We start from the raw sequence: 144,179 nt of genomic DNA, 5'->3' as shown, positions 1-144,179 counted from the left end.
TACTTTACCTGGCAAAGTTATCATTCAGAATTCTAGGCAAGAGAAGAGTTTTCCAATCAGGCAAAAGCTAAAAGAGTTCATCATCACTAAAACAACCTTACAAGAAATGTTTAAGGAACTTCTTTAAGCTAAAAGAAAGGGCACTAATCAATAATAAGAAAACATAAAAAGTCTAAATCTCACCAGTAAAGGTAAATATGTAGTAAAGGTAGTAGATTAATCACTCATAAAACTAGTATGAAGTTTAAAAAGACAAAAGTATTAGAAAGAACTGTAACTGCAATAGTTAGTTAAGGGTTACATAAGATAAAAAAATATACAATGTGAAATCAAGAACCAAATGTGGGAGGGGAAGAGTAAAAATACAGGGTTTTAGAATGCATTCAATTTTACATTTTTATTAATTTGAAATACACTGTTAAGAAATACGTTGTTATATATAAGCCTTATGGTAACCACCAAGCAAAAACTTGCGTACAAAAGATAACAATAAAGGAATCTTAAGCAGACTGCTAAAGAAAGTCATCAAACCACAAAAGCAGAGAGCTAGAGAAGATGAAATAAACGTTATGAAGAACTACAAATCCACGAGAAAGCAATTAGCAAAATGGCAAGAAATACATACTTGTTAGTAATTACTTTTCTCTTCTTTTATTTCTTTTTTAAATTTAAATTCTAGGTAGTTGACATACAGTTCAATATTGGTTTCAGGAGAACACAGGCAGCAACCTCTTTGACCTGGCCCATAGCAATTTCTTACTAGACATGTTGCCAGGGGCAAGAGAAACAAAAGCAAAAATGAACTATTGGGACCTAATCAAGATAAAAAGCTTCTGCACAGCAAAGGAAACAATCAACAAAACTAAAAGGCAGTCTGGGAATAGGAGAAGATATTTGCAAATGACATATCTGATAAAGGGTTAGTAATTACTTAAAATGTAAATGTATTAAATTTTCCAGTTAAAGACAGAGTGGCTGAATGAATTAAACAAACCAACAAATAAACAAAAAACAAGACCCATCTATATGCTTGCCTACAAGAGACTCACTTCAGACCCAAAGACACATAGTGAAAGTGAAGGGATGGATAAACAGATACCATGCGAATGGAAGTGAGAAAAAAAAGAATCAGGTGGCAATACTTGTATCAGACAGAATAGACTTTAAAACAAAGACTGTAATAAAATGCAAAGAAGGGCATTACATAATGCTACAGGGGTCAATCCAACAAGAGGATAAACAATTGCAAATATTTATGTACCCATCATAGGAACACCTAAATATATAAAGCAAATATTAACAGACCCAAAGGGACAAATTGACAGCAATACAATAATAATAGGGGACTTTAACACTCCACGTCCACCAATGGAAAGATCACCCAGACAGAAAATGGATGAGAAACATTTGTTTTAAATGACATGTTAGACCAGACAGGCTTACCAGATATATGTATAGAACTTTCCATTCAAAAGCAACAGAACGCACATTCTTCTCAAGTGCACATGGAACATTCTCCAGGATAGATCGCATGTTAAGCCACAAAACAAGTCTTAATAAATTTAAGAACACTGAAATCATATCAGGCATCTTTTCTGACAACAATGGTATGAACTATAAGTCAATTACAAGAAACAAACTAGAGAATTCACAAATACATGGATTCTAAACAACATACTACTTAACAACCAATGAGTCAATGATGAAATCAAAAGTAAAATAAAAAAATACCTCGAGACAAGTGAAGATGGAAATATAACATACCAAAACTTATGGGATGCAGCAAAAGCAGTTCTAAGAGGGAAAGTTATAGCGATACAGGCCTACATCAGGAAACAAGAAAAATCTCAAATAAACAACCTAACTTTAGACCTCAAAGAACTAGATAAAGAAAACACAAAGCACAAAGTTAGTAGAGGCAAAGAAATAACAAATATCAGAGCAGAAATAAGTGAACTAGAGACTAAAAAGACAATAGGAAAGATCAATGATACCAAGAGCTGGTTCCTTGAAAAGATAAACAAAACTGACAAACCATTAGCTCGACTCACCAAGAAACAAACAAAAAAGATTGAGCTGAAATAAAGAAAACCAGGAATGAAAGAGGAGACATTACCACAGAAATACAAAGGATTATAAGAGACCACTAGAAACCTACAACCTTCTAAGACTGAATCATGAAGAAAGAGAAAATCTGAATAGACTGTTCACTAGTATGGAGATTGAATCAATAATCAAAAAGCTCCCAACAAACAAAAGTCCAGCAGCAGATGGCTTCACTGGTGAATTCTACCATATATTCCAAGTATTAATACCAATCCTTCTCAACCTCTTCCAAAAAACTGAAGAGGAGGGGAACTCCCAAGCTCATTTTATGAAGCCAGCATTACCCTGACACCAAAACCAGACAAGGACACTACAAGAAAGGAAAAGTACAGGTCAGTGTCCCTGATAAACATGGATGCAGAAAGCCTCAACAAAATATTAACAAACCGAATTTCATAATACCTTAAAAGAATCATACACCATGATCAAGTGGGATTTATTCCGGGGATGCAAGAATGGTTCAACAGCCACAAATCAATCAATGTGACACACCACATTAACAAAATGAAGGATAATAGTTATATGATCATCTGAATAGATGCAGAAAAGGGATTTGACAAAATTCAACATCCATTTATGATAAAAATGTCAACAAATTGGGTATAGAGGGGATGTACCTTAACATACTAAAGGCCATATTATGACAAGCCCACAGCTAACATTATATTCAATTGTGAAAGCTGAAAGCTTTTCCTCTGAAATCAGGAACAAGACGAAGATGCCTATTCTCACCACTTTTATTCCTTAGTCACCGGAACTAGGGAAAAAAATTAAAAGGCATCCAAATTGAGAAGGAAGAAGTAAAACTGTTTCTACTCATAGCTATATATATCTATGTTTGCATGTATATCTATATTTATCTGTATCTATATCTAAAATCCTAAAGACTCCAACCAAAAACCTCTTAGAACTAATAAATGAATACAATAAAGTTGCAGGATACAAAATCAGTATACAAAAATCTGTTGCATTTCTACACACTAATAACGAACCATCAGAAAGAGAAATTAAGAAAACAATCCCATTTGCAACTGCATCAAAAAGGAGAGAAATACATAGAAATGAATTTGACCAAGGGGAAAGACCTGCACACTGAAAACCATAAGACATGATGGAATAAGTTGGAGAAGACACAAATGAGCGGAAAGACACTCCATGCACATGGATTGGGAGAATTTTTTTGTTTAAATGTCCATACTGCCCAAAGTAATCTACAGATTGAATACAATCCCTATCAAAATTCCAATGGTATTTTTCACAGAACTAGAACAAGCAATTCTAAAATTTGTATGGGACCACAAATGACCCTGAACAGCCGAAGCAACTTTGAGAAAGGACAGAAGCGGAAGCATTCCAGTCCCTGATTCCCAACTCTACTACAAGGCCATAGTAATCAAGAGTATGACACTGGCATGAAAACACATAGACATAGATGATAGAACAGAGTGGACAGCACATAGATATACACACTTATATGGTCAATTAATTCATAACAAAAGAGCCAAGAATATAAAAAGGGGAAAGAACAGTGTCTCCAATAAGTGGTGTTAGTGTTGGGAAAACTGGGCAGCAATATGCAAGAGAAAGAAACTGGATCCCTTTCTTGGAGCATACACAAAAATTAACTCAGAATGGACTAAAGGCCTGAAGATCTGGATTGCAAGACCTGAAACCATAAAAATCCTAGGTGAAAACGTAGGTGGTAATCTCCTTGATATCAGCCTTGGCAATGATGTTTTGATTTTCACATCAGAAGCAAAGGCAAGAAAAGCGAAAATAAATGACCACATCAAACTACAAAGCTTCTGTGCAACAAAAGAAATCACCCACAAAATGAGAAGACAACCTCCTGAATAGGAGAAGATATTTGCAAATTATATATCTGATAAGGGGCTAATATCCAAAATATACAAAGAACTCATTTACTCAATAGCAAAAAAAAAAAAAAAAATCTGATTTAAAAATGGGCAGAGAATCTGAGCAGACATTTTTCCAAAGAAAGCATACAGATGGCCGAGAGGTACATGAAAAGATGCTCACCATCACTCATCATCAGGAAAACGCAAATCAAAACCACAATGAGATATCACACCTGTCAGGAAAGCTAGTAGCAAAAAGACAAGAAATAACAAGTGTCGGCGAGAATGTGGAGAGAAAGCAACCCTCACGCACTGTTGGTGGGAACGCAAACGGGTGCAGCCAATGTGGAAAGCAGTATGAAGTTGCCTCTAAAAATTAAATAGAACTACCCTATGATCCAGCAATTCCACTTCTGGGTATTATCTGTAGAAATACAGAGACTCCCAAGAAGATATATGTACCCCTATGTTCACTGCAGCATTATTTATAATAACCAAGACACACAAACTACCTGAGGGTCCATCAACAGATGCATGCCTAAAGAAAATGTATGGTGAGGGATGTCGACTAGACCTAATGCGGTGGTTATTTCACTATACACACAAATATCGAATCATTATGTTGTGCGCCTGAAACTAATACAGTGTTGTACATCAATTATACCTCAATAAAATTAATAAAAAATTAAAATAAATAAAAATAAACGGCATGCAATCGCTCAATGTGTTTCAACCTTTTCTGGGCCAAGAGCCCTTTGAAATGTAAACACACGATCTGTCTAAAGATCTGAATTCCTGTTCTTTACACACACATCTCTACTGAAAGCTTCTAAATGTATACTTTGCCACTCTGTGCATCATCAATCAGAACTTCACTCGTGGATTAGATCCATATTATATGTGTTTGAATACTATACATTATGCAAAAAAAGCATCCTCTCCAATGCATCTTGAGCACCCATTATGAGACAGGTATTCTTTTTTCTTTTTTTAAATTTTTTATTGTTACGTTAATCACCATACATTACATCATTAGTTTTTGATGTAGTGTTCCATGATGCATCGTTTGTGCATAACACCCAGTGCTCCACGCAGAATGTGCCCTTTCTAATACCCATCACCAGGCTAACCCTTCCCCCGACCCCCCTCCCCTCTAGAACCCTCAGTTTGTTTTTCAGAGTCCATCGATGAGACAGGTATTCTTCTAGAGAATTCTATGTACATCATCTCTGGGATTCATCATGATCGCCCTATGGAGGAACTACTAATTTACTGACTACAGAGATCAAGGATCACCCAACTGTGGCTCCTGGGCTGAATCCTGCTTACCACCTGCTTTTGTAAATCAGATGTTCTTAGCACGCAGTCAGCGCCATTTGTTTACGTTGTCTGTGGCTGCTTTCAAGCAACAACACAGTTGAATAGTTGGGACAGAGACCCTATAGCTGTAAAGACTAAAATACTATTTTTTTGGAGAAGTGGTTTGCTAATCTCTGGTATACATGGCATATCTGAGACTCAGAGAGATTACCACCTGCCAACTGAACAGCTCTGTGGCTGGGGGGTCACTGTGCCTTGTCCTGGGTGTCATACCTACCCTTTACTTCATTCTGCCCTCCTCTTGGGTGGATGCAGGGTTCCGCATCTGCTCTTGTGGTCTCAGTTTCCTGCCCCCCCCCGCCCCCCTCCATGAGATGAAGGGGTTGGACTTGATGGTCCCTCTAGCACTAAGTAGATTCCATTGCTGGGGATCTCTGGGTCTGTGTGTTGGAAGGGCTAGGGATGCTTTCGGGGAATAAAAGAGCCATGGCAGGCTGGTGGAATTGGGGCTCAGGGATGCCAGCTAAAGAATCTCCCCAAAAAGGCAGCACTGCCCAGTATCCCTCGCATTTCTGTTCTTGCTGCCTGGAATCACAGCAGAAATCATTTGGAGAGCCTCAGGCTTGACAAATGCCGGCCACTCCGCCTCTCACCGTCTCCATCGGCACTTCTAGCCGTTTGCCTCCTAGCAACACTGAGGGCGATAATTCTCATCTATAAAGCCAGCCGGGATCTGAGTTCTCAGTGAATAAGGCGTGGGCTCACCTGCGCGGAGCCAGAAGGCCACCCCCCGGAGCTGGGCCTTGAAGCTGCCCCCACGGACCAGCTCCTGGTTTTGCACCTGCTCCAGTCCGTTTACTCTGGGTCAAGGTGCTTTTCAGATCTGCTGCAGGCAGAACAAAATGGGTCACTTCACCTTTCATCTTGTTCTCCCCCCGAGGTGGAAGTCATTTTTAACACGGGTATTCTCTCCTTTGAGGAGCATTTCATTAAAAAAAAAAAAAAAAAAAGAGTCGGACATACACATACACACAAATGAGTGCAACTTGGGAAAAGCTGAATATGACTTGTATGATCCTATAGTTGTGCAAGATATTGACATTGGGGAAAAATCAGGCAAGAGGGTACATCGGATTTCTCTGCATTACTTCTTACAACTGCATGTAGAGCTACAATTATGTTAAAATAAAAAAGTTGAATTGAAGAAGTAAGTTGGTACTGACTAGATATTCCCAGGAATTGTGGCTTTTATGAAGTCAGGATGTCAGTGAATGGGCACATTTGTCAGGGGAGTGAGTAGAACTTCCGAAGCAGGATAAACATCATGTACTTCCTGAGGTTTGATTTTTTTTTTTTAATTTGGGGAGAATCATAAATCTCTTTGAGAACGTGGTAAATTCTATGAGCCTTTCCTTTCCCTTCCTGTGTATATGTGTGCGCACGGGCGTGCGCGTGCATGGGAGCAGACACATCACACATACACTCTCAGACATGGGTCATAGATGGAGGCCACCGGAGGATCCCCCGCCCCCCAGAAGAGAGAAACACCGAGCAAGGAATAATTTGGAGCCCCAGACAACCTCACTGCTCCCAGTCCCCGGTGGAATAGCTCTGCTTTCATCTGTTTTATATTTTGGAAATTTAAGATTTCATTTGGAAAAGGATTTTCACTGCTTCCAAAACAATTTTGTTTTTTTATTTTTTTAAGGGTTTTATTTATTTGAGAGAGAGAATGAGAGAGAGAGAGAGAGCACACGAGAGGGGGGAGGGTCAGAGGGAGAAGCAGACTCCCTGCCGAGCAGGGAGCCCGATGCGGGACTCCATCCAGGGGCTCAAGGATCGTGACCTGAGCTGAAGGCAGTCGCTTAACCAGCTGAGCCACCCAGGTGCCCCAAAACAATTTTAATCCACGGGTGTGTTCAAAAGAAAGAACAGAGGATGAGCTTTGCAGACCTGAGGATCTGCCTTTGAGACCCAGGTCTGTGTGATTCTCATCACCGAGATTGTTTCTTCATGTCCAAATCGGTTTTGGGAGGTGAGTGGTAAGGTTTCCTGCTTCATAGACGTGAGTGTGGATTTGGTGCCCATCCTGCTTCCCATGCAGGGCCCGGCGGGTGGGTTTCCTGGTGCTGGACAAGGCTTCCCTGATTGCCAGAGGGTGTCCAGGGGATGGGTCAATGGGCATCGCAGCCTGCTGACCCACGGACCCCTTCCCTTTCTGCACCAGAAAGGGGGCAGTCCCCGACCCCACTCAGCTGCACTCTCTCTCTCTCTCTCTCTCTCTCTCTCTCTCTGCCACCTGAGAAAGAAATGCTGACAAGCATGGAGGGGGGAAAAATAACACTTGTGAAACTTTCCCTAGTCTTGGGGCATTTACTCTGAAATTTGCGCTGGATGGAGTAATTAGTAAACTTGCTCTTAATAGTGTTGCAGAGATGTAATTTTTTTACACCTTCCCTGACTTTGACACTGCGGCTTTTGAAACTTCATTTTGCACTGTGCTCATTGTTCTTTAATCTGCTGCGCTCTGCATTGAGTATCACGGAAATTTCGCACTTACTATGTCAATAACATCTGGCAAAATTGCCACCTATTAAGAGTAAGTGTTCTTTTTTCTCCGGTGAGAAATGTGATGGTGTATTATATTGGTTTCCCTTGAGAGGCTAAGGAGACAATTTTAAAGCAGACAAATGCATTAAAGAAATAACCTGAACTCTCAGAAAAGGTTACAGAAAGTCAGAAACTTTTTTTTTTCCTTTTTCTTGTTCTGGGGTTTATTTATTTATTTGTGGGGGAGACGGGGTGGAAGCAGCTATTGCACTGGGCGGGGGTGGGCTTTTGCTATAGTCACGGCTGTCCTCAGAACTGTATCGCCCCAGCCAGCTCCTCTGCTGTATCAGAGGCCTCCCACACATCTCAACCTTTGCAGGACAGGCCAGCTGAGGGGGCGCCAGGAACCTAGTCCTCTGGGCCACCGGCCCTGGGCAACTTGCTGCACATTAGGAACCTCTGTCTCTTCCTCTGGGCAAAGGAAACCATCATGGCTGCCTTTTGGTGTCTGCCTGAAGATTGGTGGTGCTCGGGCGGGCAAGGGAGTGGTAGTTGGTACTGTCATGATGACTTAGCACCATTCGAAACGCTGTAGGCGTTTACTTCTTTAAAGACCAAACCCTTGGGATTCACAGACACCTGTGACCCATGAATTTGAATGCCCGAATCATGCATGACAGGGTGTCAGTGTGACTGGAGTGGGAAGGAACTGACCTCCAGTCTCTGCAGGCCTCCGGGTTGTGGTCCCAGCAAGAGGGTCATCCAAGGCAGAGCAGCCTCCTTTCCTGTCCTCTGTTCACTGAGAGCACAGAGAGGAGGCCCCCGCAATGATATTCTTGGCATCTGGAGCGCTGTCACCAGCCTGGCTACTTCGGGTCCAGGGAGCAGCTGGTCTGGCCTGGGCTTGCTCGTGGCAGAGGCAGGTCAATGCCAACCCGACAGCAATGTATGGTGGTGATGGCCCGGCAGCTCTGAGCTCTCAGGCCCCGCCCCCAGTGTGTGAACTCACGGGGTCCTCATGACAACCCTAAGAAGTAAGCACTCCCGTTGTCCTCATTCTGCAGTTGGAAAAACAAAGCCCCAGAACAAATGAGAAACTTGCCCGAGTTCTTGTGCATTAATTTCAGGATAAACCTTCCCGTCCCTGGTCTGGCCTTCAAGGCTCACGGCCTGATCCCTGCCTCTTCCCAATCTCAGATCCCACCACGCTCCCTTCTAGCACCAGTAGTCCGAGGGGTTTCCTGAACATTCCAAGCTGCCTTGTTTCCATATGTGCCATTTCCTCTGCTTAGAATCCCTTCTGCGGCTCTGCTGTTCAGCTCACTCATTCATTCATCCCATCATTTTCTCAGCGGGGCATACAGAAGGAAATGAGCTCAGATTTTCAAGACTTGTTGCAGATTCGACCTCTTCCAGGAAGCCTTCCCTGATATATCAGAGTGGATTGGAAACCCCAGGCCGGCCTGCCCAGAGCCCTGGGCTTCTTTGTCTATCATCACCACACAAATGGAAATGGTCAGTTCGCTCATCTATTTCTCACAGTATATCACAAAATGCTCTGTCACAGCAGCCATGTTTTATCTATCTTTACATTCTAGGGCCCTCCACTGGGCCTGGCAGGGAGGCCACCTCTGGGCTCGTTGATCTCATGAACAGATGGCCAAAGGAAGGAACACAAACAAAAACTGAATATCCGAGACCCTGCCCCGCTCGTCTCTGAACCAGGGAGGCTGAGCAAGTTCTGTCTTAAGCTGCTTCCCCGTGCTAACATCCCGATTCCAATTCTCAGTTGAAAAACATCAATATTTAGATGACTGTATTTTCTTTCCAAATGCCCACAATATTTTATGTCCTGATAATATTTACGGGTTGTCCTCAGAGGTAACTAATTGGATTTGCCATTCAGCTCACAGGGAAAACGGATGGGGGATGGTTCCTCATTACTCATCCCAGGAGGTGATAGCTCAGCACCCAAACTTATATCGTCGTGACTCAGAGAACACCGAAATGGTGCGGGAAGGAATAATGTCCCTGCTGCCATCCTGGTATTTCTTTCCCATTTACCACTTGGACAGAGCCATTTGCATCTGAATTGAACCTGCATTAAAATTTCGAGTTTATGTACTGCCCGGTATAAACAAAGAGGTTCCAGAAGCCGATCCCTGCATTTTCCGAGGGCCCCCTTCCCCTCTGGCCTCACAGTCCGCAGGTGACCCATTTCTTGTGCTCCTGAGGCCTAAGACACATTCTCGCTGCTGGTATTTCCCTTAAAATGAGAACAAGGGAAGGGACCATCATTTTGTGCAGGAATTAACGAGCTCTCCTCATGCCTGCTCCCCTTTGTACCACCTCCTCTTCCGCACACGTTTCATCCTTGTTCATTTACTTTCCTTGCACCAAGTTCTAAGCTTCTGTGTTCTTTTACTCGTTCTCTTTGGTGGGGGGGAATAAAATTTAAAATGCTGCACTGAAGCAGTTCTTGTATTCTGTCTTCCCCACTGGGCTCATCTCTGGGAGGGGGGAGCGCGCCCAACTGACCTTCATTTTTTCCCTTTCCTGGTGTGTTTCCCATAGTCCGATGGTGTGATCAACAGAAGAAAGAGGGAAAGAATGAATGATAGAAATCGGACTGTCACCGCTGATCGACGTCTGGGCCAGCCAAGCCTACTGGCTCTTCTCACTCTATCACTTTAATTCTCACAACTGTGTGAAGCAAGAGTTCCTCCTATTATTACCATTGTGATTTTATAGATAAGGAAAATGGAAGTGCAGAGAAGATAAGTGACTTCCCCAAGGTCAACAAGAGGTGGACTGAGGACTTGAACCCAGGATCAATAATAATCAGTGCTCATTACAGAAATTCTAACAATCCATTGTGTGCGTGTGTGTGTGTGCGTGTGTGTGTGTGTGCGCGTGCGTGTGTCTAGTGCAACTGGTCATAACTTAAATATTGTAGGGCCAGGTTTCGAACTTTTGTCTCTCTGACTCCAAAGCCTCCAAAGAAAGTGAGACATAACTGCTTACTTCCTATGTGGCCAGTTGCAGGGGACACACCATGGGGGCAGACTGAGCTTTTCTTGAGCCTAAAAATTCATACTGTTGAAATTTTTGTCAAACTCCCATGGAAAGGAAGGGAGGGGAAAAAACAAAGTCTAAGAAAAACCCCAACTATTTACATTTGGAGATGGACGTCCTCTTGGACCACCAACATAAAATTCTCCCGAAGCAACTCTTGGCTAGGTGAGAATGGGGTTCTGCGTCACTAGACATAATGAGGGCTCTGGGAGGCAGGATTCTAAGATGTCTGTGGCATATACACCTTACATAAATGCCTTCCTCTGGAATGGGACGGAACTGTGTGTGCGATGGTGGTCACTCCCACGATGAGGTTACATGGCAAAGGTGAAGGGATTTTGCTGGTGTTATTAAGGTTTGCAATCAGTTGACTTTGAGTTAGTCAAAAGGGAAATTATCCTGCTTTGGCCTGATCTGATCAGGTCAGCTTTGAAAAGCAGAGAGAGTCTCCTGTTTGCCTACTGCCATGCTGGGATAGGGACTGTAGAGGATCTGGTAGAAGTCCCACAGACACAATGAACTGAATTTGGCCAAGACCCAGGAAGCTTGGAAGGGGACATAGCTCTGGCCAACACCTTGATTTCAACCTGCTGAGGTTCTGAGAAAAGGACCCAGCTAACCTACCCTAGGGAACGTGTGAGTAATTAATTTGGAGTGTTTTAAGCCTCTGAGTTTATGGTAATTTGTTACACAACAATAAAAAAAGCGAGTCAGGGATGCATCAGTTAGTTGTTGATGCAACAATGCTGAGTAACAAGCAACCATAAAACCACATGGCTTACACTGCTCATGCATCTGTTGGCTGGGACGGCCCTGCTCCTTTCCTCCAGGACACGCATGGTCTTCTTGTGGTAGGGGCAGAAGAGTCAAAGGACAAGCAGAAACATGCCAGGTCTCTGAGACTCGGGCCCAGAACTCACATGCTGTCACTTCTGCCTCTACAATCTTGGCCACAGCAAATTTGATGGCCAAAACCAAAGTCAAAGGGTAAAGTCCACTCTACCCCTGATGAGGCCATAGAAGCAGGGAGGGTGAAGAATTGCCCCCAGCAACACAGTCTAGCACAGTGAAGAAATGGCAGTGGTGACAGACATATTTATTGGCGGTGGTAAACAGGACCAATGGGCCCTCGACTTGCCCACTCAAACACTAAAGACGATAAGAAACCATATTTTACTGAAACAGGATCCAGTTAACACCGTGCAGTTCACCTGGAGGAGTTCCCTCTACTTCCTCGATAATCAAATTCTTTTTTTTTTTTTAAAGATTTTATTTATTTACTTGAGAGAGAGAGAATGAGAGATAGAGAGCACGAGAGGGAAGAGGGTCAGAGGGAGAAGCAGACTCCCTGCCGAGCAGGGAGCCCGATGAGGGACTCGATTCCGGGACTCCAGGATCATGACCTGAGCCGAAGGTAGTCGCTTAACCAACTGAGCCACCCAGGCGCCCTTGATAATCAAATTCTAATTGGTAATCGAACATGGGAGTTAGACTTCTCAGGAGCATGAGTGCCACGCCATTTCTGTGAGTTGCCACGTAGGTTCCATCATGCGTGCAGTCCGGGGAGGGTGCCTCCTTCAGGGACAGGGTTTGGGCTGCTCTCCAAATTCTGGGAGGCTACAGACCAAAGACCTCATGTCAGCCTCTATTCTGACATCCCAGGATGAGGGCAGGCAGGTTCAGGGTGGCTCATCCAAATAGCTTCTTTGTTGAAGCAGGATTGCACTCACTCAATCATTCATGGATGCATGGAAATTTTTACCTAGCACATAGTATGTGTCAGGCTGTGTATTGGACCCCGGGGATGGAGATGCACTGTGAGGGTCCTTGAGGGATTGCAAGCGTACTGTATTGGAGATGCCCTCAGAGCTTTCATTCTCTTTCTTTATTCTTCTCAGGAGAGTCTCACCTGTCCTGAGAGTCCTAGCCTGGGCAGACCACAGCACCCACAGGGGACAGCATCCTGCCATCTCCCGATTGGCTGGGGCTGGCCCGCATGGGCCTGGATGCTGGCTCAGATGTCAGGCCCTCCAGGGGCCTCGAGGAGTAGGCAGGGTTTGCCCCAGAGTCTCTGGGCCTGGGTGTCAGCCAGTGAGATGTGAGGCTGCCGGCTGTCCCTGCGCTGGTGCAGGGGAGTGTGCCGCCCTGTCAGTCAAGGTCCCTTCATTTGTACCCTGAGATTACTTTTCTCTTAATTTGTCTAAGTGTCTCTCTCTCTCTCTGACTGCTGATAGCTCAGTTTCTGCCAAGCAGGAGACAAGAGCCCGAAATGAACCCAGAACTTCTGCTATATAAGGCAGGAATTTAATTTAACAGGTGTCTGGAGAATCCTGACAGCAGGCCTAGGACTGGCCAGCCTCCGTCAAAGGTAGGGAAGAAAACTTCCTGGATTACATCGCTCTCGTCTCAGGGTCCCCTCTACCGAACGGCTGAAGTGTGGCCATGGGACTCCTGGGTTCTCCAGAGCACGGAAGAGGTCAAGTTCATCATAAAAACAGCAGCAGCAAAGGATTGAGAAAGGCTGGGGAAGGTGAGTGAAAGAAACACGAGTTAATTCTGAGAAATGGCATCCCAGCTCCTTCCTGCCACAAGGCCTGTGTGCTTGCTGCTCTTGGGCCGGAACTCAGAGCCTTGGTCCCCAACCGCTGGATCTAAGCTCTAAATTCATCTCAACCACCCAATGACCTTACCAGCTGGCCCGGCCACACTCCCTGCAAACTCAACCGTCTCACTCTTATTTGTTTGCTTCTTTATTTTCTCTCTTTTTAGCACCCGTGCTTAGAGGAGATGCTCTGTAATTACCTACTGGGAGAAATGGGGAACATTCAGGTTTGCTTCTGGTGACTCGGAGGCCCCAGACCAGCCTTGGGGATTTTCTCATTTAATGTCTCAGCACCTACCTCTCTATTACACCGCTATACATACAAGCATGCACGTGTGCATGCTTATGCGCACACCCAAATCCACCCAACATGCACACAAACACATATACAAATACATACATGCACACTCACACCATGTACATCAAGCATGCATGCAAATACACAACACACACATACAGACTCATACAAACACACACAGACATACCAAACATACACACTCATACACACACCAAATATGCACACAAACACATGCATGCACACTCACACAAGTACATCAAACACACACACATACTCCTCCAGAGGAGGAACCGTCCCCACTTCAATCAGGAATTCTGTCAAGGAGCAATTTCTTCATGAGATGCGGAGTCTGGGAAGATGGTGGGTGGTGGGGTGGGGAAGGTGTCTTTCCTGCAAACCTAACAAGTCAGGTACACTTAGAGACAACACCGGAGTCAGCTTCTCTAACTTCCCTGTCACTAGTGATAACCTAAAGAAGGTAGAAGTAAGACCCACATTGAGTGCCAGGAGGCAGGACAGAAGCATGATGAACCAGAGTGTTTCAGATTAATGTCTGAGGCTTATAGGGGCCATATGGATCTGTTTATCTGTCTTTCCAGCCTTTTAATAGGCAGCTAGAGGGTCAAGATTGGAGCCTTTAACATCCCATTATGTGTCCTGGAAAGATTTCTGCCTGGTCATTATTGCTTAATTACACCTTCTTTGTCTCCTAGTAACTTTATGCAGGCCATAGAGGAGCCTTAAGGAACTCACCGGTGATGGAGGAGCCTGCCTTCGTGACCCTCTGGCATGGCTCCTGCCAGGGCAGTCACTGCGAGGGGCAGCCGTGTAGACATAGGGCAGCAGGGAAGAGCCAGAGGGGTCAAATCTTCTTTGCAACTTGGCAGAAAAACCGGCATTTGTCGTTGTTTTGTTGGTTTTCAGAATGGCCTTTCTGGGTGCTTCTTTTCAGGATTTCCATTTCTTGTTCTATCTCAAAGTCTTTCCTGCGTGTACATGGCTTTCCTGGGTGGCAGGCTGGTGTCCAGAAGGAGGACTGAATGGGCACTCTGCGTCCCTACCCCTGTCTCTGTCTCAGTTTCCCTAGCTAGGAAAGCAGGGTGGTGACCCCTAACCTGTCTTCCTTGTGGGCCCTTCGGATGACTGAATGATATCAGTGCTTTGAAAATGCTTTGCAAATCGTGAGGTAGGACACTGCGGGTTAAAGTCTGATGAAGGTAAAAAACCCAGCGACCTTGGCAGTCAGTAGGTGCCTGGGCGTTTATACTTACCCCCAGGGGAGCACACTCTTTTCTTGGTGCAACTTTCCTCGGGCTCTCCCACAAAGACTGCACACCTAGCTCCCTCTGACTGATTATACTCGATTGATTACTTGCTATATCTTGCGTATTCATCCCCCTGTGCTCCCCAAAGGCAAGGGTTGAACCTCACTCACCCCTACATCCTCAGGGCCCAGCCGAGGGCCTGAAACTCACCATGTACACTGTGTTGGGCAGAATCGGCCCCTATAAGCCCCAAATTCACATCCTGAATCTCAGAACATGACTGTATCTAGAGATACGGTCTTCACAGAAGTATTTAAGATAAAATGAGGTCTTTGGGGTGGCCCCTAAAACCGTAGGACCTTTGCTAGGAGCTGCACATCTTTTTCTCCAAGTGATGTCTTTCTTTTCTTTTTTTTTTTTTTTAAAGATTTTATTAATTTATTTGACAGAGAGAGACACAGCGAGAGAGGGAACACAAGCAGGGGGAGTCGGGGAGGGAGAAGCAGGCCTCCCGCGGAGCAGGGGGCCCGATGCGGGGCTCCATCCCAGGACCCTGGGATCATGGCCCGAGCTGAAGGCATGTGCTTAAGGACTGAGCCACCCAGGCGCCCCTAAGTGATGTCTTTCCTTTTATAGAGGAGGACAACGTGACGGGGAGTGATTCAGTCACTTCTCCAGGTAACTGTGAGTACCTGTGTCATTCTCCTCTGAGCCACGACCTCCTACAGACGGCTGCCTTCGTGACGTGGATTCATGTGGATTTCTCAAGGGTGCCTGCGCTGAGCTCTTTGCCTGCACTGTGCCATTTAACCTTTCCAAACCCCCTTAGAAAAGGGCTTTGTCATTACCCTCAGATCATGGCACTCCCGCGCTCCGCGCTCCCTGCTCAGAGCTCCGCACCAGCTTTGCATCCTTACTGTCCTCAGGGGTCCTGTATGGTGCGTCCCCCCCCAGCCCCTCGTATTTGGTCCTTCTGCTCCAAATGCAGCCCTGGGCTCTCCTCTCCAGTTCTTCCTGAAGGTGCCAAGCAGGCTCTGCCCCCAGGCCTTTGAACCTGCTCTTCCCTCTATTTGCATTTCTTTTCCTCTAGAGGGACATGTGGCTTCTCCTTCGCTTTTTCTTGTCCTTACTGAAATGTCATCTCTCCTACGAGAGCTTTTGTAATCACTGCACACAGGAAGTTACATGCCACCATGGAAATGCTTAGGATTCCAGATCCCCATCATGATTTATTTTCCTCCGTGACATGTATCCTTGTATGTCACGACGTACATAATCTTCCCACCACATGCACCAAAAGGAAGCCCCAACAAGACAGAGACTTTCTGTCTTGTGTTCCTTGCCATCACACAGGATTGTGCAGAGGGTTAGGTGTGATCATGGATTCAAACCCCTTTTTAAGTTGGGGTTCCTAGCACCTGTATCCTAGGAGGTGTGGCTACTTCCACTATCCCAGCTTCCTCTGACTTCCCAATTCCTGCCGGAATCATCTGGACCATTTGGTTTGGCCTTTTAATTAGACACTATCTCATGTTACAACTTGAAGTGACCTAGTGTGATTTATTTACTTTCTTGATAAACATTTATTCAGCTCCTCAAAAATCCAAAATTGTTCCTTAAAAGCAGAGGATATATATCCCCTGGATGTCACCCGCTTTGTTTTAATCTCCCACCTCATCTCTGGGACAGTGCCGGTGGGGCGTCAGCCCTTAGTGAAACAGAACATCGACAAAAACAAGTCACCGAGTTATGCACATTTAGTAAGTTCAACTGGTACCAAATGCTTGTAGGTTAATGAATTAGGAACATCAGTTTCTTGGTGCAAATATGCTCCCAGCTTAGTTAAGAAGCTCTTCAGTTTGAATTTGTTTGGATGAAAACAAGATGATTCCAAATTTCTGTGTAAATCTGAAACCAGACAAGTTTCACACAGTTGCACATTTCAAAAAAAAAAAAGTTCTGCTCCCGTTTGGTAAGTATTCTGTGTATCTGAAAGGAGAAAAAAAAATCCCCTCATAGTTTCCAATCGCAAAATGATTCTTTATTTCCTCTCCAAAACCCTTTATGTGCAGTGAGTTTGCGAGTGTAGACTAGCTTCCTGATATGTGTGCGCAACTCTGGGACGCCGAGAGTCACTTCTGTGACATGTCAGCTCCGAGAAACACTGTGGAACCTGTCAGAACATTCCGCCCCACATAAATACAAAATGCTCTTTCTTACCCATGTCACTAGGAACCTTTATTCGGGGCTTAAAACCCAGCCAGGCATCTATGAACCCTTATGTTCTGAGCTTTTTCTACACACACACACACACACACACACACACACACACACACACACACACATCTTTATCTTTCTGTCATTCTCTGCATTAGCCACATTCTTAGAACCTGGAGGTATGCCAATTTTTTTTTTTTGAAAAAGAAAAAAATCAAAAGTTTTTCGGTAATTGAAATTCATGACAAATTACAGACAGTTTTTTCTTCCTTTTTCTTTCTTTCTTTTTTTTTTTTAGAACAACGTGTTCTTAGAAAAGTTATCTACTTACTGAAATGGGAAAACGTGGAAGTCGAGTGTACTCTAGGATGTGAGGTACGCAACGTGTCATGACCTCGGGGTCACGCTGGGCTAAGGAGGACCAGTGTCTGGCCTCTAAGTCACGGGAAGACATGGGTCAGATGTCAAGGTGTGGCGTGGCTATAACAGAAAGCAGGTGGCCTTCTTGTCACCTGTGTGCTCTGCCGCTGATAGCAGGTGGACCCAGGTAGACCTGGTGAGAGTGAGCGTGGTTGAGGGGTCCTGGGTTTCAGCTGACTTATTTCAGCGGTAAGATGTGTTCTGTTTACAGCTGGATGTGCTGGCCTCTTCCATTTATCCCTGAGGCAAATTTCAAGAAAATCCTGCATTCTGATATAATCGATGATATAATACCCAAGGAAAGGTCTTCTGTTTTTATTTTGGTTGAGCGTTTGCTTTATGACTGATATTACTATTGCTTTTAATAAATGCTTTTGATACATCTTATCCTCAGAAGAGATGTCTGTTTCTTTTCAAGGCCAAACCAAGAATGTAATTTTGGCTTATAATGGAGACCCTGGTATCTTCTAGCGACTGGTTAATTCATTACAACACAGCAGGATTTTAAAAGTGCCTACAGCCTGGCTTTTTGGGATTAATATCTTTGCATGTATGTGTGTGTGTGTGTGTATGTCCGTGGGAGCATGTCTTTATCTCAACAAGATATTCAAGAGTCCTCATTGATATTACTTACACCTCATTGTTATGCTCATTTATATTTTTAAAATTTTAATTCCAGTATAGCTAGCCTATGGTGTTGTTAGTTTCAGATATTGTCATGCCCATTTAAATTTGTAGGTAAATATGTGTAAGTTTTTTGGGAAAAATACACTTTTTTTTAATTTAAAAAATTTTTTTGTCCAGACTTCCCCAAGAATATAGCAGAGTTCCAGTTATGCCACCTGGCATAACTGGGGCCAGGGTAGGCAAGCGCCTCAGGTGAAAAATTTAAGGGAGAGCCAAAAATTCAGTCATCAGGAGAAATAAGCATTTAATGCAGTGGTTTTATTATTATTATTATTATTTTTTTTAAAGATTTTACTTATTTATTTGACAGAGAGACACAGCCAGAGAGGAAACACAAGCAGGGGGAGCGGGAGAGTGTGAAGTAGTCCTCCCGCGGAGCAGGGAGCCCGATGTGGGGCTCTGTCCCAGGACCCTGGGATCATGACCTGAGCCGAAGGCAGACGCCCAACGACTGAGCCACCCAGGTGCCCCTTAATGCCGTGTTTAAAAAAAAAATCAAAATTAATGCACAAAAATCCATGATGAACAAAATACCTACATTTTAAATAGAGACAGAACCGGTCCTATTCCCTGATACTAGGAAGATGAAATCCATATGCAGCCTTCTGATATCTCAAAGACTGTGTGTAGAAACACCTTGCAGGGAGATTATTATCAAGATTTTTATTTTAGGATAAAATATGACAAGCACAGGAGTTAGTTCTGAAAACCAGATTCCCTTCTCCTTGCTCTTGAGGTTACCAGATCAGAAGCGTGAGCCTTCTGGCTGAATCTGTTTTCCAGTCCTACAAATACTTTTTATTTCTTGAAGCATCTTGCAGGGGGAGCTAGGGAGTAACACACTGCTGGAAGACGCTCTTTATAAAGGGACTTTTTTTTGTTGATGCTGGATGTTGATAACAACTTTTGAGCAGGGCACAGAATGGGTGGATGGTTGGTAAAGGTCATTGTCAAGGACAGGGGATCAATTAGTATGCAGATCAGAGCCAGGGAGTTCAAAGGTATTGTTCCAATTCAATCACATTAGCCAGGGCAGAAATGAACAAACAGCATGACCTTAATCACCAAGACTTACCCATTCATTCTGTGTGTGTGTGTGTGTTTGTGTGTGTGTGTGTGTGTGTGTGTGTGTGATGTGTAAGGGTCTGGCTGACTGTGTGAAGATATGAGAAAGCCGCCCCCCCTTTTTATTTGTGAAATATAATATATACATTTCCTTCCGTGTATATTTGGGGGATGATTTAATTGAAGGCGAACAAACTGGATCCGTTTTTCAATGCATGCCTTCACGCATCCCAGGCACATTAAAACGCCTTGGGGAAAAAAAAAAAATCTCACTCGTATAATGCCAAGGTAAGTTTTTTCCCCCCTCCGTACTTGCAGACAATCCTATTCAAAATGTGCACAATCCTTTCAAGTCCTCCAAGTGAGAGGACTTGAAATTCCACATTCTAAAATACAATCTCTGCAGCCTAAATATAGCTTTCAACTGTGTGGTTAGAGCCATCATGGAGATAAATGAGGAAATTTTGAATTTTTAAAACATCACAGGAAGAAGAATTTTTTTCCCTCTCTCTCTTCTCAAAGGAAAACCCAATTATTTTCCCGATTTGCCGGTGTTAAACGTTGGAATGTGGGCAAACCAGTAGATGCCACGCATTCCCCGTGTCCTTAAAAACAGACAGCATGGGAGGATAGGAACACAGACGCATAATGTAAAGAAGGTGTGCTTTCCATCTATAATTATATCTACAGCACACATGAGATACTTTTATAGTTTGGGTGGAAATGAGGAACGACATGGGGATTAGCCTCTGACAAAATGTGACATTTAAACAGGTTCACCTGGTTCTGAAACACTTTGCTTTCCCTGTCGCTGTTTATCTGCGTTCACGTGTAAGTTTGCTGCATCAATTTGGATAAACATTTACTAAACTCCACAATGACTTCCATTGGAGTGGATTGCCCCCGGAAGCTGGAGGCAGCACTCGGGGAGCTTGCCGGCACCATATCTTCATTTCCATCTCAAATCAAACATGATCAGTAACTAAGGTTTCCCGAATCCAGTCTCTGCCCCCACTCTGGCCCTGGGAAGACAGTTAATCATAGCTCAGGAAGATGAAAGATGCGCAGGGAAACGCAACTCTTGCCTGCAAAGCTGCACCCCAGGGGGTCATGAATGCTGGGGAGGAACCATGATTCCCCGATGCAGTAACATATTGAGACAATTTCGGCTTTACACTCACTATCAAGTAAATACAGGACATCTCACCCATGAAGGGTGATTATCGCTCCTGAAAGAAGGAAACGACTTTTATTAAAGTCTTGTTCTGGAGCAAAAGAAAGATCAGAATCATTATTGACAGACACAAACAAGCTGGGGTCTTTCCTATAGAAATGTATTCCCTCTTAAAACTGTTTTGGCACTTAGGTTATTATTATTATTGTTATTATTATCATTAATTTGGGTCTGAAATGGACTGTTTCCAAAGCAGTTCTAGTAAGTGAAGATTTCACAAGACACTCGTCCCACGGCATCTCTCATCATATATTTTTAGTACTGTTTTTATCTGTAAGGCAGTTAAAGACATTTTAAAATGTAAATCTGCCGCCCAGTCCCATAAAAATATTCATCTGCTGTTTGGTATTTTATTTGAAAATATTAAGCCACTAAAAAAAAAAAAGACCCTTAAAACTAACGTTTACATAATTATTCACAGAGGTACCGTTTCTTCTTTGATCCTACTATTGTGATGTTTTCTCTGAATCTTGGTCTAAGAAGGCATTTTCCGCTTTTTTTTTCTTTTCTCTAAACAAGGTCATAGATTTCCCCCTCCCCCCAAATGAGGACCGGAGTCCCCCGTACAAGATTAAGTAAGCCCTTACAGTGTTATAAAACTGAGTGCTTCTTTCCTATAATAAAAGGTGTTTAAAAGGTTCGGTACAGCTTTAAACAGAATTACAATTTACTTCTTTCAAGTGTCCAGGCCATAAATTCTTCTCAATTCCCTCTCTCTCTCCTTGTCGGAATTAATGAGATCAGATCTGATCAGGGCGCTGATGTGTTCAGCGCCAAATCACACAACAGCGCGCGCACCGTAATGGAATTTGCATCTAATGCATACATAAATCAAACATCTTTCTGGACATTTTCATATGCATAATGTCATTTCATCCAGTTCTCTCTGTGCAGAGGGGGAGATTTTTCTCTCTGAGAGAATGACTTTCTTTAATGCTTTCATTTTATTTTCGCTGACTGCAGTCCCGGAGAATGCGCTCGGTCGGAGAATCTTTCGGGGCGCGGTTGACAGTTCCTTTTCCAAGAGGGGTCCTTCACATTTATCATGCCTCTTCCTCGGGGGCTTTGTTATGCAAATGTGGCTGAAATTGATAATTCCAAAGTGCTTCATTTCGGCTCCTCGGCGGTTGGAGATGGTAGATAAAAAGAAACTGACAAGACACACTGATTGCCCTCAATGCATGTAACTCTCTTGCTAACAAGGCTGGATATTGTTAAAAATTCCTATTGTTATGAGGGTGGCGCTCCCATTATGCAGGCCTTGCAAATTTCTGATTTGAATATTAACACTTTAATCACCCTACCCCCGAAAGCCCCCCTCCAAAAAAGAAATCAGTTGTCATCAAATGGCTTAAGGACCCCAAACATCAAATTATTCTTCTATTCTGGTGAACAGCTGGGGTACATTGAAAACACTTCATTAATCATTTGTTCCCAAGGTAAACTTTACATTTTCAAACGCAAAGAAAAAGGGTTATCTTAAGCAAAAGGGGAGCTCCCCCCCCAATGCTAAGTAAAGATGTTGAGACTGCATCTCCTTGAGTGTGCACAAAAGACTGGGAATTAATAATTGAGAACAACAGTTTGTAATAGGAACCTGGTCTCCCCCTCCCCATCTCCTGCAAAAGGGAATATCAGTATTTTAACTTGCGCAAGCTCCTGGTTTTCTTTTCAGACCAAAGAAGGCCTCGGGGAGGGAACGTGTGCTTTCTGTCATCAGAGCAAAGTTTATTTTACCTGTCTGACCAGGCACAGGAAAAAAAAAAATCTCTAGGCGTTCTCCTCCCACTATGGGACACAAAAATCTGAATACCATTTCCAGGGAGGAATTGCAAATCGAGGCAGCTCTGGGCATTAGCATACCAATAAGATGCTGGGAGAGTACTGGGTTTGTAAGGACTCTTGTGGGCTGGGGGCTGTGGCAGCAACAGGGGCTGAAATGCTGGGCCTTTGGGGAATGTGGCAATAGGACATTTCTGCTCAAAATGGAGGGGGGCCCTCCCAAGTACCAAGACCAGAAGCTGGACTCGAAGGCTTCCTGTTTCCAAACACACATACATACTCTCTCTCTCTCTCTCTCTCTCACACACACACACACACACACACACACACACAATTACAATTTCCCCAGAAAGCGATCAGATCCATTCATAGCTTCCCTGATTGAAAAACAGAAACTTAAAAAGAATTCGCCTGTCAGCTAATTAAATTTTGGCTACAGAATTTCTTAGCAGCTTTCCCATGGTCGCTGTGTCTCCAGAAACGTCCACCAGGTAATTGGCCTTGCTGTTAAACGTTGGAGCCATTTAGAATTCCGTTTTCTTTGGGAAATGTTGCTAGTTTAGGGAAAGAAAACCTGCAGATTGGTGAGTTACACTTTAAAAAAATTCTTCTTCTCGAAATGAAGCCCCGGAGCTTGGAAAAGAAAGCATCTCAGGGCATAGAGGCTAGAATTACCTTGATAAAGCACCGTGCCCGGTGCCCATCAGGGGCGGCATCAAAGTGGTTCATCTCAGCTCCAGTAGTCTTGCAGAGAGGTGCCTGCCAAATTACTGCTCATGAAAGGGACGCGGGGCACTACAGGCCCCTCTCACCCCTGGACTAAGGAGGCAACGCAGGACAGGAGGAGGTTTGCCGCAGAGCCTCCCTCCTGCATGCACGCGCAAGCTGAGGAGCAGACACACGTGTAGGTTCACGGAGACACGGGGGCATGCACGCTCCCCAGGATCACGCGGCCATGCAGGGACCCACAACACACAAGTAGGCAGGCCCTGAGGAGCCCTGGGCCCTCTCCCTGGCAGCCCACCCCTGCCTGTCATCCAGGTGGGAAGGCAAATAAAACCACTGTCACAGCGCCCCTGCGTGCAGGCTCTGTCCTGCCAGTGCATTCTCCGCCCCCCATCTTCTGAAAACATTAAACTAAATTTTAATGCCTTGTCATTTTGAGTAAAGCACCCCAGTCCCACCTGTAAGAGATTTAAAACAAAACAAAACAAAACAAAAACCAACCCACTATGTTGCTTACTGTAGAAGCAGATTTTGGTAAAGTGGTGAAATCAGAAGATCAAACGTGCATTTATAGTGTCCGTAGGGCCCACCGACTTGAGCGTCTCTTCTGCCTTAATTACATGTTTCTGTCAAGTCCTGATATTTATGCTAGCTCTTATTAATATCAGGAGTGTGGCCACATTTGTGTAATTAAGACTGTAGCCCGCATTCCCTAAACTTAGTGTGAGTCATTAAATCAGCAGGTTATAGTCAAAGTTGCAGTCAAAACAATGCTTATTCATTAATATCTGCTATGCTAATCAGCACCGATAATCATGGGGGTACCTGAACCCGCACCATCCAATCCCTGCCCCCCAAGGATCACCTGGATTTTAAAAGCTTACACCTTCCTAGGAAAAGAGAAGCCTTATCTTTAGTTTCACAAGAAGCTTTTGGGATGCAAGATTTAAAGATGCGCCTGTATGCATTTAATGTCTACTTTATTTTCAATTACACTTTGCAGTGAATCTGAATACCTCACGTTATCTATAGATTGCATGATATCGTTGGGCCCTTGAAAGCGAGTTTTTCTGAGTCTATTTGATTTGAGAGTATTCTTTTCATCTATTGGCAGAGTGGTTTTCTCCACCTTCGTCCTCCCAACCCCCAACCCCCAGTTTCTTTTTTAATAAGAAAACTTGGTCGTTGATTTCCATCCATGCACTGACTAACGCCTAGCAGGCACCGGGGTGTAATGACCCAGGGAGGGGGGGCGTGGGCACCGACCCGGACACCTCCGCATGCACCCTGCGCCTGCAGATGCCTCTGCCAGGATGAGGGGCCGAGATGCTGCTTTGTGTGCACAGAGGAAAGGTGTAGGAATGTCCTTGCTCACTGGCATTTAATTTACCAGTTGCCTCTGAGCTGGGGCTTTGGCACATTCCGCTGGAATCTGAAAGACAGCCTGTCATACCGAGGGCCTGCTGCCGACTGCTGAAATTGAGAAACTTGGCAGATATGCAAACAGTAACTGGGTTTGAGTTGTTTTGATTACAAGTTAAACAGAGAGTCATTGGCAGGGCCAACGTATATCTGCCGAGGTTCTCACTCCTCCCTCGTTCTCTTTCCTTTTTCTTCCTCTTGGCAAAACGCGGGGACGCGGCTGGTAATTTCTGCAGAATCCGATAACACCTTGGCTTTGCAGAGCTGGGGTTTTGTGGGAAGAGGAGAAAGGGTCAGTTTCTCCCTTTGGGCTCACTTTCCGTTGTGTTTCGAACGGGGTTAATAACGTGAAATGCCGTCCTGGATTCAAAGTCTATCTAGCTGCACATTGAGAATTTCCCCTCCTGGTGGTCTTCGGTGACAGAGCCCCGGATTTCTGAACCTCACGTTATTTAGAGACGCATGGAAGTTATTATTATTATTATTATTTTTTAAGATTTAAGGAATATTTGAGAGGACTTTTACAAATAAGCCATGCTTTGAATGCTCTCCCAGAGAGAAACAGAGAAGGGGAGCAGGCTGCTTCCATCCTTTCTCCCTTGCATTCGGTCAAGGTTGGGACCCTCAGCTCCTGTCCGCCCCAAGATCCTCAGTGAGTCTGGGCCAGTGAACATTTATTCTCATGGGCCTTCTTGCCTCCCTGGTAACGGTATGGTACGTGGGGGCAAAAAAAGGAAGAAAAGTAAGAAATCTCAAATGACACATTATGGAGGTGAAGAAAAGGCATTTTCATTGTATATCCCATTTTCAAAGGCCTCTGTCCATATCAGCCAGGGGTTTGCATGACACTCTATCCTGGACGGAGGTGGCAAATTTAGGGCAGTTTTAGGGTGAAACAATGTTCATTCTGGAGGGAGGTGGAGGACGACATCTAATTGTTGCTGCCATTGTCTCAGGCTGGCTGGCTGGAGGCAGATTTCTGAGAGGCTGTTTCACGTGGCAACAAACACATTTCATTTACAGAAATGAAACTCTTTCTTTTCTCCCACAAGTGCAAAGCTGAAACTCTGAACACTGTGATAGAGTTCTTGGAAAGAGCCCAAATATATCGAATCGGACTTTTTTTTTTTTAAATCCACCAATTTGACCATAAAAAAAAACTTTATTGAAAAACATAAAAAAAAAAAAACCCAAAAACCCAAAACAACAACCCAACAACACCGGGCTTAATAATGTGTCTCTAAAGAAACTGCCTTCTGAAAGGGCCTCATTTGGACAAAGTTAATTACCGCACAATAATTGCATTTGAAATCCAGTTTCTTTCTAGATGCAGTAAATTGTAAAGCTCATGATTAGGGAAAAAAGTAAGTTCCTGGGCGCACAACTTGTTAATTGCCTTTGTCAGAAACTGGGGGCCCACAACTTCCTCTCCTCTTAGAGAAGGCGAATTTCCTGAGTAGGTAGGAACACAGGCCCTGCAGACGGGGGCGGGGTGGGGGGGGGTGGGCGGCGTGGCTCGAAGCTTCTGGCTCTGGAGACCCGAGAATAGCATGCATGCGCGGGAGGCCAGGTAGGTTCCCAGTGTCATGGAGAAGCCCTGGTCATGCGCCATCAAGGGGAAGGACAGTCACACTGAGTCCTGTCACCTCTTCACCACTTTTCCATAAATGCTGTAATTTAATTTCTCTGAACTCCGTGCGTTAGCTATAAGTGATGGTTCTGTTACTTGCTCTAAAATTTATTTGCCATCTTAACCATTGTTACGTGTATCATTCACGTAACAATCGCATTCACGATCTTGTACCACCACCATTACTATCTATTTCTAAAATTGTCATCACCCCAAACAAATTCTGTACCCTGGTAAGCAATAAATCTCCATTCCCATTTCCCCTCCTCCTCTAGCAACCTCTAGTCTACTTTCTGTCTCTGAATTGGCCTATTTTAGATATTTCCTGTGAGTGGAACCATACAGGATGTGTCCTTTTGTGTCTGGTTTATCCTACTTAGCATGATGTTTTCAAGCCTCATCCACGCTGTTGCTTCTACTGGAACTTCATTCATTTGTATGGTTGAATAATATTCCGTTGTGTACATAGACCGCGTTTTGTTTATCTCTTCATCCCTGGATGGGCACTTGGGTCATTTCCACCTTTTGGCTCTTGCAAACAATGCTGCTAGGGACATGGGTGTACGAGAATCTGTTTGTGCCCCTGTTCCATTCTTTGGGGTATATACAAAGGAGTGGAGTTCCTGAGTCATAGAGTAATTCTAGGTTTAACTTTTTGAGGAACCCGGTGGTCCTGTTTTACATGAAACCACTGGCTGGGAGAGGTTAAGTGACTTGTTTATTACATGTAAGTAGCCAGTTGCAGAGCTCCAGTTTCACCTGGAGTCTATCTGACCTGGGAGCTAAGATTCTTTCCCTCTGCCATATTTTCTCCTCTCAATTTCGAGGTGGGAAGCTTGCCTCCGAGGCAGCTGTCCTGTGATAGCCACATCACTGGGCAATCAATCTTGTCCCCCTGGGCATATCTAGCCCAATTCAGGCAAGCCACAAGACCTCCCCAAGCACCCAGTCATCCTTTAAAGGGGGAATGAACACCCTGTACCAATAGGGTGATATTTGTATGTACAGAATGGTGCAGCATGTGCCAAGTTTAAATAAGTGGTACAGGGGAGACGAGAGTGATATCATTTATTTTTGACAGTGGAAGGGACATATAAGTTCTGGTGACCTAAAAGAATTTGGGGGATTTCCAACTTTTTCCCCCTCTTCTTCTGGATTTCTGATGCTATTGTTTCTAATGAGCACAAATCGCAGGTGTTTCTGAAAGACATCCCTTGTTCAGTTCTTGTCTGTGTTTTCTGTGTTGGGCTAGAGAGATCCAAGTTCTCAGCATCATGGATCGGTGTATATGAACAACTAGAGACCATGCATTTTATAACTAATGTCCTAAGTGCTTAAAAGTTATTTCTGTGCTGATTTAACAGGGAAAGCGTCCAGGTAGATTAATTTTATGGGCTCTTTTTATGGGGGTAACATTTCAAAAGCCTGCTTCTGGATCGGTTTCATCCGATTTCATTGGCACCTTTGTCTTAATCATTCACTGATTTAAGGCAGGAATTCCGTCTAATTTTTAAAAATTTTACTGTAATATCTTGTGAAATTGATCTGACTTTTTTTTTTTTCAAGTTAGGATTTTGTACTATCGCCATTTTCAGCATTTTTAAATCTGTATTGGCCAGGGTAAAATTAAAAATTTTTTGACTCCTCACCCAAAACACTCAGAAATGCTATTAAAATATATCGGACCCACCGAATCCATTCTTTCCAGAAAGCAAAATGAAACAGCCCATTTTCACATTAAGTGATATTAAAAGTTGCGAATCATTTGAAGTTTCCATTCCGCTTTGAGGCTGAGGACTTTTCCGTTTTTTGAGGCCAAAAGCCTCTTTGTTTAAGGTCAGTTTCCTTCACTTCTGGTAACCTTTCTTGTTAGACCACACATTCAAATCATTCTTTTTTCAGGTTTGTTGTTTTTTTCTAGATTATTATTATTTTTTCCAGTTTCTTCTCTCGGTGGCCCTTGCCCCAACCAAAATGAATTCCCAACAGCCTTCTAGGCTTATCGACTTGTACCCATTTGCCCGGGGCCTGGGAACAGCTAGGGTACTGGAGGTGCCATGTCTGAGAACCCCTTAGATCCAGGCAAACAGGGACGGTTGTCTTCTCTGTCACTCTCTCTTCCCAACACTAAAACACATGAATTATTGCTCCAGGATTCATTAGTAAGCAGGGTTACTGGTACGTCAATGGATTGGTTCAGCTGTCTATGAGTGCAACACATTATTTCTACTGTAGTCACAGCTCCTGCCATTATGGCTCTGATATATGAAGAACACTGTGGACTTTGTGTTATTGACTTGTTTGCCTGTGTGTGTGTATTAGTGCATTCAAGAGCCTACACTTTGCAATGTGCTTGTACAATCGTGTGCGTTTGTGTGTGAGGTGCAGTTCTTGCATTATGGAAACACATTATCGAGTACGTGAGCGGGGCACTGCATGGAAATGAAATGCTGCACATTTTGTTGATCCCACTCTCAAAGTCTCAATACCTTGGCTGTTGAACACTTTTCCTTTTTTTCTTTAAATATGCCGAAGAGGCTTGTCTGTATTATGGACTAATAGCCATCAAAATTGCTTTTTTGCAAAGTGAAGGCCATTTAAGGCTTCACAAAATCAGAAAAATCGGTATTTGAAATACATAGATATTTACGTGTCCATCAACTTACTTGTTACAGCTCTGTAAAAAATATTTACCAAGGGTGTGAAATTTCTCCCCTTTGAAAAATGTTAAAACATTTTGATTTGAAAAAGTGGGTTCTCAATTATGATAGTTCAAAACAAAACAAAACAAAACAAAACAAACAAAACAAAACAAAACAGCCACCTTTAACTACCCAGGCTCCTGCGATCAAGAAATACACTGGGAGAAAAAGACAGAGAGATACAAAAGTGTAAAAGAATGATGATTTCCTTAGTGGCCATAAAACTGCATGAATTAGGGGTAATACATTCTGAGTGATTTATAACACTTGAAATTTATTTTAAAAATGGTTTCATGTAAGAAAATAACAAAAGCTGGTTGTTATTCATAGACTGGATGAAAGAACATGAATCTAAATATGGATCCGAACAGCTGTCTCTTAAAAGGATCTTATTATGCCATTTATTTAAATTATTTCCTTCAATTTTTCTTTTAGATGGTGCACTTAATCCTGCAAAGTGGCATTATATATTTGTTTATATTTTAACTTCATCACTATTCTCCTTCTTCACAGTTTCTCTGTTGGTATAACTCTTGGTCTCAACTTATCAATAAGGCATTTAAAAACTGCACTTACTTTTTGCTTGCCTTATATTATTAACTTTTTGTAACAAGTACAAAGCCCGTCGATTTAAAAGGGATTTGTTATTCTGAGGCTAAAAATACCTCGTTAAACTGCATAAACTTAGTAATTATATATTTTTCCCCAAATGAAAAAAAAAATCAGAATTTATTAGAAAGGCAGCCTAAATGGATGTCACCTTTGGTTTTAAAAGCATTAAAATTGGCTTTAATGCCTCTCCAACTCATTTAACATTTATGTACACATGTAGGCTGAACCGTTAGAAAGCAATAGAACACCTTGTTATAAAATACACTTTTCGTCATTATGATAAGAAATAAAAGCAAGCACCCTCTTTGGAATATTAACTCATGTAGAACAGAGAGAGTGGTATATTTTTCATGAATTAAAAACAGAATCAAGTAAAATCAGTTCATTTCCAGCTACCTTCTAGATTTGAAAGCCAAATGTTGTTGATACCTACAGAAAGAACTCCTCCTGTGGGCTAACAAGCGGTTCCAAACTGACAGCTGACAAGTATCCTCTGGATTTCTTTGACTCACGTGTTGGCAAACCTCAGGCTAATCCGATTTTATTTCCAATGCGCGGAATAGTGCCCCCCCCCCCCCGCCGGGGTTTGGCCCTGGGTTTATATCCCCAACTCTCTTTAATTTCCTCTTAAAAAGATTCATCTCATTTAAGCCTTTCTTCATCTGTAAAATGGGGCTGCTCAGGCAATGGGTCAATAACACGTATGCCCATTTCAATTATGCAAACCTAGATAGTTTTGCTTAAAATGCAAATAAGGTTCACTACATCTTAATTTGAGATGTACATTTTGAAATGTAAAGAAGTAGAGGATTTTACATTTGTCCTGTCAAGAGAATTGTACACAGTACAGATGCCACGGTTACATCACGCCCCCTTCTTAATCTGGAAAGAAGACATGCCTGTCATCCTTTGTCAGCATTACGCATATGATGTGAGTTTTGAATTAGGTAAGTTCATCAGGAATGGGGACCTTCAGAAATTCCTTGGGGGAAAGTGGGCACTTCCCATATTGGCAAGAATGTCTATGAAATGGTTTATATGATGGCTGGCACGTGGTAGGACCACAGGTGGCCAGCATTTCCCATGGGCCAGCTGAGCAGCACCCTTAGGAATCCATGTATTGGCTTCCTGTGGGGGCCGTGGGCTTTCCCTCATCCTCAGGCAGGCTTGTAAATTCTGTTTCATTTCACAGGACAGGAGTCCTGCTGTTCATTCAGGTGACGGGTCTAGAAGCAGAGTGTAAAGAACTCGATGCTTTCTGTAGTGAGCCAGAATGCATGCTTATTCTCCATCTCATTCTAGTTATTTCTGTGGAGACCTGACCTTAGTGACTAATCAGAAAAAAAGATTCTTAAATTTAAAAATGATTGTTTTCCAAAGTTGGCCTTTGAACTTCTTTTCTAAGTGAATATAGGGTTTGTTGTGCCTTTCCCAGGAACAGCACAAATAAAAGCAAATTTCTTCCAATTGGGAAGGGGGATAAGAATTTTAGTTACACTAAAGATCATTAACTGATACTGTAAGATTAGACCCAATAGGTTGGAATTTGGGGGAAAGTCTTAGAGAAGTAAGATATATCTCCAGCATCAAATTTCATAATATGACTTTCTTCATCCTGTAGTAGTACCTGAAAAATGGTACTGAGATTTCTGGTGTGAGATTTGGAATAGATCTATGTGCTCATTCTATCTCTAGATTTTTAGGCAAGAACATACTGAAGCTGAAAATTTCGGAGTTAATTATGTCAGAAGCCTGAGGCTGGGTTGGAGGGAGTGAGGGCTTTTGCAACAAAAATAGGTGAAAAAAATTGTATCATATGTTTGAGGGGATATGTTTTCTGTGTGATGTATGTTTTGAGAAAGAGAGAGAGACAGAGACAGAGAGAGACAGAGACAATACTCCAGACCTTGAGAATCAAATTGTTTTCAAATTTGTGCACCGCAAATATTCCTTATTGTAAAAAATGCTTCCGGGCTCTGCCTGATGTTGATGTGAGTTTCTTCTTGTTATTATAACCCTTGTCTTCATCTATGATGTGTTAGATTATGTTGGAATGTGAATGTCTGGTATACCACAGGAAAAATACTTGGAAAGTATTTATAAAGTAAATAAGCTTTAATTAAATATCATTGTCAAGCATTAATCATTATAGCGCTGCTCCCTATGGAAATAAGGGTGGATATTCAATTTGTTTTGATTATGTATGAATTTTAACAAAATCCCTGTTTGTCTATTGCCGTGCTTTTCACAATGAGCCTTCGTGTGTTTCAGTCTGGGAACCAGTAAGATTCAGAATGGTTCAGTCCGTTTTTATTGTGTACAGTGCAGTGATAAATATTTTGGGAAAGAGAAAGAACATCCACACATAGCACGACCGTCAGGTATGGAGGGAGGGTCTGCCCGTGTCAGTCCACACTTCCTCAAGTGCACGTGCTGATATTTTTATTCCAAGCAGTGAGATAGGGAAATTTTCATCAGAATAGGACTATGTCAGTTGGCACTGACAGCCAGAATCTTTTATTGGGAACTCCGATCTACCCGAACTTCCTGCGAAATTGTTGGTTACAAACGACCATCAGTTGTAGACAAATTCGGATTTTCCCAGTGAACAGCGGGTCACGTCCTCTGTCATACGTCCACTGTGTTTGCTGTCCCCCTCCCACCCAAGAATGTTTTCGAATGAATATTCCATGCTGAAAAGCCCCTTCAAATCTATTGCTAGTGGAAGCGAGGGTAGAGTGTGAAGGGGCCATGGGGAAAAGGGAAGGAGGTTAGCGTTTTTAAAGCTCCTACTATGTGCCGGGACTTCATTTGCATGCTCCCACCTGATGCTCATGGCAGAATGGCAAGTATCCGCATGCTTCCTGTGTTCCAGGTCCTGGACAGAAGAAGGAAGCGTTAGAGACGCATTCAAGGTTGCGTAGCTAAGTGGGGTTCCTGGAGGAGGACTCCAAGTTTGGGCTCCAAACCAATGCTCTTTGCACTAAATCATCTGCTTTCATTTTAAAAAAAAAATTGTGGCTGATTTGGAATTTAGGTAAGTGAAGGCAATGATGAAAAACAGCTTAAAATTGATTAAACAGCAGATGCCTATCAGACATAAAGGGGATAATCCACGTAGTAATGTAAGGGTATTGTCACCTTGTGAGGGCTGCAGTTTGCCTTGACCACTGAATCCATCCACCCAACGCCCAAAGGTCAGGGAAGCACCTGCCACAGGAGGAGCCTTATACTAGGTTCCCCAAAGGGGCAGGGGAACCCGGATGAACAGGGAAGAAAAGTCAGCGACCTCTTGTTAGAGCAAGCTGGCACAGTCATTCATCGATCCATCCATTCATCAAGGACTTAACTGCACACCCAGCACTGTTGCTACGTGGTGAGGACACAGTGGGACATGGGACGCCCTGGGCCCTTTCCTCAGAGGCATGACAGAAATCTGCAGGTGTTTGTGCTTGGACCACCTGGGTTGGCTGTGAATCCTACCCCGTGTTGCTCCCCTGCTCTCTACAATTATTTCTTCTTCAACAATAAAGACAAAATCAGGGCAGGATCTATGGACATATTTCTTTTCTGTTTGCAAACAGGCCTAACCCTGTATTAATTAGTTGCAGAGCTGAGTTGATTGCCAATGTGTGTGGACATTTTCATAAATGCTGGTTGATATTCATGACCTATTTTTTTAAGGCTCAACTCAGAATGGCCTGAAACTTGGTTTTTCTATTCTTTTTAAGGAGATCTTGACCGTTCCCTCCTGTGGGTTCCTGAGCACCTCAAAACCTTCTGTAGCCTCCCTTGTCTTATTTTCTGATAAGTGGCTATATTTCCTCTTTCTCTGTTTGAGGACGGGAGCTTTTTATTGATCCTGAGTTCTTGGCAGAGCAGGAAGACTTCGAAAAGTATTTGTCTAATTGAGTAGAATTGAATCCAACCAAAGAGAAGCCCCATTTTCTTGCTTGCCCAGTAGAATTCCACCTAGCATCTTTCGTCAATCGTTAGTCATTGACACATGTCTGCCGAGCACGCTCCGGGCCCTGTGCTGGGTAGAGTGGGAAAAAAAATTAAACGTAGCAGCCCCTGCCTTTCATAAGCTTCGATCAAGAGGCCAATGAGTGTGCTAACACTGGTTTTTGTTCTTTCTGTGTTTGTCCTTTTGGTGATGGCATTCCTTTTCTTTAATGTTCACCTCTTCCGGAGAGGGTATTCTGGACATATCCTAGTTCCAAAATGTCACAGAAAGGGGACTTAGAAAATACACAATGGAGCAGCTGCTGAAGAGTTTCTCCAGCATCCTCATGTGCCTTGAACTGTTCTGGCCACACGATGTGAGTCTTAGTCGGTTCCAGCTGCGTAACAAAACGCTGTGGCCTGGGTGGCTTAACACTGGGCACTTATCTTCTCATAGTCCTGGAGCCTACAAGTCTGTGATCAAGGTGCTGGAGAATTCCTGGCTTGGGGACTGCACCCTCTCACCATGTCATTGCATGGCCTTTCCTTTCTGTGTGTGGAGAGAGTGTGAGCGGTAGGGAACAGTTTCCAGCGACTCTTCCTCTTGAGAAGAACATCAGCCCTATTGGATCAGGGCCCACCCTTATGACCTCACTTAACATTTATCAGCTCCTTATAGGCCCCTTCTCCAAGTACAGTCACAGTGAGGACTGCAATATAGGATTCTGGGGGGGGGGGGCGCACAACCCAACCCCTAGCAATGTGACTCTCGTTCCCTCTTCATGACAGCTCTTGGAAGTGGGCACTCCTTTTTTTTTAAGATTTTATTTATTTATTTATTTGAGAGAGAGAGAGCGTGCACGTGATCGGGGGCAGGGGGAGAGGCAGAGGGAGAGCGAGAGAGAGAAACTGAAGGAGACTCTACACTGAGCATGGAGCCCCGATTTGGGGCTCGATCTCCCGACCCTGAGATCATGACCTGAGCCAAAATCAAGAGTTGGACACTCAACTGACTGAGCCGCCGAGGAGCCCCACTCCTCCCTCTTCTTAACCGAGATGGGGGCTTTGAGCTCTGGGTCCCAGGGCCGTGGGGAGATGGGGCAGAGCTCATGGTGTCATTTTCTGGTTTCACAGCCCACACTGGTAATTCCTCGGTGCCGAATGCTGCAGGGCCCCTAGTCAATGGGCCATGGCCTAAAGTTTGCAACATCTTTTGTCTATTACTATGTATTTTGTTTAATCAAATGTAATGAGGTTTGTGGAAGCAGTAAACTGAAGTTATTTTCAAGTAGGAACTGTATTTAGTACCGTTAATTGAAACAGTCTAGTTAGTTAGGATAGAACAGTGGCTGTTTGCCCTGTAATAAGGAAATTGAGTTTCTCATAAAACAGTTAATTCATGTTCTCTTTCACCATAGAACACACCACAGGCCGAGCATCCCGAGTCCTCCTACGGTCCATCTAGGCCCCTCCTGGACTGCAGGGTGGATCGGGGTGTGGTCATATTCTGTGTGTGTCTCGATTGGCATGAGGAGACAACGAGGGAACCTAGCCATCGAGTGGGGCTATCGAGTGTAGATGATCACATTGACTCCTCTCTGTGGTGTTAGAGGTGGGATACAGGGGGGACCCCAAGTCTCAGAACAGTTAAAAAAACAAGGCAGAACGACACTGTGGGTGGAGAAGCATATGGAAAACTCTCTATATGCTACTTTTGCCTCTCCAGTATCCATTTCATTTTCTAGTAACTGCATCCCAGTGTAACCTTAAGGCACCGTATAGAACAAAACTGGATGCGAAGGCCTGGCTCTTTCTTCCACTGAGAGATGGAACCTGGTTCCCCTACCCTTGAAACTGGCTGGCTTTAGAGACTGGCTCTACCATGAGAAGTGGGTGGAAGTGGTGTTCTGGGACAGGTGAGGCTGGATCATAAGGAATCTTGCTGCTTCTGTCCTGGTCTCTTGACACGCCTGCTCTTGGCACCCAGGCTCCAAGCCATGGAGAAGCCAAAGAGGATCCATGAGCACCTCATTTGGTAGAGGAACAGAGGCCCCTTGCAGGGGCCCTAGCTCAGTTACGCACATGCTAACCACATTGGGAGTGGCTCAGCAAGCCCAGTCTCAGGTGAGCCACCCATGATGAAACCTCATGGAGCAGAGATCAGCAGACCCCACCCAGCCAGGCCCAAACTTCAGACTTGTGAGCAAAATGAATGATTGTTGATTTTTTTAAGTTGCTAAGTTTGTGGTGGTTTGTTACATAGCAGTCAATGACCAAAACAGAGACTCACCCACTCTTCCCTATCTCTCCATTTGCAGGGTTGGGTAGAGTGGACTCCATGTCTCCCCAAAGATGCTATAAGGGTTATGTCGATCTTGCAATGTCTGGACAAAGGCCACCATTTAGTAGGCTGACAGTAGCAAATTCTCTATGGCGATACTTTGGAAATACGAAGGCAATGGCTATAGGTTGTTCCCAGAATAAAAACTCCTGATTCCTCACACCATTCCTCATCTCATAGGGTTTAAAGTTCCTTCTGTAAATGTTTCTAACTGCCCTGCAAGGGAATATCCCTTTGAAATGCACCCAAGGGCTACTCCTTTCTCTAAAATTGAGCCATGGAGAGAGACAAGGGTGGGGCCACTGAGGAGAAGTCCAGGGAGGAAGGTGGGGGGGGCCCCACCTCTACTCCCCAGCTTCCGACATGTGCGAATCCCAAACACTTGGGCTGGAAACCGGAGGTAGAGACTAGACTTCTGGCAGCCTAGCATGCTGGAATTCATTGGTATTTAAAAACACTTCCTTGCCCTTTTTCATTATACAGTTTAACATTTAGAGACTCCAAAATCACTACTTATTAGTACAATACAACTCTGAGAGCTTGGAAGTGGTGTTGGAAAAAACACTGCATTAGGAAGCAACAGTCGGAAGTAATGCATATGGTAAATCGGGAATTCTTCAGAAACCCCTCGAACATGTTGGCCTGGCATGTTCACTGAAGAATCGCAGGTTGCTGGTGAGAAATGCCCCCCTATGCTGCCTGAACAGCATAGCTTGGCCCTCACAAGGTTGACTTGTACACTGGATTGTTTATTGTCTTGGATCTTTCTCTAATTGATTGCTTTGTGTAATTGCTGTTCCCCAGCTCTATCATGATGGGACAGGTCCTGTCGTAGCCCGCAGCCCTGCACACTGCCTGGTCTTGGTCTAGAGATGTAGTAGGCACTAGAAAAGTACCCAGTGAATTGCTTTGGAAAACTAAGGGGCTTTGTTTAATTTTCTTTAATGTCCTAGTTGGTTCCAAAGGAAACTTCTGGGGAAACCACAGAGCAAAAGAGAGAATGAATTGTTCACATACATTTGTTTTATTACATGCATATGACCACATTCATTAATATTTTATACTATAGAAGTCAGGAAAGAAAGACCACTCATGGTGCCCCAGCTGTGAGAAGGCTGGTGTTGGCTCTTTGGTTGTTTTCTTGTTCCCCTTCTGCCCCATGTCTTTTGTTAGATGCTGTTGCAGTTTTCTGCACCTTGGTGTCTGTGGGTTACGCATAACATCGTGGTCTTGTGGTTTGGATTTATGAAGTGGTGTCTCTGATCTAGACAATGTGACTTCACAGTGTGACCTTAGAAATGTGAGTTGTTTGAGCACCAGCTTTTGGTGCTGGAGCTACGTGGCCTTGAGGCAGTCACTACCCTCTCTGAGCTCCAATCTGGGCATCTGTAAGGCAGAGTGGTGAACCATCCTTGCCTTCCTGATCTCTGAGCAGGCACATGGCCCCAGTGGAAGAGGCATGGCTGGTGATGCCTCCATAAGGCCACTGTGCTGCTTTCAGAGAACTTTAAAGTGGCCATTGAAAGTCACAAGATAAACGGGACCATCAAGGAGTAGGAAGAGAAAGATTCCAAAGTGAGAGATGGTCAGTGGCCCCCCAAACTTTGCTTTTCACTCTTGCTCTGTTTTTCCTTCTTTTTCATCTCTCCTTTTATTAAAAGCTTCTGTACCAAATGCTTTCCCTCTTAACATTTGAGAGCAACCAATGTAGAGATCTGTTTGGCCAGACGAAAAATACACGAAGTATTATTTTTACAGGTTTGCTCTGTGGTTTTAGAAAACTGTGTTTCCACCACTAAATAATAGGAGGGCCATTGGCACTTCTATGATGAGATTAGAGAAAAATGTAATTTTTAAAAAAGATTTTATTTATTTATTTGAGAGAGATAGAGATAGGGAGAGAAAGCACAAGAGGTGGGGGGGCAGAAGGAGAGGAAGAAGCAGACTCCCTGCTGAGCAAGGAGCCCGATGCAGGGCTCCATCCCAGGACCCTGAGATCATGACCTGAGCCGAAGGCAGATGCTTAGCGGACTGAGCCAACCAGGCACCCCGAAAATGCAATTTTTAAAGACATTTTTACATGGGATCTGTTGAGGGAGAGCAATGGTATCAGGTCCTTCCAGGCATCAGTTAGTCAATCAACTAATTTCAGATTAAATGGTGAAGTATGGTGGTGGGCTGGTAGAGAAGAGTCTTCAAATTGGATTTCAAATGCAGTGGTACATTCTGAGCCTTAGTAGTTTTCATATACACATATACACAATGCAAGGGTCAGGCATGCCCCTTCTGTACTCAGAAAATTTGTGTGTAACTTTTGACTCCCTCCAGACTTAACCACTAATAGCCTACTGTTGACCAGAAGCCTTACCAATAACATGGAGTCGATTAACACATATTTTGCTGGTTCTATGCATTATATACTGTCTCTTATAATGAAAGAAATCATTATTAAGCCAGAGAAAATAAAACATTATTAAGAAAATCATAAAGATTAAGAAATAGTGCAGAGGATCATAGGGGAAGGGAGGGATAACTGAATGGGAAGAAATCAAAGAGGGAGACAAACCGTAAGAGACTCTTGACTCTGGAAAACAAACTGAGGGTAGTGAAAAAGGAGGTGGATGGGGGGATGGGGTAACTGGGTGATGGGCATAAAGGAGGGCACGTGACGTGATGAGCACTGGGTGTTATAAGCAACGAATGAATCATTGAACACTACACCAAAAACTAATGATGTAATATATGTTGGCTAATTGAATTTAAATAAAAAAGTAAGAAAATCATAAGGGAGAGAAAATACATTTAGAGTACTGTCCTTGTAAAAAATCCACATGTAAGTAGACGGACCCGTGCCGTTTGAACCCCTGTTGCTCAAGGGTCAACTGTACGTGATTTTGCAAACAGAACCTCTTTGCATTAGAATCAGATGGAAGAAGTTTGGAGTGAACCAAATTTATGAGCCAAAGCAAGGCCAACAGTATGAAGCCAAGAAGATCCTGTTAGCAATCACCTATAACTGTGTATTAAGCTCTTTATATATGTTCCTACATCTTATCCTCACAGCCTGGAGGTAGCCTACTCTTGTCTTTATCGTTTATATGAGGAAACCAAGGGAGATGAATTAATTATTCCATGCCTCTCAGCCACAGAGAGTGGCACCCGGGCTGCAGGCCCCAGAGTCCAGCCAGTTACCCCCAGTGACAAACCACCCCCAAGGTATCCAGAATTCTGGACGTGCCATCTCATTCTCCCATCTTCTGTTCCATCTATGAGGAGACTGAGTTTTGTTCAGAGAGCTTGGCTTATTCTCAGATCACGTGGCTGGTGGGCAGCAAGGCCGATCCTCACATGTGGACCGACTGCTCTTCAAAGCCCATGTTCCTTTCATAGGTACCCTCAGGCTAACTACCTGCTAAAGCTCTGTCTCCCCTCGCCCCCTTACAATGTTGACGATGGCAGTAAGCATCTCATTCTGAAAAGTTGGGACACAAAGCTATCCACCATTTAGGAATTGTGTGACTGTTTAAACTTTGAAATATCTTTTCTTCTTAGAAGAACAAGTTTGATAAAGATGGTTGGCCCATACAAGTCTGCTCCAACTTAAGGTATTAAGAAGAGCAGTAGGGGTCATAAAGGATATCTGTAGTGTGTTTTCTCCATGAAACACTGGTCAGATTTCAGATGGGACTGTGTTGTTGGTGTTTGTTTCAGAGTCAGGAGAGAAATGTTTGCTCTGCTTCTCCAACCGGATCACCCCCCGGGCCACCCCCGGGCCACCCCCAGCCCATCCATCTGGTGCTAGAGAACTTTGACAGAGGACCCCAGGGTGTCATCAGGGGCAGCGATAGGGCTTGGGAAATGGAATGATGTGGGCTCTGATTCTGATTCTGCCCATCGTCCACCAGCTGGCTGACTTTGGACATGCAGCCTTGATCTTCCAGTGCCTCTATTATTATTATTATTGTTATTATTGCTATTTGTTTCTCCAGAACTGGGGATACTAGTTTCTCAGTCCTTGAAGCTTTGTACCAGAGATTCGAGAAATGGTGTGTGCAGCACCTGGCACAGCGCCAGCACTGGTTCAGGGTAACCAAATCAGCATCTAACATTGACTGGGGGAGGACTCGGCTGTTAAGTCCAGGAAGCGTGTCTGGTTGGTTGGCAGTCCCGGCCATCCATATTTATTTGGGCCAGTTATTCCACCTTACATTTGACAGTACCTGACACAGGGTTGGAATTCCATAAGTATTAGCTTCTCTTATTTTATTATTACTACTGTCATTGTCTTTATTCAGGGGACATTTTGAATCTGCCATAAAGCAAAGGAACCAAATGGCGATGTAAGAGGGGGTGGTAGAATTCTTTTTCTTTATGAAGTGTCATTAAAGATGCCATCGACAGTATTGGCAGCTTCATTAAGAAGTCTGTTGATGATGGTAATAAGGCTGGCACATTTGGGATTCAGAATGGCACTTCTCAAGACAGAGGCGGAACTTGGGTTGGCGCTGCGGAGCCAGGATATGGCTCAGGGTCTGGAGGGCTGGGTGCCCGAGATGGCGCGGTCTGGATAGATGGGAGCCTGGGACCTCGGTCGGTGCCTGCTTGGCTCATTTTTTTCTGGCTGGTGACTCTGTGCGCAGCACTCCACTGCTCTGGGGACTCAGTTTCCCAAGCTGGAGTTGAGAGAGCCTGCTCAGCTGTGAGTTCACTCTCAGAAAACTGAGTCTGGGGCCTTGCTGGAGCTCACACAGAAGAAGCAGGGAATGGGTGTTCTCCTGCATTCTTTCTTTCCATGTTGTCCTTCAAACAATATTTATTCACAGCTCCTTTGTGTCAGGCTGGAGTTTGGGCAGGCCCAGCTCATGGACCGACAGCATCCCTGGTGACGGATCCCTGTGGATCCCTGGCTGGGAACTGTTGGCCAATATCTCACATCCCTATTCCAGGTCAGTGTAGGCAAGTATAAAGTTGAAAAGGCATTCCCAGGCAGGAAGTATAATTTGGTCATAACAACGTTTGATTTTTAAATGGGGTACAATCACTAATAGTGGTTTTAGAGATTGATCTCAGTTCATCCTCCTGCCACTGTGACATCTGTCAATCAGGCCAAGGCTGCCTCTTGGTCTTTTATCTGATTCCAATGCGAATGTGTTCAGGGAATAGGCTTGTACTCAAAATGTAAATAGGTGTTTTACTCTCCCTCTTAAAGCTATTACTGTGTCGATGGATGTCTTGCTATAGTTAAGGGTCTGTCAGCATTTACGTTAAGGAGCCTTATTTTCGAAGGCTTAAAATGCCATTAAAATCTGTTCGACGTGGTTCTTCAAATGGTCAAATTATCCAAATTTCTCTTCAAAAATCTATTTGGCTCCTTATTCATTGGTGAAAATATGCACACCATGCAGCCCCTCGTGGAGTCTCGGTTTCAGAAGCCTTGCGATGTTTTGTTCCCAACACATTTCCCCTCCTGGGCTGAGGGTCTTTGGCCATTTTGAGTTTTCTTTGTAAAATTCCCTCATGTTTGTAAGGATGTTTAGGTAGGAATTAAGGTGGTATTAGGATATTGTCAGCATACGTGGTGCTTTTGGATCTTTGTAGGGAGAGAAAAAGAGTGAAGGTGCGTTGAGGTTGACCATGTGCCAGAAGCATTGTGTCCATTGAAATACTATCTTATTTAAGCCGCACAGCAGACTTTTGAGGGGGCAACTCTCTCTCCTCTTCTAATTGAGGAAACTGAGCTTTCGGAACCTAAAGGGTAGATTTGCTCTTGAAGACCCACATCCAAGCCATGACCTTTGCACTCTACTATAGATAATCATGCTTATTTCAAAGGTCAACCAAGACACAAATCAAGGTCAAACATTTTTTTTAAAGTTTATTTATTTATATGAGAGAGAGAAAGAGCGGGGAGGGGCAGAGGGAGAGAGAGAGAGAATCTCAGACTCCCCGCTGAGCACAGAGCCCAATGCAGGGCTCGATCCCAGGACCCTGAGATCATGACCTGAGCCAAAATCAAGAGTTGGCTGCTTAACCGAATGAGCCACCCGCACATCTCTCAAGGCCAAACATTTTAAGAGACTTCACTAACTCCAGTGGTTTTGATGGAATATTATTTTCCAAGGTTGGTCTTACTCTTAGCAAGCCAACCTCCCTCTCCTTCTCTCTTTGACAAATATTTTTTGAGCATGTACTGTAATAAGCCCTGTTATCATCACACTTAAATAATTGTATTAATTTCTGCAACAATTTGCAATTAATCATTTCTGCTTCAGAGCTGTCACACACGTCATTCTTTCTGTTTATGAGACCGTATCTCAGCCCTGCTGGTTCTTTAAAGCTAAGAGATTAGTGCCCTGGTTTGCTTGGAATCGTCACAGTTTACACAGCACATCCTGTTGTCCAAGCTGAATTATCAATGCTTCCATTCTTCATGCTCAGAAATCTGGGTGATAGTATATATGGTCACCCTATGGAGGGTCAAGTCTAGCCTTGGCTACTCAGCAAGACTTTCACTGAGAATCCACCCCACTAATATTCGGGGAGATTTCTCTAATCTCCTGTTACTTTTCTCATCCACTCCTTATAATTGGTCAATTAAGTATCCTCTAAATGCTGTGCTTACATTTCTTGATTTTGATAGTACCTCTTGTTCTGTATGCCTCATGACCTCCATAATAGCGATGGAGGGTGCTCAGTACATGTTTGTTGAATTGATGGTCAAATGAATTAATTGGAGAGAAAATTCTCTTCATCCTCCCTCGCTTTGGCTGGTTCTAATGCTTCTCTTGAGGGCTCTGCTTAAGGCTGTTTCTGCAGGAGACTGTCTATAATTCTCTATTCCCCAACTTACCCAGTTCCACCCTGTCTTTATCTCTCAGGGTGCTTATCCAAAGTATGGCTTAAAATTGATCAGTGTTGTCTCCCAGTAGCTGGTGCATAATGGAGCCCAGGTATTAGATGAATAAGTGAATGAATGTCTTCTTGAAAAAACCTTCGCTATGATTTTTCTAATGACGTGGGCCCCTCAGGAAACTTTCAGACTGAAGCAGCATTTAATTTCCTATAACGCCCATTTTAAATGACAATAATTTCATTGAAACATTGAATGTACAACCCTGGCAGGTAGTAAACTCTACTACTTTTTCATTCACAGGAGTTGGCTTGAGATATACCTGCTAATGTTTTGTCCTCACCGAAAACTCAGAGGCACATTTGGTGAGTCACTTTATCCTTTAGGTCAGGGTTGGGGCTTTAGTGGCAGTGATAACATGGAAGGCTCTGTGAAATAATGGATTATGGGGGCTGGAAGCACACACTTTGGATTTAGAGGTATGTATTAGCTATCTATTGCTGTGTAACAAATTATCCCCAAATTTGCCGCTTATAACAACACACATTTAATGGGTTGAAGATCTGGGTGTGGCTTAACTGGGGGCCTCAGATGTAGGGTCTCTCACAAGGCTGAAATCAAGGTGCTGGCTAATGTTGCAGTCACTTCAAGGTCAGATGGGGGAGAATCTCCTTCCACGCTCCCTCCCGTGGCTGTTGGCAAGATTCAGTTCCTCACGGGCTGGTGGGTTGAGAGTGTCAGACTGTCACTGGCGGTTGGCCAGATATGGGAAAGTTCCTTGCCATTTGGGTCTCTCCATGGGGCTACTCACAAGATGGCAGCCTGCTTCCTTTGGTATGAGGGTTGAGGGAGAGAGAGAGAGCCAGAGGAAGAGAGAGGGCACGAGCCCAAGATGGAAGCCCCAGTCTCCATAACCCAGTACCAAAAGAGCTATCCCATTGCTGCTGCTGTATTCTTTTCACGAGCAGTGAGTCAATGAGTGCAATCCACACTCAAGGGCTGGGCATTACGCAGAGTGTGAATACTCGGAGGTGGGAGTCACTGGGGCCATCTTAGGGACTATCTACCACGACATGACTGGGTCCACATCCCGGTTCTTTCTTTCAGTCTCTGTTTATCTTTAAAGAAGTTACTTAACTCTTTTGAGGATCAGATTTCTTATCAATCAAATGATGTCCATTTTGAAGGTCATTAATAGGGAGAAATAATTTTTATGAAACACACATAATAGGTGTTTGATAATGGGTAGCCGGGACTATTATTACTGTAATTAGTCTTGGCAGGTGCTGAGGGCTTTTGATTTTCAATTCTGTGTCCTAAGGAACACAAGCTCCCCGTGGACCCGATGCCTTTGACTGAGAACAATATCACAGTTTCAAACTTAGCTGATTTTGAGTTGCTTTCTGGGCATGAGCAAGTTCTTCTGTGTCCTCCTCTCCTCTCTGGGAGGTAATTTATAGCATTGACTCTGTCATTTATGACATTATTTTTGAGGTAATGGAGTCAGCCCCACACTGAGAGGATTTGTTTATTCCTGGTAATGTTTCCTGCATTTTCCCCTTGCCATTCACTGTCTACACTCTCCCTCCGTTCCCTGTTAGAATTCACAGCATTTGCTAACTGCTGCTGGTGCAGAGAGTCTTCTCCCTCTAGGGGTAAGAGCTAAGAGTCAGTGTCCCCGATATCTGACAAATATACATATTTGTCAAAGGACCACTGTCCCATCTGATGAAGGACCACTGTCATGGCCTCTCTGTGCCCCTCCACTTCTCTGTACACTCTGCTTCGTGCTCCATGCCCTGCCAGAGGCCTTTTGGCACAAGCCAAATCTGACTTGGGATGGCCTCCGTGAGCCTACTTGTTGAGATCATTCGTCCAACAAGCACTGACTGGAGAGCTACCACAATGAGCGAAAACAGATGTGGTCTCTGCCCTCGTGGGGAGACAGACTGTAATTGAATAGTTGCCCATATGCAGCTGCCCATCTCGGTGAATGCAGTGAAGGAAGAGTGAACGGTGTTTGGAGGCTACTGGTAGAGCAGGATCTGACCTGCTCTGGGGATCAGGAAAAACTTGACTCTGTAGGTGAGCAGGAGAGGGAGGGACAGAGGAAAGAAGACACAAAGAACTTTCAAGGCAGAGGGGACAGAGGAGAGCAAGTTCAAGGTCCTGAGAGGGGGCATGAGTGACACTGTTACAGTCTGGATTGCTGCTCAGTAAATACATACTCCATGCTTCTCCCATGGAGGACTGTTTACTTTCCATCTCCTTGACTTTGGGCTTGGCCACGTGACTTGCTTCGCCCTGTGTGATGTTAGTGGATGTGACATGAGCAAAGGCTTGAAATGTGCTTGCTCAGAGGAAACTTCCTTTCTTACACCTCTGGTATCACCATGAGAGGAACATGTCCTGGGAAGCCTGCTGGCCCCAGAAGGATGAGAGACATGTGATGCAGAGCAACCCCAGACCTGTAGTTTGCGGAGCTGTCCTGTGGCCCACAGGCACAGGAGAGTGTTAAACGCTTTCAGTGTGTGCCACTGAGCTTGGGAATGGGTAGGTGGGGTAGTTTCGGGGACAGAAGGAGGGGCAGGAAGGCTGGGGCTGAAACAGAAATTTAGGCAGTGGTGCAGGATTCAGCTGGAGAGGAGCAAGGACCAGATCGTGCTGGGCTTTGAAGGTCAGAGTGAGGATTTTTGGTTTTTCCTTTAAATGTGCTGGAAAGCTAGGGAAGGTTTCGGCAGGGGAATGACGTGGTCAGACTGTGGAAAACACGCTGGAGAGGAGTCATATTTCTTGTTCAGAAATCTGCATCTTTGCACAGGGTGTTAGCCACCCCATGCCTGCCTCCCCAATTTCTGTAACCATGGTTTTCATGGTGACCTCCAGAGCTTCTCTTCTATGAAGCCTCCCAACAGGTGTGTTTATTATTCTCTTCCTGACCAATGCCACTTTGTTCTTTTTTTCCTCCAGGACATGTCACCCAACACAACATTGCCTCAGGTCCATCTCTGACTTACACTGGGGTGTCCTTGAGGGCAGGGCATGTGAAGTAGTCATTTCTGCACACCTGTGTGTGTTTCTGTGTGTCCACCGTCCCCTATACTCCTGTGCACAGGATCTGTCTGGTAGGTAGCAGGTGCTCACTAAATACTTTTTTTTTTTTTTTTTTTGCAGTCAACACATATTTATTGAGCATCGACTCTGTGCCAGGCCCAGGGGAGCTCAGAGACGAATCATACACAGACCTCGCCCCCGAGGCGCTCCCAGCCTGACAGGGCAGTCGGTCACATCAAAGGACACTCACGATACAGTGTGGTCAGTGTGGTGTTAGAGGTAGCACAGGTGACCAAGGGAGCACAGAGGAGGGGCCCCTGGCCCGGCCGGGGGTGGCAGGGAGGGCTTCCTGGAGGAGGTGACACCTGAAGAGGGTTTTAGGAAGTGAGCAAGAGTTAGGGTGTGTGGCAGAGGGAGTGGCCTATGTGAAGAGGTTCGGGGTAAGAGACGGCACATCTGGGCGGCAGCTGGGAGTCAGGCAGGGGCCAGTCCAGGAAGGGCGTGGAATTAGCAGTGGACACGGAGCTCTGGGGGGGAGGGGGAGGTGTGAAGCAGGTGGCGGTTGGCAGGGGGCCCATTGGGAGCCAGCGTGGAGGATGCCCCCGAGGAAGGGGGCAGGGGAGCGGGGTGGGTGGCAGTGGGGTCGCAGAGGAGTGTGGGCGTGATGCCTTTGCCCGAGGAGTCCCATCCAGCCCAGGCCCGCTTAGCAGGGCGGCGGGGGTGCGTGCTGCCAGTTCCCGGGGCAGCAGAGTACACAGCACAGGGTCCAGCGGCTTGAGCGTGGCCTGCTCCTGCAGCCCATAACGCTGCCCGGGCACCAGCCGCAACTCGAGCCTCTGCAGCAGCTTAGCCATGACCACCTTTACCTCCATCTGAGCAGACTGCTGCCCAATGCAGGAGCGTGGTCCCAGAGAGAAGGGGAAGTAGGTGAACCTCGGCTTGGGTGCTTTAGGGCTGAAGCAATCGGGGTTGAAAGTCAGTGGGTCCTCAAAGTACGTATCCATACGCCCCATGACGTAGGTGCTAAACAGGAGCGGGGTGTTCCCGGGCACTCTGACCCCGTCAATCAAGGTCTCCTCCTCTAGCAGGCGAAAGGTGCCCCACACTGTGGGGTACAGCCTCAGCGACTCTTTGAGAACCTGGGACAGGTACTGCAGTCTCCCCGGGTCGTCACAGTCCAGGTGCCTCTTAGAACCGATGACCTTGTCCACCTCCGCCTGCAGCCTGTCGGGGCAGATAAAGACAAGCTCTTCCCCCTAAATACTTCTTTAACGAATGAATGAACCATCTTACTGTCCTTTGTGGTTAATTATCATATAGCAGATTGTTAAACCTGTCTGTCTTCACCTTTCCCATCTGCAAAAAAGGGAGAATTATGGTGCCCCTCACTGGGTTGTTATGAGGATTGAGCAGGTGAGTACTGATTGAGCAGTGCCTGTCAATTAGTAAGCGTTCAAAAATGTTAGCTAATTGAAGTCCCATAATGGTTTTGCAAAGAGTGAATGGGTGAATAGATGAAGGGCATATACCCACCGAGGCCTTTCGGAAGGGACACTCAGCTACCCACACAGGCATGGCAGGACGTGTGATGTACAAATGGTGTCGGGTGAACAACCACGAGGCAGTCTTGGCCAAAAGACTGCGTACCAGGTCCTCTTGTTAGGATTTGGCACATTTAACTGAAGGCCCCCCGGTTGATGGACCACTTCCGTGAGCCTGAAACTAAAGGTCTTCTGGCATCTGACTTCTACAGCTCCAAAAGTTGCAAGCAGCCCCAGATACATTTGGGATTTAAGTGTTGCAGAATAGTGTGGTCCCACGTAAGTTTGTCAAAAGACATAACCTGGAGGAACGGAACCCCTACCTAAATCCAGATACTCATTCCCCAACTCTTGGAGGACAAAATACACTCCATTTTGTATCGCCTTATTCCTCCAAACATCCAGCACATATCGGACATAGTACATGCTTGCTGAGTACCTGAATGAATAAATGAGTAAGAGTCTGTGATAGTCCCGAGCTGAAAGAAATTTACGATATTGTCCAGGAGATTAAAAATAATCCCCCAATTATAAAATGCATTAGGTATTGGGCCAGTGGCGGGCGGAGGACACCCGCCTGCTGGGGGTGGTGATGACATCAGAGGACCCTGAGGGGAGGGGATGTGACCCTGGGTCAGGGAGCAGGAGAAGCGGAGACCCTAACCCTTGCGGTCTCACATTGCAGTGTCTCCGGCCCTGCCGTCCGAACACCTTCCTTTCCCATCACGAACCTATCACCCGCCTCCATTAGGGAATTGCAAAATTTGAAAATATCTTATTCACACCTAGGCATGTCACTTCTCGACTCGAAGTGTAACATGCTTCCTAATTTACATATAATTCGTTTGACTCATGTAAACTGCATTAACAAAAAAGAGGAACTATGCGATAAATTACTAGTGACAGAGGCCAGGCTGGATCGCAATTATTTTTATAAGCCCCCGGTAAGCCGTGATGTGTTTTTACAGCGCATCACGTCCCGGCGATACAGAAATGCCTACAGCCGCCCGAAACACGTCAGTGCCAGCCCGGGGTACAGGTGGCGCCTCCGCGCGGGAGTACAATGACCGGAGGGGCCCAATCTGCGCCGGGGCTTGAAATGCCGGGGACCGCACTGGCCAATCCTGTCCTTCTTCAGGGCCAGCGCGTGGGAGCGGCAAGTGTGCGTGCAGACCGCGCATCCAGGCGGACGCGGCTCCCTGCCCCCTTCCTGCCGTCTTAGTAGTTCCAGAAACCGAGCTGGACCCTTCCCTGTCTGGCGTCCCGGCTCTTTGTTTATAAGGGGGGCATGGTAACGTGGTCAACGGGAAGAATGGGAAGGGGTCCTGAGATGTTTAAACCAGTGGTACCGGCTAGTACTCCTCGAGCACTTACTTACATGGGCCAGACACAAAAGGGGGTGCTTGCTATGCATTCTCTGGTTTAACCCCGAAGACACCCTTCTGAACCAGCTATTACTGTTATTGTTAACGATGATTATGATCAGTGCTATTTTACAAGCCAGGAGAATGAGAGCTAAGTGGCTGGGGTGCTTTGCCCAAGACCCTTGTAGCTGAACCAGGGCTTGAATGCATGGTGAACTTTCTGAGGTTCACAATTGACATTTTTGGCCACTAAGCCGTTCTGGCTCATCACAGGGAACCAGTCTTTAAAAATCCTCACTTGGGGCACATGGCACAGTTGGTTAAGTTTCCAGCTCTTGGTTTTGGCTCAGGTGGTGATCTCATGGTGGCGGGATAGAGCCCCACGCTCAGCTTGGAGTCGGCTTGAGGTTCTCTCGCCCTCTCCTTCTGCCCCTCCCACTTGGGCGCTCTCTCTTTCTCAAAAATAAATAAATTAAAAAAAGAAAGAAAGAAAGAAAGAAAACCCTTGCTTATCCGAGGGGAGGAGTGCCTTTGTAAAGGCTGAGCTGGGGTCTGGGTCATGGGAAGGTCCAGGCTCAGGGCCTTTGCCTTTAAGCATATTGGCTCCAGGTCCCCTTCACAACTGATGGTTTGTCTCCACACTGGCTAATCACCTCCCTTGGCCCCAGAATATGTGCAGGGTGTGATTGTTGGTTTTTTTCTTTTTTCTTGTTCTTATTTATGTATGTATGTATATATTTATTTATTTTTGTGAATCCGAATCATGCAAACCTGAAATTGTGCTATATAATGTATTAATAGTCTTAGTTTATGCACAGATTTAGAAATAATGCAAACCCTACTTTACATTTCCTCCTCCAGAGAATTAATCTTGAATTGTGCTGGTTTTGAATTATGTGAGGCCTTCGGGAATAGGCCTACATCCCTTGCAAGAAAATTAATCACCCTGTAAATGACTTAACCCGCCTCTCAGGGCTTCATGGTGGAGACTAAAAGGAAGGATGCAAATGATTCAAAACGGCCTGCATGGTACCTGGGCCCCCGGCCCCGGCCCTCCTGTCCTGAGTGACTTACCTTCCCAAACAAGCCTCTTTACTCCGGTTCTCCATGTCGGCTAATGGCAGGTTTCCAGACTCTCTGGGGCTTTTTGTCAAATGCCACTTCAGGGATCCCCAAAATTTAATTCACCCCAGAACACAGGGCAGTGGGCCCCTGGTTCTGCCTCCACTTTCTAGTCAACTGGGTACAGAAGTTATGCTCGGAATGTGTTCTCCCCACCGGAGGAACCCAGAGAGCAGTGGCCTATGGAATTGGGGTCCATGTGGCTGGGTCTTTGATTTCTGGCTGTTGTTTTTCAAAGGGAGACTCGAGGGGGTTTATGAAACTTTGCGGATGTGTAAGATACTGTCTTGGCCGTCCCCATGGCAAATTCGGGACGTCAGTTTACAACTGCCGGGTTTAATTTTTATTTCTACCCCCTAACCCCCCAACTCCAGAACCTAGACTGGGGGTCCTTGGCCCACAGAAAACACACTTTTCTTCTTAGTCTGTTGTCTCCTTCTTCGTGCACCTGCACTGCTGGGGGAAGGGCCGAGGTGCAGCACTTCCTTCGACTTCAGAGTCCCCGTGGGAAGTGGTGGGTGATCTTGGCCAACATTTTTATTTTCAAGTGAGAAGTTGAGGTCCAGAGGGCCAAACCCGACTTTGCAACAGGACTTAGCAGCGGAGTTTAAAGTTTAGCAGGAAGCGAGCTGGGAACCCATGTCTCTCCTCTCCTCTGCCCTCCCGGGTTTGCTGCATTACGTGATACGAAAACAGAAATTCTCGACCTGTGGGGCCCAGCAGAAGCGTCTGCAGAATCTTTAGGAAAGTCTGTATTAGCTTGATTGGGCTTCCACAACAAAGCACTGCAGACTGGCCTGTTGAAACAACAGAAATTTATTTCCTCACAGCCCTGGAGGCTGGAAGTCCGAGATCAAGGTATTGGCAGGGTTGTTTTCTCGGGAGGTCTCTGTTTTGGGGTGGTCGCCGATCATCTTCTCCTTTTGTCTTCTCATGGTCCTCGCTCCGTGCCTGTGTCCTGACCTCCTCCTCTACTCTAGTGACCTCCTTTTACCTTAATTACATCATTAAAGACCCCATTTCCAAATGCAGCCACCTTCTGAGGTCCCTGGGGATTGGGACTTGAACATGTGAATTTTTGGGGGGACACAGTTCAGCCCATAACACTTTTCCCTCTGCTCCACCCTGTAATTCATGTCCCACCCACATGCAAACTAATACATTCACCGTATCCTCAAAGCCCCCAGAGTCTTAATCCATTCCAGCAACAACTGGAAGTCCAAAATCTTGTCTAAATATCATGTAAAGATAGAGTTGGCATTCAAGTTAGGATTCATCCTGAGGTAAAATTCCTCTCTAGCTGTAAGCCCGTGAAACCAGACAAGTTATTTGTTTCCAAAGCACGAGAGTGAGACAGGCACAGGATGGCCCTCTCATTCCAAAAGGGGGAAATCAGAAAGAAGAAAGGGGTTACGGGTCCCACGCGTGTCAAAAGCCTAGCAGAGAAAAATTCCCTTTGATTTTAAGGCTGGAGAAAAAAAATCCCCTTTGGCTCCATGGTCTATGCTCTGGGCACACCAGTTATCTCCTGGTTCCCAGCTGGGAGCTTCTGTGATGGCGTCTAGTGATGTCCCACCATTATCCCAACCCTACTAACCTAACTGGTTGCCCAAGAACTCGCTATGTGCCGCCAACATGTCACAGGTATATGGCAGCTCATTAAATCCTCCCCACAGCCCTGAGAGGGAAGCTTGTAAGTCACAGGAGGGTCACCTTTCCTGGCCGGGGTCATATCACTTTTCAGTGAAGTTGCTGGGATTTGCACCCACACAATTTGACCTCAGAGCCCTTGCTCACCTGGACCTTAGCATCCCAGGGAGGCTCCCGCTCATCTCTGACCTGCTGTGTCAGCACCAAGTGTTTATTCGGTTACATTTGTCGCTCCCCCTGCCCCCATCCTCGGAAGGAACTGGACGAGAGAAAAGTGCTTGTCTTCATCTTCTGTGTGTGGCCTTCGCTGGGACGATGTCTTACACGGTACGCCCCATGAATATTTGTTGGGGATGAGTGATGGTAGGGAAGCTGTGATCCCTCCCCCAAAAGACAAACCAATTAAATCTCAAAATCACCTCAGAGGGGCACCAAATGGCAGGATCCCAAGGATCACGGCCCCTCCGTGGAGCCCCTGGAAACTTCTCTCCCTTCTGAATAGACCTCCTTTGCTTTGCCTTGCAGAAAGGGCTCCTTTCAGCCAGTAATTAGTGTTCGTAAGTGGAAGCTATTTAAGAAGGAACACAGAGCCTCAGAAAGTTGTATTATGCCATTTATAAGTGTCCGGTGATCCGCTGCCACGCTGTGATTCACGAAGCTGAAATAAATGATTTGCCTAAAAAAAAAAAAATTAATGTTCATTCCGCCGGTAGAACCTCTTAATTCCCGTTACACATGTCAGCATATTATGACTGGAAGCTGTCAGGTTCTAATGACTAAAATTTCATTTTTCAGGCTTTTCACGCTGTGTTTGAGAACTATAGGTTGGAAATAATTTTGCAGCTAAGTTACTTCCTCATCTGGTAAATTTAGCAATTTCTTTCCTTGCCGTATCTTTTTTTTTTTTTAATGTCCGTGTGTAACATTAATACCTTGAATAAACTAACCTCTTGTTTCGCTCAGTAAACAGGGGTGGAGTCAAACGGCAACGTCGTGGTCCTTTTCCTCCTGAAGCTGCTGTCCATTTTATGGGACATAATGTGATTCGACAACTGACAGATTCAGTGCAAAATTATTTTTACTTGGCAGAGTGGATCAAAACATGGGTGATTTTAAATAGAGAACATTAGCACTGTGTTTAAAAAAGTGAAATATCTCGTGTACCCTTCGTATGGATAAACAGCCTTGACACTGCGTGTAACTGGTTTTATTGTGCTTGAAATGGGAATTTGTTGACATGATATTCAATAAATAGAAATATTGCAGTCGTGTTCGTTTACCTCAGATACTATGCCGAATGGGAATTATTGATCCCCCGGTTATTACACTTGTTTCTGAAATGCTACGTGGAGAGCAGGGAAACCAAGTTCCCATTTAAGTTGTTAATAGATTGGTCACAAAATTTATGTTATCCACGTCTAACAAATCACGAATAAAAGCTCGTGAAAGGCTAGATGGTCTGCATTGCATTACTCATTCTTTCCCCCGTAAAAAGCCTTTAGCTAGAGACTGACCAAAGAATTTTAAATCTCTCATCATCTATAAGTCATTGCTCAAAGTGTCCCTAAATGGGATTAAACAATCGTCACTCATATTTCCTGAAATGACTGTCCCTTCTACCGCCTCTTTGACTTAAATTAAGTCAAATTAAGGCTAATGATCTGTTTTCAGAAGAAAGGAAAGAAGTAGATTTTCCTTCAATGACTTGTCAAGACTCTAGCATTGTCTCGGTTATGGGAAAGCTTCTAGGCAATGATGACTTATTTCATCTCTTTGTCAGAGGATTTGGCTCCGGGACGAGCAGGTCCCAGTGGACTTAATGACCATGTCAGCAGCCCCGTGAAGTGTGGAGACTCTGGTTCGAGAGGACTCCAGACAGAAAGTGCCCTGCACCCCACGGGTGCTACTGGGTTCCCTTGTCTGACTGCAAGGGCAAGGGCAAGGGACACTCTGGGCTGGTTAAAACAAATTCTCCATTCACTCAATCGCCCCTCCTCCCCCACCATCCTTCCTTTTTTGGTTCTCTTTGTCAGTCCTTACGCGTTGAGTGGAGTGTCCGCCATGTCCCAAGCTCAGTGCTGGCACTGGGATACCCAGGTAGATCGGGCTTCATGGTGCTCAAGCAGGTGCTGGTGTCCTGGGACCCCCAAACCAGCCCATGTACCTAGACAACCACAGGACATAACGATGTGGTTGGTGGTCAACGAGCTCAGTGAGACATGTGCGGGGCCAAGAGTGAGGCCGTCCTGGCTGGGACTCCTGTTTCCATTCTTGACCTTTTGGAGCCTGATGAGGATTGAATTATGAATGAGGGACTGTCACACAGTAGGCTCTCAATCGAACACAGTTATTATGAGAGTGTCTCAAAGGTCTATACCAAGGGGACAGGTGACTCCTTTACACGAGGGAGCTGGAGAGGAACGAGGTTGACCAGATGCAAGGGACAATTGGGCTGTAGGAGACCATGGGGAGTGTAGTTCGTGGGGGAGATAATGAAATGAAATCAAAATAAAATGAAAATCATTTGAGTGAGCATGAAGAAGGTGAAGACCACAGACAGGCCACTGGGGCAAGTAGTGACATTTCAAGCATTAGAGGATTCTTACCCATGGTTGTCAGACCTGAGTTTTTCAAAAGAAGCCAGAAATGTGGCCTCTGCTGCAACATCTCCAAATGCTTAAGGAGAGAAATTGGTCTTAAAAATGGTAAAGGCACTGTGCAAAGTAAACCAACTGTATTTGTCAGCCATATGAGGCTTGTGGCTGGGCTAAGGTCCATCTTTCTCTCTTTTTTTAAGATTTTATTTATTTATTTGACATAGAGAGACATAGCGGGAGAGGAAACATAAGCAGGGAAAGTGGGAGAGGGAAGCAGGCTTCCCGCTGAGCAGGGAGCCCGAGATGGGGCTCGATCCCAGGACCCTGGGATCATGACCTGAGCCAAAGGCAGACGCTTAACCACTGAGCCACCCCAGGTGCCCCTAAGGTCTGTCTCTTGTCTGGACACACTGATTTCATGCTTTCATTCAAAACTGACTTGCTAGGGACCTATTATAGCAGTTAATTCAGTAGAAGGTAGCCTGGTTGGTGCCAATCAAGGGGGGGATTTGAATTCCAGCTCCAGAACCTAATTAGCTGGCTGACTTGGGGTCAGTTACTTAGCCTCAACTCTAAAATGATGATTTTACTACTTGCTGATGTGTTGTTTTGAAGATTCGATGAAGTGATGTTGGCGAAGCTTCTTCTGATACAGGGTCTGGAGCACTTAAACTTGTCCCCTTCCCAGACAGGGGAGAAAGAAGAGGGTTAGGGGGAGCAGAGGTGAGTCCGGATAGGTGAGAGGCAGGTGGTGAAGGGGTGACTCTGGGCCTGACCAGGAGAGGCTCCGGGGTTTCCCCCTCCTCAGCAAGGGTCTGAAACAGGGTATGGCTAGTCTGCAGAGAACAGCTTCGGGGACGCTGCAGAGTAGGGAGTGAGTGATCAATAGACACCTGTTTGGATGGCGGGGAGCTCCTTTCTTCACACCTTCCAGCCTCAGAGATGGGTTTTAGACCAATGGGACAGAAAGACAAGTCTCTTGGGAGGTGCCTTTGGGGCCAGCATGGGGCAGTCTGGTGTCTGGCATTGGCATGACGATCCAGGATGCCCTCCTTCTCACTTGGGATGCCCCTGCTAAAGCTGACTGACTTTTGGCACCTGTGAGGTCGGATTTTAAGAAGTTTCATGTTTGTCCTCTTTGCAAAACAAATCGTGCCCATTGCAGGAAACCTGGAAAATGCAGACATATGTGGAAAAGGACACAAAATGTAGACAACCGTGGAGAGCGCACTCTGGCCTTGCCCTCAGCGTGTCCATACCGACCCTGCCAATCTTTTCTGCTTTGTGTTTCTAGGTCATTTATATTTAGCCAGGCCATTCTGTGGCCTGGCTCCGCATGATGTCGCTTTTGGAAGGAACACCTGTCTGAAATGCCAAAAATGTACGGTGAAGACTTTTATTTTTTTATTTTTATTTTTTTTAAAGATCTTATTTATTTATTTGACAGAGAGAGAGAGAGACACAGCAAGAGCAGGAACACAAGCAGGGGGAGTGGGAGAGGGAGAGAGAAGCAGGCTTCCCGCTGAGCCGGGAGCCCGATGCGGGGCTCGATCCCAGGACCCTGGGACCATGACCCGAGCCAGAGGCAGATGCTTACCTGACTGAGCCACCCGGGCGCCCCACGGTGAAGACTTTTAAATGCTCGGCCTCTGGCTGTTCCACGCCCTACACCAAGCCTCTGCCACCCTCTGTCCCCTGGCCTCTCCCGCTCCAACTTCCCCAGACTGGATCGGGGAACCAGGTCCTTCAGATTCTCCTCATTTTTACTCATTCGCTTTCCCCCCTCCTTTACAACAGCCATTCTCTGTCAGGGTTACCAGATAAAATACAGGATGCCCAGTTAAATTTGAATCTCAGTTACACAGTGAATAAGTTTTTAGTATAAGTATGTCCCATTGAACATTTAAGATAGACTTATACTAAAAATTATTCATTGTGTATCAAAGTTAACCGGCCATCCTCTATTTTTATTTGCAAAGTGTAGCCACCCTACATGTAAATCAAACAAGCTGACTTTGACTTCTTTTGGCTCATATTGCTACAAAGAGGTCCAGGAATAAAGAAATCGAGCAGTGAAAGTCAGGGCCCCTTAGAGGAGTTGGGGCCTGAGCCAGAAGGGGAGGAAACCAACACGTTTGTGTGTGTGTGTGTGTGTGTGTGTGTGTGTACATATATTTATTTTATGAAAGTTGGTTCTTACTGGGCCTATATGTGCACCCACACACATATACACATGTACACACACACACATCTTTTCTTTCCAGCTGATCATTTCTCTTATACATTAAATATTTGGGGGGCAATATCATCTTATTCAAAAAGCACTTAAAATGTAATGAAATGAAGGCAAATTTACTCTAATTATCAGAGATTTTCATGATTTTCATTTGTTTAAATTAGAGCTAATGCTGCGGTAAACATCCCTGTAAATATACCTTCATCTGGACATTTGATTATACCTGGAGATGCCTTTGTTGGAGTGAAATGAAAACTACGGATCAATATTTTAAGCTTCTTGAACATATTACCTCTGGAAGTTGAATCATACTTTTTCATTTAGCAAACGTTGCTCCTGATTGCTGTAGCATGCTGGGACTGTGGGCCGACAGCCGGCGGCCTCTCTCTCGGAGGACAGACTCTGGTGAGCCTCCCAGTGTGGTGAACGCAGGCCCCTCTCCTGCCACACCTCTCCAAAGTGATCAAGGGCAAAATGCCAGCTCTTTATTGCTTTTATTTTCTGTTTTAAATTACTAATCACAATGAATGGCTTTTTATTTATTTGGCCACTTATATATACTTTCTACTTTGAGTAGTTTACTGATGCATTTTGCCCATCTTTCCCTTTTGAGGTGTGTGTGTGTGTGTGTGTGTGTGTGTTTAATTAGTTGGCTATCTTTGCTTCTAAAGCCTATTATTGTTTCTGATATATTTGTAGCAAACATTCTTTTGCATTGCATTTTAATTTTGTTTATGTTGATATTTGATAGAGAAAGTTTTAAAGTTTTCTATGGTAAGGTTACTGAGAATTTTTGTTGAGGGTTTTGCCATGAATTTTATGCTTAGGGAGTCTTTTTTATCCATCCAGAATTTTAGTCCCTGTTTATGTTTTCCAGAAGACCTTTTTATTTATTTGTTTTTTAACTTTAGTTTAAATATAATCAAACTGAGATGAGATTGGACTTTTCTTTCTTTCTTTTTTTTAAGATTTTATTTATTTATCTGACAGAGAGAGAGAGCGAGCGAGCATGAGCAGGGGTAGGTGCAGAGGGAGAAGCAGACTCCCCGCTGAGCAGGGAGCCCAATGCAGGGCTCGAACCCAGGACCCTGAGATCATGACCTGAGCTGAAGGCAGACACTTAATGGACTGAGCCACCCAGGCACGCCTGGACTTTTTTTTTTTAATTTGTCACTTTTTTGGGGCACCTGTGTTGCTCAGTTGAATGGCCAACTCTTGATTTTGGCTCAGGTCATGTTTTCAGGGTTGTGAGATCAACCCGGTGTTTGGGTCTGGGCTCAGATGGAAGTTTGCTTGAGATTCTCTCCCTCCCTGTCCCTCTCTTCCTCTGCCAGATTGTACATGCTCTCTAAATAAATAAATAAATAAATAAATAAATAAATAAATAAATAAATAAAATCTTCAAAAAATAGTGTCACTTTTCTAACTTCATCTGTTGGATCATTAATCTCTTTACAATTGGATTTTGATTACTCTTGTATATAAGTTTATACACACATGCACTCACATAGACAAGTCTGCTTTAGAAATAGCTATTCTAATCTATTACAGGCAAGATCACATTATTTCAATTGCTATTATTATGGTTTTATAATAGAGTCAATTTGAAGTAGGGCATCTTCCCTTCACATTACTTTTTCAAAATTTTCTTATGCATCTTCACTTAAATCTTCCAAATGAAATTTAGAATCACCCTTCCACCTCCACCCCCTGTTTCCCCTCCCACTCCCCAAAATGGAGATTTAGCTGGAATTGTGTTCAACATAAATATTAATTTGAAAATAATGGGTTGATTTATCTTTTCTATGTAAAAGCAGTATGGGCCAGAATTTTTTTTTTTGGGAGGGGCAGAAATTTTAAGTGAACTTCGAGGTGGTGTTGAGGAATTTCAACAAGGGATTGGAGGCGGAGCCATGTGGGATAAATAAACGGGAAATTGGGGTAAGAGATGCCTAAAGAGTATTCTAAAGAAGTTCTTTGTGTGATGTAATATAAAACCGCCTTGACATTTATTTTGAGGCACGATAGTAAAGATAGATTTATTTTCAAATTCTTTTTGGTTGTTGTATTTGTGTTCCCTCTGAACGTAGCTTCTGCTGAGAGGGTTCATGCTTGCACCCAACTTTGTGTTGCTTATCTTGTATCTGGTTAGTTTATTGAACTCACTTAAAGCTATGAGTAGTTTCTTTCAGTTAATCATGTAAGATATTCCATATATATTATCCAATGATTTATGAAGTTAATGATTATGAATGACTAATGAGTACTCTTCTTCTTTATGATTTCCATAACTGTGCTGATTTTTCCCATTTCATAGCATTATCTGGAACATAAAGAACAATGCCCAGTATGAATGGTTGGAGCTGTTATCTTCGTACCAGCCTAGACTTGAACGGGGCTGCATGTAGGATGAGAGTATTACATATTCTATTGACTACTTTTTAAGAACCGTAGCCTTTAACATATTAAGGAAGTGTTCTTCTGGTCTTTAAATGTTTCAAAAAAAATTTTTTTAAAGGAATGGGTATTGAATTCATGAAATTTATTTTGGCTTCTATAAAGATCATGTTATGCATATAATTTCTTCCAACTTTGGCATCTTAATGTGATATGATAAATTAAATTAATAGATTGTTTCTTTTAAGATTTTATTTATTTATTCATGCAAGACAGAGAGAGAGAGAGGCAGAGGCAGAGGGAGAAGCAGGCTCCCTGCAGAGCAGGGGGCCCGATGCGGAACTCGATCCCAGGACCCTGGGATCATGACCTGAGCCAAAGGCAGATGCCCAACCAACTAAGCCACCCAGGCATCCCAAATTAATAGATTGTTAATTTTAAACCTTCCTTATATTCCTAGTAAAATATCTGGAATTCTTTTACTGTGTATTTGAATTAATTTAGTTAGCATTTGATTTGGAATACTGACTGTTCTCATGAGTAATCCAGCTATCTAGTTTTCTTTTTTGTGCCATTCATTGTCAGTTTTTGACCTGGGTGTGAAGTATCATTATAGCATGAATGAAAGATTTTTCCATTATTATGTATGCTCTGGATCAAATTGTATGTAATAATAATTATCTATTCCTTGAAGTTATAAAGGACTAGCAAAATTACTTGGCCTACAGGTCTTTGGGGGAGTTAATTATGTTGAAAGTTCTTTTCCCATGTTTTCCCCATGGTTATGGGTTTTCTAAAGTTTTCTGATTCTTCTTGGATTAATTTTTGTTATTTTCACTCTCCCATAGAATCATCTATCTCATTATATTTTCAAATGTCTTTATACAGGACTGTATATCTTATATTTTTATAATTTTTAAGCCTCACCTGAGACTGTATATAACTTCTCATACCCAATTTTGTATATTTGTTTGTTTCTTAATTTGGATTTAATAGTGACTTAATTTTTTTCTAAAAACCAACTCTTACAATTATTTATTAGTACTATTATATCAGTGTATAATTAATTATTTAACTTGATTGAATTTATTCCTTAGCTTCTTTTGTCCTTAGACTTGTTTTGCTCTTCTTGAGATGGTTTATTACTTTTATTTGATTAATTAATTAATTTATTTATTTTTAAAGATTTTATTTATTTGAGAGAGAGAATGAGATAGAGAGAGCATGAGAGGGGGGAGGGTTAGAGGCAGAAGCAGACTCCCTGCTGAGCAGGGATCCCGATGCAGGACTCGATCCCGGGACTCCAGGATCATGACCTGAGCCGAAGGCAGTCGCTTAACCAACTGAGCCACCCAGGTGCCCGGTTTATTAATTTTAAATAAGATACTTTGTTCAACAGGACTTCTTCATTTTTGAATGCTAATTTTTCCTACTATACTTCCTGAAATGATTTATAATTAACTCTGTATTTAGTGTTTCATGGCTGTGATCTACACTCAAAACACTATTTCTTCTGAATCATAGTTTTTGTCTTCAAATTACATATTCTGATTAATTTCTCTGTCATTTCCAGCATCTCTTCAGGTGGTATTTTCTGGGATGAGTGTGGTAGTGGTATATTTTTGCATAGCTGAATGTTTGTCTTTTTCCTTTATGCATGATTCCTGGGCTGGGTATAAAATTCTTGAATCATGCCATTTTCTTCTCAAAACTCATTAGACTCTGTTCCACTTGCCTTTTGATAGAGACAATTTTGAAGTCTGAGATAAGCCGCATTTCAATTTTCTTTTTAGGTAACCTGCTAACTCTATGATCAGCTCCTCAAGTCTGCAGGAAAAATTTTCCCCAGAGAGTCAAAATTCCTCTAAGACATCAATTTCTTCAGAGAGTGCTTGTCTAAGATAAGGTGGGCTTTTCTGAGGAAAAAAAATAACACACACAAAACGAAGCTATCTCCAGCTTTAAATTCTTCTGTATATATTTGATTCCCCTTCTAGCTCCACTGGCCCTGTCTTGTGCTCTGAAATGCTGGCTTTTTGCACAGTGGGTCTATGCTTTGTATCTTCCACAACTTCACCTTACCGCATATAATTTGTGTCTCTTTGCCATCTTTCCCTAAACAAGAGATTTTTCAACAAGAATTTTTCTGTGAAAGGCTAAATAAGGCTAAAGGGCCAAGTATTTTCAGCTCCATGGGCTGTACACTCTCGAGAGCAGCTACTCAGTTCTGCTTTTAAAGCACCAAGAACCACCATAGAAATGCATCAACAACTGAGTATTACTGTGTCCCAATAAAACTTTATTTACCAAAACAGGTGGTGCATCAGATTTGGCCCATGGGCTGTAGTTTGCTGACTTCTGCTCTAAATTCCTGGGAGGATTCTTTGGTTTGTTTTCTATTTATGGATTTAATTCTCTGCTGTGTAGATTCTATTCTTTGGTTCCTCCAGTGAAGGATGGTCTGATGACTGAGTATGCAGGCTTAGGCAAGATGAGTTTAAATCTCAGTTCTTCCACTTACTAGTTACTTGAGTTGGGCAAAATGTTTAACTGCTGTGTGTGCCTCCGTCTTCTTGTCTGTTGGGTGAACGAGACAAAGAAGCTATATGAGGAGGTGTTCAAGAACTGACTGAGCTAACAGGTGTAAAGAGCATAGAACTATGTCTGGGACATTGTAAACCCTTGGTAAATATAAGCTATTATTGATTCCTCCAGAATTTCTTTCAGATATTTTTAGATCTCAAGCTTCATCTGAACCTACTATGTTATTTCTTATTATTCTTTATATTTTCTATATGATCCCATACACTAAAGAGAACATAAAGCAGATGTACTCTATAATCTCTCAGTTTCCTGTAGTAAATTGTTTTCTCAGGTACGGTTTTCATCTGCATTTCTATAATGCTGTTCTCCATTTTTTTTTAATACTTTACTTGGGCGTGGTTTCGTTTGTTCTGTTTAGTGTTATTTGAGTAAGGATTGAGCTTCCCCTCACTATTATTCCTGCTATTTCCAAAATAATCTTCTTGGATCTCAATATGAAGGCCACACTGACATGCAAAGCCTGTTGCCAATTTCAGATGAAAAGCAGACAAATGATCCATCCAGCCTGTGCTGGGCCTCATTAGGATTTTTTCCCTGATCCTTGTTCTAGTCTTTATGGATAAATTTTTACTCTGGGATTGAGAAATCCATGACTCTTCTTATTATGTATATGGAATTATATATTTTTTAAAAATGATTTATTTATTTATTTGAGAGAGAGAGAGCTCTCATGTGAGTAGGGGGAGGGGCAGAGGGAAAGGGAGACAATCTTAAGCAGATTCCCCAGTGAGCAAGGAGCCCCATGTAGGGCTTGATCTCATGACCCTGAGATCATGACCTGAGCTGAAACCAAGAGTCAGACACTCAATGGACTGAGCCACCCAGGTGCCCCGAATTATACTATTGAAAGTCCTTCACTCCCAATGCCTATCTTGGATTTCCTGGAGCTTCTGCTCACCTGATACCTCAGCAAGCACTGTGTTCTTACCTTTGATTCTTATTCCTGTGTAGTCATTTGTGCTCAGGAATTTTAGCCTTCTAAGAGGCTACAGAAGAGGAAGGTACAAATGGACAGAAATAAAGTGAACAGGGTGGTTTCTGAGTATCTCAGGACATGCTCAAAAGTGTAGGGATTATCACCAGGTCTTGTGTTCAACAATGCAGCCTCCAAGATGCTAAATAAGGGAACTATGGTTTATTTAGTTGGGCATTTTTTCCTGCCACCTTCTTGTTGGCCATGTTGTTTTTTTTCAGAGTGAAGACATGAGTCCCTGACCAATCTTTTCTTATTCACCTTTAAAACAGAGAGTGGACAATTTGTCTTTGAGTAAGTTTGTTTTTAGGTCTACTGTGGCTTTGAATGTTTTGAGTTTTTATTTGCAAATATGTCACAGCAGGCAGGGCCAGGCTTAAATGGGGAGAGTGCCCTGACCATCAAGAAATTTATAGAATGTGATTCTGGATAAAACACAAAGTCTAAAGGAAAGAGCATGAGCTATGGAATCAAACAGATTTAGGTTAAGACACTGACCCTTTCATCTTGCTGTGTGGCTTTGGGCAAATCATTTTACCTCTCTGAGTCTGAGTCTTCTCAAGTTCTAAAGCTTGGATGACACTATCTACCCAAGAGTTATTGTAAAGACTGAATTAAATATTATGTGTGAAAGGGCCAAAGAAGAGATGCTTGTGAAATCCTGTCACTGTACCTACTTCTTTTGTCATAAGCTAGCATCTAAGACAGAGGGATATTTTGTTTCTTTAAGTCTGTAGAAGCTGTGGTGTCTATAAGGATCATTTATAATATGAAAGGCTCATTTGCTTATTTTTAAGGATCATTTGTTTAGATGAGAACATCCATAAAGTCATATTAGATTAAGCTGTACAGAACTGCCACTGTTTGATATTTTTGACCGCTAACAATGGTAATGTCGTTCGGCTCAGACTAACATAAGTAAGTCATGTTTATTTGTGTGTCTGTAACACTGTTCTAGGAAATGAATAAAATGACATGAAGCACTTGAAAGTCCAGAGCGCCCAGTTACTGTGAACCCTAGAGTTGTCTTATAAGCAGCAGATTCAAGGATTTGCTTCTGGAATTGATAGTGGGGTAACTTGTTAGGTAGCTACAAGTAACAAAGTATCCGATGGAACAGAAACAATCCTCTGAGCCGATGTGAGGTCTGGAACCCCTTGTATAGAGGCAGCCAGGATACCGAGTGGCCTTGAGACCTTCCTGTCAGCAGAGACTGGTCTGGCAAGCAGTTGGCGGTGATGGAAAAAGAGGGATCTCTCTGAGTAGATGATCCCAGGGCCTGGATTTCAGCATTTGGCGTGCAGAGTCAACAAGAGCAGGTAAATGTTGACCCATGTGGGGGCCTCAGAGCTCTGTAACCCCATTTCCAGCAGGATGGACCCAGAAACGCCTCTCCTCTGGGACACATGGTTGGAAAATCATAGCTCTGGAGGAAGGAAGAAGACAATAAAACCTCTTGTTGGAAATATGCCTCTGAGATGTTACTTCTCTCAAGTCAGGCTAATATCCTGTCTCTTTCCCAAGTGTTCCGGTTTGTCAGTTGCTCCTGTCCTCCGAATGACGGACTGGCCAGGTGCCATCTGCCCCACATGGACACATGCCTGAATCTGGAACGCCGCCCTTTACCATTTTCACTGTATATCCCGTGCTAAACGTGCTTCTCAGCTGGGAAGCCACCTGGGGGTAGTGTGGCAGGGAGATGGCACAGGCTTGGGCTCTGACCAGTCTGAGATCTGGTCCTGGTTCTCATGGTTACATACTGGGCAATCCTAGGGAATCTGCTCAATCTTTGGAGACCCCAGTCCTCAGATGGCAAAAAGGGGTGACAACACATACTTCACAGGTCGTTCTGAAAATTAAACGAGGGGAACTGTTTAGCAAGAGATCCCGGGAGCTGGTAATTGTTTGGTTATCGATAGCAAAGTGGTTGTTGCTCCGTCCTTATTATTTTTGATTGTCTCCATTCAGGGCCAGGGGCAGGTGCACACGGGGTCACTTGAGTCCTCCTCTGCCTGACAAGTGCTGCTCTCCCAGCCTCCCACCCCAGAGCTCTCCAGCCCAGGAACGGGCTCACGGGGGATGTCAGGCAGGAGGAACCATCGGGAGGCCTCGCCGTGTGACAGAGCCAGAGGCAGTGCGCGGGCTGACACCAGTGCCTGGGGACGTTCCGGCCGGGAGCCAGGTGGGGCCAGCCCTCCTCCTGGTGGGCGCTCTATGCCCCAGGCACTGCCCCGCCGCAGCGGAGGGGGCTAGCACGCTGTCACCGCCTGTCGCACGGGCCTGGTCTGCTGTGTCTGCATAAACACCTGAGAACTAATCAGGGCACCTCCAAACTGCAGCTTCCCTGGACTCTACTGAAGGCATATTACACCTCCAAGGAGGGTATGAAGCAGAGGAAGAAGAGAAAAAACACCAACAAGGGAAAGGTGCGGTGTTTATTGTACTGGAGAACTGCGCATGCTCATCATTAAGACCTAAGTGGTGGATTCCTCTCTCGGCTTCCTTCTCCAGGACACTGTGTGTCCCCCCTGGCCTGTGCTCTCCAACCTTGGAGTGGGGTAAAGAGAGGTGCTCTTGCAGCCAAAGTATTGACCACGCTTGACGCAGAGTGCTGACGAGGCAGGGATGTTTGGGCAAAGGGCAGGTGGTGCCTGAGCCTTGCGGTCCGGGGTACAGAAATCAGAGACCCTGTGCCTGTCTTTAAAAGAGAGGAGTACGCCTCCGGTCTCTGCAGCCAGATTTCTGAAAATCTGGATAATGTCGAATGGTGCCACTGCAAGAAATTCCTGTCCACCCCAGTTGCAAATGATTATTAAGGTAGCAACTCCCAGTCGGGGAAGCGAGGCTCCGGCCCTGGAGAATAGTCGGCGATCGCCTGTAGCATATTGTTCCACTCCACTGGCATCCTAACTAGACAGCTTTAGTTTTAGCATAAAATCCATATTCCAGACCTTTATAGAGCAGAGGGGCAAACTCCCGTGCCTCGGCTGCAAGTATCAAACAGCATTAGAATGAATTAAGGAGATTAAAGACTCTGAGCTGTTGGGGTCCTTCTCCATCCTGTTTCCTCCAAGGAGTCGTTTTAATGGCATGGGACAAATTGGGCAAAGGAGTGGTACAACCAGCCATGCCCACCTCACTCCAGAACCCAGTGCTGGTTCCCTACTAGGCGTCAGTTTCACTAGGTGGGGTGGGGGGGACGTCTGTTACAGGCTCCCGGTGGTGGGCGCACAAACCTTGTGCAGCTCCGCAGCGTGGTTCCTTCCAAGGTGGGAGCCCTCCTTCAGCCATCCTGCCCCTTGATGGGTGAAAAGTCCTCCTCCGGTCCGGCCGGGTGACAAAACCTGGGGAGGGCATCAGATGTGTGCTCTGGTGTTTGGAATTTAAGTAAAATCTGTAATTTTCCCCCTGCATTTCCTCAGAGAAATTAGCTATTCTATTCACTGCATAAATTTTCAGGTTTTGCTAGCACGACACTCAGGGTGTTGAATTTTTTATGACAAAAATGCTGTAATAATTGTTGAACAGATGTAAGTGTTGGAGACCGGGCTCTGGCAGACCTCACGAAACCTTGATTAGCAATTTAACCCTGTCATCGCTTCCGTCCGCCCGCCGGGGACCACGAGGTGCAGCTTCCAATTGTTTCACTGCGATGTGCACGGAGGCAAAGAAAGAGTTTTCTGGAGAGGAGAGGAGGTACTTTAATGAGCCTTGTTGCCCAGCCGGGGAGGGAAGCCCTCAGCGCATCCTGACCCCGAAATTGCCACGTTTACCAAGTTGTCTGGGTGATTAAGAAACTAATTGACATGGAGGGACACTTGTCATGGGCCACGCGGCCTGGGCACAGGGGAGAGATCGGGCAGCGCAGCCTCTCTGGGGGAGCGGGGAGTGACAGTCTACATCCGCTGCTGCTGGGCTCTGCCTGGCAGGGGCTAGCCGGGCCCCCATTTGCACCTCAAAGCGAGTCACAGAGGGATCTCCCTCTTGCCGGCTGCCTCCACTCGAGGCAGCCATGGAGGACGTGCGAGGACTCTGTCCACGGACGGATGAAAGCATGCAAATGCCTCTGAATCAAAAGGTAAATCAAAACAAAATGGCAGCCCACAAGATGAGGCGGCGGTGACAGCCCGTCAGCCGCCGCGCCACCCGACAGGCCTGGTGGCAGCATGGAGGCTGCCAAGAGAACCGCCTGAGGAGGCTGCCACCGAGACAGATGTCATGGCGGGGAGAGTGCCTCCGTCGCGTTCAGAGCAGGAAGGGGGACTCCATGTGCCACGGACCTGGAACGCGGCTCCTAATAACGCGGTGTGTCATCGGCGGCCAGGGTTGGGGGACAGGTGGCAGAGAGAGCAAGGAGGAAGAATGAGAAGGCCAGTCAAGGTGTTGGGGAAAGGAGGAGCCAGACTACACGTCGTCCTGAGATGAGCGTGCCCAAGTGTGTGTGTGTGTGTGTGTGTGTGTGTGTGTGTGTGTGTGTGCATTCACACTCACCCATGCACCTTTAGCGCAAGGTCGTGGTCCTCCTCACTGCCTCCCAGGGCACGCTGTGGGGAGGGGCAGGTGTTGGCCATGGCCTGCCTTTCCAGGACAGGAGCGGTGGCCACCAGGCTGGAGAGGTCACTGGCCTTGGTGTGCAGGAGGCCTTTTGGTGGTTTCTTGCCAAGATTAGTTCCCTGCCCCGGGGGTACAGAGTGCTCCCTGGCTTATGGTGTGGGTGGAGCAGAAGGGAGGAGGGGGCCCAGGGGACTCTCAACATCTACTTGGGTGCCTCTGCTACTGTGACACCCGGGGCCCCTGGTCAATTTCAGCACCAGGACCCAGAAGTTCCCAGGCTGTTCAGACCACAAGCACTGAAAATCCTCCTAGCTCCTTTTCATGTGTTTTTCAAACTAGAATTAATATGTAATCAGAAAGGCAAGAGCCTCCGACGTAAAAGACCTGATGTGTTCTTTAAATATCGAATTCTCCCAAAAATTGCTTCTGCCTTTGGGGAGAGGCGGTGCCTGTGTGCCTTGGCCCTAAGCAGGTGTTGGGTCTGCACATTGGAAACCCAATCCCAGAATGTGTGTGAAAAATAAATTTTGTTTGTCAAAGTGTAGGACGATTAGCTTTCGTCTAGGAAGTGATGACAGGTAGGCTGTTAGCAGTAAATACAACATACTGGTTCGACCATAAGAAATCCATTATTTTTAAAATCTCAAAAAAAAGCAACCAAAAATAATAAAACCAACCCCCCCCCAAAAAAAAATTACACCAAAAACTCAAACCCCAGAACATTTGAGAGTAAGGCAGTCAGTGTAACAGAGTCTGAGTACATAGGGACCAGCCTTACTCCAACTCCATTTATAGGCAGGGGATCTGCTGGTTTCATATCATGGGAACCATTTTGATGTCTCTGCCATTGACTCATTTCTGCAGACACTTCTTGAGGAACTGTCTCTCCATCCTTGATTTGTTGAGACTCTCAGAGGCGTAACTCTGTGATGAGCCCTTCAGGGCAGAGAGAATCTGGGAATGGCCCAGCCTGGTGGGGCATTGACAGATGCCCTTGGGTGACCATCTGTGACCATCTGTCCTGCGTCCAAGTAAAGCCTGAGTCAGTGGATGTGTGACCCTTAGCATCTCCAAGGCTTAATGTCGTTCACTTTAAAATGGCATGATTACTCTCCCCTCAGCAGTATGGCTGGGATGAAAATGAACAGAAATCTCACATGTAGTGGGCCTCGTGGTTAGTGCTTCATGAGTGAGGGTTGTATGGAGCATCAAAAACACTTAGATGCTAGTAATTGAATCTATAATATGGGTTCTATTTGGAATTTATTGTATACTTAATTTAAGCATAATTATATACCTCCAATCATAAATTATATGCAGTGAGATTTTTGACATTCACTTCTAATATCATCTCATGAAGAGTTGCTTTCTAAGAGAGTTATCTCTGTTCCAGTCCAACTCAGATGTTCCTCCCTTTCTCGTCCACGTTCTTCTGGTCTTCACTGTTGTACTTTTGGTTTGTTTTTTTATACTGTGCATCAGTCAATGCTCAGATGACCTTTTTGTCTTGCATCAAGTTCCTTGCTCCTAGGAGCAGAATATCCCCTGTCTACAGTCATTGAGTTCAGAGTTTAAATACTTTCCTCCTCAAATATCTATGAAGGAGATGGCTTCCTTCCAGTGCTTTCTGTTCTGATTCATGTCTTTATTTTTAAATTGTCATTATTTTATTTAATGCATTCCTATATTAAACTACCTTATGTTCTTTGTTGACCAAGTAGAGGCCCAAACTGCTACCACTAGTAATCATCTCTCTCTCTTGAGTTCATGCCACAGGCCAGGCATCATATTAGGCTTGGTATACATATTTGGCTCCTGGTATGTCTTTGAGGTAGATACCATTTATTGCCTCTCCATTACCTTGTGATCCCCTCTCTCTTCTTGCCAGTAGAGGCTTATTTTGCAATGGCATCAAGGTACCCAGCTTAAGACTCATTTCTCAGGCTTCCTTCTGCTTCTGGAATGGCCATGGAGCAAGGTTCTAGCCAATGAGATACAAAAGTCTGCCAGGAGTTTCTGAGAAAAGCTTTTGCTTTCCTGTTAAGGAAGGAACAACCTGGCAGCTCTGTCCTTACCTTTTGCCTTGGACGTGGCCATGATTCTGGAAGATCCCTACCCACCTTGCAGTCATTAAATGATAAACCAATGCACTCAGGGTAGTCCCATGGAAGGAGAGAAGGCAGCTGACTCTGGTGTGTGGCATCGTTAAGCTCCTGCATCGGCCTGGGGCTTCCTATTTCAAGTCGTCATCGTCTTCTTCTTCTTCTTCTTCTTCTTCTTTTTCTTCTTCTTCTTCTTCTTCTTCTTCTTCTTCTTCTTCTTCTTCTTCTTCTTCTTCTTCTTCTTCTCTTCTTTTAAGATTTTATTTATTTATTTGAGAGAGAGAGATTGAGAGAATGAGTGGGAGGAGGGGCAGAGGGAGAAGCAGACTCCCTGCAGAAGAGGGAGCTTGACGCCAGACTCATTCCCAGGACCCTGGAATCATGACCTGAGCTGAAGGCAGATGCTTAGCCAACTGAGCCACCCAGGTGCCCTACTTCAAGTCTTCCTATATGAGAAAAATAAAACCCTTTTCACTAAAGTAGACCTAAGTCTGTTTTTCCCATTACTTAAAGTTGTAAATACTTCAGTCTGATTCTATGTTAATATTTCCCTTTCTCCAATGGGGAAAACAAAAACTCAGAGAGCACATCTGAGTCAGCAAATCAGAAGAAGCTTAGGAAAGCTCCAGTTTCTCTGTCTTCTGCCTGACTTCAAGGCTCAGGTGCTTGGCTTCACTGTGGTGGATGAAAGATCGCCACAACTTCTTAGACATTCCTCTTGCCCAAAGTCCCCTTTCCTTGAACTCTGCTTGGGTTCTGTGACTACTCTGATGACAAGAACATGGCGGAAGTAATGCTCCGGACAGAAGTTTGACACTATCAGCTTCCTGGCTTTTGGAACATTCTCCTGAAGGCCTAGGCCAAGTGATAAATCTGGCTCTTCTGTGACTACCACCCCAGAGAGGCCACCTGTTGGCATTCTGGTCAATGGTTCAGCAACCCCAACTAGGTAGTGTGTCAGACTTGTCAGACTATCTTTGACCCTTCAGACCAGTCCCATCCACCAGCTGAATGCCATTGAGTGGGCTCTGTCAACACCACTGGAGCAGAAGAATCACCCAGCTGAGCCCTATCCAAATTCCTGACCACAAAATCATGAGTTATGATTGCTGTTTTTTTAAATTTTTTATTGTTATGTTAATTACCATACATTACATCATTAGCTTTTGATATAGTGTTCCGTGATTCATTGTTTGTGCATAACACCCAGTGCTCCATGCAGAATGTGCCCTCTTTAATACCCATCACCAGGCTAACCCATCCCCCCACACCCCTCCCCTCTAGAAACCTCAGTTTGTTTTTCAGAGTCCATCGTCTCTCATGGTTCGTCTCCCCCTCCGACTTACTCCACTTCATTCTTCCCCTCCTGCTATCTTCTTCTTTTTCTTTTTTCTTAACATATGTTGCATTATTTGTTTCAGAAGTACAGATCTGTGATTCAACAGTCTTGCACAATTCACAGCGCTCACCATAGCACATACCCTGCCCAATGTCTATCACCCAGCCACCCCATCCCTCCCACCCCCCACCACTCCAGCAACCCTCAGTTTGTTTCCTGAGATTAAGAATTCCTCATATCAGTGAGGTCATAGGATACATGTCTTTCTCTGATTGACTTATTTCACTCAGCATAACACCCTCCAGTTCCATCCACGTCGTTGCAAATGGCAAGATCTCATTCCTTTTGATGGCTGCATAATACTCCATTGTGTATATATACCACATCTTCTTTATCCATTCATCTGTCGATGGACATATGATTGCTGTTTTAAACCACAAAGTTTTGGGATAGTTTGTTAAGCAGAAATAGATATTGATCAATTGCCATGAAGAATTCATTATAATTACAAAATGGCAGGGCGAACAAGGAATTGTCTCCTCTATGCTTTGCTTTGTCTGAGTCACTTTTGAATATCTCTGCAAAATCATGGCCATAGCTCTTTACATCTTATTGATCTAAACATAGACTCCTCATTCATATCCTTTGTTTTGCTGCCAGCTGATCCTGAGTGGGTTGGAAAGAATTCATTGTCTCTGGCTCTTTGGTTGCAAGAGTGACTTTCAGACATCTGGTCCTAACAACATGGCAGACTGGGCCAATGAGCATTGCCTCCCTGGTACAAATACATGGAAATACTGGAGACACAGGATAATATTTAAAAATATATACAAGAGCTCAAAAGAAAGGGAATACCTAGGTTCTTGAAAGGAGGGTTCAATTTGATGATACTGTATATTCTACAGAGGTATTAATTATAGAGTATGGGGCTGGTGATTTTTTTGCCCACATTGGAACAGGAGAGTTAGCTTTGGTCTATATGTGGTGAAGCCAGAAATGGACTCCCAGCATAAAACATACACATTCAAAAGATCTAATAGACCAGGAGAAATGGCAAGAAAGCTTGCCTTCTACCTTGGCCTCGGAGTAAGGGGAAAAAATGTCTTTTACGACAAATCAAAGCTATAAACTTGTATGATGTGGGGCAGTAGGGTTCAACTTTATGTTGCACTTGTGATGTGGAAATTCCGAGTCTAGAAACGTAGGTACAGGTCGAGGGTTCATATAGAAGGGAAAGCGAAACGTTCTCTAGAAACACATTCCAACACTTAGGCCACATGCATCTCCTATGGATTTAGAAACAACAAAACCAAGCCAAACTTATGCTGAAGATAAACTCAAGAGAAGATTACAAAAGTCTACTAGGAAAGAAGACATTGGAAAATAAAGTAAGCAGACACAGCAAGCTAAAGAACGGGCACCTCAAGAAGTAGAAGTAGTAGAAGAGAATCATAGTAGAACACTCTGAGAGGGATGATAGTATAAGTATACGGATGTATTTAAAGGGGCTGAAGCAGAGGACAGATAGACAATAGGACACAAATTTTTTTTTAAAAGAGATTAACTTTCAGATTGATTTCAAGATAAAAATAGATCCCTGCATAGAAAGATCCGTAAGTACCATTAGTCTTTTAGAATATACTTATTAAAACCCTCATCTGATTGTTTCAAGCTGAAATTTTATTCTATGTTCCTGTACAATGCAGATTGCTGAGCAAAGGAAGAAAATTCTGCATCCTAATGAGAGAATGCCTTTCAGTGCTCCTCCACCAAGTAACAAGTGTGGCAAGTTCATGACCCAGGGAAAGGGACCTTCGACTTGAACTAAGTGGTAGCTATCAGAGAAGCCATGAGGAGAGGCCTGTGCGAGGCAACCAGCTCTGCCTCTGGGGATGTGTCCAGCTCTTTTGCTCACTGACTAACTCTGACTTGATTTATGAGCCCAAGTGCCCTAAGGAACCCTTACAAACCAAAGCCAAAAGGCCAAAGTGTAACGCATTCATGCTAGCCCACATCCTGCCTGCCAGTGCGCATGCCTTCCCACCCCAGGGGCCATGTGACTCCCATTGGGCAACCTTCAATTTTGCAGATAGTGTGTTGGGAGAGATTTCTTTTCTATCCTGAAGCAAAAGGTGGCAGTTTTTAGCTAATTGCAGAAGAGAGGAGTCATGACATAGCTTCACTTTTCACACTCGATTTCATACTTGGCGGTTCTATCCCATTTCCAAGAACTTAGCTCCACTTAGGGAAGATTAATGTTCTCCACTGCCATCCTTTCCACCAACCCCAGAGCTAGAATCCAGGTGAAACATAAAAGCTTTCAAGAGGGAAAGGGGTCTGCTTCTCAACCCTGGCTGCACATCAGCTTTAAAACATTCCAACACCTGGGGGCCTTACTCAGACCAGAAAAGTGGGAATCCCCGAGAGTAGAACCAGATGGGGGCGCTGGATTAAAGATGACGGTCAGGTCATACACTAAAAAATTATTTAAATCAAATTTAACCTGGTGTCCTGTATTTTTATTTGCAAAATCTGGTGATCCCAACTCAGGCATTCCTGTTTTCTTAGCTCCCCGGGGGTCTCAGGGTGCAGCCGGTGATTCTCAAACTTTGGTATATTTAAGAACCACCTGAAAACATCATTAAAATACCAATCCCTCCAGGGATTCTCATCCTTACATCTGAGTTGGGACCCAAGAATGAGCATTTCTAACAGGGGCCTGGGGGATGCTCAGGCTGCTGGGCGTCTGGCCACACTTACATTTGGTACCAGCAATACCTATGCAGAGCAATGCTCTGTTCCAGAAGACTAAGCATTGGACAGAAGTCTCTCACCTCCTGGATCGTCCTTCCCACTGTGTGGGGCTTGCACGGATTTAACACACTTCCTCTGGCTGTTGTGCAACATGTTCTCATGGTTCTGCTGTCAGATCTTTTGCTCCAGCAGCTGGTTCCCTGGGTTTAACTGTATCTGACCAGTAGTAGTTTTGGTCAGAAGCTAATGCTAAAAGACCAAGCTCTTGCACCCCCACAATTGATTGTTTTTGCCCCGTCTATTGCCAGCTCTCTGGGAGAAATGAAGGAAACCAAACGTAACATACATTTTAAAGGAATTTGTTGCATCTGAGATAAGAAAATTATATTTAAAGAGAAAGAAAAATAAGGCAGCCTATATACCTGTTTCATATCGAGAGCTATTTTCTGAATAAATAAAGAAATCCAGAGAAGAAAAGAATGTGGCAGGGCAGGATTAGTGGGGAGAGGAGTGGAAGGACTAAGGAAGAGAACAATTATTCGAGCACTTTCTAAGGTACCGTAATGTTTGCTGCCAGCAACTTCACTTTCATTCAGCGAGTTATTGATAACATGATCCTTGGGAAAGTTACCTGAACTCCTTGAGCCTCAGTTTTCTCCTTTATAAAGTAGTTACACAGACACTGACTTCATAAGGTGGTGGAGAATTAGAGAGAATTATTCTAAAATGCCCAGCCTGTGGAAGTTCCCAAACTCGGCTGCCCACGTAGCTGGTCAGGTAATGTTGGAGAGCAGGTGCTGTGACGGGCCCCCTCCACCTGCAGCAAATTGTCACCATGTGAGGAAACAGCTCAGGGAACTCCATCTTCTGGTATTCTGAGAGAAAATGGAATGCTTTTGGGGGGCATCTTCCAGTTTTTAGATACCCATAAGTAATTTAAAAATACCTTTAACATGGCACCTCACCAGGCCAAACATAATGCATCTGCTGGCCAAGTTGGACAGACATTTCCCGGTTTACCTCTGGTGTGGACTGGTGATAAAAATATCCTCAGCTTTTTGCTGTGGTTATTACTACTCCACAAATTGTGATACTGTTTTCCAGTTTGTGGATGGGCTAGTTGAAGAATAGGGAAAGAGCCAATGGCCAATGAGGAACATTGGCCGAATGAGGTCCAAAGGTGTCTCGGGATGTGTGTGTGTGCCCACAAACTTAGGTGTGCTCTACAATCTCAAAACCAAAACTCCATGGCAGTATGTGAATAAGCACTTACCTCCTGGAGATCTAGGTACCCGTCAGGTGTGTGTGTGTGGGGGGGGCAAAGAAAGGGCTGGAAATGGGCCCTCCGACTGATGAGGGGACACTGAGTAGAGTCCTGTGGTAGCATGGTGAGAACGCTGAAGGAGCACAGCCACTGTGTCACGGGGTGCACTAACCTGGGGTCAGCAGCCTCCTACCCACTGTTGGCATTGGTTGTGTTGGAAGACAGACATGCCCATGAGTTGAAGAGTTATTGTCTTGTCTGTGGTTGCTTTCAAGCCATAAAGGCAGAGTCCAGTAGTTGCACCAGAGACCCTATGGGATGTGGAGCTTAAGTTATTTACTCTCTGGCCCTTTGCACAAGACATTTCTTGGAGTCCCACCACAGGCCTCCAAATAGAAGGAATGGCACATCCATTGTCAGCTTCTTGGCTCTCCCACTTACTGCTCCTCGCCCACCAGCCCCTGTTCTCCAGTCTGTCTTCCCCCCACTTACTGGCTTATGCTCAGTCATGGTCATTGCTTCCTCGGAACTTGTGCTTACAGAGGATATGTTGTGGACACTCTGTCCAAGCACCACATCCACATGGACTTTCAACTTCACTCCCTCCACTGCCAGAATCATCTTAATCTTCCAGTTCAGATTCAAAAATGAGGACCTGCCTTGCTCAGTTCATCTGTTCTTGTCCGATCACAATAGATGTCTCCGTTCAACCTTCTGGATTGGCTTTTTGTAGGTCAAGGGGCTACTCTGACCCAGCAGGCTGTTGTCTCTAGTATGGTCTTAATACCAAGACTAGGTGATGGGAATCCATTCTCATTCATAATCTTGTCAAGATCCTACCAGGTACATGGCTTTATCCCAATTAGCTGACAGCACCAAGATTCTGAAGTAGAAAGTATTACTCTTATTTTATAGGTGAAGAAACCAAGACCTTTGGAGGTTGAATATCTAACCCTGGATGAAGTACTTGACTAGGGATTGGCAAAGCCAGGCCTCTGGATGTCTCTCCTGGGATAGCCCTAAATCCTGATTCTGTGTTCTTTCCACTTTTCCCCATTGAATTGGCAGAGTCCCTTGGGCTGGACCTAATTGGATGAGGAAGAACTGGCTGGTTGTGCAAAGAAGACAGAGGGTGGGACAGCAAATCAGGGGAGAAAGTCCTCGTAGGTGGAGGAGAAGGAGCAGGTGTGGAGTAGGGTTGGCCATACTGCCCAGAGTGAGGAAGCATGGCAGACCGGGCTGGCCTGAAACCCCAAGGGTGGTTTCAGAATCCCAGGGACTGAGTGTGCATAGCATTTCCTGGACCCTTCAGTCCATACCCACTATTCATGTGACTTTAGTAGACCCAGGCAGAAAGGAGAAAAAGAATCACCAGGCTCTGCTGGTTTGAGAGAGTGCACTCTTGGTCACCAATGAGCAGTCAGCTTACAGGTTGCGGCAACTGGGGAGCACACAGCTTTTAAACTCTTATTGCATCCGGTGGGGAGAGTTCGCAAAAGAAGGTTTCTGCAGGGGCATCTGATATTCAGAAGAGATTTGCTGATGTAACAATTATTTGCACTATTTATATTCAAATGTTCTTTTAAAAAAATGCAGCATCCAAATTTACCGATAGTAACTGTGTGCAAATCAGGAAACTTATCTCCTTTTTATAGGCTAAAGTCAAATTACACTTTACATTTTTCTCACTTGCAGAATATTAGATTGTAGTGTCTAAATGACTTGTGTTTAGGAAAAAGGTGAATTTTAAGAACAAATTTTAAAACTGCATAAACAGTTTAATGGGTGTTTTCAGAAACGAGCTGCCGTCACATATTTGTGTGAAACTGGTACTCACATCATCGCTTCTGTTAGAGCTGAGCCCTGAAAATCATCATGCTCAGGTTTTTGTTTATTACCCTGTGGACAACAGGACTGTTGAATAAAGTTCTAAAAAAAAAAGTCGGTTGATGTCCCTGTTTGTTCTCCATAGGAGCCAATCAACTTGTCTTCTGACCTGTAATCCGAGATCTGATTGAGTTCTCAGTATCGTGCAATTCACAGATTCTATCCCCATTTACGCACACGTTTGTAGTTGTCACATGGTTTTCAGTGTTCTTAATGAGCTGTTAACAAGCTGTCAATTACCTATGCAAATTAGGGAGCCGCCATTGAGAGGTGGCTCTATCTGGAGTTAAAGAGTGCTACCTTGGAATGTTAGGGAATCAATCATTCTAGCTTTAATAGCTGTCTTCACCCATGTGTCTCTTGTCATGTCTGGGTCTCTTTTCATTATAATACCTACCACATAAGAAAAGCCCTTTGGGAATTTCGAAGGTGCTTAGAAAAGAGCTTACCTAAATCTTTTGTAACTTTTAACTTGGCTTACATATTGCCTTGGATGCACTCTTACTTTTCCATCTCTGCCTTTCTAGGCATACTCCACTGCTATTCCTGCGCTGATGTGAAGGGGCCCCCGACCACGTTGCTCCAGCTCTAGGGGACTATTAGGGGTCCTGTGCCCCTGTTTCTTCTGCAGGAAAGATCTTTACCCTCTCCACCCCTTGGTGAGCTCCTGGGCACAGATGCACTGACAATAAATGCCAGGAATGAAAGCTTATTTACTCAGCAGAGTTTGCCGAGCCCCATCTTCCAGGTACCTCTGGATGCAAATGGGAATAAAACCAGGCTCATTGACATCATGGAACTGACATTCTGGAGGGGAAGACAGACAATTAACAGTAACTGCACTAAATAAGGAAATGACATTTGGGCATGGGGAGGTGATGCATGACAAGGCAAAAAAGAGAAAGAGCAGAAGATGAAGGACGTGGAATGGTTGGGGGGGGTGGGGGAAGTTGCAATCTAAATAGAATCCCGACTGAGGCCTCACTGAGGAGGCTACATCTGAGCAAAGACTCATAAGAAGGGAGATTGTTGGCCACCAGAATACCTGAGGAGGAGCACAAGGCAGAGCCAACTTCAGGTGCAAAGAGCCTAAGAAGGCTCCAGAAGAGTGAGTTTGCAGGGTAGTGGGGGGTGGGATGGGGCACAGGGTGGCATCTGAAGGAGCTTTGTAGCAGAGATGGTGGGATGAGCAGGACAAAGGCGGATCGTGTGGACTCCTTGGGTAAACTCTTCGGTTTTCCCTCCCAGTGGGCTGGGAAGCCATTGCTGGGTGGTGTTGTTTATGTATTGTTTAAACTTAATAATTTTGGATTTATAGAAGAGTTGCAAAGAGAGCACAAGTGTCCCCTATACCCTTCACTCAGATTCCTCTAATATTCTCATCTTACATAAGCATAGAACATTGATTAAAACGAAGAAATCAGCTTTGGTGCAATATTATTAACTAAACTTCAGACTTTATTTGAATTTTCCCAATTTTTTTTTCTTTTTTCTATTTCAGGATTCAGGTTAGTCTGTCCAGTGTCTCTTCTGCCTTTGCTAACTGGTGACCATTTCGTGGTCTTTTCTTGATCTTGACACTTTTGAAAAGCGGTCAGGTATTTGGTAGACTGTGCCTCAAGTTGGGTCTGTCCCATCTTTTCTTTATTTTTATTGTTATGTTAATCACCATACATGACATCATTAGTTTTTGATGTAGTGTTCCATGATTCATTGTGCATATGCATAACACCCAGTGCTCCACACAGAACGTGCCCTCTTTAATACCCATCACCAGGCTAACCCATCCCCCCACCCCCCTCCCCTCTAGAACCCTCAGTTTGTTTTTCAGAGTCCATTGTCTCTCATGGTTGGTCTCCCCCTCCGATTTACTCCCCTTCATTCTTCCCCTCCTGCTATCTTCTTCTTTTTTCTTAACATATATTGCATTATTTGTTTCAGAAGTACAGGTCTGTGATTCAACAGTCTTGCACAATTCACAGCACTCACCATAGCACATACCCTCCCCAATGTCTATCACCCAGCCACCCCATCCCTCCTACCCCCCACCACTCCAGCAACCCTCAGTTTGTTTCCTGAGATTAAGAATTCCTCATATCAGTGAGGTCATAGGATACATGTCTTTCTCTGATTGACTTATTTCACTCAGCATAACACCCTCCAGTTCCATCCACGTTGTTGCAAATGGCAAGATCTCATTCATTTTGATGGCTGCATAATATTCCATTGTGTATATATACCACAGCTTCTTTATCCATTCGTCTGTCAATGGACATCTTGGCTCTTTCCACTGTTTGGCTATTGTGGACATTGCTGCTATAAACATCGGGGTGCACGTACCCCTTCGGATCCCTACATTTGTATCTTTGGGGTAAATACCCAGTAGTGCAATTGCTGGATCGTATGGTAGCTCTATTTTCAACTGTTTGAGGAACCTCCATACTGTTTTCCAGAGTGGCTGCACCAGCTTGTATTCCCACCAACGGTGTAGGAGGGCTCCCCTTTCTCCACATCCCCGCCAACATCTGTCGTTTCCTGACTTGTTCATTTTAGCCATTCTGACTGGTGTGAGGTGGTATCTCATTGAGATTTTGATTTGGATTTCCCTGATGCCGAGCGATGTTGAGCACTTTTTCATGTGTCTGTTGACCTTTTGGATGTCTTCTTTGGAAAAATGTCTGTTCATGTCATCTGCCCATTTCTCGATTGGATAATTTGTTCTTTGGGTGTTGAGTTTGATAAGTTCTTTATAGGTTTGGATACTAGCCCTTTATCTGATATGTCATTTGCAAATATCTTCACCCATTTTGTTGGTTGTCTTTTGGTTTTGTGGACTGTTTCTTTTGCTGTGCAAAAGCTTTGCATCTTGATGAAATCCCAATAGTTCATTTTTGCCCTTGCTTCCCTTGCCTTTGGCGATGTTTCTAGAAAGAAGTTGCTGCGGCTGAGGTTGAAGAGGTTGCTGCCTGTGTTTTCCTTTAGGATTTGGATGGACTCCTGTCTCACGTTTAGGTCTTTCAACCATTTGGAGTCTATTTTTGCGTGTGGTGTAAGGAAATGGTCCAGTTTCATTCTTCTGCATGTGGCTGTCCAATTTTCCCAACACCATTTGTTGAAGAGACTGTCTTTTTTCCATTGGACATTCTTTCCTGCTTTGTCAAAGATAAGTTGACCATAGAGTTGAGGGTCCATTTCTGGGCTCTCGATTCTGTTCCATTGATCTATGTGTCTGTTTTTGTGCCAGTACCATACTGTCTTGATGATGACAGCTTTGTAATAGAGCTGGAAGTCCGGAATTGTGATGCCGCCAGCTTTGCTTTTCTTTTTCAAAATTCCTCTGGCTATTCGGGGTCTCTTCTGGTTCCATACAAATTTTAGGATTATTTGTTCCATTTCTTTGAAAAAAGTGGATGGTATTTTGATGGGGATTGCATCGAATGTGTAGATTGCTCTAGGTAGCACTGACATCTTCACAATGTTTGTTCTTCCAATCCATGAGCATGCAACGTTTTTCCATTTCTTTGTGTCTTCCTCAATTTCCTTCATGAGTATTTTATAGTTTTCTGCGTACAGATCCTTTGCCTCTTTGGTTAAATTTATTCCTAGGTATCTTATGGTTTGGGGTGCAATTGTAAATGGGATGAACTCCTTGATTTGTCTCTCTTCTGTCTTGTTGTTGGTGTATAGGAATGCCACTGATTTCGGTGCATTGATTTTATATCCTGCTACTTTACTGAATTCCTGTATGAGTTCTAGCAGTTTTGGGGTGGAGTCTTTTGGGTTTTCCACATACAGTATCATATCATCTGCAAAGAGTGAGAGTTTGACTTCCTCTTTGCCAATTTGGATGCCTTTGATTTCTTTATGTTGTCTGATTGCTGTGACTAGGACTTCTAATACTATGTTGAATGGCAGTGGTGATAGTGGACATCCCTGCCGCGTTCCTGACCTTAGGGGAAAAGCTCTCAGCTTTTCCCCATTGAGAATGATATTTGCTGTTGGTTTTTCATAGATGGCTTTTATGATATTGAGGTGTGTACCCTCTATGCCTATACTCTGAAGAGTTTTGATCAAGAAAAGATGCTGTACTTTGTCAAATGCTTTTTCTGCATCTATTGAGAGGATCATATGATTCTTGTTCTTTCTTTTGTTAATGTATTGTATCACGTTGATTGATTTGCGGATGTTGAACCAACCTTGCAGTCCAGGGTTAAATCCCACTTGGTCATGGTGAATAATCCTTTTAATGTACTGTTGGATCCTATTGGCTAGTATTTTGGTGAGAATTTTTGCATCCATGTTTATCAAGGATATTGGTCTGTAATTCTCCTTTTTGATGGGGTCTTTGTCTGGTTTGGGGATTAAGGTAATGCTGGCCTCATAAAATGCGTTTGGAAGTTTTCCTTCCATTTCTAGTTTTTGGAAGAATTTCAGGAGAATAGGTATTAATTCTTCTTTAAATGTGTGGTAGAATTCCCTTGGGAAGCCATCTGGCCCTGGGCTTTTGTTTGTTGGGAGATTTTTGATGACTGCTTCAATTTCCTTAGTGGTTATAGGTCTGTTCAGGTTTTCTATTTGTTCCTGGTTCAATTTTGGTAGTTGATACATCCCTAGGAATGCATCCATTTCTTCCAGGTTATCTACTTTGCTGGCGTAGAGTTACTCGTAATATGTTCTTATAATTGTTTGTATTTCTTTGGTGTTGGTTGTGATCGCTCCTCTTTCATTCATGATTTTGTTGATTTGGGTCATTTCTCTTTTCTTTTTGATAAGTCTGGCCAGGGGTTTATCAATCTTGTTAATTCTTTCAAAGAACCAGCTCCTAGTTTCGTTGATCTGTTCTACTGTTGTTCTGGTTTCTAGTTCATTGATTTCTGCTCTGATCTTTATTATTTCTCTCTCCTGCTGGGTTTAGGCTTTATTTGCTGTTTTTTCTCTAGCTCCTTTAGGTGTAGGGTTAGGTTGTGTATTTGAGACCTTTCTTGTTTCTTGAGAAAGGCTTGTAATGCTATATTCTTTCCTCTTAGGACTGCCTTCGCTGCATCCCGAAGATTGTCCCATGTTTTCTCATGGAGAGCCTGAGGGTGTGGATCTGGGCAAAGAGCCCCACAGAGGTTATGTGTCCTTCTTGTCCCATAGTGTTGGAGACACATGACTTAACCCGGTGATGTTAACCTTGGTCACTTGGTTAAGGTGGTATTTGCCAGGTTTCTTTGCTATAAAGTTAGTATATTTAGTTTTTCATATTCTATCTGTAAGAGTCAAGTTTTTAAGTCCAGTCCACGTTTAGGAGAGGCTCATTAAGCTCTGCTTCCTGGAGGGGGGTTGATAGCAAAGGATTTGTAGTTGTATGTTAAAACCACTAGTTTTAACATAGTGGTTAAAGTAAGAAATTGGTGTGTGTGTGGGAGATACTTTGAGACTATGAAAATTCCTTATCTCTTCTTAAAGCTTTTTTCTCTAACCTTAGCATTCATCAGTAAATCTGGCATGCAGCATTCATGAAAATCATGTTCTAACGGGGATTTTCTAGTTCCTTCCTTCCTTCATTGCCGGGTTTTGAGCAGAAGTGAAATCCTTGGTTTCCCTTTGAAGAGTGATTCAAGGGTCATGGATGGAAACAGGAAGCCAGCTGGGGGCGGGGGTTGGGCACTGCAGTGATTCACTGAAGGGATGATGTTGTGGAACAAGGCAGAAGCAGTGCTCATAGGGTGAAATGGTTGAACTCTGGACAGAAGAGGGAAAGAGAGAAATGGCATTTCACCACCAGATGGATTGTGAAGCTGTTGGAATCATGGAGAGGCCAGTGGTAGAGAGGGGCAGCCAGGGGTATGGCAGGTTTTCTGGGCTGATCGGGTTGGTGTAAGTCAGGCACTCAGTTGCATCCGACATCCCGGTGGAAAGCTTGGATAAGCAGCCAGATAACAGAGTCAAAAGTTTGAGGGAGAGGTCCTTTGACTATGTTCAAAACTTCTTCATGCCGAATTTGAGATTTCTCCATAGGGTATCCTCAGTAAGTGTTCTTATTTCAAAGGTTATAAGATATGTCATAAACTCAGAGAAGACTCAGACACCAAATAATTAGTGCAGAGAATTCATAACCCCCCCAACAAACTATGAATTCATAAGGACAACAGCAAACAATAAAAGTTGGCAAAAGGTATGAGGGCAGTTCACAAAAGTGGAACCCTGAGCATTCGATAAACATTTGAAAATATGTTCACTGAAAGCTGGAAAAAAGGAAATTAAAGCAATGGTAGGATGCTGTTTTATACGCACCAAATTGCCAAAAATTAAAGGGTCTGATGATACCAAGTGCTGGGGAGAATGTTTCACACCTGGCTGGTGAGAGTGTAAATTGGTAAGCAGCGCAGCGAAATCTAGGGAAGAAAACTGGTGACTAGAGTGGAACATAGGCTCTGCAGCAACCCTGTGAGGAATCATTCTTGATTCTATCTACCTCCTTTTAGCTGGAAGAGTTGAGCAAGCTATTGAATCTCTCTGCACCTCACTCTTCACATCTGTGAAATGGGGATAATACTATGGTCTAGTTGTGTTGTTCTAAAAATAACATAAATTAATATATGTAAAGCTGTTAGGTCCTGATGGATCATAAATTCTCCAGTAAGAGTTAGCTATTAGTATTAGTAAAGTAAAGGGTCTCTTACTGCACTGACTGGCAATTCTACTTATAAAAGTAAAATCAAAGAAAATATGCCTAAAAAGACTGAAACAAAGGATTTTTAAGGCAGCAATTATTTGTTAAAGCAAAATATTGGAAATGAACTAAAAGCTCATTCTCAGGATAAGAAAAATGAACATTGAAATGTTTATTACATATGATATTGTGAATATCATATTCATATATATTGTGTGGAATATTATAGTATGGTGAAATGTATAAGCTAGAGTTACACATTTAGAAATGAATCAAAATATTCAGTCAAACAAGTAAATTTCAGACTGTATAATCCTCATTCAGTCTGCTAAAATATGTTGGTTGGCTTGAAGTGTATGAAAAAACCCTTAAACTCTTGCATGTCCATGTTGGAAAGGGAGAAGTCATTTAGTAGATCTTTCAGACAAGTTTGGATATACTTCTTTGATACTATGCCAAAACTCAGTAAGTGGTAGTTTCTCAAAGTTTAGTTGTAATGTGAAATCTGAAACTATATCAATGAGTTTTTCATACTTGGTTCTATTAAAATCCATTGTCTGTCTTGAACTTTGAATGGAATTGATGGCAAATCCATGTGTGATTTTGTAACATTATATATCGCTCTTTAGGAAAATACTGGTTCACTGAGTTATGTAAATCTTCTAATTTTTGATACCTTTAATTATAAGATACTTTTAAAAATCACATTAATAATATTACCAGTGATCTCATCAGAAAAGGTTGTAAGTATTGAAGAGCTGTCAGGCTATGGCAACAGAGGGGAGTTTTCTAAAATTCAAATATTTTAATTTGAATCCTGATACTGTCAGTTCTTTCCTTTGAAATGACAGGCTCATTTTATTCATTTTTGAGAAAAATGCCTGAGAAACACTCAAGTCTGAACAACCATAATTTTTCTGTAGGTTATTCTTTTAAGTGAAAATGTTGCTGCATGAAAGAGTGGCTAGTTCAGCTGGCAACTCAAGCACTCATATGTGTTTTCCTCAGGACAAGCATCATCCTTTGGGGTACAACTGAAGTGCTCTATGTGTACAAGCCATTTTTTTTTCTTACACAGAATATCTAAAAGAAGTGCCCATGAGAGTCAAGATATAATAAAGTTAATCGTCTTACTGCTCCATGAAGGATATTCTTCAGGGAAACTTGCCTTTAAAAAAAACACTTTTTGTTTTGTTTTGTTTTATTTCATGTGTGTGGTGGTTAATAATCCAATGACTGCTAAAAGGGTTTGGTGGCACGGCCCTGGCTCATGCTAATGAACCAGCCGTTTTACCATGTGTAGCTTTTGTACCGTTAGTACACATGCTGATAGAGTAAAAAGAGACAAACGGTGTCTTCGAATTACTATAGAAATAATTTTGACCCTGTAGACACCATGACTGCATCTTGACCATAGATCACTCTTTGTGAACTGATGTTTTAACACAAAACCAGACATTTCGGCTGCCTGGTTGGTTGGTTTGCTTCCATTGCCCTTCTCAGAGAATTGTTCCAGCTTCTGAAGTGGAGGTAGCAGGCCATATAATCTCTTTCTTCCCTCCAATCCTCCAAAACATGTTCAAGAAAGGGTGAGAAGTTGGCTGGAAAGCATCTGATCCATTGGTAAGGCAGTCAGTGGTCCACTGGGTTCTCTTTCAAATAAGTCACAGAGTTCAAATAAGTCACAGAGATGTATCTAATCAGGCAGCAGTGGCACGGGAAATGAGGGGGCCATACCTAGTCAGGCAGAAGTAGGTATTGGAAATGGGAAGCCATACCTAGTCAGGCAGAAGTTGGCATGGGAAATGGGGAATCATATTGAATGGAAGCCATTTTTATCCACCTAAATGCTGACAAGAAGGTAAAGGAAGCTGTTGTGTTATCAGTAGGTAGAAGCTTGAGAACAATGTAACATAGTGAAGAGTGGGAATGAGAGCCCGTGAAGTGTCATGGAGATGAGATAGATAGATAATGGAGAGAGAGACAGGGGCAAAGAGATACAGAGACACAGAGAGGGAGACAGAGAGAAAAAGAGATAGTAATCAAAAGAGAGAGACTTAAAAAAGACAAAGAGATAAAGAGACGGAGAGAGAAATAGAGATAGGAATCGAGAAATACATAGAAATGAGAGGGAGAATGATACACAGAGAGGGGTTAGGAAAATGAGAGAGAGAGAGAGAGAGAGAAACTGACTTCCAATAGTTCCCTTTTGTTTGTTAATTCGATTACATTTCCTAACAACATAGAACATGACAAAGGCTCTAGGGGAGATTCAAAGTGAAGAGGGAATTAAAACTTTGAAGTCTTTAATTATGAGCATGCACCAAGAATCTTAAAAACCTCCATAGAAATTCACTTGAAATACAAACTTCAGAACTTTTGGATGGTACAAGGTATAAGTCTATCTTTGTTTCCATCCATCTCAAGAGGACATTTATGTTAAAGAATAGGTTTTAATGTCAGAGTCACAATTTAGGCTCCTCACCGTGAGCCACCAGTAATCCTGATTGCTCTGAAACGTACAGTGGATCTGGAGACCAGGATTAGACACAGTCTTTCTGCCATATGCCCTCTTTAGGATTCTTTCTGAAACAATCCTCACCAGATTGCCTGCTAATCGTCCCCTGGCATCTCCGTGGTCAGAATGCCATTTCCGGCTTTATTTTCTGTTTTCTGTTTGTGCATAAGATAATCTTTTTTTTTTTCCATCTGCAAACTCTAGGGGGTAAATTTTGAGCATGATGCACGGAGGTTTAGCCATGGGACTCTCATTACTGTTAATGGGAATGACAGCACTCAGTTTCAGAGCCCAAGAACATTTACCCCTTGGATGATGGTGTTTTGTGCTGGTTTTTTAATTGTATTTACAAATAAAGCTGGCATGCAAAGAGCAGCAGTTCCTGGGAAGGTGGCATTTTAGAAAACGGGCGGGAGACGGACTATCCTTGGATCCCCAGCCTAATGCAAGGCAGATTTGGAGAGAGGTGTAGTGGGGTTCTAGGCATCTTTTTAAAAAATTGTAGTTATATACCCATAACATAAAATTTACCATTTTTAAGTGTACAGTTCCGGAGCATTAAGTGCATTCATCCATCACCATCATCCGTCTCCAGAACTTTTTCACCTTCCCAAATCAGAAATTCCATACCCATTAAACACTACCGTTAAACACTAACTCCCCTCCCCCCTCCCCCAGCCCCTGACATCTTCCATTGTACTTTCTTTCTCTATGAATTTGACTACTCTAGGTACCTAATGTAATTCGAATCATGTGATATTTGTCCTCCCGTGGCTGGCTCATTTCACTTAGTACAATGTCCTCAAGTTTCATCCATGTTATAGAATGTGACAGAATGTTCTTACTTTTTAAGGCTGAGTAATATTCCATTGTTTGGAGGGAGCAAATTTGTTTATCCATTCTTTCAGCAATGGACTCTTGGGTTGCTTCCACCCTTTGGCTATCATGAATAATGCTGTTATGAGCATGGATGTACAGCGATAAGTCCCCATTGCACTAGGTTATATTTCAACCAGTAATGCATAAGAGTTCCAATTTTTCCACATCCTCACCAACCTTTGTTATCTGCTTTCCCTCCCTCCCTCCCTCCTTATTCCTTCCTTGATAATGGTCATCCTAATGGGCATGAAGTTTCTCTGCATCTTGACAACACCCCAGATAGATCATGTATACTTTCATTGCTTTTTTTCCCCCTAGCTCCACTTTCCTTGAGTTTTCAAATTCAGAAAATACTCCCCAAGCTCCAGAACTGACCAGGTGTCCCCACTGGAAGCACTGAAAATACCCCCTATTGCTACAGATGTTGCCTCATTTCTAATTTGTGACTTCTAAATTGATGTCCCTCCCTAGTGTCTGTGCTCTGTTAAGGCGGCATCTGTCCCTTATCCCTACACAGAATCTGGCACCTAGTAGGCACTCAATAAATATTTATCGAATGAATGAATTTAAATCAACTCTTCTATGCGACACATGTATCTTTAAATACGAAGAACAGAAAAGGTTTATTACCAGGATGACTATATCAAAATTCAGTGTGTGTAGTAACAAAATAACACGACTGTAAACACAGAGATGGGAAAAAGTAAATTGACTAAATTATCAGTGTCATTTTGATTTCAGAAAGTGCTGCTTCTTTACACATAAGCAGTTACAAATGCAGCCTATAAAAGTTAATATTCATAACATGATTATCTTTCAATGAAAGTATTAGGGAAACACAAAATAATAATAATGTAATGTACAGGGGGCGGGCTTCCATGGTAACCTTGGCACATCAGTTTAAGCATTTAACCAGGGACCTGTGGCTCTTTAAGACAGGAGGCTCTGACACCCAGTTTCAGAGTGACCCTCAATAAGCACATTGGAGATCATGATTACTTGGCACTTCTTGATTACTGATTATTTAGAAGGCACTTTGGAAATTACAGATAGCTGGCTTGCCCAGGGGAATTACAATCCACATACGATAAACAAGGTAGAAGCTGTGTAAGGAAGATTAGACAAAAAAACATTAGAAGTCCCCAAGTTTTAATTTTATTCTTTTCCAGATCAAGCCACCGATAGTTTTCTTCCTTCCTTCTTTCCTTGCTTTTAGTTTATTCTATGGTCGTTTGCCGATTTCCGAGGAAGGAATAGACAACCGTGTTTGTGTGCAGGTGTGTGGGAGGGGGTCCAGTACACACTGGGCTGGGGGCGCTGTATAAGATGAACATGGAATGAGGAAGAATGGTGATGTTTAGGGTTTGGCATTGGAGAAGAGGTGGTGGGGATCATTTGGCACCTTCTCTGTTTTACAAGCAACAAGGTTCTGATAGGGAAGGGGTCTCACTGGGGCCAAGAATCATACTGCTTAGTAGCAGCAGAGGTGGGTATAGAAGCCAGGCCTGGCAGGGGGTTGTACAATGGAGGTTGGAAGACTTCGACTACCCTGGATATGAAATGAAGATGCTTGCCCTGATGAGTGAGACATGACCATACAGAGAGATTATAGCAGGAAGTGATGATATCGGTTGCTGGCTCCCACCAACCCAGTCCTCGAGACTGGTCACAGGGAAGCCCCTAACAGGGCTGATGTCCCTGTTCAGCAGAGTGGGCACAGTGCAGGGGTCAAATGGTACATTTAGGGTCCCACAGAAGTGTTTTACTTTTAATTTCCTTGATAATCAGAAGACAAATATAACAATAACAAATGTATAGTAATGAATCCAGCCTGGATTAGATTCCTCTTTATACCAACCCAGTTATAAGATACAGTTTTTAAACTACTTTCAGAGAGGGAGGAGCACCCAAAGGCAAAAAATGCTTCAGACCCACAGGAGTCATGATGCAGCTTTGCTTCCAAAATCTCTAATCTTAGCTCAAATTTCTCATTGATCACTTCCATATCAGTTCAGTTCTTTTGTGAGCAAGCTGCGCTCAAGATCCAGCATGAAAAAAAAGTGACTGTATTTCTATATTATTTACAACTTTCAGCAGCAAGGAACAGAAAATCAATTTAAATTGGCTTAAACAAAAGAGAGTTTAGTGGCTCTTAAAACTGAAAAGTCTAAGGTTCTTCAGCTTCAGGTATGGTTGGACCCAAGTGCTCCAGGGATGACCATTGGAATGTGTCTTCTCCTCTCTGAGCACTGCTTTCTCCTGCATTGGTGCTATTTTCTGCCAGGCTTGTGTTGGAGACATGCTAACCAGCAGCTTGGGACTTACATCCTGCTAGGTTAGTTTCCCAGGGGCTCCCAACACATGTCCCAGTAATTGGCACTTGTTATAATATGCCAGGCACTGTGCTAGATCTTTACTTGCATGATCTCATTAAATCCTCAACTTTAGCTTAGGGGATAAGATGTAGTCTTACTCCTCTTTTAGAGGCAAGGACCACTGAAGCTTGAGGACATTAGCTGAGACGTGGCCCTGAATTTCTGTGACTTGCATGAAGCCAGCTCTCCATGGCAGAGCAGCCCAAGCTCTTTAGCTGGCATTGGGAGTTCTCTATGAAGTGAACCGTACAGTCCCCTTTAGCCTTGTGGTCACTCTTCTTACTTCACGGGGCCTCTCTCAAGTTGCAGGTTTTCCTAGCTCTAGACATTCATGGGAGCTGTCCTTCTTCCCAGGCTGCTTTCCCTCTTTACCTCTTCAAATCCGTCTCTGCGGTAGAGGCCCACATCCAGTGCCTCACCACTTCCATGATACCATAGTGGACAGATCTCCAGTAGACTACCCCCACATTTTACCTCCTTCCTCTGGTGACTGCTGGCACTTTCTCCTGTATAGTAATCATTATATGGATGTCATCTCTCCTACTCAGGGGGAAACTTTGGGATCAAATTAATCCCACCCCATTCCCTTAGATGCCCTCATAGAACTCGCCATCCCAAAGGTGCTCATTAAACATTAGTTCATGAATTAATAACTTGAGTCACCAGGCCCCCAAAATATTAACTTCTATTCATGAAGGCTCTGCCTTATGCCAGGTACCCTCATGCATTATCCCTAATCTTCACAATGACCTCCTTGGAGAGCTAAGACTATTAAAGGCCTGAGAGATAAAGTGTCCAATGTCATAATGCCACTCAGGAGGGAAGATGTCAGCATTTGAATCCAGATTTGTCCAAAGCAAAACTCCATGTTCATTTTTCTTTTCTCTTTCCCCATACTAAATGTTTGATGTATAGTTGGGACTAAAAGTAGCACCTCTTAACTCTGAGTTCAGTGCCTTTGAAAGTACTCTAAAGCTCCAATGGTGAAGACCCCTGTCTGTTAAGTCACTTTATATGGCATCTCTACTGATCACTGTGGGCCATTTGGGGCCTCATCAATTCTTTTTATTGGTGAAGGTTATCTTTGGTAATAAGAAAGAAAAATCTTGATATAGGGAAATAAATGGTAATTATAAAACAATTTGGATATAGAATAGGAGAAAAAGGGGATGTCGTCAATTCAAATGTGTTCATGTTGAAAAAGAAAGCAGCAAGGATAGCTCATAGGATAACCCATAATTCCTTTCTTCTTAGCCTGATCTGCTTGTCCCAGCCACCAGTTTGCAATCTCATTTATCTGTTTTTCAACTGGTATCAATATATCTTTGTTGTCCCTCAGCACAAAGCAGTTGGGTCCCAGGGTGGAGGTGCTAGGAAGAGGCATTCGGTAAGCATGTAATTGCCAAGGTCAGCAGAATTCCTGCTTCCCTATGACCCAGCCTAAAATATTGTCACACACCCCTCTGGCCCACCGTACTATTTTACTATTTTATAGTACTTAACCACCATGTGGATCATCTTTGTAATTTATTTGTTTACCTTTTTGTTGTCTATCTCCCCCTCTAGAATGTACATAAACCCATACTTCTTGGTGGTTGTGTTTATGGTGCATCCTCAGCTCTTAGAACATCACCTGGCATATGGCAGGTGGGGAAGGAAAGGATGGACTGTCATTGGGTGAATAATGGAACTAAAACCATTCAGTAGAACTCATTGTCTAGCTTGCCTAGACAACACCCTGGTCTTTTCTGGCTCCTATTTTCAAACAGACCCAATTTTGCCATGGCTTCTGGAAACTGGGCCTGAGGGATTAGTAGGTTTTTCAGGGGACAAAGTAGAAGAACATCCCAGGCAAAGAATTACTATGAGAGGAGGAAATACCAACCTTGCATTTTATTATCACCATGTTTTTGAAAAGCTCCTTGAAAAGTTTGGAACATGTCATCAAGTGATTAGAGGGAACTTCTTAGAGTGGCAACTGGGCATTGATTTTTAGATGATTGAAAATGGATACCTGCTCATCTGGTGGGATGCCAATCAGGGCCCAACCCCTCCTTAAGTCAGTAGAAATTGCCATTACAATCAATGGTTTGCACTGAGTGTAAATCCTCCAGTCAAATCACTAGGAAGTGATCAATACAACTGCTCTTTTGATGTCAATAAGAAAATGGTGTGTAAGGTAAGTCGATGGGGAAAGTTTCCAACTTTTCTCAGTAAACTTTTGATTCTTTGGCAATTTACAAATTGGAGTGATGTGCCCAGAATACCCAGGTTTACAGCTTCCTCTTCAGAAATCCTCACTGGTCTCTCATCAATCCTTGAGGCTCTTGGTTTCCAATGACAGCATTTTAGCCTTTAAACACATAGAAAGGAAAGAACATTATGGTATGTTTGACATATAGCAAGCAGTTTTTCTTTCATTTACTTGCAATCACGTAAATAGAGGAAAGAGAAAAGAGCACCCCAAACAACCTCCCGTCTCTTGCCATTCCATCAGTTACCTCATATAATCAATGAAGTTCCTGAAGGGAAATTGAGCTGTAATGGCTGCCTCTTAGAGCCTACAATCAGAGTGAGAGCTTCTTGATGAGCTTGATATTCAACTTATCCAGATGACTCTCCTTGGACTAATTAGGATTGGGTGAACTTGGGGAAAATGAAGAGGTTGGTTGGGATATAATGAAACCCTTGCTTCTGAGCTGCCTCAGAGTTACAAAGCTAAATGCCCTGGCATGGGAAGTCAGGAGCCCATGGGCAATTGGCCCCCTTGGTTCCATGTGGTGGCCAGGAGGCCAGAGAATGTAGGTTTCCTTCTGCCTGTAAGTATCCTCTTGCATAGTAAGCATGGCCAAAACTGACAGTCCTCATCCTGGCCTCTCAGGGCCCACCAGGAAACAGGATGTCAACATCTTATCATTTACCAGCTGAATGACTTTAGGAAATGACGATGATGATCAATACAATAACAATAACAACAATATCATCAGCTGACATATGTTGGGCACTTACTACATGAGTAGCATTGTTTAAGTGTCTCTCATACATTTACTTATTAAATTCTCATTGCATCCTTCTAATTTTTTGTATAAGGAAGCTGTGGCATGTAAAGGTCAATTAACTAGCCCAATGTCACACAGTCAATACAAGATTTGAACCAGGGTTTCTGGCTCTAGAGCCCAGAGAGCTGGTGGCTCTCATCACCAGCAAGCCAATCTTCCTCCTGGACCCCATTTTCTCATTTCTTCAGGGCTGTAGTCCCGAGGGCTGGGCGAGTGTAGATGTGAGTGCTTTCTCTGTAAATGATACCAATAGAAATTAGTACAGTCATCCCTTTGATAAATGGAGGGTCAGACTCAGAGCATATGATTCCTACTAACCCCTGCCCTAATAGCGTGGGGCTGAGAACAGAGTAGGATCATCTTTACCTCAGGTTTTAATCCCCCCCTTTTCTTTTTAAAGATTTATTTATTTATTTTAAAGAGAGAGAGTGTGTGAGCAGGGGGTGGGACAGAGAGAGAGGGAAAGAGAGAATCTCAAGCAAACTCCTCTTTGAGTATGGAGCCTGCCAAGGAACTCGATCCCAGGACCCTGAGATCATGACTGGAGCTGAAATCAAGAGTCAGATACTCAACCAACTGAGCCACCCAGGTACCCCTGAGTTTCCTTTATTTAATGTCAATATTTATACATCTGGCAGTTTATTAGACTCATGATCTAAATTCTGAAGTTCTGATTAGTCATGTTACTGTGTTCTCATCTGCCAGGTAGGTACACTTCATTGCAACTTTGCACATGGCCTTATCTCCATGACATGATGACTGGTATTTTGTGGCCCGTATTAGTCAGGATGAGCTAGGTAATGCTGTTGTAACAAACACACCCTAAATCTGACTGATTTATGAAACCAGAGGCTTATTTCATGTTGTCTCTATGTGGGGTGGTGCCATATCTTTTCACTGCGGAGTCTGGGTTGAGGGAGTAAGCAGTTTCTCAAATTGCTGGTTTCATGAGAAAGAGTTCTGAGGTCTCAGCACCAGCAATCAAAAGGGAAACATGTAACTTCTATTTGTGTTATGGGCTGGGATTCATCACTCAGCTCCATTCGAAGTCAAGGAGGGTAGGAAGTACAATCCTGCAATGTGCTGGGGGAGTAGACAGCTGGATATATCTGGTACACAGCTCCAATGGGTACCACATGATCCCCAAAAGTCAATCTAGTCTCAATGACAAGAAAGGAATCTATTAAATGAGAATACAAGAGAAAAAGTGATGAGTGCTTTAAATGTCAAAAATGATGCCAAGAGAATGGGAAAAAGAATACAGTTTTGCACATCTGTTACGTTCAAAGATCCTTGCATATGGGTTTCAACTGACCTCTCAACAGTCTTACAAGACAGATATAATTAACTCCACTTTTCACTTAGTAGGAAAGATTAGAGAGCTTAAGAATTGTGCCAGGCCAGTTGAGGCAGAGTTACTCTTTCCTCTATAACCTTCTGATATGAGCAAGTAGAGGGGTTGGTCCTTATCTTATCCCAGTGACCCTAAAGACAGTGTCTGTCATGAAGTAGATTCCCAATAGATGATGATTGAAGGAAGGAGCCATTGGAGGAATTGCTTCCTGATTCAAGAACTAGGTTGGATCTGCCATATGTATTTAAGTATGGCCAATAAGTGGTAGCAGGTGAGCAAGAGTTCCACCACCAACTGTGGCCAAAGCTCTCCAGAGTGGTGTTCTTTCTCTCTCCCTTTTCTCCTCCTCAGGGACAAGTTCTCATACATGGCTTGGGGAAATGTTACTTTCTGTGCACTCCCCAACTACCCAAAACAGTACAACCCAAGGTCCCTTAACATTTTTTTCTTATCCTTCTATTCTTCCTTTATTTAGTATTTATTTTTTATTTCCATTATTTTTGTTCTTTGGAATTTTGGAAGAGTGACTATATAGCCCACTTTGTATGTGGATCTGAAATGCAAAAATCAAAATGGTACAACTAAAGAATTTTCTATCGCACATCTGAGATGTTGAGTTCTTTTCACTTCTTGAAGTGTTTTGCATGTTACCAAGTAGTGTAACACTATAAATTCCACAACAAACATATGAACATTTGAGGTAATGATTGCAGAAATAATAAAAGCAACTGTAAATGCACTTATTTGTTAGCAGGGCAACCCCTTTTTGAGAGGGATGCACAAACTTAATTATTCAAAGAAGCAGATGCTTCAAGCAGAGGCTCTGCCTGCATCCACTGATTATTCAGGAAATGTTTTTGAGCAACTAGTTGTAAAAACTACTTCAAAATAGTATCTCTTCACTGAGAACTCATTGCTCTCAGCATTGCTGTAAAGCATTAAATACGATCTCAATAATCCTCACACCACTGCATGGAATGTATGGGAAACAGGCAATCTTGTGTCTCCATTGTCCAGATGAAATAACAAGGCTTGGGGATGGGAAACACTTTGTCTAAAGTCATAGGGCTGGTAGCTCAGTGCTGTCCAGCTTTTGAGGTCAGCCTGATAACAATTTTACCTCAGTGACCCATTGTTAGCAAGTGCAGATTATATAGCCATAGAGTCACTCACTCTGCAAGTCTAAAGTGCTACCAGACAACCGTTAGACCTACTCTCTAATATGTAAGGGGGAACTGAGGTCCAGTGAGGGGGTAGCACCTGAGTTATCCTTTCACTTTGTAGCAGGACTGGGGCTCATGTCTAAAAGCCCTGGATCTTAGAAAGTGGAGTTCCTTGGGCTCTCTCTGGATTCAGACAGACTGAATTAAAACTCATCTCTGCCATGGCAGAACTGAGTGATCTCAGATGCACACGAGGCTCAATTTCCCCATCTGTAAAACAGATAATGCTATGTGTATATGTGTGCGTGCATGTGTAAACCATGCCTATGTGAGGGATAAATGGGTTAATGTATGGAAAGCTTGCCTCATCACAGATGTAATCATTTATTTGGTAATGACTATTATGAATCCACTGCACTCTACTGTGAAAATTTTCTGATATTGCATTGAGCTGCCTTTGCGATATTTTTGTTTGAGGTTAGTTAGAGTCAAGAGGTGAGAGGCTGGCCGTGGCCAGCAAAGGAAGAAGAAATGGCTGCAGGCAATGCAATTTGCATCTGTGATCTCCATGTCTAGGTCAAGAGACCTCTAGAGTCAAGGAGGACTTTGGCATCTGACCACCATGCAGGTAGAGAAAGTAAGCTTGTCATTAGCACATAAGACCTTGAGTAGGAAGACCTGTCCAATTGGTCTTGCCAAAGTGGTTAAAAGTCAGTCTACCAGAGTGCCTACCCCAGCCACACTGGGGAAAAAATACAGTCTCCAAAGCTCTTCTCAGGATGAAAAGCCATCACCTTGTCCCTTTTCCTGGTCCCTAGAAGTGCTCACCAATGACCCCTAAGTCCCAGGACCCAAAGGAGCCAGCACAGTGTGTAAGCAGTGTGTGCAGCGTGGCAGCCTCCACCATCTCTGCCCCATGCTTGCCAGGACCTTGGGCAAGTCACACCCCTCTCCTGGCTTCTGAACCTAATGAGGCACAGTGAGAAAGGGAGTGCCATTTGCTGGGGCTTTGTCACTGACTTCTGTGGGGCTAAATCTCCTTGTGTAGGAGACAATCATTCCTAGCCCAGAGGAGGATATTGATAAGGTCAAGTGCCATAGCACAGGCAGAGCTCTGGAACAAAACCTAGTACTTGGTGCTCAGGTAATGGTAACAATGATCATCACACTGAATATATTTTTCTTTACATGACTATGAGCTCCTTGAGTACAGGGGCTCTATCTTCTCATTACCTCTCTACTTTGATGCTCAAGACACTGTCTAATGAAGAAGAAAAGGAGCAACAATAACACCAACACTTCTTAAGCACCAACCCTGTGCTAAATACTGTCCTAAGACCTTTAAATACATTAACTTCTTGAATTCTTACAACACCCTTATGATGTGGTGTCATCCTCCCATGTCACAGATGGGGAAACTGGCACACAGAGAACTCACATAACTTGCCCATGTTCATGCAAGTACGCTGAGATTATAGCGGGTACTCACTAAGCATTGAATGGATGGATGAGTGGCTTGCCCTGACCCCAGCTGTTGACCCTGACTCTGGCCCTCTACATGTTCCTACCATTTTTTTGGGTGCTGTGCAGTTTGTCTGGCTGGATTTGGAAGTGGCGCTGGAGACAGTGATGAAGGAGAGTATGGGTTCTTCCGTGTGACCTGCCTGTCATACCTGCACAGCCATAGTGAAAATGATGGGAGATGAATAAGAAAAATTGGGATAGCAAATAGAGCACTCATGTAGCTTTCCACATGCAAAAGCCTCCCATGTAGCAAGATGCAATTAGCTCTCCAAGCCATGATGCATAGGCAGGAAATGAAATAGGCTTGCAGTGATTTTATTTTTATACCTGGGTCCGCCCTTGGTTCATCGGCCTAGTTAGCACTTTGGAACCTCCAGCTGACTCTGCACTGCCTGCTAGCTTTAACACACTTCTACGCCAGCTTGCTACACAGCCCCAATGTCGAACACACGAGGCCAACAGCTGCCTGGAGGCGTTCTCCGTAGAAACTCTCATATCACAACAGAAGTTACCTTTCCACTATCACGCCATGCCTCTTCCTTCCATCAGTGAGTAACAGAGCAGGTTGCAGACACCAGGCAGTGTTACAGAAATGTCCTAATAGACACATCAGGGGAAAGTGGGGCAGCCAATGCATACTGGAAACCTTTCCATCATGCCTCCTCTCCCAGATAAGCAGATGAAACATCCTTAATTGCTCTGAGAAGATCTGTTTGCATCCCGTACCATGCAAACCTAAAATGATAACCTAAAGGAAATTACCATTGTCTTCTTCACAGCCGCCCCAAACTCCAAGACATTTGCATGAGGACATATTTTGATTTTTCTCCTTCCAGAAGATGAACTGTATCTGTTTCTATGAATGCAATAATTATTTTATTACCCGGCTTCTATCTGGGCACACATTCCATTTTCAAATGTAAATAATCATTTCCACCTTTAATAAATTAGATGGAACCTGTCTTGCTCGGAGAATGAACATTTCAATATCTTTAGGCACACAATGACATCGTATCAATATTTAAAATCATTTTATGCATGTATTCCAGGCTGTCCAACTTCATTAAGGCCATTCATCAAGCCTCTAGCTAGAGTGTATTCCCACTGGACTTGTAGGCCTGGGGGCCTACCAAACAGAAATTTAAACTAACTTGCCTTTTTAATTCACATTATTCTCAAATATTCTCTTTTTTAACTCCCTGCCATGACTAAGGCATTTAGACTGGGCCATGATTCGGTACATGTCAACATTTAACTGACACAATCCCCATTAGTATGTCTGAATGTGTGTGTCCCGGTAAAATACAGTACCCATTCCCCCCTCTTCGTTGATAAATTACCTCTACTTCCTCCCTGCACTTGGCAATAATTTGAGTTTATTGCTCGATGTTTCTGTTAAATATTTACAAACATTTTAAACTATGTATAAACAGAATCTTCAATGTTTTGTAAGTCTCCATTCTCTCACCCGACTCCAAAATAATAAATCTCTTAATCTATTTTTTATATTTCTGAGGATGCCCCGCTTGAACCCTGAATGCTGGGAATAAGAATATTCTTGCAAATCAGATCAGCCCCTCTGCTGGCCATCTCTGTACATCAGGACAGATTTGTCCCCAAGATGTGCATTATCTAGCTGACGCTGAAATCCCATTCTGCAATGCCAATAAGCAATTAAGTCATGCTGAGAAAATTGCAATAAAACCTTCCCAAACAGGGCACCGACCCGGAGAAGGCTGGAGAGGAGGCTTCCTCCATGATGCCACCTCGCCAGGCAAACTCAGTGAATGCACAGTCATAAATCAGGGGCAACCAGGCGTCCATGAGTGAAGTGGCTCCATGGGAAAAAGGGGGGCGTTACATTAGTTTCTTAGGGCTGCCATCACAAAATACCACAGACTGGGTGGCTTGAACAATTGATATTTTTTTACCCTCACAGTTCTGGAGGCTGAAAGTCCAAGACAGAGGTGTTGGCAGGGTTGGTTTCCTGAGGCCCAACTCCTTGCTTTGCAGATGGCGGCCCGGTTGCCGCATGCCCTCTTGGTCTCCGCTGTGTGTGTGTACTGCCCTGGCATCCGTTCATGTGTCCAAATCTCTTCTTCTTCTAAGGATGCCAGTCATACTGGATTAAGGCCCACCCATGTGACCTCATTTTAACTTAATCACCTCTTTAAAGGCTCAATCTCCAGATACAGTCACATTCTCGGTTGGTTAAAGCCTTCCATGGTGGGCAAAGCCTATTCTTCTCTGGTTCATCTAGCACAAGTCCAGTCTCCCTCTCTTGAATGCATATGAAAGCAGCGCATGTGTTCTCCTGAAGGAAGTTCTGTGGTCAGCTTAGCTTCTCTGAGTTCCTGTTCCCTCTGGAGTCCAGTGGGGATAAAGACCACTTACATTACACAGTTCTTATAAGGATTAAAGGACCTAACAAATGAGCCATTGGCTGCCTGACAGTAGACATTCAATGCATGTCAGCAAATCTGAATCGAATGGCATCAGGGAGGCAGCGTTTAAACTTGGGGTGAAAAATGCACAGTGTTTGGAGAGATGGAGCGGAAAAGTGAAGATATTCCAGGTGTACGGAGGAATTGACTGTTGCCTTTTCTTCATATTTCTTCCCAGTTTGGGGGCTTTGGGGGATTTATTTTTTAATGTTGGGTGGTTGCATTTTCAAGTCAGTCATGTGTTCAATGTAGTAATAGAACATTATTTGAGTTACTTCCAAAATGAAGTGCTTATATAAAAAAAAAATAGTTGAAGAGCTCCCATAATATTAAATTGTTCTGCACTGTGTGTGCCCAAATCCTCAATCTTTTCCAAATTCAGTACTTCACAGTTTTAAGAGCCCTTCATTTTAGAATTGAATGGGGTGTTCTGGGCATGTGCACTGTGGGCCACTTTAGACTCTGACGATTGTGCCGATGATGTTAAGAGCGCTCCAGCTACATGGAGCACAGCCCTGGCGTGCATCTGTCTGCTCTCATGAGCCCCTTCTAGGCTGGAGGCAGACTGGCCTCTGGAACATCTGTGCCCATGTGGGTAACACTGGGCTGGATCCACTTCAGGCCTTGAGGCCTCTGGCACAGCATTCTTGCTCTGGTTTTGAACAGAGGTCTGGATCCCAAGGAGAACTGCATGATTAGGTAAGGGACAGTGGGGTTTATTTCCATAAGGCCAACCACGGTGAAATCCCTGCAGAGTTGATTTGTCCGTTGTTGGAAGGACAGAGACAAATAGTCATTAAAATGCTACCTTGTGCCAGTTGTTAGTATGTATATTCACGTGGTCTGTTCATGAACAACAATGTGGTGTAATAGTCACACAGCATGAAGACTGAAACTCAGAGAGATTAAGAAACATTCCTACAGATGTTAAGGACCAGCCTTGCGTCTGGAAACCCAGTCTGCCTTATTCCAGTATCCACACCCTCTTCACAGCTAGCAGGCAATGTGGGGAAAATGGGGTCTTGGAAAAGAAAAATAGAGCCAGGCCTTGAACCAAGTCTTCTGACTCTCAGTATAGTGTTCCTTGTACTCATAAGAAATTGGTGCTATTTGCTGAGAAAAGAATATTCCTTGGATTGCTCCAATATCAGTTTCAATGTCATTTTCGTTCACAAAAAACAAGCAGCATATAAATATAGACCATTAGCTATTGAAGAAAGTTCTGCTAACAGACAGAGGCACAGGTAGAGGTGTAGGGCTTGAGGCAAGATGAGAGCATGTGGCTGTCCAAGGTGCTGAGGTGAGACATCTGCCTAACAAGTATCCATTCTCCTTGTCTTGGCTTCCCTGACCCCAAATTCTAAATCAGACTCCTGACCTTCTCTCTCAAAATGCCCTGTTTTTTCTTCTCTTTTTTTTGAATTATGAATATTGTGCTATAGAAAGTGCAGATCCATTTCAGGCACTTTGTTTCATAGCTATTACCCTCACCTGTTTTTCCTGAGAGGGTAGGGTCTGTGTCTGTGACTTAAGAGTAAACTTAGGGCTTAGGAAAGAACCTGAAATATGGTAGAAATTTAACACTTGTGATTGGAAGGCATGAATGGGAAGTAATCTTTTTCTTCCACTTCTCAGGTGTGGTGTAGGAGGAACCTGTTTTTGGACCTACAGTCTTAGGACTTGAATTGGTACTATGTCTTTGCCCTTCATTTCTGGGTGAACTTGAGCCAGTATTTTGACTCTTGGCCCTCAATTTTCTCATGCATAGAAAGTGGATAATAATACTCTTTCCCCAGAGTGCTGTGAAGATGAATGAAACAGAATCTGTAGAAGGTCCCAAAGAACTCAGCGCATAGCTACTAGTTGGTATGTTTGCTGACACCATCAAGGGCTCTCTTCTCCAAGTGTCACTGTCCCCTAGAGTCTCAGCCATTGGAAGGAAAGGGGTTAAGACAAAGAAAAGTCTTGTTGCAGTAGTTGATGATGAAGCACCTGGTCCACAAGTGTCTTTGGTGAAATGAATGCAATGACTGGGTTTACTCAGGTGATGTTCCAACCAAATCTACCCTCCCTCCCTCAAGGTGGCAGCCACTCATAGACCAGCCATCTGTGGACACGGATTAAGACCTAACCCCAGGGACAGGAAACCCAAAATGAAGATTAAATAAAAATGAGTCAAAACAGGCCAAGTTCAGCATTGATCTCCATCATGTGAGTGCTGGATAGGGCAGTTCCATTTTCTAATGTAATATTTCAATGGCTGTATGTAGAAGTTATTTATCATTATGTGACATGAACCCAAGGTATTGTTTATCAAAAACTGACTCTACTTTAAAAAATTGCTCATTCACCTCATTCTTAGTTGTAGAACATGTGTTTTGCTATACTTCTTTTGTCCCTAATTCTTTAATTTGTCAGTGGATCCTATTGCTCTCCAGATTTATTTAAACAAACAAACAAACAAACAAACAAACAATAAAACCAGGAAACTTTCTCTGCTGTATTCCATTCCTCACATGGTTTGTGCCTGGTGGGTTTGTTCATGTTCTTCTATTTGTGTGGCTAGTTCTTCTTTGCACAAGTTACCTTTGAAAATCCCATGCTTTTATCTTGTTCCTGATGGTCTGGTAATATGGTTAGCATGGGATGCTGGTCCCTTCCCATGAACCTGACGCTAGAGAAGCCATAAAATTAAAGACAATGTGAATGGGTCTGAACAAGTAATATAAATTTTGCAAGAGATCTCTGGGGAGACCAATGCCAATTATGATGATCAGAGGTGACTGAGTGTCATTTTTAGCAGGATGGATACAAAAGGGAAAGAAGACATATTTTACCTTTTCTTCACATTACCTTTGGCATATCTGGGCTAACCCAATGACTTCTTTGAGGCATAAGAATAGCAAAATCAGCCCAGTAGTGTAGGTGGCCAGTGAGGAAATATCACCCCTGAGGAGAAGTTTAGGATGCAGGTATCAGCAGTGCAGGTCCAGAGCCTGGCTGCTGAGGATTTCCATCTTTACTTCCTTCCATATCCTCAAGGGATGGAAGGAGGGAGAAAACTTCTTTGAGAAGAGCCATACCTGGAGACATGGACAGAAAGCTACTCTATAGCTTTGGGTTGTGAAGCAAATTGCATGACCAAGCCCAGACTTTGATATCAGAGCTCTTAATCCCAGGAATGTATGAGGAGTACAACCACAATAAAAGAAACTCTTACCCTAATACTCAAGGATACTGGGATCATGAAGTAGAAACAAGCAGTTACAAAGCAGAATCAAATGGAAATACTAGGGATAGAATATATAATATTGGACATAAAGAATTTAGGAGGTGGAATAAAAGCACAATGAATGCAGTTTAAGAACAAAATAGTGAACTAAATCAGATTGAAGAATTTTCTTAGAAAGAAGGAAGCAGGTGTCAAGAGCTAAAATGTATAAAGGAAAAGCTAAAATAAATGGAGACCAGGAGCACACAAGTCAATGTAAACATTATAGGCAACCATAGAAAGAGAGACAAAATAGAGGATAGGAAATATTTGAAAAACAGTAATGACAGAATAAAAGAAAGAAAAAGATTCATATTAAAAGCTCAAATGGAATGTCAAACTGACTACATAAGAGACAAATCATACTTAAACAATATAATTATATTTAAGAACATCAAAGAAAAGTAAAAAAAAAAAAAGAAAGGTAATAAGCTCCCAGAAAGAAGGGATCACTTATACAGAAATTACATTCAGATTTAAGTCTTATTTCTTAATAACAATGCTGAATCAAGAAGGCAGTAGAGAATAATTTTGAAATGTTGAATGGGAACAACTTTAAATCTATAATTTTATACCCAGCTGAACTGTCTCTTTATATCTGGGCAAATAAAAAGGCTTCCTACCCAAACACACCCTCTTTGAAAACATTTTTGGAAGCAGGACCTCGGTAGGAGGAATCGTTGAGAAAAGTGGATACTAAGGGTGAGTATGTAACTTAGTACACCTGATCTTGAGTACATGCATGCGGGTATATATATGTGTGCATGTGAGTGTGTCTATTTAAAGACATTTCCAAAAAGAATCAGGTAAAAAGATAACCCACCACATAATAAACACGGTTTACATTCTACATAATGTAGCACAATACTAACAACGTTTACTGGGCTGGAATGAGGAAGGGGGTTAAGAAAAGTGTCTGGTGAACCAGAGAAAGATGAAAACCACCCCAGTACTTTTTGTTCTGAGGAAAGATAATGATCTTGTTTCTCTCTGATTTGCCCACCATGCTGAAGCCCAGTTTGTAATTTGGGCTTCTCTACATTATGGCTGCATAACCCGCAGGAAATTTCTCAGTCTCTCTGCTCCTTGATTTCTCATCTTCAAATCCAGGATGATCATCCCTGCCATGATAGGTTATTTGTGAAGTTTTGATGTACAGTGTGGCCTCCATGACACAGTTGGCCCGAACTCTGCACAGATGTTGCCCCTTAGTGAGCACAGGTCGGACACTATCCTTTTTGTTGGTGAACATGTAACTTATGCTTATGTATTTTTTTCTTCCTGACCGTGGCAGAAGGCAGGCAACAGAAGACATTCTTTCTGTCTGGTGGGCTGAGGTGGCTTAGGGGGTGGAAAGAGGCAAGTCAGATCCGAAAATCAAGGGCCTTCCACCTAATTTTATAAACGTCAATCTCCAAGACTTTACCAAGTGTTGCTTTTTTGACCCAAAATGCAGTTATGGCTCGAGAGATCAGGGCTCCTGCCGGGCCATTAACTGCCTGGGAGTAACGCACGGGCACTAACACATGTTCATTAGGACTTCTTAATTGGAAACAAAAATCACCATGGATACCGCAAACATGATTTAAGAAGAGTAAAGCAGGCTGGTCAGTTTTCATTTGGATTTTGTTTTATTTCATTTTATTTTCAATTCTCCCAAAGGCCAGGCACAGCAGCTTCACGATAAAAAATAATGACCTGAGAAATGTCCTTCTGTAACATGCCCACAGCTCCGTGAGTTTGCATAACTCAAATGTGTCTGGAGGGACCCATCTTTTTCTCTGATCCTGCTGAGAGTGGGTTGGGGTACCTACACGTGGGTGACTTGGATCCCCCAAACTGCTACCCTGGGATGCCCCAGAAGATGATCTTCAGGGAACAATGTGTTCCTTTTCTAGGCTCTCCGTTATGATTGAACTTGTTCAAGTGATAACATTACAAAATTCCCATCCCCTCATCCCGCTGTTAGGCTGGGGGCCCTCGAACTGTCTTTATTTTAACAGAGGGAGTACGGCAACCGGCCACGCATCTTTCGATGGCTGCCTGGTAGTTTTGCTTTGGATCCTGGAATGACAAATGGTTCGAGATGCAATAAAGGATGCCACTTGGGTGGGACATGAAGAGGTGCGCGGCGAGTCCTCCTCTTTACTGGCACTTTTTTCTTTATTCTTTGATTAAAGTCTTTTCTCTTACTTACATCCCCCATTAAGATGTCTCGGTGTCATTTAAGGTGTTAATTGAGAGGAGGTTTAAGCTCATCAAAGCGATTATAAGTGATAGTTAAAAATTTCTATATATGGCCTGTGCTGGAACCGGCACGGTGGGGTGCCATTTTTTCTTTTATCCAACTGACATTGGTAATAATAGATGAAATTATTACTAAATCGCAGCTGCAGAGATGATATCATGATTTTTTTTGTGTGTAATCTTTGATGAAAAATTAATTTTTGAGAGGGATAATTTAAAATGATTTAAATAGTATTATACTGAAGTCCTTGCTGGTAATTAACACCAATCTTGTCAGAAGTGAAACCACTTTTGCAGCTGTTTCTAAAGATACCTACAGTATTTGTAACTTTTCTGTGAGTAAAATTATAGTGTTTGGACTTTATTTTTACTGCACGAGGACCATTAGAAGAAAAAGCTGTCTGATAGGAACCTTTGTTCTTTGAAGCCTAAATCCTGTTTTGTGTTCAAAGCCCCCCTCTCTTTCCCCCCACAATGCTAGTTTGATCATCTCCAGACCTTGGACCGGGCAGGGTGGGTCTCTGTTTTTATTTTTTAAGCATAGAAAAGTGCTTACGGTAGATACCGTGGGCATACATCTGTTTAGTCTCTAAATATTAGTTACATAAGAACAAATAACTTGATGTGTGGAGGACTTAATTGACAGAACAGATGGCTGGTCATCACTGTTCGTTCACCATGTTCATCAGTGACTTGACTTTCTTCGAAATCTCCTTCTTTCATCACAGCGGCAAAAACCACTCTAACGAGAACTGGCTGAAAATAGACTTTTCTTTGCTGCTTTCTTCATACTTTAAATGACAGAAGTGAGGAAGTGAGGTGTGTGTGCATGCGTGTTTGTCCTATATATAAAGACCTGCAGGAGCGGTTAAAAAAAGAAATACAGTGAGAGTTAGATGGAAAACAAAAATGAACGCGTATATGGGGGGAGCTGCACATTCTTCCAAATCTCGAGGTTTGCTTTCTTTTTTCACGTGCATGCTGATTTTTTGACAAGATATATGGCACTAGATATTCATGGCAATTGCGGTACATGCCACTTTGTACTTTTCCCTTCCTCAACTTTTGTGCTGAGATGGGGAGGAAGGGGGGGTGGGGTGGGTAAGAATGAGTAAGGGGAAAACGGAGAGAGCAGGGAAGGGAGGGACGGGACGTGAGAGACGACACGAAAGCTTTGGAAATTGTTATAGCGGGTGTCTGTTCATTAAAATTGGAGCTACAGCCTCAGCTTCTGCTGTGGGTGCAATTTTATTCCCTCAGAAGGCAACTGCGCCTATCTGCTTCCTTTAGGAAAAGGAAGACAAGGGAAGGTAGCACAGAAAGGTCCTTTTGCAAGCAGAAAGGCCAGTGGATTGGTGGGGGTGTGGCGTGGGTGACACTGGGGTTTGCAACATGGAGGTGCCATCAGATAAGATTGTCTTATGCTGTCATACTTGCTGGTTTCTCTTCGGGCTTTGGGTGGCAGGCAATCGGCAGGCACGTCTGAAAGCTTATCAACCAAGGACAGTGCCTTAGGTGCCCCTGTTTATACCGCAGTGGCCAAGAGGAGGAGGCCCCTGGGAGGGAACAGGCTTGCCCATGCAGGATGTTCTACGTGGGGCAGGCACAGGGACCGGGAGCCACTTTGCAGGCATGAACATTAAAAATACGCATCTTACTTTAAGTTGACTCCTTCTGCGTCCTGTGCCAAGTGTACTGTAGGCATTAGCTAATTGAGTTCTTGTATAGAACCCAGGAGGTGGGGCCATCATCCTTCTCCCAGTGGAGAAAGAGAGGTGTGGAGAAGTGAGGACCTACCCCAAGCCACAAGGCTTCACAGCGACAGGGCTGGGGTGCCCCCTCCCCACCACCACGTTGCATCCCTAGTGCGTGGCACGGGGCCGGCGCCCTAGGAGGTGCACAGTAAAAGTTGGTGGAAGGGTAAACTCACTCCCCTTCTCACGGCTCCAGGAACGCTTAGTCACCTCTTAGCTTTGATTGCTTCGATTTCTGGTTCGGGAATCCATGGACTTTAGAATTAGAAACTCCAGCTCTTAATATCCTTGCAGACCACGTTTGATGTCTTCAGCTTCCCTCAGCTGGAACCCCTTCTGTTAGGAGCCTGCACCTCCAGAAAGTTTGCTCCCGTCTGTCGTGACCCTCGCCTGATTTTGTTTTCATGATTTGCTTCCAGGCAGGTCTCTGCCACCAGAATGTAGGTTCTCTGAAGGCGGAGACCAAGACTTTATTCACTTAGGTATTGACTGCATGCATTCATTCATCCCACCAACATTTCCTAAAGGACACATCAGGTTTCAGGCACTGTGGTGCTGAGGATACAAAGATAGTCCCTGTTCTCAAACCCCTTGGAGTTTGGCGAGAAAAAGACCAGTAACAGTTCACTGGATGAATAAATTCATGAATAAATGGAAAAATAATGAAATCTGAGGGGAGAGATTGGCCAACTTTCTCTGTAAAGGTCCAGATAGTAAATATTTGGGGCTTTGCAGGCCATATAAGACCCCTTGGCAACAACTCTACTTTGCCATTGTAGCTCAAAAGCAGCCCTGGATAATATGGAAGCAAATGTGAGTGACTGTTTCAATAAAACTTTATTTATAGAAATAGGCAGTGGGCTGAGCCCACTGACCACAGTTTGGTGACCCCTGCCCTAGAGACCAGGACTCATCCACTTTAAAGACAAAGCCAGAATATGTTGAGATGAGTATTATTTCTGAGTCTGCGTGTGTGAGCTGTTTATAGGGTCAGATGGGGGTTGCTTGGATGGATTCCTTAAGATCTTTATGTTACTAAGGGCAGGTAGACCTATCGGCTATCGGTCCACGACTATTCCAGAGGGACTGATGGTGTGGATCGAGGCAGAGGCGTTTTGCCTGGTCCAAGGCCTCAGTTCTTTGTTCTCACTGGGCCTTCACGGCCCTGGGAAAACTTGCAGGGAGGCTCATCCATTTGGCAAGGCTGGAGGGCGAGGCAGGCGTGGGCAGAGAGCGGAGTGCCGAGCCAGGCCAGCCGGCAAGCCCGGATCCTGCATGGCAATCAGCGTCCTTGCGTGAGTGCCATGAGGCTGTAATAAACCCAAGAAGGCACCATGCCCTCATCTGCTTCTGAGGCACACTTGCTTCCAGCAGCAGGGCCTGTGTCCCGGAGCCTGGACACTGCTCTGATCTGACTGGCAGGGCAGAGATCTCAGCGAAGGGCCCCCAGCTCACCTCGCTGACTGTCACCTTCCTACACTCGTAGACAGTGTCCCCACCTCTGTGTCTGTGCTTTTGGGATTTCAGGTTGTGAAGGGGACATGGCTGTTGCCCTGGAAAAAGGAGATTCGCGTGATGAACCTGGGGTTGCAGATGCGGACGTGCGTGGCTAGACTGCCCTAGTGGTCGTAGGGGCTTCTGTCTCCATTTCACAGATGCAGCCACCGAGGGCCAGAGAGGTGGGGACAGCGCGTGGAGGAGCCTGACCATCCAGCCATCCAGGTCTCATGACTACCACGCTACTGCAGGCCCAGGATTAGGGTCCCTCTATGTCCTTCCAGGTGTGAGCGACTTAACCACCCTTCAACACTCTGTTCACAGGCCACCTCCTCCTTGAAGCCTCTGATTGCCTGGCAAGTACCTGATACTTCATGGGATTATGGGCTTGTCTTGGTGGTTCATGGACCTCAGACTGTAAGCTACATGAGAGCAAGAGAGATGTTTATTTTGTTTATCCCCATATTCTAGAACCTGGCAGGGTCCCACCATAAAATAAAATAGGCTCCACAAAAACTTGTCATGAATCAAGCAATTGGTGAGCTGCTTGTTTGTGCCTCCTGCAATCGGTCCCATGCAGGGGGGACTCAGTGACCCAGGAGCCTGTGTGGCCTATTGCTGTCCAGCCCTGCACGCTGAGGCCCAGGGTCATCGAGGATGCCCTGGGAGAGAGGTGGGCTGAGCCTGTGCACCTCTCACTGTCTGCCTGGGGCCTCCTCAGACTGTGGGAATGTGGCTGAGTACCTGTGGAAAAGGAGCCCAGAATGACTGCTGTCTCAGGCTGGCTCCCCAAGGGGGAGAGTTCTGCCAGCTCTCAGGTCAGACCTGCCCACGCAGGCTGGCACCGTCCAGAGCTTCAGTGAGGGCCCCACCTCCCCAGGGCTCATCCCGGGGGAACTGCATCTGCTTTGTGTTCAGTAGGGATCTGCACCTACCACGGAGCCTCACTTTGAGCCTCTTCCCTGGCACGCCTGCTCCCACCCTGAGGGTTCCAGCCGATCGGGGCTCCCCGTGCTCGGGGTGGGGCCCAGATGGGAGCTGAGCCCACAGAGATTAAGCCCCACGAGGGCGGACCAATTTCCAGCCATCTCCACGCAAGGGCAGTGTGACTCAGGTTGAGTGAACGGTGCTGCCCGCGGCAAGCTGGTGGATGTTTGTCACTCTAGAACCAGATCTCTCTATCCTCACACCGAGCTCTGTGTGTGCTCCCTGCTTCTGCAGTCTGTTTACTGCCTTTCCATCTAGTTCGGTACTGGGCACGTAGCAGGCGCTCAGTGAATATTTGCAGAATGACTTGGCAACCATGTTTTGGGTTTGATTTTAAGATCACACACACCTGCAGACCTGTGGCAAACAGACCAAGGATTGACTCTAACTACATAAGTTTTCAAATGCGACTTGCCTTCACAAAGAACCAGCTAACTGAGAAATATCCAAATGGGTTCATGAGAGCAGGGATTGTTGTCCTCGGCTCCATGGACATTTGCGGCTGGGTCTTTCTTTGGGGGAGGCGGGGAGGTGTCCTGTGTTACTCTGTAAGAAGCAGCAACGTGCCTGGTCTCTACCCACTAGATGCCAGTAACCTCACCTTCCCAGTTGTGACAATTAAAAAATGTCTCCAGACATTTTTGTCCCTGGCACCAAAATGATGAGAAGCACTCCTCTGGAGGAGTTTTCTGAGTTCCTCAGGCTGGAAGTATCCATTTTGCAGCCTGTATCTCTTGATGTGCCCTCACAGGTCTCAACCTGGCCATTAGGGATGGGATAGAAGAATCAGTGGAACCTGTCACTAAGATGAGATAGACAGATTTAAGGGACACCACACTCCCCACCCATCCAGATGTGCTCCCTCCCTGCATGTTCCCTGCTCTGAGCTTCCTGCTTGCTGCCCTCTGTCATCCTGGCCTTTCCAAGGCCTACTGATTCACTGAGCTCCAGTCCTAATTCCACCTTTTGCATCAGATAGTTACTGATCCTGGTGAAGGGCCACCTCTTCTCTACTCTCTACTTGTCTTTAAAGCTCCATTTTAGCATTGATCCCCACCTCCCTCATATCACTTCTTATTGAATGTGGGACAAGATTTTCTGTGTTGAGATTCAGCATATTGTGTTCATTGAGGTTATGAGCCATGTAAGTGAGCTGTTCTGAGTGTAAATCTCTTCAGCACTGATCACATGGGTGACCCTGAGGACATGCTTAAAAGTCTCCAAGCCTCAGTTTACTCCTATGTAAAATGGAAGGTAATAACAGTGGATGCCAACTTCATATGTTTTTGTCCAGTAGAGATGACATGTGGAGATTGTTTAGTTGACATTAACTATCATCCTTTTGTAGCTCACCTGCAGCAGTAGACTATGGGACCCCAGGAGGTCAAGGGTTCCATCCTGGTCTAGCATGGTGGTTGGCCCATAATAGATGTCCAAAAATATGTGTAAGATTGAACTGAAAAATGGCCAACAGACACGTGAAAAAGTGCTCAACATCGCTCGGCATCAGGGAAATCCAAATCAAAACCTCAATGAGATACCACCTCACACCACTCAGAATGGCTAGAATGAACACGTCAGGAAACGACAGATGTTGGCGGGGATGCTGAGAAAGGGGAACCCTCCTACACTGTTGGTGGGAATGTGAACTGGTGCAGCCACCCTGGAAAACAGTATGGAGGTTCCTCAAACAGTTGAAAATAGAGCTACCCTACAATCCAGCAATTGCACTACTGGGTATTTACCCCAAAGATACAAATGTAGGGATCCGAAGGGGTACGTGCACCCCAATGTTTATAGCAGCAATGTCCACAATAGCCAAACTGTGGAAAGAGCCAAGATGTCCAACGACAGATGAAAAGAAGCTGTGGTATATATACACAATGGAATATTATGCAGCCATCAAAAGGAATGAGATCTTGCCATTTGCAATGACATGGATGGAACTGGGGAGTGTTATGCTGAGTGCAATAAGTCAATCAGAGAAAGACATGTATCATATGACCTCACTGATATGAGGAATTCTTAATCTCAGGAAACAAACTGAGGGTTGCTGGAGTGGTGGGGGGTGGGAGGGATGGGGTGGCTGGGTGATAGACATTGGGGAGGGTATGTGCTATGGTGAGCGCTGTGAATTGTGCAAGACTGTTGAATCACAGATCTGTACTTCTGAAACAAATAATGCAACATATGTTAAGAAAAAAAAAGAAGAAGATAGTAGGAGGGGACGAATGAAGGGGGTAAATCGGAGGGGGAGACGAACCATGAGAGAGATGGACTCTGAAAAACAAACTGAGGGTTCTAGAGGGGAGGGGTGTGGGGGGATGGGTTAGCCTGGTGATGGGTATTAAAGAGGGCACGTTCTGCATGGAGCACTGGGTGTTATGCACAAACAATACATCATGGAACACTACATCAAAAACTAATGATGTAATGTATGGTGATTAACATAACAATAAAAAATTTAAAGGAAAAAAAGATTGAACTGAATTATGAGTCTTTCTGAGGTCTGAACATATGCTTCTGTTTCCATAAATAGTAAACTAGGATACAAAGGTTTACCTCATAGAATCACTCTGAGAATTAATGAAATGAGACATATTGTGGCAGGCAGAGATTGAAGATGGCACCCAAGATCTTCCCCCATCCCCCATGTATACTCGCAGCATAGCTTCTCCTGTTGAGTGCACGAAACTGGTGAATATGACGGGATGCCACCCCTTTGATTACATTGCATTCTATGGCAAAAGGAATTCTGCAGATGTGATAGAGGTCCCTCATCACTTCTCTTTGGATTAATCAAAAGGGTGATCATCCCAGGTGGGCCACACCTGATCAGGTGAAGACATAAGCATGAAGACAGGGTAGCTGATACTCTTCTGTTGGCCTTGAAGAAAGCAAACGCACATTGTGAGTGCCTAAGAGGGATTCCATGGCCAGGATCTGAAAGTAGACTCCGAGCTGAGTGTGGTCCCTAGCTGACAGCAAGCAAGGGAAGAAGGACCTCAGTCATACAGATGCCAGGAACTGAATTCTGCCAACAATCACATGAGTTGGAAGAGAATGCCAAGGCTCAGAGGAGACCTCAGCCCAGATGACACCTACATTTCAGCCTGTGAGACCCTAAGCAGGGCGCATAGTTACATCACGCATAGATTCCTGATCTATAGAAACCATGAGCTATGAATGGGAGTTATGAGTCACTATGTTTGTGATAATTTGTTCCATAGCATGGGACATCAGTACAAAAGTAAAGGGCTTCCACATGGTCAAGTGCAGACTAAGTGCTCAGTGGATGATAACTGTTCTTATTACTCTCTTCTTCTTACTCCTCCATCTTTTTTTTTTTTTTTTGAAAGTACACACCTCCATCCTCAAACCCAGGTGGGCATGAAACACAGCTATATTCTTCCCTTCTATAGTAATTTGGGAAAGCCACGATAGTAAAGTTCCACAGATGGGGTGGCTTAAACAACAGCCATTTATTTTTTCACAATTTGGGAGGCTGGAAGTCTGAGATCAAGTTGTCAGCAGGGTTAGGTCCTTCTGATGCTTCTCTCCTTGCTTTTGAAGATGGCTTTTTTCCTCTGTGCCCTCACGTCTCCTCTCTGTGCCTGTGTGAGTCCCCATTTCCTTGTCTTATGAAGACACCATTCATACCGAATCAAGGCCCACTCATATGACCTCACGGAAACTTAATTATCTCTTCAAAGACTCTACTTCCAAATACAGTCACATTTTGAAGTGCTGGGTGCTAGGACTTCCACATATGGAATTTGTGGAGACACAGTCCATAACGCCTCCTAAGGCTTGAGTGAATTTCTATTTGTTGGGGCAACAGAGTTAATCTCAGCTGATGCACAGAGTTCTTCCTCTGTCAGCCTTCGGGTCTTGGATAAGCTCCTTGGGTTTTACTTGTTTCCACGGGTTCCTTTTCTGCTCCACTCAGCTTCATGGGGACCCTTCTGTGGTCAAGCTGGGGGAGGGACTTGGTGAGGCTGACCAGGGTCTCCAGTGAAGGCCTAGGTATTCCACGAGGTCGTTTACTGTCTGCAGTCCTAACGTTTCCCTGGAGCTCCGTGTAGAAAAGAGGCCTGGACTGCCTCTATTCTCAGCTTCCATAAACCTATGTGCAGGCGGGTGGTATGGTCCCTGCTGCTCTTTGGATTACTGCTGTCCACACTTTCATCTCTTCCTTGCATCTCCCTTCTCTCTTAGGCTGGGGTCAGAAGACCAAGAAGGGGAACGCTGTGACTTCTCCACCGGCCTTTGTCTGTGTCCCTGAGGATCTTTGTTGTTGCCGTTGGACAAAAGCCAGGCAAACACAGCGGTGCATTTTATTTCTGCCTTGATGTTCTCTACCTCCGAAGCAGTAAAAATAAGAAAAGTCTGGCTTTTCCAAGGGGGTGGGGATGGGGGAGGGAGAATTTCCAGGTGGGAGGGAAATAGTAGTTCACATTTCAGAAATATTATCCCGCCACAAATTGCTTAAAGCTCAGTACAGGGTTCCACCACTGCTGTCATTTCAAATAGTCTAGGCCAGTGTCTCCAAGAGAGTTCTTTCAATTGTTACACACCATAATCAAAGTTCAGATGGGGTAACAAAGTTCAAGGGCCTTGCACACTTGCAAAATTTAAGACTCCTGGCAAAACCTGAGGCTAAAGCTGATGCCTTCATGGAACTCTGGCCTTCCAGGCCACCTGCTTTGGAATGCTTGAAGAGAAGTCATTGTGTTTAAGGGAACAGAATATGTTGATTCAGAATTAGGACAAAATCGCCATCTAGAGAAAATACATGCTGAGGTTATACACAAAATGGTTTTAAAACATTTACATTCCAATTTGGGAGCCAGTTTGATAAACACCACAGAGCATTGTCACTGGACCCTCTAGGTTCCTTCTGAACTACCTACCGGTCTCCTAGAGCTTCCATCTTCTTCAGGGGCTCTCCAACTTGAGCCACAGTGATTGGCTAAGTGGTGGGCCGGTGTCTCAAGTTGGGCCAATCATAGATCCTCACATGCTTGGCCATCAGATTGGCTGTGTGTGGACATGTGACTCAGGCTGGGCCAATCTGAACCTCGTTTACAAATTCCTTAAGATGGGGTTCTGTGTGGATGGGTGTGGGGCAGGTAAATGGGAAGTGGGGAGGAAAGGAAGGATCTCTGGTCTACGATTGGAGAGTTCCTGAGCCCAGGAGTTGCTGGTAGCCAAGGAAACGGAGAGCTTGGCAGCATGAAGCCAAGTTGCTGAGAAAATCAGAGGGAGAGAGAGAAGATTCTGATGGCATCCTCCTTCCCGACTCTGCTTGTACCCCCTGAGAACCCCACATCTGGGGTATGTGAGCCATAGATCCCCTATTTTGCTAAGCTAGTCTTGGCCATGCTGTTGTTGCTTGTAAACAAAGTCAGCCTTGACTAAGGGAGAATTAGGTCTCACCATCCAGGTAGTATATGGCAGGAGAAGAGAACGAACTTGGGCAGACTTGGGTTCACACCTGATGCCCTGATGCTCCATTTATCATCTGGGATGTCAGGCAAGATCATCAACCTCTTCGGGCCTTAGTGTCTTCATTTCCAGGATAAGGAAATTAGGGTAATAAAACTCTTCTGAATCTGAAGGATGCAGATTGGAATTTTTTACCCACTTCTCATAATCATTATTCAGAAACATTGCCTTAAAGCCAATTTATTAAGCCCATACCACATATTTATTTTTGCCTAATTTTTGAAATTCTTCATTCCATGTACATATATTGCAGATATCCTCTTATGGTGCCTTTGACTAAAGCATGTGTCACAGGGGTGAGCATGTGATGCAAGATGGGTAAATCAGTGTTCTTCCAAGGATTTTTCATCCTGGAAGAGAAGAGGTCTTGTCTTTTGGGCCATGGAGCAGCTATCTTCCCTGACATATGGAGAAAGTCTGCATTTATTGGGAGAGAAGTGTGCTGAGCAGCAGCACAGAAGAGAGAAGAACCACAATAGAGAAGGAGTGTGATAGCATGGAATGTTGATGTGACTGAATTCAGCTTCATTCTGGATCCATCCATTACCAACAACATACTAAGCATATATATTTTTTCCCCTCAAACTACTTTATGTTGGGTTTTTGTTACTTGTACCTAAGAAAGTTCTAACAGTAGGCAACTAGATGTTCTGATTTGTCTGGAGAGTCTTGTTTTTATGCCTGTTATCATTTTGTGGTTATTAACACCGTCCAACTTAACTCTCAGAAGTATCCTGGTTGGATGATAAATTCCATGTTACTCAGACTGATGCACATGTGCCAATATGGGAATTTGTAAAGGGTAGGAGAACCATATATTCTGAGAAAAGTTAAGGTAAAAGAAAACCAGAGGAAGAAAAGGACTTATTGTAGAGAGGTGTGCTTCTGTTCGCCCAGCTATGGGAAGGAAGTAAGGGATGGGACAGCCTGATAGAGATGGAGGGAGGGTGGGATGCCAGGAGATCATGACAGAGGAATGATTCTGAAGATAATTGATCCAAAGCACTCCTCTTGGCTTCCTGCTTTTCGGGGATTTCCCGGAAGGGAAGGTCTGTTCTGCCCTGTTCTGCCAATCTCCCTGATGTTGGGTCTATGTCCAGTACTTTCTTGGGGATTCCAGGTCCTGGAGAGCCCCAAAGATGTTGTCCCTTAGGGATAACTAGAGGGCTTATCACACCCAGTCCTCACGTTATGGTCAGAGATGGCCAGTGCTTGCTGTGTTTCTAAAGGAGTGCAGCGAATGGACATTGGTGAGACATTTTCTACTCATTCCCTATTTTACAGGGAACAACATGGGTGGAACATTTGCAAGAACACTATTCCCATTGTGGGTTTTGCTCTGTGCCTTCCAATTCTTCTGACTTCTCTCTTGGCATGGGTCAAGGTGACATTTCTATTCCCCCCAGTGATGAAACTAACTTCAAACAAGAATGATAAATACCAGAATCAAGTTGGAAGTAAAGGGATCCAGAAGATGTTACCTCCTAAGCATAATGGAACGTGAATGGCGCCTGAAGAGTTCTTTGCAAAGTTCTGAAGAAAGCAAAGATGTTTCAGGGACATATGCAGCCTACAGTACTCTACAGAGGCTGGAGCCCAGTATCATGAGAGAATGCCAATTTGAAGAATTTGGAATAAAGAATTACTCAGAAATAGAAATCATTTTGGCAGAGTTGAAATGTTATATCAGTACAGAATGACTTCAAATTAATGGGCAGAATTCAATTTTGTTCATATGCATGCTCCCGTTTGGGAAGGGAGTCAAGTGCAAGGTCTACGTGGGGCTTTGAAAGACCCTGGATTTTCTGACAACCCTGCCTTCCTACAAGTTAGAATTTAGAGACGAGCTTGACTGAAACCCCATGTACATTACACAAAGATGTGTGAGTACAGACAATGGCAGTGACCAGTAGGGACAATTTTGAACATATTTAGGTTTACAAAACATCGCTTGAGGCAGTGTGTAGACCAAATTATTTCCTGGCCCATATCACAGTGTCATGGGGCTTGGAATCTGCTAAGGCTGCTTACTTTGCCAGGGAAGTGGGCTGCGCCCTTGTGAATGTGAAGTAGCAGTAAGCATCCTGTGTCTGAATTCTGTGTCTGTATCTGTCTTTAACTCTACCCATGTCTGTATCATCTGGTGACGTCTACACACCCAGACATACACAGAGCCCCAGCCCTGGTTCAAAAAGCACTTGCCGAGGCCCCACTCTGTGAAGAATTTTGGGCTGGCTCTGGTGCTTCAGTAAGAAAGATGTCCTGGTTCTTTCCACCATGTGCTTGCAATCTCTTTAATGCTAAGTTGGGGAGTAAAACATACTAACTGTCACATTTAAAGAGTCCATTGGCATTTACGAGAGGCTCTCACATCAACAAAATCCTGTGAAGATGCAAAGAACTGTTCTTCCCATTCTGCAGATGGGAAACTCAACTCAGAAAGGCCAAGTTCAAGTTCAAGGTCACCCATCCACGCAAAACCCATGTCTCCACTTCCTGCTTCTTCTTAAGTCACTTTCAACCAGCTCACCTTTCTGTTTGACATTTTATTTTATTTTTTAAAGATTTTATTTTTAAGTAATCTCTACACCCTATGTGCAGCTTGAACTTACAACCTCTAGATCAAGAGTTTCAGGCTCTACCGACTGAGCCAGCCAGGTGCCCCTCTGTTTGACATTTTAAATTCCAGTAGGTGGACAATCCTAAGAGTGGCTATGGTGATGAAGAATTAAAAAAAAAAAAAAAAGGAAACCCTTTCAATACTTTGTACCATGAAAACACAGATGGCCATGAGGACATATGAGTGTCTTTGCCTTGTGATTTAATATCATGACTTCATAACTTGGAGAATATCTTAATTTCAATTTTTTCCTCCTTTAAGCCTTCTGAGACCATTTTAGGGGGCAAATAGCCTAGTTTAGTCTGCCCTCCCTTCCTTCCCTCTGTCCCTCTGTCCCTCGCTCCCTCCTTCTTTCCTTTCTTCCTCCCTTACTGAGCCATCCATCCTTGAATGCATCCCCACCAGTAAAAACAGAACTGCCCCATTTTAACAGCTACAGAGTGTTACATTGGTTGGCTATGCCAAAGCTTAGTTAGCCAGAATCCTCTTGTTGGGTATTGGTTTACTTCCAGTCTTGTGGAGATGATGATATGATAAGCTCTTTAGTTAATTCTGTTGTCCACTCAAATATAAGAACCACTAGCATACTGTGTAATGCCAACATCTTCACTTGCCTTTCTGGGTTTACCATAATTCCTTCACCTCCATGACTGAACCCCCAATGGCTAACTCCTACAGTCATTGAGCCTCATCGTCTTTAGAATGGCGGTGATGTTGATATGGGGAATTGGAGAAACAAGACAGAGGATCATAGGGTAAGGGAGGGAAAAATGAAACAAGATGAAACTGGAGAGGGAGACAAACCGTAAGAGACTTTTAATCTCAGGAAACAAACCGAGGGTTGCCGGAGTGGAGGGGAGTGGGAGGGATGGGGTGGCTGGGTGATGGACATTGGGGCGGGTAGGTGCTATGGTGAGCACTGTGAATTGTGTAAGACTGATGAATCACAGACCTGTACCCCTGAAACAAATAATACATTATATGTGAATAAAACAAATAAAAAAAAAAGAATAGGGGTGATGGAGCACCCATTGCTATTAGTCATTGAGAAGACTAAATGTGGTAATGTCCGCAGAAATCCTAGAACAGGGCAAATGCTAGCCATTCCCCCATTGCTATTCTTATTACCAGGAAATGATCCATGTCCAGGATGCTAAAGACCTGGACACTGCTACTCCCCACTCCCCGGAGGGCCTTAGATAATTATGAATCTCTTGGAAAATCATCAGTTGACCTGCATGAACTGGGGAGGCAGTGGGTACATTGATGTCTCTTACTTTTTGATATGAAAGCCATTTATGGGCAGGGACCTCAGGACTTGGAAGAGGAGTTTCTGTATTGACACAACCATTGAAATGATTCCTCCAAGATTCAGGTGGGGTGGAATTCAGGAAGCAAAGCTGCTATGGCAGTTTCCTCCTTCCATAGCCCAAATGACAGAAGCCACAGCTTCCTTCTTCCCAAAGGGGAGGAATCTCAGGGATGCCAAGTCTGCAGACTCCTGAGTTTCCGGAGAGGGAGCTGTGAAATTCTGGGATCCTATTCAGAGCTCTTGCGATGTGCTCAGAGATGATATTAAATGTTTTATATCATTTTGGCCATGATACAGCCACACTTACCTCTGATTCTAAGGCAGCTCAGAATTTCATTAGGCCTTTCCTCACTTCCTGGTTCCCCCTCCTCCCCAGCTCTCTTCTTTACACCTGAGGACAGAAGCTACATGACAATTCCTTAAACTCTGTAGATGTGTGTTCTCTATCGCTCTTTCTTACCAATGTGTGCATTGGGTATATACATTTTCTCTAGGAAATCAGATATTATGCATTTTATGTTAAGGAAATAGACTCTTCTAAAGCACATGGTGATACTTTGGCCAGTTTACAAACTGTACGGTATAAACACTAAGCCCAGGTATCCAGATGTTATAAAACACCCATTTGATGTAGCTTTTATTTGCCATCAAAGACTGCTATCTCACAACACAGAACCAAATCCTGTGGCAAACTTAGCTTTGCTTCAATCAGATAAGCATGATTCCTGTTGAACTTCATTTATCTAACCTACCCCCAACCTCCAATTCTGGGGAAAGGGCTTATTGCCCTGAAAGTCTCTGCCTTCTGGAGAGACCCAGATAGTCAGCTCACAAGGAAGAGAGAACAGGTCTCTTTCTATGTCCCCAACTTCCACTCCTTCTCCCACACAGCAAGAGGTATGCGTGTGTGTGTGTGTGTGTGTGTGTGTGGTGTGTGTGTGTGTGTGTGTGTGTGGTGTGTGTGTGTGTGTGTGTGTGTGTGTGTGTGGCGGGGAAAGGGAGGCACTCAGCCAGGTAGGCAGTTACTAACCAGTGGCTGTTCTGCACAAGGGCAGCCGGTTTGGCTGCCAGATGATAGGGGTATTAAGATGAGTGGGACTCAGTTCCCACTCAGGAACTTGCAAGCATGTGGCAGAGATGGACAGGTACACAGACCGAGGTAAAAATAGGCTACCTTGTGGGGAGGGTCCAAATGTCAGGGAGATGTAAGAAAGCTTCCTAGAAGTCTGGTGCCAAACTGAGGTGTGATGGATAAGTAGATGTTCCCTGGGCAGACAAGAAGGGGAAGGTAGAAGTCATGGCACATTCTTAGGCATGGAGGCATGGGAGATAACAGTGAGTTCAGTGACAAGTTCAGTATAGCTGCACCATAGGATGCTCAGGAGTGGGGCGGGGGGGGGGGTCAGCCTATCTCCTACATCATCTGGTTCCTTCTCAACAGGAGAGTATCACTGCTCAGGTGGCCTGGCCAGCAGTGCTCTTGGCTGCTCACATCTGCATAGACTCTCAAAGCTACTGATGATGTCTCTTTTTAAAAATTTAATTTAATTTTTAAAAATTTTATTATGTTCTGTTAATCACCATACATTACATCATTAGTTTTTGATGTAGTGTTCCATGATTCATTATTTGCATATAACACCCAGCACTCCATGCAGAACATGCCCTCTTTAATACCCATCACCAGGCTAACCCATCCCCCTACCCTCCTCCCCTCTAGAACCCTCAGTTTGTTTTTCAGAGTCCATCGTCTCTCATGGTTCGTCTCCCCCTCCAATATCCCCCCCTTCATTTTTCCCTATCTTCTTCTTTTTTCTTTCTTTTTTTTTTAACATATAATTTATTATTTGTTTCAGAGGTACAGATCTGTGATTCAACAGTCTCGCACAATTCACAGCGCTCACCGTAGCACATACCCTCCCCAATGTCTATCACCCAGCCACCCCATCCCTCCCACCCCCCACCACTCCAGCAACCCTCGGTTTGTTTCGAAATTAAGAATTCCTCATATCAGTGAGGTCATATGATACATGTCTTTTTCTGATTGACTTATTTAGCTTAGCATAATACCCTCTAGTTCCATCCACGTCATTGCAAATGGCAAGATTTCATTTTTTTTTCTTGGTGACTGCATAATATTCCATTGTGTGTGTGTGTGTGTGTGTGTGTGTGTGTGTGTGTACATATATATATACCACATCTTTTTTTTTTAAAGATTTTATTTATTTGACAGAGAGAGCACAAGCAGAGGGAGAGAGAGGGAGAAGCAGGCTCCCTGCTGAGCAAGGAGCCCAATGTGGGACTCAATCCCAGGACCCTGGGATCATGACCCGGGCCGAAGGCAGCTGCTTAACTGACTGAGCCATCCAGGCGTCCCACACCACATCTTCTTTATCCATTCATCTGTTGATAGACATCTTGGCTCTTTCCATAGTTTAGCTATTGTGGACATTGCTGCTATAAACATTGGGGTCATGTACCCCTTCGGATCACTACATTTGTATCTTTGGGGTAAATAGCCAGTAGTGCAATTGCTGGGTCATAGGGTAGCTCTGTTTTCAACTTTTTGAGGAACCTCCATACTGTTTTCCAGAGTGGCTACACCAGCTTGCATTCCCACCAAGACTGTAGGAGGGTTCCCCTTTCTCTGCATCTTCACCAACATCTGTCATTTCTTGACTTGTTCATTTTAGCCATTCTGACTGGTGTGAGGTGGTATCTCATTGAGGTTTTGATTTGGATTTCCCTGACGCCGAGCGATGTTGAGCACTTTTTCATGTGTCTGTTGGCCATTTGGATGTCTTCTTTGGAAAAAAGTCTGTTCATGTCTTCTGCCCATTTCTTGATTGGATCATTTGTTCTTTGGGTATTGAGTTTGATAAGTTCTTTATAGATTTTGGATACTAGCCCTTTATCTGATATGTCATTTGCAAATATCTTCTCCCATTTTGTTGGTTGTCTTTTGGTTTTGTTGACTGTTTCCTTTGCTGTGCAAAAGATTTTTATCTTGATGAAGTCCCAAAAGTTCATTTTTGCCCTTGCTTCCCTTGCCTTTGGCGATGTTTCTAGGAAGAAGTTGCTGTGGCTGAGGTCAAAGAGGTTGCTGCCTGTGTTCTCCTCTAGGATTCTGATGGACTCTTGTCTCACATTTAGGTCTTTCAACCATTTTGAGTCTATTTTTGTGTGTGGTGTAAGGAAATGGTCCAGTTTCTTGATGATGTCTTCAGAACCAGACCTTGTTGGCTTGGTCCCTCAACTCCTGTGCTAGAAAATAGGCAGCCTCCTCTTCATTTTCTCTGCCTTTAGCTTCCCTTGCTTCCTCAATCTACTTTCTCAACCTCATTGAAATAATTTCTCTAAAACAGGACCCTCAAGGGATCCTAAGGGTTCACAGTGGATCCCAAAGTGTGGTTTTGTATCAGAATCACCTGGGGAGACTTTCTGGGGAAAGTCTCATAAAATGCAGTTTCCTTACTCCCTCTCCAGACCTATCAGAGCAGAATTTGGAGATAGGGCTTTGTGCCTGCATTAAAGACATGTGCGTGTGTGCACGCACACACGCACACACATACGCACACACAACCATACACAGTTTGTTGATTGATTGAGAAGTGATTGGTTGACAAGGTAATATGCATACCTGGTACAAAAATTTAAAAAGCACAAAAATGGCATGAACAGCAAAATATAATTCTATCTTATCCCTGTCTCCCAGTCATTCATTTTATTGACTCTCAGAAACATCATGTTTATTATATATACAATCATATGGTTATGAGGGTTTTTAACACAATGGCAACACAGAGTTCACTGTTCCTCCTCTTGTCTTGGTTACCTCATCATCTGTATTTGAGACTATTTTCATCAGTATATTAAATTTGCCCCATTTTTAAAGGCTGCAGTATATTTCATCATAGGTGTATCAAAACATATTTGACCAATATCCTTTTGGTGGATTTTGGTTTGTTTCCAATACTCTGAAGACAGCATTTATAACAACTTGTAATTCAAAGCTCACTCCATGTTGCATAAAGTCTAAATCCTTAACTTGGATCACCCATTATCTCCGTGGATTCATTTCTTACCATATTTTCCTACCCTTACCTTGGGACAATTCAGTTTCTCTTATAGGGTAGTCTATGCTATGTGGTGTTACAACTTCTTGCTCTTGTTTTTAATATTCCTTGTATATCAGGAAACTTCCAAGTCCATCTGCAACCCCAATTCTTGGCTTTCCAGTTTCATGTTCTGAATACTGTCTTCCATCTTCCGCCTTAATTTCTTTTTTTAAAATTTTTTATTGTTATGTTAATCATCATATATTACATCATTGGTTTTTGATGTAGTGTTCCATGATTCATTGTTTGTGCATAACACCCAGTGCTCTATGCAGAACGTGCCCTCCTTAATACCCATCACCAGGCTAACCCATCCCTTTACCCTCCTCCCCTCTAGAACCCTCAGTTTGTTTTTCAGAGTCCATCATCTCTCATGGTACGTCTCCCCCTCCGACTTACTCCCCTTCATTCTTCCCCTCCTGCTATCTTCTTCTTTTTCTTTTTTCTTAACATATGTTGCATTATTTGTTTCAGAAGTACAGATCTGTGATTCAACAGTCTTGCACAATTCACAGCGCTCACCATAGCACATACCCTCCCCAATGTCTATCACCCAGCCACCCCATCCCTCCCACCCCCCACCACTCCAGCAACCCTCAGTTTGTTTCCTGAGATTAAGAATTCCTCATATCAGTGAGGTCATATGAGAATGTCTTTCTCTGATTGACTTATTTCATCTCTCATTCACATTGGTGTGAAGATGAAACATTTATTATGTTTCAGAAACAGAGGAAAATGAAGTCTTGTCAAATTCACAATTAAAAGTTTGCATCCAAGATGGCAGTGGAAGTCATAAGAATTAGTTTATGGTAATTCCACTCTCAGAAGCAGTCAGTTTGGTGTGAATTAGCAGTATATACTTTGACAAACAGAAGTTCAGTGTTTGTCCTTCTTGATGTGACTGACTTTTCTGCAAGTTTCATTTCTTTTGCTAACAAAGATGTGTCTGGCGTGACTCCTCCTTCCTCCCTGATAGCTGGTTTTAGTGCTGACCTTTAGTAATATGTGGGGTGGGAACCACGAAAAATAGTCCCTGTCTCTCTACATGTTCTCCCACACGTACCTGTCTTATATGTAAGACTCTGGCTCGAGTTTGTTGTAAAAATACTTAGAAAACTCATCAACTCCTGCTTTGTTGCCTACCTCCCCATTTTAGGTTTTTCTTTATAAATAATTCCCCCCACCAACTTTATAATACTCTTGCTTAGACAAGGTGGTTTGGGGATATTGACTTTGGCTTCTCTTTCACCATGACTCCAAGGATGGCCTTGTGATCTGGTGATAGCCAAGCAGAGTGCTTCATTACCCTCCATCAACCTGATTGGTGTGGAGATGGGCACATGATGAAACTTCTATTCTGGGAAGAGATAATTTGATTGTTATATTTAAAAAATCAGGCATTCAGGGCTGGACCAATCAACTGTGGTCAGGAGGTTCTGGTCACTTGGTAAAAACAAAAATGCTGGAAGGCTTTTCCCTGTGGATGTTCAAGATGGGGATGCTGCCCTTAAAAAGGAGTTTGCTCTGAACTGGGCTAACTTTTCCTAAAATTTGCATTTATGAACTCAGCTCAACATTTTAACTTTGGAAGGGAAGAGGCTTTTGCATAGTCATGGGCCTTTATGCCAGTTTGTCAGAATTGAAAATGTCCTCAGAAATTTTCAGTCCAGTCACCTCATTTAGCAATGAAGACTGAGGCCCAGAGCAAGGCAGGGAGTTGTGCAACGCCTGCCCTTGAGTTAGCTGCAACGTGGAGCTGGGAGCCAGGTCTCCTGACTCCAGCTTCATGCTCCATCCATTACTCCAGGATTCCTCTCTCTGCCTTGCTTTTGTGGTTTCCTGAAAGGGAGGCAGATGAGGGAGCATGGACTTGAAACACAGGGGAATGCCTCTGCCTTTAAATCCATTACTGAGGAGGGTAGCTCGGCTGGACCCAGCTGAATGATAATGAGCTCTTCTTGGACCTGGCCTTGGCTGATTGGCTGGCGCTCCATCATCCAGAGCCTTGTTCTCAGACATTTTCATTACAGATTCTGCCCACTATGATGCACTGGCGCCATGCCATTCCTTGTGTGCATGCCAAAACGCTTTTATGAAACCATTAAAGGAAACCTTTCCTAAAGAGAGTAGTGTAGGAAATGAATTCCTGAAGGTTAACATGCCTAGCATGTAGGTTTGACCACAAGTGGGAACCCCACATGAAAACCTGCAAATGAGCAATCTTCAAAGGGAGATCCAGTCTACGTATCTGCCTTGTCCTGTGTGGCCTGTCCTTCACACACCATCACCACCACCACCACCACCACAACAACGGCAACAACACTCACTACAATCACTACAGCTGCAGCAACAAAAACCTGGGGGAGATGGTCATGTAGAAATAGTGGCATCCATCTGACTCTGTCTGGATGTGTGCACCCCCATTTCAAGTGGTGTCTCTCATGCTCAATGAATGCTCAAAGAACTTGGAAGGGATTGCCAATGGCCTTATCTCCTCTGGAGTCATTGGTGGTAGAGGTTTGCAGTGTCAAAGGTCTGTAGGAACAGGGAAGACATTGCTGTCCCATCGATGTGAAAAACCAAATTAAATGCCTAGGATGTGAAATATAGTTGGTTTGAGCAAAACAAAAAGTTCCAGCAATGTATTTTGGTTATGTTCATGCTAAACCTGAAATTCGTGATCATAAGTAATGCTTTTTCTTTATTAAGAATAGTGATTATTGTTTTATTTAATCTGTAATGTTTATTTTATTATTGCTTTCCTGCACATCTTCATAATAAAACCCTTTCTGCTAAGGTGACCTGAGGGTGTCTCTATTCCTTGAATTACTGAAACTAATACATTTCTTCCAGGAACCCTACATTGAATTGTTACTTTCTTGATGGTATACTAGTTAATGTTTAATAATTAGCTTTCAAAAAAAAAATCCTCTGATTTGTAGTGTTTGTTGATTTCCCTGGTATAAATACTCCCATCAATCTGGCTTCAAGTAACAAATGTGATGTCAATGAAGAGGCAGTTGGGAGGAGATGGGTGGTGGCACCCCATTAGACATGATAGATATAAATAACCTCAAGGACATAGATAATAGTAAAACATAGGATAGTTAGGAAGTATCAAGTTTAGAGTATTTGTTACCTTTGTCTTTAATACATTTAAATCATTGTATAATTTAATTTGTTTTGTAAGATGTTATTTATTTATTTTAGAGAGCTAGAGAGAGAGAGTGAGCGGGGGGAGGGGCAGAGGGAAAGGGAGAGGGAGAGAACTTCAAGCAGACTCCATGCTGAGTGTGGAGCCCGATGTGGGGCTCAATCTCATGACCCTGACCTGAAATCAAGAATCAGATGCTCAATCGACTGAGCCACCCAGGCCCCCCTGTATAATTTAATTTTTAATAATATTTGTGTTTAACAACTGAATCATAAATTCTCTGAGAATTTCACATCTGACTCTTGTGAGCCAGTGGGGGCCAGATCCCAACACCCTCCAGTTCTCTCATCTGTAAGATGAGGGTGGGGTTGGCAGCTGTCATATGGAGTAATTGGGGGATGAGATAAGGTGTGTAGGATACTTAGAAGACAATCTGGCCATAGAAGGTGCTCAGTAAATCCTAGCTTTGTCATCAGTTCTCTGGACTGAGGCAAGGGCTCTTTCCAAAGCAACTTTTCTGGGGTGCTCTTCAGCTTCTCCTTGTGGGGTGTTTGCTGAGGCAGACATGGAAAGAAGAAAACAGGCTTTCAGTTTGGGCACTGTTGCATTTGAAACTTGGTCTCCCACACTTTTCTTTAGCTTCCAGACTTTGATTTTCTCATTTGTAAAATGGGTTTTGGTAAAAGTCGACGAGAATAAAATGAATAATGTGGAGCACCTTGCACATAGTAAGTGCTCAATAAAAGTTAAAAGGGTATTCCCTTCTGCCATCCAAATTGGTTTTTCGACCTTCAGCAACTAAGATGTCCTCCTTTGAAGCTAGTTAGACTATGTCCTCAGAAATCCCGGTTCAGGGACACAGGCCTACCTTACTGTCTCTACAGCACTCTAAACAGCACACTGACTCAGATAGCTACTCTGAGCTGAACAGGGAAACCCCACGCTACTAGTACCTGAGAAGACTTTCTTCCATGATGGTCCTCTTTACATATACACATGTCCACCTCCTACTTGATTATCTGAATTGTCCCACTCACAGACCAGTTCTTTGACAGACATAGTGTTTTCAACTGATTGCACCTTGGTCTCATGGCAGCTCCTATCTGAAACATTTGGCACCATTCCTCCTATTTCATTTATATTAATGAGGGGAGTAGCCTGTGGCCATAATCAGTTAAAAGTCAGGACTTGCCTTATTAATAAATCCCAGACTGGTACATGACATTGTATTGCCTGGGTCCTCATTAGGCAACCTGGGCTGTACCAGGAAGGAGTTGCTGTGCATTCCTCTTATAAAGTCTCACTGCTCCTTGCCATTGTTGTTTTTCCTACTCTTTGCAACTCAGAAGGGCAAACATATCTTGAGATTCTGATATTCCCTAAAGTAATCCCATTTATTTTATTTTATTTTAAAATTTTTAAAGATTTTATTTATTTATTTGACAGAGAGAGAGCACAAGCTGGGGGAGCGGCAGGCAGAGGGTGAAGCAGGCTCTCAGCTGAGCAGGGAGCCCGATGCGGGGCTTGATCCTAGGACCCCAAGATCATGACCTGAGCCGAAGGCAGATGCTTAACCAACCGAGCCACCCAGGTGCCCCTCTTATGCTTTTTTAGATTCACATTTTTGCCTTCCATCATATCACATTATCATATGCAATGGGATTTTTTTTTTTTTTACCTAATTTTCCTACAGACCAAGGGCTCTTTGAGATCATCTGCATCTTTTATATCTGTATTTTCCTGAGTTATCCGGTAGGCATTAAATAATGGTACATTCCATGGCCAATTGAAATTAGCTCTCAATCTATCTTTGGTCTTCAGGTATATTAAAAATTCAAAGGAGTTCTGCAGAAAGACAATACCAATAGGAAATACATATATATGTATGTGGAGAGGGAGAAAGAGAGAGAGAGGTTTGAAGAAATTGGTTCATGTGACTGTGGAGGCTTGGGAAATCTAATATCTACAAAGTAGATGAGCAGACTGGAGACCAAAGGAAGAGTTGTATTCCCATTCTGAAGGCCATTTGGGGGTAGAAATCTTTCTTTCTCTGAGGAGGTCAATCTTTGTTCTATTCAGGCCTTCAACTGATTGGATGAAGCCCACCCTTGTCAGGAAGAGCAAGATGCCTTACTCAAAGTCCACCAGTTTAAATGTTAATCTCACCAAAACACCCTCACAAAAACATCCAAAATAATGTTTGACCAAATGTCTGGGACACTGCAGTCCAAGTTGACAAATATCATTAACCGTTAAACTAGGGAAGATCTTGTCTTTACTGCATCTTTGTAATGACCAGCTCATGTGGTCAACCTCAGTACTGGCATGAACAAGGTCCTCCATGATACAGCTGCTTGGAAATTTGATGAGAGTTTACCCCAAGCACCAGGCATTCCCACTGGTGGTTGTGGGAGGTGGGTGCCATATGTAAATAGCTTTGCCTGGTGTTCCCAATTTTTGTGAATAAGCTGGAGGGTTTAGTGTCTGGGTACCCAACTGGCAACCTTTCCAAGAACTAAATTTGCTTACAATGTCAAATAAAGCCTGTGGGGTGTTTTGGTTTCACTTTCTCTGTCTCTCCTTCTCTCCTAAGTACCTGGCTCGATTATGGACTCATGGAGTGAACAATAGGCTCTGATGGTCAAGGCTGATTGGCACATGTATGTGGGCAGCTGGAATGGTGAGATAGTTCAATAGGCAGATCTCCCTCTGCTTTCGGCACCTTTGTTTGAGTACTTCTCCTCCTTCCCCCATTCCTTTTCCTCTTTCCATTTTATCTCCTGCCCTTGGGGCTCGTGGGGGTTGAACAGAATTCACCAGAGAACCCATCCTGTGGTTTGCTCTTCCTAGGTCCCATGGTCCCAGACGATGCAAAGGAGCAGATTGTGCAGATGAGCTTGGGACACAAATGCCTTTTCTTGAGAAGTATAAGGGAGAAAATACATTTATGCGAATTGATTAAACACCATCCACAAAAAGACACCAATGCAACACTTTCTAAACAAAATTACTGCAGAGTGTTTCAAGCCCATGTCAGAGCATGTAAACTCATGCTTTTGCCTTGCCAATCTTGATCAAAATCTTAGTGTGAGAAATGATAATGTGAAGACCCCAAAGCACCTTGGTTACATGTATTTCTTTACAGTATGTAATTTTGTCTGATTAGATGGACACAGAGTAGGTGTGGCAGGACCGCCCACTGCCTACTCAAAACCCTTCTTGCCTTTTTCCTTCGTGATAAAGCCTGATTTCATCTGGGAGTAGCAACGGGCCCAGCTTAAAACACTCCCAGATGAACAGTAATCAACCTTGTCCTTCCTGGTTTCACTTCTGGCTGCGAGAAGTCATGGGCCACAGCCCTGACCAAGGGGACAGAGTAGATGCTACTGTGTGGCGCTTTTTTTTGAATATTTCTTAATGTGAGTTGACTCAGCTAGCATGTGCTCTTTCCGCTCTGTACTTCCTCCTTTCCCCTGGGAAGGTGATGTGTTGCCTGAAACAGTGAACTGTCTCTTGATTGTCTACATACACACATTCTTAATATGTGTGCATTTGTCTGTGTAAGCACACTTACATGCAGCACATGAACATGTCCTCATTCATATATATGCACATGCCCATGCAAACCTACACATATGTACATGTGTGTGCACACAAACATTAAGGACCTACCAGCACATGCAATGCACATACATTAAACATACTGCTTGCCTAGATGCACATACATACACTGACATTCCTCTTTATCTGCCTTACTCAAATGTATATCCCTCAAGTGTTAACCCATATATGTGGAGCCAAACACACATCTATACCCTCCTTGTATACACATAAACTGAGTGACAGGAGAAGTGGATGGTGTCTACAAGTAACCTAATGTCACATCGGAAGAATGATTTGGGCTTTATCCTTGGGGGAATTATTCTTCACCTACTATACCTGCAAAACTGTGCTGGGTACTCTGAGTGGCACCTGAGGCAGGGTTTGGATCTCAAGAAATTTGTAATTTTCAAGGGGAGAGAAAAAAGAGATATTTGCATATCACCTGGAAAACACTAAAACCAATACAAACAATGTCACAAAACCGCAGATAAACATACACCATGGGGCAAAGGTGGATTGAGGTTTCCTGGCCAGTCTCTTATCAGAGGTCAGGAATGAGAATCATGTTTACTGACCAAGGCTGCTACATACAGTTGTACAGGATGTCTAATGTGCAAGGGCCCTAGACCAACATCAAGCCTACTCCCTACTCTTTAAGCCATTTATTTGTCATGGGACTGTGCATTCAAGAGGAGGGTATTTTTATAAATTGCACAGAGATGCCCTATGGGTTGGGGACAGTGTAGTCATTGACCATGTCAATGATGCTCTACCCAGGCTCCTGTGTACAGACAGGTGATTAGATCTCAGAAGAAAGTCATTTAGCTCTGAGTAGATTTCCTGTGTGAATCCTTGGCTGGCAGTCAGCTTTGCCTCTGAACTTTGCATTCACAAGCCATGAGGTTTACTATGGTGCATTGAGTTAAATGAAAGGGATGGAACAGACAAATCCCACCAAACTACCTTTAACCAGCACAGAGCAGCACGGAGAAATTGATTAAAATATGCATTCCCCTAATAGAGCGGCTGGTCCCAGTCTGGAAATTAATTAATGCTAATAGTACACAATCAAAACTGCTTTTGGAAATCTTCTTAGAACATTAACTAAAATGTTCATCTTTTTAATGCATTTGCTGAACCACCGAGACTAAAAGCTTCACTTGTTCCATGCAAATGTGAAGGCGTGGAATGAAAAAAAAAAAAAAGCAAGCAAGAAAGAAAGCATATTCGGGCTCTTCCAAGCTTGCTAAAGTTGAATTTCCAGCTAACCTGAGGCTACTTGGAGGGTCTGATGAGATGGCTCTATGAGCCCAGAGATGGAGGGTGGCCTGGGTATTGGGGACACCATCTGTGCATATTGCAGGTGGACTGCAGAGAAGTAAAACAGGTGGAGAAAAGACCACGGATTGAAGGCAGGGCTGAGGGTCTCTGGGGTGCCATCCTGGAGTGAGAGTATGAGGGAAGAAAAGAGGGTTCCAGGTAGCATGAAGGGTCCCTCCACTCAACAAAGTTGTCCTGGCCAGCAGATTCCAAACAGAAGGGTTTTGAGGCACCATGCCTCTCGGGGACCAAGTGTCTGCTGTGTAATGGACCTCTGACTTAGATCGCCCTACCCATGGGCTCCGCGTCACAGGTTGGAGGTTTGGGGCCTCCAGCTCTTGGAGGAGAAGTCCTGGCGCTCCTTACCATGGTCTTGTCATTCAGTCTGTGATTTACCCAGCAACTACTTGCCTGGTTCTTGCTAACTAGCAGCTGAGTAGAGCTGTTCCCACAGAGCTCAGAGTTTGGTGTGGGAGACAGACCCACGGGTGGGGAAAGGACAGTGTGTAAATATTCTGGAGATTTGTCCCACTGAGGAGGGACCCGAACCCAGCTGGTGTGGGGGTAGAGAAGGGCCTGTCTGAGAGTCTTGGTGGAGGAGGGATTGGCTGAGTGGCAAGGGAGGGAGCAAGGTCTCGCTCTGGTTTTGCTGTGTGTGTGTGTGTGTGTGTGTGTGTGTATGTGTGTGTGTGATGTGGGGGAACTGAGGCAGGAGCGGGTGCATGGGAACAGAGGCAGGAATAGAGAAGTGATTTTGGGTGAGTGAGCAGCATTGGTCAAAGGACACTGATGGAGGCCAACTGCCATACAGGAGGAGGCCAGGCGAGTCACTGCCATGGAAATGTGTTGATCCAATTTAGGGCCTCTTGTACTGCTCACAAGATCGCAGACAGCCATCAACAAAACCAAGAGGAAAACCTACCCTGGGGAAGAGGGTAAAGCTCCCCTACTCACTCAAATCCAATTTTGGGGGGAGTATTTACTCAAATATTCTCTTTCCTGAGATTGTGACAGGGCCTCTCAACTCAGCACAACTGATACCAGGGCCAGATAGTTCTTCATGGTTGGAAGGCTGTCCTGTGATTTGTTGGAGGCTTAGCAGTCTCCCTGGCCTGACCCACTAGATGCCAGTCTGATGGTCAAATCTTCAGACATCGTCAAATGTCCCCTGAAGGGAGGGTGAGGGCCTCCAGAGAGAAGCTAGGTAGATTAGGTCACCCTATCACCTGTTGACCAGCGCCAACCTTTGGCTCCTAAACCCTACAACTTCAGCAGCAATACTTCTCCAACTAGGGCCTTTGACAGTTTTACCCATTTGACTTAAATTTTGGATTTGCATATGTTTTTATCTGCAACCCCAGAAGAGAATATGAAAATACATTGTAATCTTTTTTGAAATATAATTTTAACCACCTCATCAGTGCTTGCTGCTAACACAAGGTTTTCATTAAAATGGGACCATCTATCTTATTATATTATTTTCTCAGTTGAGGTGAGGTTGTTTAAAATTATTTTTTATGTTATGTTAGTCACCCTACAGTACATCATTAATTTTTGATGTAGTGGTCCATGATCCATTGTTTGTGTATAACACCCAGTGCTCCATGCAGTACGTGCCCTCTTTAATACCCATCACCAGGCTAACCCATCTGCACCCCCCAAACCCTCAGTTTGCTTCTTTGAACTCATTTAAAAATAAACCGTTAAGGGGCGCCTGAGTGGCTCAGTTGGTTAAGCGACTGCCTTCGGCTCAGGTCATGATCCTGGAGTCCCGGGATCGGGTCCTGCATCGGGCTCCCTGCTCAGCAGGGAGTCTGCTTCTCCCTCTGACCCTCCCCCCTCTCATGTGCTCTCTCTCTCTCTCGCTCTCTCAAATAAATAAATAAAATCTTTTTAAAAAAATAAAAATAAACCGTTAAGACCAACACTAATATTTTAATTAAAAAAAACCTATCTGTTTCTTTCATGTTTTATTAGTTTCTGGCATCGAGGGAGAGGAGGCGGCTGAGTGGCCACAAGCCTGAATTCAGACCCAGGATCTTCCAAGTTTGAGCCGTGAGACCTCGGGCTGGTCTGTGCTCTTTGATCTCCTCTTCTGTATAACGGGAATTTTCTCTGCTGTCTTGGACTACTGGAGAATCCAGGTGGAATCAGAGCTACTGGAAAACCGAAAAGGCATGTTATAAAAGATTATTGTGGTAGTAATGATTATAATTCCACAGAAAGATACAATGAAATAAAACCAGATATCAGGGAAGACACATTTTAAATCTTAAATCTACTGACTGATTGTTTTGGTTTCAGTATGTTACTTAGTTTCTCTGAAATTCTGTTTCTCTGTCTGTAAAACTCAACCAGAGAACGTTCAGCATGGGATTTTGAAAATTACAGACAAAGGGGTGCACAAAATGCCGAGCACAGTGTGAAGCAAAGAGTATGAACTCAGAGAAAGAGTAACTATATGATTTTTATTATCATCACGGCCATTATATCACTCTTGTTAATTTTTCAAACACATGTAGCCTAAATATATATTTAAAAATATATATACACATGGCTGGATTTTCAACCAAAAGCTAAATCTTTTGGCATTTATGTGTGGAAGGGGCATAATGTATATGCTTAGACTCACTTTATTCGCACAGTTGCGTCAAGTTTATCTTCTGGGCAATGCTTTTAAAAGATGCTGTTATAAAATCATTGAGCACGTGACCTCATTGTTTAACTCTCGTGAGATCAAATGCCCCTCATGAGACTGTAATCTTATTGTGGCATTTTACAGATGAGGAAATAGAGAGCGCAAGAAGAAAGGGGGCGAAGACTTTCTCTTGCTCTCTGCCTTATCTTCAGCCCTGTGGCAGCACGGGCTCTAGTGGGCACGCAGTAAATACCGGGACCGACGCCGTGGGTGGATGAAGGAATGGAGAAATTCTGTGCATCCCCCAAGATGGTCCCAAGTGGAGAAGCAGAGATTCCCAATCAGGGGACCTGGCTCTCTAGTCACACCTCCAGGCCAATGGGACATGGATGTGGTGGTCCCTGCCAGGGACAGCTGCCTGGAAATCCATTCCTGAAGCACTTCATCTGTCCTGTTCTTAAAGCACGTTTGCATCTTGCCTTGGCCCACCTCACATGCTCACCTCGCTCTCCTATCAAACTCACATGCTCACCTCGCTCTCCTATCAAATTGCCCCTTGCTTGCAGGCAGGTCCACATGTGACTGAGCCACCACTGGACCTCCATTCCATGTGTCTGATGAAGATTCATAAAAGATATGATAGTTTTAAGAGATGTTGCTTTAAAGGAGCCTCCCGTGTTACCTATTACTACACTAAGCAACAAAGGGGTGCCAGGCACGGTGCGTACATGTTTTTGCTTTATCCTCACCACAATCCCGTGAAGTAAGTAAAGTATTATTATTATTCATTTTATTATTATCCCTGTTTTATAGTGGAGAAATCGGAAGAACAGAGAGGTGACATGACTGGCACTTTAAAGCAACTGCACTGGGCAGTGACCCCATGCACTGTCTTCTCCCTTTCTCCATTCTTCTTCTTGGGCACCAGTGTTCAGCCTGTTGTGGTTTCCTCTTCCAATTCCTGGATGCAATGGAGACCAAGGAGAGTTGGGTCCTGCTCCCGCCTGGTGCTGCGGCCACGGTGGCTGTGGGAGGCGCCTCAGGTCAGCTCTGGACTTTCCATGGAGGCAACCAATGGGTCAGTTTGGCTCTTGTGCCATTTTCTGAATCATTATAAAGTTATTAGCTCAAATATATCTCAAGTGTTTGTCAAATACCACAGAGAAGAGCCTCTGGCTTTCCGTCACTGTCCACATATGTTTCCTGCTCACTGCCCTCAGATCATGTTGGTGGCTTTGTCCCTCAGCCCACCCCAAGGCTGGAATCCAGCAGGTCCCAGCTCCCCTGGTTCCTTCCTTCTACAGCCTGCAGAGTACCCCAAGGCAGCTCAGAGGAGGCAGCTATTTCCTCTCACCTCTTAGGCTCTCCTTCTTCCACTCAGCGGCTTGGCAATAGAGGGACCTGGGCTCGAAGCTTAGCTCCACCAGCTGGCCCCACTTGTCCGCCACTGGACTGGGGGCTCATGTTTCTGACCACTTCTTTTCTTTATCGGGAAAATGGGAGAGTAGCGCCTGCTTGGTGCAGAGTGAGCTGATGCACCGACCAAGATCCATGGGCCCAAAGGGAAACTGAATCAATGGGTTGCAGGGACTGACCCTCGCAGTGCCAGTGTTGTAGGGCTGGGCCCCCTATATTACTTCCCACACTCACCTGTTCTTTGGGTTGTCACAAGCCCTGCCTCCCTCTCCCCAACCAGCTCCTCTCCACAGCGACATCCCCAAAGCACATCCTGTGCTCATGACATCCCATTATCCCTTGGAAACAGGTCCAGATGGGCTCCCATGACCTCTCTGAATTGGCCATCTTCCCCTCATCCAACCACTCATGCACTTTCCTCAACTGCATCCACTGGAATTACTCTCAGATGCTGAATGCCCCTGCCCCACCTGTTCCTGACCCAAGCCTGCAGGAGACGCCGCCGAGCCTCCAAGCTCACACCTGTCACACAAAGGCCCCTGCAGGGCCTTCTGGCACAGTGTTGATGTGTCCCATGACCTCGTGCTTTCCTTTTTTCCCTCGCTACCCTGGGACCCTCCGGAGGCTGGGGCTTCTCATCACCTCTGTTTACCTAGTGCCTGCCCAGACTAGATTTTGACCCAGGGTAGACACTCAATAGAGCTTTTTGTACACATGAAAGATTTATCACGGTGCCTCCAGAAAGAATGATGGGACTTGCATAAACTGACAGGATTATTATTGGAATTCATTTATTTAAAAAAAAACTTCATATATTTTATTATCCCAAACACTGATATTCCAAGACACTGCATTCCAAGACATTTTTTATGCCAAACCTGACAAATGGATAGCTTTCCCCAGATTTTTTTTCCTTTTAATTATTTGCATTCATTTTCTGTTTCAAAGACATTTTAACATTGTGCTACCAGCTGATGGCTTAAACAGACATTATTAATGGGATATTACAAAAATTAAAATCAGGACTTTTAATGCAAATTGAATGAAATGCTCAACCACCCAGCCAAATTGAGTGGCTGATTATTCATTCTGAAAGCACAGGAAGAGGTGGATGACCTGAGCCACGTGGGGGGAGCAGACAGGAAGTGAGATGGGAAGCAGGAAACCAAGTCCCCAGAGCTGACCCTCAGGAGTTGTGTGACCTGGGGCCATTTCCTGACCTCTCTGGGTCTGAGTCTCTTCATCTAGACATCACAGGGGGTTGAATAAAATAAGGACCTCTTAATCTGGATCCATGAGGTTTCTAGCCCTTCAGAAATAGCTGTGAAACCCCCAAATTATGTGCAAAAGTGTCCTGCATGTACATTTTTCTAAATAGAATGTCTGCAGCTTTCATCAGATTTTCAGAGATCTGTGACTCAAACATATTTAGTAACCAGAAAACTACTAATTTCTAAGCTTCATTCATTCACTCATTCATTCAAGTCACAAATATTTGTGAGCACCCAGGAAGTATTCTGCCGGCCCTGGAGATACAGCTCTGAACAAGAAAGTCTCCACTCTCCAATTCCTTCCCAGTTGGACCATTTTATTCATGCATACTGAGAATCCCATCTTCAGAATTAACCGTGCTGATCTTGGAAGGCAAACACCACTTCTCCACTTTGTGGCTTTGATCAGGTGTGTGAGACTCAGGCAGAGCCAGGCCTCCAGGAGCCCACTGTAGGAGGCGGAAGAACCTTCCAGAGAAACAACTTGCTCAGAAGAGGGAGGTCAGCTGACAGGGCTGGCCAGGTCTCAGCAGCGCCCACCCATCAGCAGCGTCCCCTGTGAGAAGCCCAGCCCCGGTGGCAGCTTCTAGGGAGGAGATGAGGAAGAGACGGATGGTAGAGGCAGGGCTCAGGAGCTCCAGAAACAAGGCGTGCACTTTGATGTGGACCAGGTGACTCCCAATCCTAGGAACAGGCAGATAGTGATAGGCTGGTGGCTTTTGGAATGCTGTGTGACCTTGTTTCGGTGCCATTTCTGCACAAACTGGGAAACTCGGGTCATGCTCGTACACTTGTTTGGCTCAATAGCCAACACTGGGGTGGGAGGGTCCACTGGAAGCTGTCCTGCCTGCCCCTTTGCAGGGGCAGGTGGGCCTGAGTGGGGGTGGGCCAACAGGGGCCATTTTTCTAAAGGTGGTGGGAGTTTGTTGTGGCTCAGAAGGGGCCTGCCTTCAAGTCCCTGAGGTGAGCCCACCTGGGGATGGAAGGCTCCACCACAGAGCTGGAATCCAGAGATCCCCTACCCAGAGAGCTGCCAGACAAGACATAGGACCCCTAGGTAAATGTCAAGTTCAGATCCAATATTGCACGGGACCTATTTATCCTAAAATGTGTATTGAGTGTTTATTTGAAATTCAAATTTAACTGGACATCTGTATTTTTATTTCCTGAATCTGGGAACCCATCCAGAGGAAGCCTAGGGAGGAAAGCGAAGGGGAAGGACAAGGAATGAAGGAGAGATGCCTTTGGCTTGTTGCTGTTGGCTCCTGTTTTGAGGGTGTTGGAGCGGACTGGACCTGATCTAAAGGCAAACACATACATTTGGTAATTGATTATTACCCAAATACCAAAACTCAGAAAACACCCAATAGTGACAGTTAAGATTTTTGAGCTCTATGTCAAGTATGCTCTGAAGGGTTTGAAACCTATTGATGCATGTATTCTTCGTGCAGCTCTGGGGGGGTGGGGTGGCGGTGTCACACTATCTTGCAGATGCAGACAGAGGCCAGGAGAGGAGGTATTTGCCCCCATTGCACAGGCGTCAAGGTGCAGAGCTGTGGTTCACACCTTCTGACCATTATGAGAGTCGGTCCTGGCTCATGTCTCCCCCCGGGACGTTCCTCTTGCTATGGTGACTTTCTCCTTAGATCCTCAGGCTTCTGCTTAGGTCAGCAGGCATTTTCTGCACAGGTCCAGGTAGCAAAGCCTGCAGGTTATCTTGGGTCTGTCCCTTCTCCTGATGCAGCGGGAAGTTTTATTTCTATAAAACTTGATTTACAAAAACTGGCAGCAGGCCCGACTTGGTCCACTGACCTCTGATCCAAGGGCATGCGACGCCACCCAAACAGTTTCATGGACAAGACACAGCCAGTGAGTAACAGGCAGGCAGCAGGGACTAAGTTCCCAGCACTGGGGCTTGTTCTTTACTTAAAACCTGTAAAACAACTGCGTGAATGCCCTGAGCCTTCGGGAACGAGGAGGGTAGGGATTGCAGGGACAGTGTGCACCTTGTTGGATAAAAGGGCAGGCTCACAAGACGTCCATCGACAGACGAATGGGTAAGGAAGAGGTGGTAGATATACACAACCGAATATTACGCAGCCATCAAAAGGAATGCGATCTTGCCATTTGCAACGACGTGGATGGAACTGGAGGGCGTTATGCTGAGTGAAATAAGTCAATCAGAGAAAGACATGTATCCTATGACCTCACTGATATGAGGAATTCTTAATCTCAGGAAACAAGCTGAGGGTTGCTGGAGTGGTGGGGGGTGGGAGGGATGGGGTGGCCGGTGATAGACATTGGGGAGGGTATGTGCTATGGTGAGCACTGTGAATTGTGCAAGACTGTTGAATCACAGATCTGTACCTCTGAAACAAATAATGCAATATATGTTAAGAAAAAAAAGAAGAAGAAGAAGAAGATAGCAGGAGGGGAAGAATGAAGGGGGGGAGATCGGAGGGGGAGACGAACCATGAGAGACGATGGACTCTGAGAAACAAACTGAGGGTTCTAGAGGGCAGGGGGGTGGGGGGATGGGTTAGCCCGCTGATGGGTATTCAAGAGGGCACGTTCTGCGTGGAGCACTGGGTGTTATGCACAAACAATGAATCATGGAACACTCCATCACAAACTAACGATGTAATGCATGGTGATTAACCTAACAATAAAAAATTATTAAAAAAAAAAAAGGCAGGCTCAGCGGCCCCACCTTCAGAATCCAGTCCGGTCCCAGTACCTCTTGGTCAGGCGTCAGGCTTCCTCCAGAAATTATTTAATCTTTCTAAGCCTCAGATTCCCCATTTGCAAATCAAAACTAGAAATACTTATTCCATGAGGCTACGTGGGGACTGATGAGCTCAGGTTACCTGTAGGAGTGGCACTTGGTCCTCACTTTACCTTGCAGACTCTCCCACGGTCCTTCTCCCTCCCTGCCTTCCCCTCCCAGGTGAGCCCATTCCCCCGCAGAACACAGGCTTTGCCTCTTCTAACTGCCTCACAACTGAAAGGAGCAGAATTCCTCTGTTCCTGCTGCCAGAACACATTTGCTAAACAATCATTTTGCTAACTGGGATTCAGACAACGTAGGAAGAAACCCTTGAAAACAGTTGTAATTGGTGTTGAAAATAAGAAGCAGGCCGGGTGGAGTCAGAGCATTATTAAATTTTGCTGCCATAATGACCATTGTAGAATTGGCTGGTTATTCCCCCATTAGGGCATAATGACATCCATTGTTGGCAGCTCTGTGTTTGATTATAAGATAATGACAATAATTCATTGTTTGCTGCTCTTTACCTCGAGACAAGGTAGCCACAAGTTTAAAGGAAGATGTACAAGAGGTAAATTATATGTTGCTAGATATGAAACAGCACCTCACTTGTCCTGGTTTATAACAATAAAAACAACAATTTTAGATAGAACATATATTTAGTAGGTTTTACCCCTAGGAGAGACTGAGACACTGATCATTGCATAATTACTACAAAGGAAAATCCCGCTAAATTGTTAGGTTTAGATACTGTACGAAACCATCTTCTTGAACCGCGGGAGGAAAACGGGGCCTTTTTAGACCTTTTGCTTTACTGTTTGAACCAGGGCTTTGCTGATCACAGAACTGGAAGCCACGCCAAAGGTCGCCAGGGCTGGGGGCTTAAACGCAGCCACCTGTTTACAAGCACCGTCGTTCACGGATTGGCTGAGTGCTAAACAGAGCAAGACCTCAAACTCCACCAATTTCTCTGAGTCTCCTGTTGCCTCCATGCTCAGCTGTCACAACCTTCTGCCCAGACAGGTTGCATCTGCTTTACTGTGGTCAGCTGGCCCGAAGCCTTGCCTACCAGGGTCTTTTCTCCACTAGCAAACACATGCATCTTTTACCCCTCAGATCAGATCCAATTGCCCTTCTGGGAGAGAGTTTGGCCGTTTCTTATAAAACTGGATGTCCTCGTACCATCCGACCTGGCAATTGCACTTCTAAGTACTTGCCCAAATGAAAAACTAATGTCTACATAAAAAAAATCTCCATATGAATCTTTATAGCCATTAAGTCATCATTATCAACAACTGGAAGCAGCCAAGATGTTCTTAGTGAATAGATTCATTTAGCTGTTCAGGTAAATGGATTAACAAGCAATGGAATATTGTTGAGCAGACAAAAGAAATGGGCTGTCAAGCCATGGAAAGACACGGAAGAAGCTTAGGCTGTTGAAAGAATTTATATCGCTATGTGAAAGAAGTCAATCCGGAAGAGGCTACATACTCTCTGATTCCAACTACATGAAATTCTGGAAAGAGAAAATTATAGAGACAGTCCAAAGATCAGTTGGTTGCAGGGGTTTGAGGGGAGGTGGAGGGTAGAACTGATGGAGCACAGGACATCTTAGGGCAATGAATCTAGTCCATATGCTCCTGAAATGGGAAAAACATGACAACAGGCACTTGCCAGAACTTTTGCATAATGTAAGGTGTGAACCCTAATATAGTTTGTGGACTTTAGTTGATAGTAATGTAGCGACATTAATTATAACAAATGTATCAAATGCAACAGGCACTAATGAAAGAGATGAATAATCCCAGAAACCGTGTGCTGGATAGATAGAATGTGGAAACCCTCTTGTGCTATCTCCTCAATTTTCTGTAAGCCTAAAATTGTTCCAGAAAATAACGTGTATGAATTAAGGGGAAAAAAAAAAAAAGAAAAGAAAACACCACCCTGTAACTGAATATCTCCCATGTTGAAAACCCAAGGCCTGAGCAGGGCTGATCAGCAAACCCTCTGTGATCCGCCCCTTGCACGCTTAGCTTGCACTTGCATGCTTAGCACTTGCATGCTTAGCACTTGCACGCTTAGCTTACTCACGGCGCTGCAGTCCCACTGGCCTCGCTGGCTCACCTGCACACTTCGCGCTCCCGTGTCCCCGGCTAGCAGGAGTGCGCATGCCCCAGATGTGCGCATCGATCTCTGCTCGATGCCTCAGGGACCATTCCCCATACAGGCGGTGCCCCTCCTCTCCTGGTCTTCTCTTCTTGCCCCACTTTCCTTTTCTTCTTAGACATTGTTCTATATTTATCTGGTTATTTTCTGTCGCCTGCTACAAGCTCACCGCTGTTTCCCCCGCGCAGTGCCCGGCGCAGAGCGAGTGTTCAATTAGTCCCGGCTGAATGACGACGGTGGAGCTGCCCTGGTCTCCCTCTTAGGAGGCTCCACACGCTGCCTGATATCTCCTGGGGCTTTAGTTTTTTAAAACACAGGTCCAGCCCCAACCCCTTTACCTTACACAATGATGTAGGACAGGGTGTGGGAGCTGCAGGACCCATGTCATCAGTCGGGGGCATTGCACTTGGCACTCTTGAATTCGGGACATGTGGGGGAGACTCACTTGCTACTCCAGGGCTTTGCAAATGCCCTTAACACATGCTTGGACAAAGACGTTTCCCAGGCCTAAGTACACACACAGGTATGCACACACAAGCACACAGGCAGAAATGCTGTTTGCAGAGGATGTGGCAAAGTTCAAAGTCTCAGTACATCCACCTGTGATCAGAGGAAGCGTGCTTGCAGACAAGCCACAGCTATGCCCGTAGACGAACGCCAGGTCCCCCTGGCCCAGGCTCAGCCCCCTTGGTGTCTCCTCCTCTGGCAGCTCCAGCAGGGACCTTAGTCACTGAATGTGCTGAGTGCCTGGGTAAAAAAAATTCTGCCCAGGTCTAGATCATACCATCTTCCCAGGCTGCTTCTTGTGGAACTTCTGGTCTGCTCTCTTCCCTCCTTAGGCAGAACACAGCACCTAGGGGTGTGGTCTCTGGAGCTGGGGTATCTGAGCTTAAATCCCAACTCCAGCTCATTAGGTGCATGGCCTTGGGCACAGGAATTTCTGGTGCTTCAGTTTCCTTTTCTGTAAAATGGTGTGATAAGAACAGTAGAGATTAAACATTTTCATACTTGTCAAGTACTCATCGCAGGGCCTGGAGAATTATAGGTACAAATGCTCGCTAGCCATTATGAAAATCAGCTGGAGCAGTGACGTTTGAAAACTCCCCATCCCCATGCAGCTTCAGCCGATGTGTCTCCTCTTCGGAACTGTACGTACTCATCTTGGCCACTTCTGTCCTGGGTGGATGGCCAGTGATCTCCCTTCAGTGTTCTGCATTATACTTAGATTAGGGAAACGGGCTTTGAAAATTTAAGGTAGCTGGGTCAAGGTGAGCCGGTCACTATCATTAAAGGGATAAATAGCCACTGAGATCTGTAGGAGATACTGGCCTCTTCTTCCTCCCTGAAAATATCTTAGGGACCCGCAAGTGAGCGCACAGCCCAGCCCGGCAGTCTCTGCTCTTCTGGGGCTTGCAGATCTCTGTGAGACTCAGGATGGGAAGGCCATGCACACCCACCCCTCAGAGCTCCAGAGCCGGACTGATCAAGAGCCCCAGCTGCTATGCCCTGAAATCTATCAATCACCACGTCAGTGCCCGGGCTGTGTGTCCCAAGGGCTACTCCTCGCCAGTCACTGAGCACAGCAGGCCTGTTCCTGGAAAACCCGTGACTCCTCCATGTGGCAACTTCGCTTGAGGACTCCCCGAGGGCCCCATCGATCTTCCTTAGTCGGCACGGCAGGTGCTCATGTTCCTACCATGCCTTACTTCCTTCCCTTCCTCATTCATTAGGGTCAGACCCACAGTACAGCCTGATGGCTCTCCCGGCCCCCGGCTCCCTTTCCATCCTCAGGCATTTCCCCTAATAAATCCTCGGCATGCTTAATCCTGTCTGCATTTGCTTCTCAGGATATACTTACAGCCCTTGTACAGTGCACCTGTACACACATAGCTGGAGTCCGGGGGCTTTCACATATCTGAACTGTAGCCTCTGCAAACATTCATTTAAGATCACCTATATTCACTAAAGCATCCAACAGAAGGAATAGTCTGTGCAGACTGAAAAGGTTTGCTTATTCACTCAACAAACATTTACTGGTTGTCTACTCTGCCCAGTTTAACACCAGGACCAAAAGTGCACAAATTCTTCTCTTGGGAAGCTCCTGCGCAGCTGGGGGAAACGGATAGACACAGAGATTAAAAAATTCAAATAATTTTTGTTGAAGCACGGTTGGCCATGGAGCAGGGAGAGAGGGATGCCCTTGAGTTGGGCTTGAAGCAAGACTAACTTGACAAGAAGAGAGAGGAGAATGTGCCTCCTTGGATGGAGAACAGCATCTTTGGGGTCGAGGGCTATGAGAGAGTATGGCTTGAGAGCCCCACCAGGCCGATGCAGCTTGGCTTGTGTGTCCCGAGCCAGGCTGCCTGGGTTCTGAATCCTGTTTCCGGCACTTCCTAGCTCGCTGTATGGACATGCCGAGGTATTGCCCAGATCAAGTGGGCAACTTGAAGTAGTGCCTGCTAGGGCTGCTGGACAGATTAAAATAGCTAATAAGTACAAAGATACTTGGAAGAGTATATGGTACATGCTCTTAAACGTTGTCCATCATTTTGGCTAAGGTATAAAAAGCGTTTGGCAAAGAGATGTAAAGCGTGATTGCATTACGGTGGAAATCTGCAGGTGTTTCTCCATGCATGGTGACCCTGGCATTTCTTTTTTTTAAGATTTTATTTTTTTTATTTGACAGAGAGAGACACAGCGAGAGAGGGAACACAAGCAGGGGGAGTGGGAGAGGGAGAAGCCGGTTTCCCTCTGAGCAGGGAGCCCGATGTGCGGCTCGATCCCAGGACCCTGAGATCGTGACCTGAGCTGAAGGCAGACGCTTAACCGACTGAGCCACCCAGGCGCCCCATGACCCTGGCATTTCTGAACTTCACGTACTCGCCAAGAGTTGGGCAGGTACCATCTCAAAGCACAGGAGACACCAAAATGCTTCAAGTCTGTCTTAGGAAGGGGCATAAACATAGAAATGCAGCCTCCCAGAAGAATCTCAAAATCGTCTGGTTTTGGGGCACCTGGGTGGCTCAGTTGGTTAAGCGATTGCCGTCGGCTCAGGTCATGATCCTGGAGTCCTGGGATCGAGTCCCACATCGGGCTCCCTGCTCAGCAGGGAGTCTGTTTCTCCCTCTGACCCTCTTACCTCTCGTGCTATCTCTCATTCTCTCTCTCAAATAAATAAATAAAATCTTAAAAAAAAAAAACCCACACACACAAAAACTTAAAAAAAAAATCGTCTGGTTTTCCCTCCCACCCAAAACAGAAAACCCCCTTCACAGCATCCCAGAAAGATGATACAGTGGCTTCTGCTAACACGCTTCCTGAGACGAGCACCTCACTCCCTACTGAGGCGGCTCATCAGGCACATCCCAACTGTTAGGAAGTTTGTCCTTGTGTTGAGCTGAAGTCTGTCTCCTGCAACTTCTACCACTACTCTGAGTTTTCCATCTGGAATTCCAAAGAACAAGTCAGCTTCCTCGCCCCCGCAAAAAGAAAAAAAAATGTTCGAAGCATGTTGGCTGCTTTTGAAACTTTTCTCTGGGGTAATTGTGCCCAGATCTCATCACTGCTTGCCCAAGGACTTGGTCTCCAAGCTCACACTACGTCATCTACAGAGTTGGGGCCTGTCTTGAAGCGGGGGTCTGGGACATGGTGCTTGTGGTGATGCCATTCTGGGCATAAATGTCAGGAAGCCCATCCACCTGCAGCTATAAGCCTCCTTCCCCATGAGCTGCTTGATCAATAACCAGCTTTCCCCCAAACACAGAGATAGGACATGTCCCAGACCCCAGGTGTCATGTGACTTCTACCTGCTGACTCTGGTGGGCTTCTCAACAGGTTTCAAAATTACATGGGGAGAAAGGGTACTTCTTACTGTGTCCCGCCTTAGGCTCTCAAACCTGTATATGATTGTTCAATGGGAACCTTTGATATTCTTGAATGCCTTGCTTATTGTTATACATACGTTCTCAGACTGGATATACAAATCTTGATAGATATATAGTATTTTTAGATTGCATGAGACATTCTGAAAGAGCAAAGTAACTCTCTTCGTCTTAACAGTTTCCTTTTCTGACTTACCGGCAGCGGCTTCGTGAATGCCTAATTTAGACAAGCCTCGAGGAATTGGCCTGAGCAAAATCTCCTCATAATCCAATTCAGCCACGGTGAGATGGCCACCACTTTACTCTTATCTCATCGAGACCCGTAATCTTTAATACAATCACATTCTCTTCTCTGTGCCTCTTTAAGTTCTTCTATAATAGAGGGAGACAACCCTCCACCCAGGACCGTGGTGTTCCTTCCTTAAGAAGATCCAAAGTCTCTCACCATCTCTCTCAGCTGTGTGCTTTTCCCAGGTGGTACTTTGTCAGAAAAAAAGAAGTTGAAAAATGTGGCAGAAAATTTTCATGC

Source organism: Zalophus californianus, chromosome 6 (genome assembly GCF_009762305.2).
Source record: "Zalophus californianus isolate mZalCal1 chromosome 6, mZalCal1.pri.v2, whole genome shotgun sequence".
Taxonomy (NCBI): Eukaryota; Metazoa; Chordata; class Mammalia; order Carnivora; family Otariidae; genus Zalophus; species Zalophus californianus.
The sequence above is the reverse complement of the archived record's forward strand: the minus strand, read 5'-3'. Positions refer to the sequence as shown.